The sequence below is a fragment of the Pezoporus wallicus genome, unplaced genomic scaffold (genome assembly GCF_028554395.1).
Source record: "Pezoporus wallicus isolate ANWC-B61680 ecotype Strahan unplaced genomic scaffold, APGP_CSIRO_Pwel_v1 contig_448, whole genome shotgun sequence".
In the NCBI taxonomy this organism is placed as follows: domain Eukaryota; kingdom Metazoa; phylum Chordata; class Aves; order Psittaciformes; family Psittacidae; genus Pezoporus; species Pezoporus wallicus.
The window spans coordinates 883007-1000911 of NW_026636279.1; the positions used below are offsets into that span (position 1 = coordinate 883007).

At 45.1% G+C, this 117905-nt stretch overlaps 8 protein-coding genes and 1 long non-coding RNA gene across 12 annotated transcripts; 5 read left to right on the forward strand and 4 right to left on the reverse strand.

Annotated features, from left to right (window-relative positions):
- Positions 1–7811: 7811 nt before the first annotated feature.
- On the reverse strand, positions 7812–71144 carry NFAT5 (nuclear factor of activated T cells 5). 3 transcript variants are annotated; one of them, XM_057399916.1, is made up of 15 exons: positions 47247–47372; positions 39395–39507; positions 34366–34427; positions 33346–33904; positions 27837–28029; positions 24126–24316; positions 22048–22220; positions 18226–18360; positions 18000–18052; positions 16831–16963; positions 16236–16313; positions 13878–14026; positions 10910–13346; positions 9599–9845; positions 7812–8712 (listed from the first exon to the last, which is right to left on the reverse strand). In XM_057399916.1, exons 4-14 carry the CDS (start codon positions 33873–33875, stop codon positions 9607–9609), a joined length of 4311 nt encoding a protein of 1436 aa, XP_057255899.1. In that variant the 5' UTR covers positions 33876–33904; positions 34366–34427; positions 39395–39507; positions 47247–47372; the 3' UTR covers positions 7812–8712; positions 9599–9606. The 3 variants fall into 3 exon arrangements, with proteins under 3 accessions (XP_057255899.1, XP_057255897.1, XP_057255898.1); XM_057399914.1 differs by lacking the exons at positions 34366–34427; positions 39395–39507 and adding an exon at positions 70872–71144; XM_057399915.1 differs by lacking the exon at positions 39395–39507.
- Positions 71145–76096: 4952 nt separating this feature from the next.
- Positions 76097–77589, forward strand: LOC130594172 (uncharacterized). The gene is made up of 2 exons (XR_008970995.1): positions 76097–76303; positions 76825–77589. It is a non-coding gene; the product is annotated as an uncharacterized LOC130594172 (long non-coding RNA).
- Positions 77590–79414: 1825 nt separating this feature from the next.
- LOC130594188 (cytochrome b5) lies at positions 79415–90921 on the reverse strand. 2 transcript variants are annotated; one of them, XM_057399917.1, is made up of 5 exons: positions 90723–90921; positions 83342–83470; positions 82750–82776; positions 80894–80925; positions 79415–79648 (listed from the first exon to the last, which is right to left on the reverse strand). In XM_057399917.1, exons 1-5 carry the CDS (start codon positions 90912–90914, stop codon positions 79504–79506), a joined length of 525 nt encoding a protein of 174 aa, XP_057255900.1. In that variant the 5' UTR covers positions 90915–90921; the 3' UTR covers positions 79415–79503. The 2 variants fall into 2 exon arrangements, with proteins under 2 accessions (XP_057255900.1, XP_057255901.1); XM_057399918.1 differs by having other exon boundaries at positions 79415–80090.
- A 5520-nt stretch (positions 90922–96441) lies between these two features.
- On the forward strand, positions 96442–100771 carry TERF2 (telomeric repeat binding factor 2). Its single transcript, XM_057399920.1, has 7 exons — positions 96442–96664; positions 96743–96838; positions 97602–97732; positions 98015–98101; positions 98737–98883; positions 99273–99718; positions 100246–100771. The coding sequence occupies exons 1-7, from the start codon at positions 96442–96444 to the stop codon at positions 100706–100708; spliced, it is 1593 nt and encodes a 530-aa protein (XP_057255903.1). The 3' UTR covers positions 100709–100771.
- Positions 100772–106199: 5428 nt separating this feature from the next.
- Positions 106200–108596, forward strand: TMED6 (transmembrane p24 trafficking protein 6). Its single transcript, XM_057399897.1, has 4 exons — positions 106200–106583; positions 107687–107813; positions 107981–108132; positions 108329–108596. Exons 1-4 carry the CDS (start codon positions 106317–106319, stop codon positions 108551–108553), a joined length of 771 nt encoding a protein of 256 aa, XP_057255880.1. The 5' UTR covers positions 106200–106316; the 3' UTR covers positions 108554–108596.
- A 703-nt stretch (positions 108597–109299) lies between these two features.
- Positions 109300–110272, reverse strand: NIP7 (nucleolar pre-rRNA processing protein NIP7). Its single transcript, XM_057399898.1, has 5 exons — positions 110155–110272; positions 109982–110068; positions 109762–109900; positions 109547–109687; positions 109300–109464 (listed from the first exon to the last, which is right to left on the reverse strand). The coding sequence occupies exons 1-5, from the start codon at positions 110208–110210 to the stop codon at positions 109345–109347; spliced, it is 543 nt and encodes a 180-aa protein (XP_057255881.1). The 5' UTR covers positions 110211–110272; the 3' UTR covers positions 109300–109344.
- A 49-nt stretch (positions 110273–110321) lies between these two features.
- COG8 (component of oligomeric golgi complex 8) lies at positions 110322–113456 on the forward strand. Its single transcript, XM_057399921.1, has 5 exons — positions 110322–110635; positions 110921–111128; positions 111204–112022; positions 112930–113098; positions 113223–113456. The coding sequence occupies exons 1-5, from the start codon at positions 110322–110324 to the stop codon at positions 113444–113446; spliced, it is 1734 nt and encodes a 577-aa protein (XP_057255904.1). The 3' UTR covers positions 113447–113456.
- A 95-nt stretch (positions 113457–113551) lies between these two features.
- PDF (peptide deformylase, mitochondrial) lies at positions 113552–114500 on the forward strand. Its single transcript, XM_057399923.1, has 2 exons — positions 113552–114095; positions 114179–114500. The coding sequence occupies exons 1-2, from the start codon at positions 113552–113554 to the stop codon at positions 114334–114336; spliced, it is 702 nt and encodes a 233-aa protein (XP_057255906.1). The 3' UTR covers positions 114337–114500.
- Positions 114501–115066: 566 nt separating this feature from the next.
- VPS4A (vacuolar protein sorting 4 homolog A) lies at positions 115067–117902 on the reverse strand (the record flags this gene model as incomplete). The annotated part of the gene is made up of 9 exons (XM_057399924.1): positions 115067–115294; positions 115572–115712; positions 115822–116041; positions 116135–116216; positions 116352–116500; positions 116804–116960; positions 117141–117260; positions 117589–117650; positions 117734–117902. Coding segments are annotated over 9 exons (1202 nt in total), but the record flags the coding sequence as incomplete, so codon positions are not given.
- Between the last annotated feature and the right edge of the window lie 3 nt (positions 117903–117905).

Genomic DNA, 117905 nt, shown 5'->3' on the forward strand with positions numbered 1-117905 from the left:
CCACATCTGACCCTGGCAGTGGGTGCAGGTCTGAAGGGAGAGGTGCTGGGGCAGTGGTACAGGCTGGGGAAAGCCTTTTGGATAAATCTGCTTACGTCTTTGGCAGTGAAACGTTCTGCCCAGCTCTGGGGTAACTGCAGCTGCTTCTTACGCTGGTGTAGTTTTTTACATGACCAACTGGCTGCTGGACCCCACAGTCCCAATGGAGGCGACTCTTCCTGCAAGGGGGGCAGCAGGAAGGGGACACATACTGAGCCTCAGCAACTCGGGGGTGTTTGTAGCACATGAGCATAAACACACTGCGGGTGCAGATGAGGGGTGTAACTCCCATTACCTTGGCCTAGGATTTCTGGCATCACCTCCATCAGGCAGAGGAGCTCTGCACCATCCCAGGGAGCCCTCTGCATTGCACCCAGGTCCCTCTCACAGGTTCAGTTCTGCTTCAGACTGAATTAATTCCCTGGAACCCTGGGTCATTTGCAGGCTGGGGTTGCAGCAGCGCGGCCCAAAGGTTACTTTGGACTCAGTGCCACAAGGTGAAGAAGGAACACAGGTGTGACATGGTGCCTTTTCTCATGCAGCAGCTCCAGTGGGACACTTGGCTGGCACAGGCTCTTGTCATCCCAGTACTTCCTGACCCAGCTCCATTGGTTCCCAGGCAGGTCCATTCCATACTGAGGAACAGCGTTTTCTCCCAAGCAGAGCGATGCTCTTGTAAAAAAAACACAAGAAGACTTTACACTGCAAAATGAAAACTTTCATTATTTTATTCTTGACTGCAGCTGTTTACAGAAATATAGTTGCGAGTATACAAATGTCCCAATAGAAGCAAAATATTTTTGTTTTTTAATATTCAACAAGTTATCACAGGATAGCTAAAAACATAGATGCAAATAAAATATCCCCTCATAGAACAAACTGAAAACACTGGGTATCAGTGCTTGGAAAACCCCCAACTACGAAAGCCATATACACAGAAATGCACAAAGGAATATCTGGTGCTACTTTCACATTGCAGGACAGTGGAAGAGGCAGCTCAGCAGTTGACCGGTGCCCCAGGAACACATGGCAGAAAGGTGGGTAAAGCCACTCCAAGATGCAGCTAGTGACAGAGGTAGAAAGCTCTGCTCTCAAGGTTTGTTGGAGCTTACTCCTTAATAAGGAGCTCAAACATAAGTATTTCAAATCGCGCCCACAATAAAAAGGCTTCAGGAATACTGTGGACTAAGCAGGACACGGGAATGTGTGCCCAGTTCTGCAACAACCCCGAGGCACTGCTCTCAATCCTTCCAAAAGGGAGCTTCCCCCAAGCCCTGTTACCCCAACCTCGGCACAGCCACGCTCCTGAACAAGGAGCACTCGGGTCAGCTTGTCCCCAGCTTCAGGGACCACAGTGAAGTCATGGACATCTACACAGGGCCCTTGGCTCATCTGAGTCCTGGAGCAAACACACACAACTGGAGCATATCACAGTGGGCTGCTGCTGAGTGGTGGAAGTTTGGAGTCAAACAAGCAGAGTGTTGGTGAATGTCCCACAGCAAGCAAGGCAGTTCTGGGATTCCTCACCCCCAGTACACTTGAATATTGTGAGGCAATCTGATGAACTGTAACAGCAAAAATTACAGATCTCTGAAACAGCAAAAATGAGACCTGCAACATGATGGCTCAAAGAGAGGAAACCAGGGCATTCTCTTCAGTTTGGCAGAGGTGCTTGGATAGAGCCTGTACCAGACAACAACGTCCATTAATCAACCTTGTGTCAAACTGCACCTGATTTGTCATCCTGGTCCTGGTGGATAAAATACACACCAGTGACACAACAATCTGGATTTCTTTGAGAAAGTTCAGCTCCTCACAGAATCTAAGTCAGAGATCAGTGCACAGGGTCCCTCCTCATGCCCAGAAACCAACGGGAGCTCTCACCAGCTTCCAAGGAGTTTTCTAGGTAAGGACTGTCGCAGTAAAAAGTCAGATTAAAGAAAATAAAGATGCCTGCCTTTATGACAAGAAATGGGAGTGACCAGATTAAGCTTCACCTTCCCAATCCACAAAAAAACCCAGCTGAGCTGCAGCCAGGTCCTTTGCTATGCAACAACTGTAACCCACCAGGAGAGAACTGCTGGTGTCAGCCCAGCTCCTCCAGAGCAACACAGCCACCACCATTCCCTACCTGCATGAGCTGTGGGAGACTGATAATGGGAAAAGGTCCCCAGGTCAGGAGTCACCCATGGAAAGCTGGCAGGGCAGGCACACATGCAGACAGCCCATGCCACTGCCACATCCCCAGAGTCCATCCAGTGGCAGCTCTGCCCAGGGCTGCCAGTTTGACTGCTTCACTTCACCACCCCACAGCTGAAATTATGACTAAAAACATACAAAAGTACAAAAGTGAACAGCTCCTTCCAACCCGCAGCTATCAGTGACGTTCACAAGCAGAGCAACACTACCAACAGCACCACATGTACAGTACTCAAAGGTGTTCAGACAACTACTACTGAGTTACAGAATCACAGAATAGTTAGGGTTGGAAAGGACCTTAAGATCATCAAGTTCCAACCCCACTGCCATGAGCAGGGACACCCCACACTAAACCATGTCACACCCAAGGCCTTGTCCAACCTGGCCTTGAACACTGCCAGGGATGGAGCATTCACAGCTTCCCTGGGCAACCCATTCCAGCACCTCACCACCCTCACAGTAAAGAATTTCCTCCTTAGATCCAATCTAAATTTTCCCTGTTTAAGTTTTAACCCATTACCCCTTGTCCTGTTACTACAGTCCCTAATGAGGAGTCCCTCACCAGCATCCTTAAAGATCCCCTTCAGATACTGGAAGGCTGCTATGAGGTCTCCACGCAGCCTTCTCTTCCTCAGGCTGAACAGCCCCAACTCTCTCAGCCTGTCTTCATACAGGAGGTGCTCCAGTCCCTGATCATCCTCGTGGCCTCCTCTGGACTTGTTCCAACAGTTCCATGTCCTTTTTATGCTGAGGACACCAGAACTGCACACAATGCTCCAGGTGAGGTCTCACGAGAGCAGAGCAGAGGGGCAGGATCACCTCTTTGGACCTGCTGGTCACGCTCCTTTTGATGCAGCCCAGGATACGGTTGCTTTCTGGGCTGCGAGCACACACTGAAGCCGGCTCATGTTCAGTTTCTCATCCACCAACACCCCCAAGTCCTTCTCCTTGGGCTGCTCTGAATCTCTTCTCTGCCCAACCTGTAGCTGTGCCTGGGATTGCTCCGACCCAGGTGTAGGACCTTGCACTTGGCATGGTTAAACTCCATGAGGTTGCCATCAGCCCACCTCACAAGCATGTCGAGGTCCCTCTGGATGGCATTCCTTCCCTCCAGGGTATCAACCGAACCACACAGCTTAGTGTCATCGGCAAACTTGCTGAGTTACTACACAACCCTCAGTAAATGACCTCATACTAAGGAATAGTATTTCAGGTTTATGAAAATGTAAATATAACAGTATTCTATGCACATGTCTACTAATTATTTATATATAATAGATATGATTCCTCTATATACATATATATAAAATCCTAGAATATACAGGCATTGCCTATTTACAGACATATAGGCTGTAAGAAAGAAAAAGCTGCTCCCTCCTGCGTGACCCCTCAGAGCCCCAAACTCCATTAGAGAGTTTTACAAGTACACTTCTACCAGAGTTTATCTGCTGCTACAACATTTCCTTGTATTTAAACAGCATTTAACCCATTTCAACAGCTCACAATCTACCTCAAAAAACTGCTCCAAATTAAAACAAACCCATCAAGCAAAGTATCTCAGTGCTTTCCTTTTAGCTGCTAAAAGACTGGAGCTGCCACCAGTCCTCCAGAACACAACAAACACCTATTCCTTGAAAATAAGCACTGCAGTAATGAAAAATCACCAGTGATCAATAGTTCTTCTCACCTTCCACCCACAACTCACAGCTCAGAGCACATAAAGCAATTCATTCTCCTTGTTCTTGCCTCTGTCCCTGTCTGTAATCCGTCATACTCCTTTCCTGGAATTACTCTGAAAAAGCAGCCCCAGTTTACCATACAGAGGCACCGTAGAGAGTCAAACACTGACAGGCAAACTCTTTTCTGACTTGACGAACGTACCCTTAGAGGAAACCATGTGCAGCTTTTTTAGTCCAGTAACAACTTTCAGATTTTGCTTTTTAATAAATCATCTTTCCTGCTACTCAAATAATGATTTGAACTACGTTTTAAGTCAAATACAAGCTTCTGAATTGATTAGTAGTATTTCTGAAGACTCTGGAAAGGTAACAGAAAACACGTTCAGACAAGTTTTCTATTTAGAAACTACATCCTAAACCAAAATCACAATAGAAGCTTAAAAAGTAAATAAATACAAACAAATCAACTTATCTAAATTAGGGGAATGTCCACTGATAACAGCTGCCCAGACTCTCAGTTTTTCCAGTTAAAAAAATCTGCCAAAGTGACAAATGCTGAACTGCTCATGCTTTATTCTATCTTAGAACTATGTAGGAAGTAACTACCCTATCAGGAATTAAATGTAATTATAATGAAATGATTGGTGATTAAACATCTACTTTGAAACAGCAAGCCTGAAATAATTTCTGGAACTACTTTTACATTAAAATAATAACAAAGCACTTGGCTTGAATAACTGCTGAAAAATCAGACAGTGAGGAGGCAATTAATAACAAGAAAGGACTTGCTAATTAAGCACAAAGAAGCAATAACTTCCTGCCAGAGGAGATGCTTAGCTGGTAACTGTGTATTACGGGCTATTCATACAATTCTCATATATATATATGTGTACACCCAGCATATAAGCAGCCAAAAGAACGCATGCAGTGGTCATGACTGGCAGCAGGCAGGTTAAATCTCCCCAGATTTTAACCTGTACCAAAAAATGGGTGTTCTGTGAAGCCAACACTCCACAGATGCTGTGCAGAGTGGACCACGGGTGCATTAAGAGGCACATGCTCAAGGGTAAAGCCAACTATGAACATGGAGGTTTAGACTTAATGGGTCTTTCAGAAGTGACCTTAAGGCAGCCAAAAAAAGTAACTTAAAACCCATCCCAGCAATGCAGCTCTACAGTTTTCTATGTTCACCTAGTAGTGTCTTCTACACTTTATTGCTGCTCTGTGGATATGACGTAACATCCCCTTTAGAGTAATGTCATTGGGAACTCTAAATTTATAGAGACCAGTATCTCAGTATCTTCCTTCTCACCCAAAATGGACTAGACATGATGCCACCACCTCATCTCTGCAGGCAACGCTCCATCCATCTACTCACAGATCCTAGGCAATGCAGAGTGAGCATGCAAAAGACTAAATACAGAGAAGATGGGATTAAAATAAAAGAAAAATAAATCAGAGTAAGCTCCAATTATCAATACTAAATGCTTAAATGCCAAAAGTAAATGTTCAGGATTGATAAAATACAGATGTGGCTCACACTGTTCTTGGGTCTTTCTGCCATGAAATCCTGCAGCCTGCCTTTAAGCTCTTTACTGGCTTATCAAACCTCTCTATCTTCTGTAACAGCTCTCTGCAAGCACTGATCAACCACTGAGCAATCTCTTTATTCAGAAGACAAATACTTTTTGTATCCAAATCACATGTTCCAAGTGTTGTACATTTAAACACTGACCTAAAATGAACACAATAAGTTTAACACAAGAAAAGGTGTTATCCAGAAGTGAAAAACCTGATAGCACAGCCCTTTTTTATTATTTATTTTACATTTTTTTCTCATCTCTTCATGAGCGACCCAAAACATGCACACAATTCAGACATACCCTTCCCCTGGAGCTGTAGCAGTCTTGGTATGAAGTTCTCTTTTGGACACCCAGTTTGTTAAATGGAGAATTGGTCCCTGGTGACTTGGCACTGACCAACCATACCACTTCCATGTAAGGATACACCCCTTTGGAACAACGGAACGAACTGAAGCAGCACACAAGTGAATTTATCATTCCTGTTACTTCTTCTGTGTACGAAGGCCCTGGACGACACCTAGCAGCTTGTCCTGGGACTGTGATCCTGAAAAAGCCACTAGTTCGTTTTCAAATAACTGGCTATTGACTTCCACGAGCATCTGGAAGTTGCTTCGGTCCATAATTCGGCCTTCTACATAGCCTCAAATAGCATTTAGATTGCTGCTTTCATGTCATGAACCGTAACGATATTGTTAATATCTTGTCTTAGCAGGATATAAGAAATAAATCACAGAAAGAAAAAGTATGGTTCAGGGTTAAAGCAGCTGTGGACACTAGGAAGCAGGGAATTGTATTTATCATGATTAAAATTTTAAACATTTTAGCATAATCATAAATTAAGAGTTAAAACACAGAGGCGCTAATAATAAAAATATTAAATAGACAGTGATAGTGGATAAAAGCTGAATGGCTCATCCTGAATGAAACCCTGTTACTTTATATATGCCTAAATGCCTACAGGTTTCCTTGCTAGATTGTATTGCTGAGTGACAGACACATCAAAACATACAGGGAAGCTTCTCATAGCCAGTTGGAACAATAAAATGCCTGATGGAATGGCGAGAGATGAACAAGTTATTTATGTTGCAAAAAGTACTTAAATACTCAATAAAGACATAACAAACCCCACCCCACCCCACTGTTATCAGACGCCACGTTGTGGTAGAACATCAGACAAACTCACAAATTTACCACAAAAATGTGTGGCAAAAAGAATATTTTATATATATGTATATATATAAATTTTTATATTTATGCCAATGTACTCACTCAGTACAAATAGCAAAATAGTATACCATTTCCTAAATACAAAATATAGCTTTCCAAAAAAATGAAACACACATTAGATATAAACCATCCAAAACTTGAACGATTGAAAACTGTATTCAAAATTAAATGACCCAGAGCAGGTCTCTTTCTGAAAAGTTCCCTTCATATCGGCAAGAAGCCTTACTACTGAAAACGTAATTCAATGCCTCTCAATGAGAGAGAGAAAGAGAGAGACAGAAAGAGAAAGTGAACGGTAGGACAGACTGACAAACGGGAAAATCCATTAAACAAACAAAAACTCTACATGGCTCAACTAAGCACACGAGTTAAGGGAAAAAAAACACACAGTAAACAGACTAGAGAAACTTAAAAAACCGTTTACAGACTAGTCTTTGTTATTGAAAATAACAAAAGTGTAAAATGACATGATACCAACTACACTCTACCAAGGCATAATCGCCATACATGACAGCTGTCTGGCTCTAAAGGCAGCAACAGCTTTCTACGTGCAGAAGAAGAAACAAAGATCTGAATGAGGCTGTAGTGAACATTCACAAAACTGTTCGGATAGTTGGAGCACCCAAAAATGCACACGCCTCACAATACAACTGCATGGTCTGGAGTGGGTTGTTCTTACATTCTGTAACATCCGTCAATGCTTTCTTTTTCTTTTTAAATTGAAACACGACAATCTAGAAACTAGACTTGGGGGACTGTTGGTAGGTGGAAACAAAAAAAATCACTTCCAAACTGCAATGAGCTCAATACACTACGAAGATGCAACAGCTCAGAATGAAGTGAAATTTTCCAGAATGCTTAAAAATGATGTAATTTGTCCCCTACTTGGAGTAAAGTCAAGCTGAAGATTCACATCAATAACAGCTGGAAAAACCCTGATTAAGGGGGGTTCCTGCATTTAGAAGGTGGTAGAGATATTCCTCTCTCCTTAATCCTTGATTATTTGTCAAAGCTTTCACTGACTAAGCAATTTAATGCCATGGATTCCTAAAAGCCGCTTCTGGTATTTAAAACCAGTAAGATATTAAAACACAATATGAAACTTGGGAAGAGAGAAGGAAAACCATGAAAAGAGTGGAAGGGAGAAGACTGGTTTGAGAATGGTTAATGCAACTTTACAGAGTTCTAACCCATCCAGTCAGAGACAGAGAGTTCTTTCCTCAGCCAGGCAGAATGCTCTTTACAAGGTATTTTAGAGGGTAAGATTTTAAGAGCAAAACAGAAAGTTCTTCATTCCTTCATTTTGTTAAGAGTCACCAAACCCTTGCTCCATGTACAAGTTACATGTAAGAGACATGGAGAACCGTTAATCACATCTGCAGATGGGAAGCACCCACCTCTGGCTATCTACAGAAGCGAACAATTTCTCCACTTGCTGATTACAGTTATCAATATTTGTCATTGCTGCCTACTGCAATTAGCAAATTGCAGTATTGGGTCTCCCACACAACTCTAAAACATGATCCCCTTCACTGACTGACAGCTATGAGTTGTGGCTCATGGCACAGGCATTTGAAGTTTCTGCTTCACAAGCTTTTCTAGTCAAAAGAGGAGATGTAAAGAAGGAAGAAGAGGAAACAATAGTAAACGTGGTGACATGTGTTACCTTCTACCAGCAATAATAGCTGATCAGATATGCTTTAAATTCAAAGAGCACCCCACTGTTAATGAGGTTTAGGAATCTGGTAATAGTACAACCCCATGCCCTAGTAAAACAAAGCATAACTTTTCAGCATTATTGGCACTAGAAATCCCAAATACTATGCTCATAGCCTTAGGTGCTAGATGCTGCAATTGGCCATGTGTGTGCTCTTTAAAAAGGAGGGCTACTCTTTGACAAAAGCAATCAGTTCCACACAACCTAATCCAGAGCTGGAAGGTCTGAGAGGATCTGTGAAATCATCACTTTTTTCTTCACAGAATTTCTGCAGGAAAAAAAACAAGCAAGCAAAACAGTTAAAAAATAACAAAAGCCATACCCTTAATTCAGCTTAGTTCCTTCATATTGGAAATGTTGCTCACCAGCAAACATGTAACTAACAGAATGCAGCACTCTTTCACAGAGGAGCATTACTTGCCTTCCACAGTTCATAACTTCATATACAAAACAGTTCAGATTAGAAAACGAAGTGTATCGCTTAAGCAAAACTTACAGGGAATTTAGGACAGCCACACAGTTAACTAGAGCAAAGTTACACACTGTGGACAATACTATATTCCAGAGACCTCCTGGTTCCTGGTACTCATTTGTAGTCAAAGCCTCTTTCACCTCTCTGGAAAAGGCACCTTCTAAAAGCGGACTGTTTCCTAGTTACAGCTGATGGTGTTTTCACAAAGACTCAGCATGCTGCACACTCTCAATAGATGCCATGTTCTACCGAAACTTGTTTTTACGTATGTTACTGGAACCCGGGGAGCAACTTCAGAATAGTATAGACTTGAGTTGTTATTTACTCAATAAGCCTTAAGTTTTTAACTATGGTTGTATTTCATAACACTTTTATCTGACAAGCTATCGGTGATCTACTCTCCTTCCTAATAAAGTATTACACCCTAACAGCAGATGACAAAACATACAGCACCTGAACAAGAACCAATCTCAACCATCAGTTTCAATCTAGTCCTGACCTCTGATTATTATAAACTAACTGTTCATTTTAGCCACCAGTACTATATTCTTAATTAATCTTAACTGGTATTTTAGCTGGTGATACATTTCATAAGGCATGGTGATACATTTCAAAGTAAAGACCTACTGAACAAAAGTTTGTGTGGCAACAAAGACCCCAGAAACCCAAACACGTCACTTACTTGACTAGTTAAAAGGAGCCAGCCATATTGCTCCCCTGGTTTTGCAATGACACGAGCAGATCATCTATTTTCTCAATATTCTGGTTGGCTGCCATAGCTGAAGGTAGTGGAGATGTCTCAGGCATCTGCTGGGAGAGAAGCGCTGGCACGGCTGCTTGTCCCTCGCTCTGTGGCTGACCTGGCTGACTTATAGCCATCAACTCATCAGGCAACGTCGCTGGTCCAGAAGTTAGCAGCTGGCCACAGTCTGTTAAACAGTAAATGAAGGACAAGGGACCATTTAAACTGGGTTAATACATGCAGTGAACCAGCCAACTTCTTCACATATGATCTGTCTAAAAAGTTATGCGCACTTTTGTTCACACAGCCACTCCTACTCACCACTCCCTCAGGGCGTGAGCAGTGGTTCCACATCTACAGATTGCATATATGGATACTGTATTATAACCAAACACTATTAACACCCCAGAGGAGAACACTTAACTAGAAGAAAAACAAAACACACAGCAGAAGACAAGTGCTGAATCATACAATCACAGCATGGTTTGGGTTGGAAAGGACCTTAAGGCTCATCCAGTTCCTTCCCCTGCCACGGGCAGGGACACCTTCCACTAGAGCAGCTTGCTCCAAGCCCCTGTGTCCAACCTGGCCTTGAACACTGCCAGGGATGGGGCAGCCACAGCTTCTCTGGGCACCCTGTGCCAGCGCCTCAGCACCCTCACAGGAAAGAACTTCTGCCTAAGAGCTCATCTCAGTCTCCCCTCTGGCAGGTTAAAGCCATTCCCTTTGTCCTGTCCATACAGGCCCTTGTCCAAAGCCTCTCTCCAGATTTCCTGTTAGCCCTTTTAGGCACTAGGAGATGCTCTGAAGTCTCCCCAGAGCCTCCTCCAGAAAGCCATTGTGTACATTGTGGAAACATAATGCACCAAGAGAAACATTAGAGAGCTGCCTTAAGAAAGCATAACCCTTTACCATGTGTTTATATGTATTTTATGTAAATATTTGTATAGAGTTATTAATAGTATTTCTAGAATATATCATATAGATACTTATTTCTGTATAGATACACACATATGTAAGATGTTTTGTCACATGTTAATCCTAAGTGTAAGACAACCAACAGGTATTTAAGCTAAGCAACATTCAGAGCACCATGCTGAGTATGTATATTCTCAATTGAGGCGCCATGTTACTCACTCCAGAATATTTTAATTCTTTATAATACCTTAGAATTGAGTTATCACTGTCCTGCAGACACCAATCAGTAGCTCCTCTAAATTGTAAACTCAGAATCGGGCATCTGTCACTTACTGTTTTGAATGCCAAACAGGAATATTCCTGATGTTTGCTGAGATGAAGCAGGAGAATTCTGCAGCTGATTGATAGCACCTCCTGCTGCGTTGTGGAATAAAGAAGCTTGTTGCTGTGGAGGAGAAGCAGTTCCCTGGATTCCTGCCATGCTGTTTTGAGACGAATACATAGGAGACTGCTGCAGCTCTTGCTGGCTCATACTATTCTGCAAGGCAGACATGGAAGCTGAAGAGATGAAGAGGGTGACTTGCTGCTCTTGAGAACTTGGTGATCCTTGGACCAACTGAATCTGGGGTGAATTATGGAAGATGGCTGGCTGCTGCGCTTCAGCCTGGCTGGATCCAGGAGTCTGAAGAGAAGATACGGTACTCTGACTCTGGAACTGCATGGGCTGCTGCTCCTGGTTCATTGATGCCATGTTAGTCTGTGGATGGAAAATGGACTGGCCTTGTTGATCCTGATTGGTAACCGGGTTTTGGTTTGGATTGAAAATCATGTTCTGCTTTTGAGAAGCAATTGTACTCATTGCATTTTGATTACTGAACATCATATTCTGCTGCTGTTGCTGCTGCTGTTCTTGGGATGGAGGACTACTCTGAATAGCAACTATTGAATGCTGAGGCTGGAAGATAGCTCCTTGCTGGTTCTGAGGAATTGAGCTGGACTGCATGGAGCCTAGTGACACTTGAGACTGAAACAAACCTTGCTGAGCAGGCTGAGTCTGGGCCTGTTCTTGGGGAAGCATAGTACTCTGGATATGAGATATCTGTGTCTGCTGCTGGAAAGAAGTCTGCTGTTCAGTGTTTGTTGCTGTCTGAAGAGGAGAAATGGAATTTGGGCTCGTAAAGAATGACATCTGTTCTTCCTGAGTTGCAGCACTGCTCATTGAACTCTGGGAAAGGAACATGTTGGCTGACTGCTGGTCTTGAGGAACTGAAGAACTTTGCAATACACCCATGGTGTTCTGTGAGTGGAACATTGGAGGCTGCAGTTGGTCGGAGGAATTGGCACTGGTCTGGCTGTGGACAATGGAATTTGGACTGTGGAAAATAGAGCCTTGTGTTTCTTGTGATAAATTCTGAGTATCACCAATAGGATTCTGAGAGTGAAAAAGCTGAGCTTGTGAATGTGGAGACTGCTGCATAAAGCTTCCTGACTGAATAGACATGATCTCTCCGCCCTGCTGGAACAAACCACCTCCTTGTTGTTGAGTTCCACTTGCCTGAACAGCCATCATGTTTTTAGTAGATGAAAAGAGATTAACTTGAGATTGACTTTCTCCACTATGCTGCATTTGAACCATGGTCTGAAATACAGTGCTTTGCATCTGTTTATTCTGTCCTGAAGCTTCTTCTCCATCTGCAGCATTTGAGGTCTGAAACATAGCAGGTCCATTGTTGGAGACCTGTTGCTGAGCAGCAGGAGTAGTCTCACTCCCAGAAACACCGGGAGATGAAGAGAACAATTCACACTGCATTTGCATGTCTTCACTTGTTGATAACCCACTCATTATGTGGGAAGGCTGCTGGTAAACAGGTGACTGTTGCAGGGCTCCATTCCCTGATGTTGTTGAGGAGAACAAATCAGACTGCATCTGTGTTGCAGCCTGGCAAATGTTTTGTTGGATTCCTATCACCATTGCTGCAGAAGTCTCCATAGCCTGCTGCTGCTGCTGCTGTTGTTGCTGCTGTTGACTGGACAATGCATTTTCAGGCTGTGAGTGAACATTTTCAGCTCGGCCAGGCAAAAGGTTCTCTGGTCTAGAATGGACAGCTGTGTCTGATGAGGAAAATATACCAGGATTTACACTGTTTTGTATCTGGCTAACTTGCTGAAAGATGTCAGCATTTAGCTGATCTTGAACATCCTCACTGCTGTCTGAACCAGAAAATAAAACAGAAGATAACTGCTGCTGAGCTTCCAATACCTGCTGCACCAAGTCAACATTTCTATTGCTGCCAGTGGCAGTGTTTGTTGGAAAATTTCCAGCTTGCAGTTGCTGGATAGTGTTCTGTAACTGACTCACACCGCTTGCTGATGAGAAAATACTTGATGAAATCTGTTGCTGCAATGCCTGTGCTGGTTCTGAGAGTGCAGACTGTTGTTGTTGTGATGGATCAGTTAACTGTGACAAAGTGACTACTGTGCCATCTGATTGCAAGACTTCCCTGGCTTGGGCATCTCTTGTTTGGAACTGTGCAGCTTGCTGCAATAATGCATCACTGTTCTGCAGCTGACCTGGAGTTGAGACTGCTGAAAAGCTACCAGGCTGGGAAATGTCCTGTGTTTGGATAGTAGTTAGTGTCTCTGGACTATACACCTTCGGCTGTATTTGTTGCTGGTTTTCATTTTCAGAAGGTAAATGGGAAGCAGAAGTTGATATGCCAGACATACTGTTTTCCAATGTTTGTTGAGTTGGTCCAACCACACTTGAAGCCTGAATAGAGCCAGACATTAAGCAATTCATAAGCTTACTTCAGTTATGCTTACAAAACTTCCACCAATCACAATCCTCAAGAAAGATTAGATGGAAGATTTGATGGCTATGTATCCATCTCTCCATACATAACCAAACAAATAAGTAAAGGACTAGCAGTGGAAATGCTACTTTAAGGAAGAAATTAAGGTACAATTTCATGAAAACAAAGCTAAAAAGTGATTAAAACAATATTCTTACAGTGATTTACTAGTTCTGTGTCAAGGGACACAAAAAAAAAAATCACAGTATCACTAACCAATCAACCCTGGGATTGAGAATGAAACAAGGTAAGTTACTTTCAGAGAAAATTATTATAGATATTTATTATTAAATAATTATGTAATCATGCTCAGTGATTGTGTGTTTTGTCCAGACCAATCTCAGACCTGACATTTCCCCTGTGTGTTACGTTTCTCCACTATTAGAACTTGGACTGATGGGTAGATATAACTATTAAAGCTACAGCCTTCAGATCACAATCAAACTTACCTTGAAGACAGGGGGAGATCTTTTTTCTGCACTTACTTCCATTGGAGCCACATCTTCATTCTTAATCATACTGCTTGGCATAAGCGGAGTTATCAAGGCACTAGGAAGAATGTTGACCTTCTCCAGGTTACAACCAGTGGCCTTCACTGCTGCAGTCACACATAAAAACAAAGGAAGGGCAACGGAATGTTAACATCCATTATGCAGAGGGTGGATTTGTAGCAGTGGCTTGTTCGCCATTTCACTTTTCAGCCTTGCCACAGGAGCTCTCATCCTCATACAAGATGCTAATATGAAGAGATATCACAACCTTCAAAGGTTACTTTTAAGACTACCAAAAATGTCATAGTTTTGATTTTCTTCCTTTTTGTATATTTCTAGACCAAGAAGAGCCATCCACCAACTGCTTGAACTGCAAACACAGAAGCTTAAGATATCTTTCCACAAATTCTCACATTCTAAACTTTACTGTACTTTAACTGTGCAAATTCTCTATTTCATTTTGAAAAATGTCTGTTTTCAGATAACCACGTGAACAGAGTGCTCAAAGCATTCAGACTGTATTTTTATTCTGTTAAAGGAATAATCAACCAAACCTTGATAAACCTGCATGTCAGCTCTGTAGTAAGAGCAAGTTGTAATTTTGCCTTTGTAGTGCCTAGTTTCTTCATGTTTTTAAATATAGAAAGGTGGCTTTTTAAAATGAATTAGATCTTTTTAATTTCGATTTTTCCTGATCCACATTAAAAAAATACATAAGCTGAGATCTTTGCTGTAAATAAAATTAACTTTCTTGATTTCAAATACTGCTCAAATTGAGCTTAAAACAAACCAATGGGAAAGCATGTAAAAATCATAGTTCCATAATAAATGTAAATTAATCTTTAACTTAAAGTATCCCACTGGATCCCCACCTTTATCTGGGGCACAATCAGAGACAAAGCACATGAAGTAGACAAAACTGATCTGGTTTTGATCATGAACTATCTGGTTCATGATCAGCCTAGAGCAGAATAGGTATAGGAATGAGCCATCAAAATGAGCTGCCTAGCACAAAACCCACACAAGAAAGTAAATTAAGATTTATCACATAAATTAAATGGAGGACATGAAGCAATAGAAATAGCACATTTTACGAACAGCAGATGTTCTCCCACTGCCGTTGATATCCTCCCTTGTTAAGCCTCCATGCTAAATTAGTTGGATGTCAAGCTTGCCCTGATACAAAAATAAGTTATTTTCTTCATCTTTTTGATCTTGCTACTAGAGGTCTTACCAGTCCTTTTATCAGCTTGTTTCACTGCCCTAAATATTTTTGCATACTTCTCCCCCAAACATTCTCTGCAGGTTTAAACTCATCATATCTTGTATTATCCTCCCTAACAAGTTGTAAAGTCAACTTATAAATATATTCCCTGCCAAGACCAAGCTATTAACTTCAAACATGAGCTTCATAATTTTAACCTGAAGGTATGGATTCCTATCAAACTTGTGATCACATTGTTAATTTGCCTACTTTCAACCTGCTTTCACCAGAGCAGGCTATGGAAATTTCCATTAATCTTTGTACACTACTATAGTTTTAACAGTCAACTAAGAAACATTTCCTTCCTCTATTTCACTATCAAAAGCATCAATTTAATTCACACTTAAAAACCAGGCAAACCTAAAACTTGCTCCCTTGGAACAAAACAACAAACTTTGCATGGCATGAATGGTCAGAAAAAAATGAAAACAAATAAAAAAAAAAAGAAAAAAGGGGGAAAAAAAAAAAAGGAAAAAAAACCCAAACAAAACAACAATAATTCATTGAAAGGAACAAGTTGGAAGTGCCAGAACTAGCATTCTTAACTAGACCCACTGAAAGCAATCTCATAAAACCACTGGAGAGTGTCCAAAAAATACCAGGTGGCATGCTCATGTTTTCAGTATTCAGTTCTTCCCCACCACTACCGTTACATATAGTTTAGCTTAAATTAACACTACACTGTTTCTAAATCCTTTGTTTATAAATCTTTGGCTTCTTTCTTTTTAATTCTTCACTTGAAATCATATTAAATGAAGATTAGACTTCAGAGCCTTAGTAATGAAAAGTGAAGTAAACAAAAAACAGAAGAAAAAAAAAACAACTATTTTTTGCAGGTTTTGTTCTATACTAGCTCATGTTAAAATATATGTAAAAGAATACTGTTTACTAAGTAAAATATTCAGAACCAGAAAACAAACCTCACTGTAAGAATGTGGCCAAAATTTGTAAGAACAAACTTATCTTCACAGGACATTTGATTCATTCCCCCAAATCTGAGTAGGAATTTATAGTTAAATTATTAACAACAATGATAAGAATCAATTTAGTACCTTTTATAGCCTCCTCAAAAGAACAATGTTGGGCTGGGCTGGAGATTTCCTTTTTCACATCAACATTCAGAGTACCAGCTGTTGAGACAAAACACATTGAGAACTTCCTTATGTTAAAACAGCAAACAAGCAAAAAAAAACAAGCTAACCAAAACAGTTACTTATATACTAAAGAAACTGAGAGTCTTTGAAACCCAAACAAACTTCTGGACTGCATATTGTAATACAGATAAATAAATAAACAAAAATACAGTGATATGGTCAAACTTCAACCTTCCTCAGGATAAAGCTTGGTGCTATTTTTTGTTTGGATCTGTTGCACTGTATGTAATGTATTTCCTTTTTTCCTGCTCAGCTTCATTCTGAACAGCTGTCTCCATGCAGCTGAAATTTTGAGATACCTGGCACATAAATGAGAAAGGCCAAGCCTTTAGATTTTATTATTTAACAGAGTAAACACTGCCAGCAAGATGAGCTTGAAAAGGTCCACGTTACTTAACATTTCTGTTGCATGGATTAAATGCTATGAAATCAAACCCAAAATGCTTCCAGGGAAAACTGCCCCTTTTTTCCTTCAGATTTTTATTTCACATACATGTATCTGGAGTGTATGTAAATGGCTGCACATCACGTGATCTTCCAGCGTTGGTCACAACATATATCCCCACAGAAACAGCTGAGGTTATTTGCTGGTCATGATATGGGGGCACCTTCACAATAAGATGATTCTGCAATGCAAAAATAATTTAAAAATCACATCAGAAGCCTAACTTTACCATCTTAATTGTATTATATCCATCAACACAGAGAAACAGACTGATAAAACACCAAAAAACAAAGACATTGGGAGAGATGTGATCACATTACATCTTCAGTGAAGTAAACTGATCTCCCTACATGATGCTCATTGGCAACCTACAATTCAAATGGAAAGACAAAGTCCAGTACTTTAAGCATAAGCTTATGCCAAACATGCCTTATTGAACTGCAGTCAGTTTCCCACCAAGTTCTGCTGGATTCAGACACTTCATGTTCTGCTGACTCAGGTCTCTGTATTCAGTATGAAAAGATGGAGGATGCAGGGATGCAGTTTCATGTTACACTTAAGAAGATTTAACACAGAGCAGACATCAAAAAATAGGTCTGCAGTCATTCATCAACAGGAATAGCGATGAGGGATCTCTATTCCCCAGCTACCCACTGGAAGTGAGAAATCATTTCTATCAGTGCACACATGGAATACTGCCTACAGAGATGGGAGCAAGGTGAAGTTTGTCAAATGTCATTTATATCTAATAATTTCTCTCATTTCAGTCCAATAGTCCAAAATGACGGTTGTGGCAAAAAGAAGAGAGATATATTTTGTAAAACATTTCAGAATGGATCAGAAATCAAGCCACGTATAAAGACTATGGTGTATATCATCTATTTCCAGTCAGTACTAATCTAACGTGGCCTTAGGAAAGCTACTGGAAAAACTGGACTGGGCCTTTTAATTAAACTGTATGTAAGGGCAAAAACCTGCTCCATATACCACACTCCTACTGTATTGAAGTTCTTAATTAGAAATGAGACAACTGTACTTGTGTAAACCCAAACAAATGACATTCAACCAGATTCACTACAGAACTTATTTTAAGAAAAGGAGTATTATTTCCAGAAATGCACAGGAAAAAGGAAAGGCTTATTTAATTTTTTTTTTGAAACAGTATTTTTTCTTATTTAAATGCAATAATAGTAATAACAACAACAACACAGAAGTACCTGATGAAATAATTCCATGTCTATTTCAGCCTCTGCCTTCCATGAATTGTCATCTAAATGAAAATTAAAAAGCATAATTTATTGTACATCCATATAAAGAAATTTATTTTATTGCCTCTGATTCTGCTTGTCAGTTTGCTCTCTACAATTAAACTTTATCACCCAGTGTAAACCCCAGCATCACACCCTCTTCAGCACCCCAAGCTGTTACTGCTTTCACACTAACCAGAAACGTTCTCTTGGAAAATCACTTTTGTTCCCTTTAGAAAGTTCTTGCCAATCAGAAAAACTTCCTCTTCACCCTTCACTGAACAACTGTGCAGGCTTTTCTTTAGGATCTCTGGAACTCCTGCTGGTTGAGCTGCAATTGAAAAAAACTAGTCTGAAATCAAGAAAATATCAACATCCAAAACAAAAAAGTTTTACTTACAGGATTATAAAAGAAAGAACGAAATAATTCCTCAGCTCTTCCTTTACTATATCACTAATTTAAAAAGCTTTTCAGACAGTAACCATTTCTATTATCTCCTCACTAAATGTGATGGCCTCAAAAATCCCACTTAGGGAGATGATCCTTTAATAACATTTTCCCTTTTCTCCTGTATTTATTAAATCCTCAAAAGTGAAACTTTCAGTGTTAGAGCTAAAGTTCAAGAAACTTCAGTCCTGTAATTTCCTGGCATAGAAAGCAATAAATGCATCAGGCCTTAGACACACCTGAAACACATCTTCAAATCTATCCATTTAATATAAAGCTCATTTTGTCCTCCTACGCAAAAGGGTATAAGTAGTAATTCTCCTGGATTTTTTTTTTTTCCAAGTTTGTTTGTTTGTTTTTTTACATGGGGTAGCTTCCTGGCTGGTGCTTTGAGCAACCTGGTCTAGTGGAAGGTGTCCCTGATCATGGCAGTGGGTTGGAAATGGATAAGCTTCAAGGTCCTTTCTAACCCAAACCATTCCATGACTTTCTAGAATTATATACTTCAGTTAACAGAAACCCTTGCAAGAGTTAACGTGTGTATAGTTGGGGATTATAGCAACTTATATCCTATGAAGCAGCAATGAGAATGCAGCTTACAGTTCCACACCCCTGGAAACTTGTACCTCTCAGACAGCAATTCAGATGATGATTTGCAATAACGTGTATTACAATATCTTTGCTGCAAACTATTTCTATGCTTCTTAAAGCATAAGGGCCACATGGGCTAAATGAAAATGAGCACCAAAGGCAATTTAAATAGACACACATTTTAAAATTATGTACTTTGACTTTGTCACATTTCGTATTTTATAAAGTAATTCCAGCTTCTTACAAGTTTCTCAACCACCTTTTCTGTTCACCACAAAATCCAAGTGGCATAAGCTTGTACTTGTGCTTTGCACTTACACAGCCTACTTTTTAGTGTTTATTAACAATATTCTGTGGGCTTACTACACAGAAGAAGATAACACTGTAACATTCCAAATTATCTGATGACCTTTCAGAGAGGCTTTTTCTAAAAGTGCTGCAGCGGGTTCCTAGGCAACCATTACACAACTACTAAATATGCTAAAGACACATGAATGTCTGAAAAGCGTAACTGGATTTAGGTTTGCTAGCAAGTGAACAAAGCCTATTTGAAACAGACCTTAAATAAAGAGCCTGCATCTATTCAACATCTTTCCTATGGTTTCAGGAACAGCAACGCAGCTTTGACAGCAGTATTAGTGACAGCACACAATATAAGCAGGCTGTGATGAGTGATAATGTAAACTTCATTATGAGAAAGTCAAGTACACATCTGTAATAAGATGTGTGTAGCAAACAAACCAGGTGTAAAGTGCCTGAGGACATGATTTATATAAATGAGTAACTTCATAAACATTTTATGCCATATGGATCAGACAGTATACGTACTGGCACAGTTTGGTTGGCTAAGGTCTGCTGGAAATCACTGTGACTTTCGTGTAAGTTAAGAAGCAGAAGCACAGAAGCCTTGGAAAAGCCTCAAGAATTCCCCTCTCAACCTTCACATCACGATTAGTTTTACCCACACTATTACTCAAAGACATGATTTTGTTTCTTTGTTTTAGGTGTCCAGCAATGGAGATGCTATAAAATTCCTGGGCAAACTCTTGGAGATTTACACAATTAGGAAAAATTTCTTATCAACTGACCAAACCCCACCTTGCTAAAAACTAAGCCAATTTTTTAGAACTTTATTTATAGAAGGATAACTTTTATGTCCTTCTTTCCTTCTTCCTTTTCTTACAACGGCCCTTAGCACGTCATATATTCCACTTTTCACTCACTGCCCCTATCTCAAAATACAGCTACTAATGCTACACGTATACATGGCTTCATTGAACAAACAGAAAGAAGACTACAAGGGATCCTCATAAGCCAGTACAAGAACGGCTTTATCAACAAGCTGAGCGGAAATTGCACCAAATACAGCTTTTTTAGTTGAACAGCCTATCTTTAAATTTCCTAAAACATCTCAGACACTCAGCTTCTACCTACAGGAGCAAGTTTTGGACTGTCACGTGCTTAAGAAAACAGATGATTTCTGTTCCCATTTCTGCTATTATTTAAATAACTTTAACCAGTAAATTAATGATACAAATAAAATGTATGCAGATAGAGATCTTGTAGATTTTACAGAAAATGCTTTTTCTTAAATCTGAAAATTAGTGTCAGATACTACAATGCTGCACTTGACTGGAATGGAGCTACAGAGACAATCATAGCCCTAGCAAACGTGCTTACATATTTTCCAATAATATAAATGCCTACCTCTGAGAGCTACACCAGTTAAAAAAACACTGGGAAAAGAAAGATTTAGGAAAAAAGTGGCAGGAGAGGAAAAGAGAGGGAGGGGAACACCAATTTCTGGGAGAGCACACCAGAAGTCAAACCACTGCCTAAAGCAGAGAACATGGCTGAGGACAGGAGGAGAGCCCTCCCCTGCACCAGCAGTGGCACGTCTTTGGTTATCAGCTTTATTAGGGTTTCTGCTGGGCTCCTGCTCCACCCGAGTCCTGCACACGGATTCTCTGCAACAGCAGAAGACTGGAAGGAGGGATGGGCCACATGCCACATCTGCCAAACCGCCTGCTGCCTGCAGCACTGGAACTGCATGGTGGTAGCTGATGTAGAAGCTCACATGGTTTTAATTATCTCCTCTTCCAATCTGTTCTTTCACTGGCAACAAAGCTGCAATTTCTGATGAGTTGAATAGGAGCGCTGACACAATAGGTACTGACAGGGTTTAGAAAAACAAAAAACCCACCAAAACCAAGAACTTCTTATACAGTGGAAAGAACACAACACAAGGAGCTTGCATAACCACAGTATGTTTCACGCATGTGGAGAAAAAGCTCTATCTTCTTGTTCATCAAGAAATATCAGTAACCCCATCGACAGCTGTGTTAAACATATTTCCCTATTTTTTCTCTTTTGCAGATGAGCAGAATTCCATGTAATTGGAAGCTGCTACAGACTCTACAGACACATGCAGCCCTTTCTGGTTTAATTTTCGCTGCTGTTCTGCATAACCAAACCAGTCAGCGCAGCCATCTGTGCTCAGTGCTAAATAGAGCATTTTAATAAAGAGCTATAAAATGTTCCATTCTTGCAGTGAACCAGAACAGATTCAGCCTCTGGCCCAGCAAACTACCACAACTGTAGAGCACCATGCTCACTAACTCATTAGAGGTCTTTTCGGCCACTGAAAGCTGCCAGATGAATGTCACAACGCAGAAGAGATTAAAACTTGTCTCAAAAAATCATATCTAAGTTAAAAAAAAAAAGGACAAAAAAAATCTGACTGTTTAAAAGGCAAAGATTAATTTAATAGAAGATGACGAAATTCATAACTACTTTTAAATACTGGTCAGTCATTTGTCTAACATCCCACCTCAAATAAAAATTAATTCACGTGATCTTAGCCACAGCAATTCTGAAATACTCATGGAATTACACTGGGGTGGGCTTTTTTCCCTGAGGCATTTTATGGCAATCACACTGTAATTCAGAGTCCAATAATACCAACTTTCTGATACTTACTGCACAAAATTGGGCAAGAGGGTGTCTGAAGAGTCAAAGTTGAACCATCTTTGCGAGTGATGTTAACACGAAATACCAGCCTAGCACGTGTGCTTTTTTTCTTCGAGCCAGCAATCCCTATCCGAGCTTCAACATCAGCATTTCTTAGCTTCAGTATCCCCACACAATCAACCCTATCAACACAAAACAGTGTAAAGTTTAATACAGTTCAATATGTTCAGCACTTTAATAGTCTTTCAACACATTAGGCCATAAGTCAAAACTCTGGAAGTAATTACTGAAATAGTCTATTTATTTTTTTATTTTTTTTGAATGAAATCCCTACACAACCTTTCTCACTACATAGCTCGCTTTTCAATTCAACCTTACGTAACTTGGATGGGGACTCTTCATCAGGGACTGCAGCGATAGGACAAGGGGGAATAAGTTTAAACTGAAACGGAGGAAGTTCAAGTTAGATCTTAGGCAGAAGCTCTTCCCTGTGAGGGTGCTGAGGCGCTGGCACAGGGTGCCCAGAGAAGCTGTGGCTGCCCCATCCCTGGCAGTGTTCAAGGCCAGGTTGGACACAGGGGCTTGGAGCAAGCTGCTCTAGTGGAAGGTGTCCCTGCCCATGGCAGGAGGTTGGAACTGGATGAGCTTTAAGGTCCCTTCCAACTCAAACCATTTTATGATGGATTATGGAAGGAAAGAATAATAAAGCAGTATGAGTAAAACACAAAATGCGATATAACAAGTCATTCTGGTTAGCATTCGGTTTATAACCACAGGTCTTCACTCTTCCGTTCCAGTGGCTAGATCTGGATTTGTAGGATTGTTACTACAAAATATTCTGCATTTCCTTTAAGAACGGTAGAAGAAAAGTTATTGTAATGATATCATTTTTTACGCTCAGTGGAACTTGGAAGTGATAGCTATGTCATAAGATAACTCTGGCCTTCTGGGAAATGTCTACAGGGCCAGGGTGAGAGAGAGGCAGTGCTAACTTTCAAAAAGGCATGCTAGATGCAAAATTATTTCAAACAAAAGAACAAAAATTCCAACCAAACACAGCATGAGGTGTTAAGAAGAATACTGTAGTTTTACCAGGATCTCGGGCTCTACATCCAAACAGTACAGGGACCATCTGATATCTAATCTGAGTACAACAAAGTTTTGCGCTGTTAGAGGGCGAACAAGCAATAACTAGGGAGCAGAGAGCAGGGAAAAGCGTGATTCAGAAGGTGGCAGTAGCATTACCATCAACAGAGAGGTGCTACAGAGTCACTGAAATACCAGGAAGATTTCTTTTGAGACATCAAGATTTCTTACAAGAGAACAGCCTAAGCAAAACTTTGCTTCCCAAGTAATTAATTCATCTTTCTAGCATCTCTATATTTACATGGTTTTACATTAACACTTGAGGACAATTATAAAATTACTCTCCAAGAGGCAGTTTCCAAACTTATCATGGGAATATATTTTACCTTAAAAAATCAAACTGATACAGTTTATTAACAAACTGTATTATCCTACTGGAGAAGTGGATACTGACAATTAAATAAACCTTTCTTCTCTTGAAACAAGACAAGCTGCCAAGTAAAGAGTGGCAGCTTTCAATCACATACCCATTGAAAAGAACAGATTCTACTGAAAAGAATTATTTGAAAAAAGATCAGTTCCTTTCTGTATGTTATGATACATGTGAACAGCTTATCAGAAAATCACTTGTATCTGAAGTTTGCATCTGCTCAGCAATTCTTGTTAAAAGACACAACAACTAGAAGAATCACCAATCAGTTATAATTCACCTCATGCTTGAATATGCACATTATTGATCGAACACAACAGGAAACTAAAGTAACAGTTAACTGATAAAGTTTAAGGAAGACCAGGTTAAGAATTAAATAAAATAAACAAATTGAGAATGTAATTTTAAAAGTTTTTCTTATACCCACACCTTCACTAAGTACCTGGTGTGTTCCAAGATGTTCAGACTTTTAACTACTAACCCACCCAATCAAAATAAGAAAATCAGTTTCTGAAAATAAACTAATAAATTAATTTACTTTTTTTTTTTTTTAAAAAAAAAAGCTACTCACGCAAGTGTCATATTGTTGCTTGGGTCCAGTCCAACCTCAATAACAGTAGTTCCCTCTATATCCACTTCCTTACAGGGGGTAGTGTTTCTCCCAGTAACTCTGCAGGCCTGGTAGAACCCATGTGGCTTCACTCGACCGGAGTCATTACCCACAAATACCTGCAGCACCACCGGCTCATTGTGACCTTCCAGCTGAAACACAACACCACAAATCAAACATTTCAACAGAACTCCTGTTAATTAAAACACAAAACATTTTATGCAGGTGAATTTGAAGTAAATCAGCTCCCAGTGTTGCTGGAAACAACCCTAAGGGCAGAAGGAACAGAAATTTTTCATCTAGTTTATAAACAAAATGCTAACTTCTTTTATCTTTTGGCATTCGTTTTTTCATTAAAAGACAGTCATTTAATAAACAGGTAAAATTTATTTTTACTGTGATGTAAAAGAAGTCTTGAAGTAAATTTGGGCATTGTATTACAAAGTAATTTTTTTTTTTTTTAGGTAGTAGTTAAGAAAAATATTCCTGAGTAAAAAGAAACACAAGGTCACTGCCAGATTCCCATGTGAGAGAGAAATTCTTTGCCAGGGCATTCTAAGAGGAGATAAAACCAGTATTTGCAATGTTTTTATTAAGCCACAATTGTTGCTAGAGAATTTCTGAGTGCCAATGTTACATTTCATCCTGGGCCTGGAAGCCCAGTCAAAATTTACAGAAAGAAGCTCAAATTTTGTTAGTAAGGAAATGCAAATGAGAGCAGAATCCTCCAGAGGATCTTTTAGGAGATTTATCCCTGTCAACTTAGAAACTGAAGTTTTGAAGTTCTCAGTGAGTTTGGAAAAGGGAAAAATGAGCAAACACTGGTAAGAACAGAACATTACTCATGTCCAAAAGGAACAATAAGCAATGAGGTGGGTGTTCTGACCATTATGGACGGGCAAAACCAGAATATCTCTGCAGGTGGCTACCTGACAGGCTTCCAAGTAGGAAACAAGAGCTAACAGGCAGGGTTCCTAGCAGAGAGCTCAGGAGCTAAGAGAGCACAAGTGAAGTGACCATGAAAACAGCCTATGAGATGACTTAAGTTCACCAGGCAGTCAAAAGGCAGTGGGAAGTAAAGGGTACTCTGATATTCTACCATTTACATGGAAAACTGAATGAGCAGTCTTTGTGTCACATCACCAAGGCCTCCTTGGCCAGAAAGAGCATCGTCACAGCTAAGTAGTGTTGCTTTTCTTTCTGGTGTTCTTGTTAGAAGAACATATGAACAGTGTGCAGAAGTATCTCACATGATTTGGGTGGTAACTGCTCCAGCTCTGAGATAACATTAGCAAGACAACATGAAGATGTTACTGATGGTAGGGACACCTCTGCTCACACTCTGCATTCAGGATAATCTTTCTTTTGCCAGCCAAGTCACTTAATTAAGGTTCATTTACACAATTTTAATGTTGCATATTGATTGTAGTCTCTCTAGTTCTAAGTCATCAAATAACATGGTTTTCCTTAGACCACAGAACCTCCTGCTTCTTCTCCTCAGTCTACTTAGGAGCGATGCATCTGAATGGCTGCCTATGCTGCCAGAGAAGAGCAAGCACCAGATCTCTTCTGAACTAGCAACATTTTTACATTCTTCTTCCACATCTTTAAAACAAACCAAAAAAAACACAAACCAAAAGCCCTCTTGTCCTTTACAGACTTTTCATCACTAGCTCAGATTTCCTGAAGATCCACTGACTCGTTTTGTCTGTCCAGCCCTGGCAGACTTTTATAGGCAGCATATGAACTAGTCTACCTACTGGTAAGGCAAGCTTGAGCTTCCAGGAATTCAGTAACATGAGACTCTTCCAAACAGAGTTTTCACAGACGGGTACTAAAGGATGACTTGGAAAAGAATTAAAAGGAAATTCAGATGAACAAAGGCCCATTAAGAAATTTCGCATAAATAAGCACTAAATCACCATAGCAACAGGATGATATGAACAGATTCTTTTCTTATGAAACTTAACTGGATTTCTACATTTCTGAGGAACAGAATTTCCGCATCTGTTCTAAGGAACAGATTTCTATATTTCTGAGTGAAGTTTTGGAAACGTTTCTAATGCTGTCAAACAGGACTTTAAAGATAAGTATACTTCTATAGTCTGTCAGCAGTACTCAGCACAAATTTTAAGGGCTCTATCATAAACACGCCTTTGTGGACCTGGTAAATTAGTCTGGATTAAGAACTTATTGGTGCTTTCTCAAAGAATCATAATTAATAAAAAATAAAAAAGGAAATGTCTTTTCCCAGATAAAGTTGTCTACTTGCTCTGCCTGTTCACCACACTCCACCCAATATGACCAGGATGACATTCACCTCAGTTCCAACGGGCACACAGTGCCAGCCTGTGCTGACTTCAGTGTCGTCCCCCCCAACTTTATACTCTTGCCACTGCAACTTCTGCGACCATGTCTGACATCACTTCTTCTGTTTGCTCCTGTTTAAGTCAAGTAAAGCATTACTCCTGGCAAGCCCCTCTACCATTTGCATCAGGAAGCCTTCACAAGCACAGCCCTGAAGTTTTTTGATGGCTTCTACCAGCCTATGTAACCCTGCAGATGGACAGATGGCTGAAATCTTCCACAGTCAGACGGGTCTGTATGCAGGACAATCCTGCATCATCTACTGTCTTCTCAGACAGGAAGTCTGTAACAGATACCAAAACATTTTCCCTAACTTCCTCCCTCCTCTTGTCTCCAATCCGTTGCTCGAGATCTGTGCAATCGAGGAGCACCTCATGATACATGACCTCCTCTCTTCCTTCTAAACAGCTGCTACATATCCGTGATTGCATTCCAGACACCACCCCAAGCCTCTGTGACTCCAGTCAACTCACAGCTCTCTGACTATGCAAGGGAAAAAAACAAGACCTGCAGACTCACACTCTGGTCATTAATGTGCACGCACTGGCAGACAACCTTTGAATGTCACCATTCTGAGCAGAAAGGCAAAAGATCTTTCTGTAGCCTTCTTCCTCATGGTTCTTCTCTGTTTGTAGCTTCTACTTTCCTTCTGGGCTTTGGTCCCCGTCCTCTGAAGAACTTGCAGTAAAGCCCTCTGGCAGAGGCTGGCAAGCCTCACCACCAACAGCTTTCCCCCTCTCTGAGCAAGGTGAATTACATCAGCTGTCCTTTTCTCCAAATGAAGCAGGATGAACAAAGAAGCTAAATGCATGCTGGAGAGCCAGCTATGCAGCCAGAGCCTGGATTCCTGACTGCATCTGCTCTACCCAGGTCCTTCCCCTGATCAGCAGGATTGAGGACACCATTCAAACCTGCATGCTGCTCACTGCTGCCTCAGATCGATTGACCAGCAACACCTGAAGATATCAGGTCTACACAGGGAACAGGCTGCATTTCTTACAGCATTTCACTATCCTACTTCTGCATGCTTCAAGTGTCTATTTAGAGAATTTCTGTAATTGTAGTCTAAAGGGACATGCGTCACAGACTATACATCACTGCCTTGACATAAAGCTTCCTTCCTCCTGTTAACTGTGATGCAAGTAAGACCTCCTGGTACCTGCAAGAAATAATAATCTGTACAGCAAAGAGACTGCAAAGTCTCTCCCCTTCCCTTTAAAAATGGAGATTCTAGGCCCTTTGCATTAGTTCCCATTCTACTTAAGCATCAATTGGGAAGGAGTCACTCAACACTAAGCAGCCTACCTTGACTGTTGGAAAGCCTTGCTGTGTTCGGTCTTTCACTGAGCCTCGGCTGCCTTCAGTCAGGTAACGAGCCCTGTGTTGGGTTTCTGGCTGTACCACGATCTTCAGCTCCTTCCCCTCACTCTTAGTCGGATACTGACCACACAACATTGGTGTCTTCTTCCCTCCAGCTCCTTTCTGGTTCTCTGATGCTCTGGGAAGTCAAAGCACGCCATTAAAAAGATGTTATAAGCTGCTCTCCAATAAAACCAAACTAAATCAGAGAAAAGCTAAAAAGATAAAGAGTGTATATTAATGGATAGATGACTTATAGTTGAGAAAAAACTGGAATTCTCTGACAGAGAAGGAAACCTGCAAGATGAAGAGGAACAGTGCTTCCCTGCCTCCTCCATCCAGTGCAAATAGGAACTGGTTTTCAGAGACTAAACATAAAGGAAGGGAAAAGCAATTAGCATTAAACTCTGTTAAACAGAAGAAGACTTATAATCTGCTTTTTCACAGTATATAATACAGCCTGGTATTGTATGAATAAGATGCTTTGCTTCTGTAACAAATATACATACGTAGACACACATACTGAATGGATTTAAGGTTAAATGATAATTCTTTAAATAGGAAAACAGCCTCATGCCTGTCTTCACCTGAACTTGCATATCCATGCAAACTCAAACACTAATTTCTGTCAAAACAGATTGATAAATTGACGTTTAAACCAGATTAGTTATTGTAAAAAGCTGTGATGAAATTGCACCAATTTGAAATCAGCAGCATATGCAAAAAGACTGTTTTGTTCCAGGTGCATACCTTAAGGTATATCTTGTGTTCAGTTCCATAATTAAAACCTGAATGAAGAAGCCCTCCAAAGTATAACATTGTGTGATGCATTTTGTGTTCACTTTAAAGCACAATGGAAAATAACTCGTGATCTTATACAGAGCAGGTTTGCATAATGAAGTTTAATAACCTCATTTAACACCAGCAAAGGTAAACACGCCATGGAAAATGGTATAGGCAGAAAAAAGGCTCAATGGATTTATGCAAATATAATATTCTTCTTTACTACCAAAATGTAGTTTCTAATAGCTAATGATTCTGAAGAAAGCAGTTTAAAATAACAGGTGTGAATTGCTTAAAAAGAAAATCCTGTTTCAATGTGCAACACACGGAAGTAATTTATCCAGGATTTTAATTCTCGAAGAGGGGGGTGAAAGAAATGCTTTTTCTTCAAAGTTGTCTACTGAGAGCTTTGCCTCTGCAAGAGTTTTTCACTGACCTGAAGGCTGGGGTAACCCATAGTGCTCTCATTCCCAATTACCTGATAATTTATACTAACAAACTTTATCAGCACCTTTCCTACAATTCCTACTGTGCAATGAACAGCACAAGACCACATGGTACGCAAACACTTCCAAGTCATTCCCCAGCCCTGCACAACCTGTCCCAGCATTTTTCATAGCCTGGTTTGTATTGGAGGGGACCTTAAAGCTCCTCCAGCTCCAACCCCCTGCCACGGGCAGGGACCCCTTCCACTAGAGCAGCTTGCTCCAAGCCCCTGTGTCCAACCTGGCCTTGAACACTGCCAGGGATGGGGCAGCCACAGCTTCTCTGGGCACCCTGTGCCAGTGCCTCAGCACCCTCACAGGGAAGAGCTTCTGCCTAAGAGCTCATCTCAGTCTCCCCTCTGGCAGGTTAAAGCCATTCCCCTTGGCCTGTCCCTACGGGCCCTTGTCCAAAGCTTTTTGTTGCCCCTTTAGGTATTGGGAGCTGCTCTAAGGTCTCCGTGAAGCCTTCTCGTCTCCTGACTGAACATCCACAGCTCTCTCAGCCTGTCTTTTCCTATGGAGGGGTCTTCTGCTCCAGGAAAGGTTGAACACTTTGCCCCAGTTCCACATCTCCTGCTAAGCCTTCCAAAACCTTTTAATACCTGTAACAAATGGTTAAAATGAACACTGCTGAGCAGTTATGAGCTCTATGCTTTGGATGAATTTCATTCATGTTTTTCTGTTTGAGAAGGTTAACCACTTCGCAGATAGCCCAGCAAAGCCTCCTGCTCATCCAGCTGAGCCCAGGGCAGATGCCCTGAGCAGCCCTGGCTGCCTCACACACTTGTCTTCAACCAAGTAACAGCAGAGAAGCAGGACCTAGATAAAAAAACAGCATTAAAAAAACCTCGCAAGACCCCTATCTTTCTGCAAACATGTTGTAATTACTCAGCCAAAGTCTGGTCAAGCAGGCTGTTTAAAAAAAAAACCACTATGTAAAAACATCCTTCCTTTTAGGAAAATAAAAGGGACAAAATTCTCCTTCAGTGTAGCACAGACAAAACCTGTGATACACTAAATAAACTGTAATTAACAGCACTGTGCTCCTTGCTTCTGTACACCTTAAGCAAAAACACTAATCACACTCAAGCTCGTTAGATAATCACTCTCGACTCTTCCTGTCAGGACATTACTCCAACAGACTACTAATTAAAAGGAATATGTTTATGAACTTGCAGTGAGTATCTTCTCTTCCCCCCCCCCCCCCCCCCCCCCGAATTTTCAATCACACAGCTACAACCTCTTGGCCTCTATGAGGGAACACAAGAAATCCCACCAGGCAACCCCAGCTGCTGCAGGCAACCATCACATCCTTCCCAACACTGTGCCTGGGCCACTTCAGCACAGGAGAATGCTTCACAGAAAGATACCACACATGGAGGTTCCCACTCCCTAAACTGATAGAGACTGAGATATTACTGACTTTTGAAGGGGGCAGCTATCAAAACTGAGTTGACTTTCAACACTCAAAATGCAAAATTTTAGCAGTGTGATGTTAACACTCTGGCTTCTTCAACACAACACTCTTTTCCTGAGAGTACTTTACTCTTAAAACCCAAGTCACCTGAACTGTCTACATACTATTATTTTACGCATTGTCGTATTTATTCTGCCTCAGATTTATTTTGAAAGTCTTCCCTCTAGAAATCTAAAGTAATCACTACTTTCAATCAGATTAGCTGAACTTGAAAGTAACTGTAAAGCCTTCACCAGAACTTCTCAGTTGTTTTTCTTCTCAAATTCCAAGGATATCATTTACACATCCTTTTAATTTAGTTTATTCATAATGCTAATGTTTGTGCACATACAGATAGTAAAACATTTCACACCACAGGTTTATTAGTTTAACCATTACCAGACAAGGTCTACCCAAAGCTAGCACTTCTTTTCTAAACAAGAAGTGTAAGTAGCAAACCCTATGACTCTACTAGAACTGATTTCCTGGTCCCACACTGGCATCAGGGCTTTTCCAGTGAAGACCTGCAAGTGAAAGTGAGGCCAAGCATGTCAGAAATCTGAGCCTCCTTGCCCTAAATCACTATTAATTCATTCACATCTAAAAAAGGCTTTCAAAAATTCCAACAGTTTCCACAGAATACCCTTTTTTTCCTTCCTAGCTTCTGAAGACCTATTAAAAGTCTCTTAAGGCAAATGCTACTTCCACTTCACAAATTAGCAAGGCTGCCTTCCTTGCTCTTTTCTTAAAGCCAAAAGTAAATGAACTCCCTTGGCTGAAATCCAAAGGGCTAGAAAGTTTAAAAAAAAAAAACAAGCAAACCAACCAGTCACTACTGTGACCTAGATTTTTAACACTAAATCTCCATATTCCAGCTGCAAAATTACATTTTCTAGTATCTCGGACATTTTTTGCCCCAGAGCTTTTATTCAAAAGGACAATTTTGTTATATAAGAGTTTTGCTGCAGTTCCAACTAGCCTGTATTTGACATGTTAGAGAAAAAACAATGATTTCCCCTGCATTCAGAGCACCGCTGACAGCACTGATGAATGCTCACTGGGTAGCCACTAATATTTTAGAGAATGCTACAGTCTTGTGACTCTTTACATTGACATCACAGAGTCACAGAATGGTTTGGGTTGGAAGGGACCTTAAAGCTCATCCAGTTCCAAGGCCACTGCCACAGGCAGGGACACCTTCTACTAGACCAGGTTGCTCCAAGCCCCGTCCAGCCTGGCCTTAAACAATACCAGGTGTGGAGCCTTCATATTGTTCCAGAGTTTACTAAATCTCCTCTCTGCCCAGAGATCATATTTACAGTCACACAGTTCTTGCCTTTCAATAAGTGTCTTTCTTTTGTATGGGAGCACCTGACCCCCTCTGCTCAGTGGAGACAGCTTCCTCCTGCCAAGCAGCTGCTTTACATACACTAATTTGCTTCTTTGGGTCTACCATGTACTAAGGTTTTACTTTGTTAACACTGATTTCAGGTGGTGAAAACGAGATGCTGGACAACTGCAGCCAAGCTTAGTGCCTGTTATACAGAGACACCAGGAGACACACAGGTCAATAGCAGAGCCAACGTTCCTGGTACCAGGTAGCTCCATGGGCCCTGATGTGATACCCAGCAGGCAGGGAGCAGCAGTACTCTGGAGAGTTTCTCAGAATCACTTTCTCACAGTGAAATTTTAAGTATGGAACTGCAATGACCCTGGGAATACAGACTCCAGGCTCTTTCCCTTTGGAATATGAGAAGTTCATAATCCTTCCCATCTGTCAGATTTTCATATTCACCATTACTGTGATGAACATTAGAATGTACTGCAAGCACGTATATAAAACAAACAAAATACACTCCCCCCACAAAAAAAAAAACAAAACAAAAAAGCCAAATCTATCCACTCAATCATCTTAAAAGTACTAAAGAAGCCACAAGTTAAAAAATAAAAATGTATCAACACACTACTGTAAACTGATGGAGTTTTTCCTCTTTAAGCAACTACTGAAATGCATTTAGTGAAGAGTGTGAAAGTGGGAGAGATGAGAGACCACCACCCAGCGTGCCTATGTACAGACACACGCATGCACAGAACCCAGAAGCACAGAGAGAAACAGGATTAGAGATTTATTTCTGAAAAAAACAAAATACAGAAGTGAATTCACAAGAAGAAACAAAATCTGGTTCACCTTATTAACATTTTATAAAGAAGTAAAGCATGTGTTAAGTCCAATGATGAGAAATCCTAACAAGCCATTTGCTTCTTCTCTCATCACTCTCTCTATTTGGTAAATAGAGAGACAAACAGAAGCAGGTAAAGTGCACAGACTGAAATCCTCACATAAAATCCTGCAAAACCCACTAAGATTTAGGGTGCGTCCAGTCCGCTTCTGCTTTTCTTTTCAAATGCATTTTCAGTGCCATTCTATAAATGGAATTGTGCAATCTTTGAAGAATTTCACTTAAATAACAATACAGATGAGCTCATCGGTGCTGCGTCAATTGTTGTAGGGAAGTTCAGCTTTATCTTCTAAATAAGGACTACCAAGTCTAATCAAACCTTATCAAAAGGCTAGGACGCAAAAGGGAACAGCAGAGAAGAGAAAGGATTTATGTGAGAACCTAAGTAGAACACTTGACTGGGCATGGGGAGAGTTTTATTAGTTTGGTTTTACATATGGTGATAAAACTTTATTTAAAAAAAAAAAAAAAAACAACAAACAGATACCAACCCATTTCCTGCTTTTGAGTTGCCTTTGCTGTCCGTGCTGAGCTGAGAAAGGACATAGTGAGGCGCTTTGGCGCTGTCGGCATCAAATATATCCATGTTGGACTCTTCACAATCTCGACGTTTGATCCCTGGCCTCTGCTTTGGATTTCGTTTGCGTGATTTACGTGGCACCTCAGTGTTATCATTGTAGGAACTGGTACTCATGTTACTGAAGTTGGAGGGTGAATCCTCCATCCACATACTGCAGCTCTGTTCTGACTCCAATCCACACCCCTCATCCTGGCAGGACATCCAACTGTTGTCCAGCAAGTCCTCAGGTGGTGGCGAGATGTACAGGACTGTGTGTCTCTTCGGCGTTGACTGCTGCTGCTGGACTGCGTTACTGGTTAACTGCTTTTCACTTACCCCTCTGGTACTTACCCCCACGGCTGAGGAGCAGCTCTCCACTTGCATAGCCTTGCTGTCGGTGACTGAGGTAGAGTAAATGGTAGGACTGGAAGAGGTGGTAAAGGAGCTGCAAGCACCGCCCATGGAGGAAGAGGAAGGAGCTGAAGAAGCATCTGCGGTGTATAATTCAGAAGTAAATACAAGATACATGGTTCTGTGTGTGCTGGCTATAGCAGTCCCATTGACACAAAGCGATTTATGAACAGATTTCTTTCCCCCAACAAATATTTGGAATTTGGTAAATTTTAGAATGTAAATGCTTAAAGCAATACAGCCTAACCAATACATTACTTTGGAAATGTCCAAATGAGACTTAGTATGATCCACTGGAATCAACGCTTTTAAAGTGTAATGTTAATTCATAAAAATGGCTCTAAGCAAACACAGCTTTCATTGCCTCAGCTGGAGTAATTATTTGTGTAGAAGCCATTTCATCTAAAAATAATGGAAGCCCCAATGCGAAATGCTTATAATCCACATTCAATGCCAATTAAACCATTTATTGTTGGAATTTTTTATTTTTGAAAGAGACGGGACTGTGCTTAGCCACAAAGTATTAAAATAAGTTTCTAACCTATGAAGCAGAGAACTACAGGTCATTTTTAATGCAGACACTCCCTGCTTCAGAGGCAAATCCTGGAATAAAAATATGAGAAAATAAATGAGAAAAAGAGCTGCTGATTATTCCATCATAAATGAGAAATAAAATATAAAATCAACTGAGTTGGGAGGCAAAATGGAACTGGTATCAGTCACTATATGACAGCTCTTTCGAACATTCAAAACAGGGATGAAGTATCTGTATTGGTGACATGGTGATACAAGACAATGTGAAATTTCTGTAATTTGACTCTTTCAGACACTGAGAGATTTCTCTCAGACTTTATCAGCCAAGTCCCTTATGCAGACAGAGACAGCTTGGGACAGACCTCCAAGAAGTTCATAGGAAGTAAGGTATTTTAAAGAACATGATTGTGACTCCTCCAGAGGTCGCACAGATCAATCTGGTTTAGAAACATGGGAGGACAACTAAATGATTAAAACAAACTTCTGAATATTTCTGGACACCAACATAATCATTTCCACTGAAGAATTTTAATGGACAGATCAGGTGAAAGCCTAAGCTGAAATACTTCAGAGGAAGCAGTATGAACAAACATTAAGTCTTGATTCCTCAGTGACACACAGCTGATTTAAAGAAACAGAAAACTGAATTTTATAGCCAGATATAAGCTTCCTGAGAGGGAGCTGCTATTTATTGTATTTCTGCCCTGCTGACCACATCTTACACAATAAACCAGAACCACAGAAATAATCTAATTTTGCAAACAAATTGTATATAATATATCTACATACTTATCCAGTATGTTTGTTCATGTAATTACTGGTGCCACAGAGGTAACACCTATTATCAAGAGGAACATGATGGCTTCCTTCTTGTTGAGGATTTTTTTTAAAAGGCAAAATATTATATTAATCTCTCAAGACTAAAAGATTCAGATAGTTTAACAACTTATCCAGTTTAAGCAATTTAAAAGTAACAGAATAAAGCATGTTCAGCCATGACGTATGTATTTAGTTAACAGTAAAATGGAGCAAGCCTTTCTATAAATCAGCCTACTTGTGATTACCAGGAGGATCAATGAGTGATGATAAAGATTTTTTAAAACAGTACCATTTCTTACAACTTTTCCATGCTAAGTGAATTTAAAAGTAAACCTATGCTACTTCAGACTGTCAAATTCAGTGGTCATTACAGGTTATCCATAAACTATTCTGCTCTTATCTTCATAGGAAGTCCATTACCCAAACCTCCCAGTGAAGCAGGAGCAGATGAATGATACCAGTTCCATTTTCCAGTTTGTTCTTTGGCAAATATAGTGGCTGAAATAGGGAGAATTCAGTCACTTTGAACTGCATTCCAATTTAAAGGTGAATTTATCCTTTTTATATCATGCATTAATGCAATGCTGTTTTTCAAAAACACAGAATTCGCAAGAACTATTAAATCTAGATATTAATTTCAGTGACAATATTTAGGAGCTGATTTGCAGCCACTTTGAGTTGAGAAAGACCTTTGCTATTTGGGATGTTTACTTTGGTTTGTTAAATAGAATTAGTTTCCATTCATCATTTATACACTCAAACAGAAAGAAACCACACTGCGGAAATAAGCAGCATACATACAGCATATATGCTGCATGCAAGTGTTGGCAAATGGTAACACATGGCACATGGCAGTAATGCTGCAGAATTGGATTACTGAATAGCAATATTTTCCTTCAAATTAATTCTTCTTTTAATGGAAGAAACTGAGTATCATGCACAGTACAACACAGTGTATGCACCTCTCCTGTTTGCCTCTGCATGACAAAGACTTGAACAAATCAGTAATTATGTACATTGACCCAGGCAGCAGGGCTCTTGAACTGGAAAACTCCTCCTCCAAGATTATCAAAAACTTCTCTTTTTGCAGCAAATATTGAGAATGTTTTAGAAAGGTCTTTTAAAAGACCTGAAAGAAAAACTTAAAAGGGACATGGTCTGCACTGGAACAAGTATGTCAAACACTGACCATACCCTGCTATCAAATGGTTCAATGCATATCCTGCCCAGAAATTCAATAATTGTATTTTTCCCCTCACTTTTCTAGGAAAAAATAAATAAATCACTGTTTCCTCCATTTCTTCTCCTCCATTTTTTTTTGCCTAGAAGTTAAAAAGCATGTATGTGTATGAGTCTTTGGTGTATGCTCTTCCTCTGTACCTTTACAAAGGAAAGAAATACTGTCCATTATAAACTGGTTATACTCTCCTCCATCTACCAGAGACACTGCTGTGTAACAGAAAGATTAGAGTATCAAAACAACATCAAGCTAAACAGTAATGGCAAGAAAACCTCTCTTTAGCCTTATATATTCTCAGACGAATGTCATTACCATCCATAAACATGCAAGTGTTTTAAAGCATGTCCAGGCCAGTGTCTTCTCTATTATAGTAATTAAAAAAATATAAGAAAGGAATATAGCCAATGAAATACACTAGATATATTAAACCTGTGTATTTGAGCATTCTAAAATCTATTTTGGGAGATAAATTATTAACTGCTTTAGCAACATTTTAAGCTGCAAATACTGAGAAACACAGTAAAATATGTTTTCTCATGGAGTCTGCAGGCCTTTAGCCAACACATCCTCTTTCGAACTTTTTTTTTAACATCTAGTAAGTAAATGGGGTCAAAAAGAATTAATGAAGTTACTGTAAAGAATAAACCACTAGATATTTCATGGCTCCCATTTGGTTTTATCAGTTTATTCTAAAGCCAGTGACAACACACTGCCACACAGGTATGTGACACCCAAAAGAGATCTGTTGGTTGAATATGCTGCATGAGGAAGGGGTTAAAAAAAAATTAAAAAATATTATGAAGTTTTCAGTAATTCAGGCTGGACTGGTATTGTTTTAAAAGGGGAGAGCATTTTGCATTTCCTGGTTTTGAGAATGAAGCGCAGACACCACCCAAATAGATAGTGGCCATTCAATGCAGGGTGTACCTGGTCACTGGTCTGTCAGGTTGGAATGGAAACACACACCCCTTCCCCAGTTTCAGCATTTCTTTTATTTGATGTTATTTTCTTTAGACACATAATAACTGGAATTGTTACAGGTGGCTCTTTGAATTGCAGTTTAACAGAGCTTGCAATGACAAATATATAGGTTAAGTGAGTATGTACATTTTGAAATATAACACTGGATATATTTCAACAGAACCTCAAAATAAAAATGGCTTTTTAGCACTGAACAGAAGCCAAGTGCATGTTATGGCAAGACTGCAGCCACACTATTAGAAATGAAACGTGCACCAGCATCACAAGGTTGGTTTTTTCCTTTTTTTTTTCTTTTTAATTTAAAAAAAAAAAAGAGAGAGAAGACTACTTCCAAGTTAGAGCAAGTCTGATCACTGTTGAAACTAAACCTCCTGAATCTATTCATTGCCATCACTGTAACTTTTAAGGTAGGTAAAATAAATAATTCAGAATTTGTTGTCTGTCCTACAAGCCTTTTTTCTTCAGGAGAGGCAGAACGGTAACAAACAGTTCAGCATAAGGATGTCCTCGGTCTGTTTTGGACTTCATAATTTACACATCAATAATAAGCAATTCTGTAACGTGTAAATCAAAAAGAGGAAATAACCAAGAAATAACAAACTAAGTGCTTAGTGTTGGAGTTCAGAATGCAAATAAAGATAACCAATTACTCTGCACAACTCCAAGGAAGACTAAAGTTCAAAGAAATTCCAGTTGTTCGTGTTACCAGTCATTGTACTGTTGCCTCTCAGGAAATCAAAAGAGGTGCCTATTGCTCCCAACCATTTCCCTCATTTTCAGGCAGTGAACAGAACTACATTCACAACCAACAGACTGAGTAATTGAGGATCCTTCTGAAAACAAAAAGCAGCCAAAAAGCAGGCAGTGGAAGAAGGGCTACAACATGCGTGTAGCACAAATACATGCTGCTAAAAATCACAGGCTAATACAATATCAAAAACTAAGGGAACACAGAGAAAAGAGCATCCCATTGAGCAAATCAGTGCAGTCTTTTTCTTTTCAGTAACATAAAGCATTGTACAAAGAAAACTTATTATCCCCTGAGTTAGCAATTAAGGCAATGGCACATATTTCTATATCGTATTAACTTGTGAAGTCAAAACAAGGCATTCAGCCTCTAAAAAAACATCTGAAAGGCAGGAGAAAGCAAAAAAATGACTACCTGGCATTGAGGGAATCTTCCATTTAGATAACACTTACATGGAGCCAATCCTGAAATCCTTGTTTGCTCTTTCCAAAGAGATCCTTTAATACAACAAGGATTACCAAGTCCTCCAAACGAAACAAATAGCGTCCTGATGACTTTTGTTTCTTAACTGCAGCTGGAGTGCAAAGCAAGTCATTTCCCAGCCTGGAAAGCTTAAGATTGTGAACATAAATAAGTGGAGATATTTTGGGGTTCATGAGCTTTTCAGCCACCTGTGCATGAACAGCCAGGACTAGCAAAAAGCCATTAAAGAACTCTTCCTCAGAGCCTAACCTGCATCCCACGTGACCCCTATACTGTGTTGGGAAAAAATTAAGTGTCAAAAAAGGAAAGTCACAGGGTGAGGTTTAGGTGATGTACAGGCTTAATATATAAAGTATACACATTTATTACATTTGTTAATTTATCTAACATGTCATGTTCTTGAATAAGACTCTCCCATGTTGATCTGAACACAGAAGGACAATTTCAGAACAAAACCACAGGGTACTATGTGCAAAATTTCTACCATCAGCCCTTGTGTTGCCAAAGGTTTGAAAGGTAAACATCAGAACTTACAAAGTGGCTGCAAACCTGCTTTCAACACCTCACATGCCAAACTTGGGTTTCTACTTTTCTTCTTCTCATATTACTGATGTAATGTCAAAAACTTTTCCAAAATGTTAAGTTTCAAATCAGTATCAATTCACTATTTAGAAATAAATTAAAAAAAAAAAGATTTTAAAAAAGAAAAAACAAAAAAGGAAGAAAGAAAAGAGACTTATGAAGAAGTCTGAAAACAAGACCGACCTATACCCTGGGTGAGATTGGATGGGTTAAATGTCTCTGGCACTATTTGTCTTCACTATTGACAGACACTGTCACACAACCCACCACTCGATGCCTGTCTCTGAATGGCGAAGCTAGAATGCAAGTTAAGTGTATTAATAGAGAAAAAAACTAGCATCCCAGCAAATAAAATAAAGCAATCCAATTCACCAGTTATTAAAAACACTTAGATTCAAGATAGGTAGGTTAATTTAATGTACATTAAGCCCAACAGTGTAAATTCCCCTTACATTCACATGCTGAACCAAGCAGTGTATTATACTTTGGGTAAATACATCAGTCAATCTGGTTTTGTTATAAATTACATCCATTCTTAAATTAACACTCTAGGTATTTAAATAGAGCTTTTGTTAGTGGCTCACACACACCAATTCCATGTATCTTACATCCTTCCCCACTCAGAGCAATAACCAGCTGCATCCAAGCAAGTCAGAACTCTAGGACCCTCAGCTGCTCTCTTGAAGCTCTACCTGTCATCTCCTCAGCTCCTGCCACCCTAAATGAGGGACTGTATGGCTGTGTCAAGATTGATGGATCTGACAAAGAACACCCCAACTGAAGAAACAGACTCTTTTGTTCTTGGGTTTTCCCTAAAAAATTAAGGACGCCTCTTGGCCTTCACAAAGCCTTTGATGCAAGGAGGTGCCCCCACAACAGTACAATAAGGCTGTTCCCTTTTTGCCTGTCACTGGCTTTGGTTCTCATTACTCATTAAGGAACAGGCAATTCTCTTATTGCAAAGTAATTCTCAAGCCTTTTGATGCAAGAATAGGAGCCACTTACTGCAAGAATTAGCTATTAACAAAACATTTCTCAGAAGGATAAAACAACTCCCCTTTGAGCAGTTCTGGAAAGCTGGGTTTATTGACTGTATGACATTCAGGAAGACCTGAAATAAGCTTAATTTAGGAAAAAAGAGATGATCTAGAGTACATCTACATAACCTTTAAGAGGTAATTATAAGGGAGCTCTGCTCCACGCAGAGGAGAACATATGCACTGAAGGCACATAAAATCATTAAAATTGTTCACATCTATGTTAGTACTAGCGAGACAGAGCAGCCAGGCACTGTACCAACATACAGCACCAGGAAGATGCCTTTTTAAAGAACTTTAGGATCTGGTTTAAATTAATTCTGTAAGAAAAAAGCATTTGACACATGACTGAAGCAAGCAAGCTGCAGACAGAAATCCCTGGAAGACATCCTCCTAGGAAATTACAGGAAGGTGTTTCCAACTGGGAGGGCGGTGGGAAGAGGAAGGGAAAAGCCTACAAAGAAATGGAAGTTTTTATAGACCAACTACAAAGAATAATGCTTTTTTCTTATAATTTGTTTATAATATGTACTTATAACCCTAGGATAATAGAATTAGTAGCAGCACTGACATCCCCTTTGAAATCTCTGGTAATTATTTCTGTATCAACAGGAAAAACTGACTAATGACACCAGGAAGGATGATAAATTGACAAAATATTTTCAATAAAAATAAAGAAGCTCTACTAGCTATTCAGAAATAAAAAACAACAAAAAAACCCCTGTACACACAAAACAAACCATCCACATCTCCATTCTGAGGCTTTATTAGAAACTTTGGCTTGAGAATGACGAAAAAGCCTTGTCCTGGCAGTGGAAAACATGTCCCATACCCCTCAGCACCCAGCCTCTACCCCACAGAGGATGCAAGTATTTTCATCCATTTCTCTACAGTAGCAATTGAGAGGCAAAGCCTTATTTTCATGATTATAATGACAAAAAATGCTTATGGCAAGTACTTAAATAACGACTCTAATCAAAAAAGCCAATTATGCCTGCTTGGGACAAGTAGTTGTCCCTTTAATTAAAAAGGAGCACAAAACTGATACGATCACAAAAAGGTAGAGCTTAACTGTGTACCAAATGTGTTCCCAGGACATAATCATAGATGTTTTGAGAGCCAGAAAAAAAAAGATCAATACATCACAGGTTATTTGTATCCAAATATGAAAAATGCAAAGAGAGATCAGTAAATACATTATAATAGCGTAAAATCTGTTCCCCTTTTGCTACAGCTCTGGAAAATTCAATTTAAGAACTGGGAACTGTCAGGATGGAAGCAAAGCAAGAAATACTGTCCTAGGGATCAGTGCAAAGTATATGAAAAAATAAATATATTTGCCTCAGTGGCAAATGGAGAGCAGCTTAAAGCATCAACAGCAAACTGAAGCAGCTCATCCCGAGATCTGCTACAGGAAGAATGGATGGTAAGCAGAGAAGCAAGTTTCTGCAACAGTTTTCTTCATTGGGGTTTCAGAAGGTTTGAGCATTCCTGTTACTGGAGATAAAAGGTGAAAATGCAAGACTTGTTTAAATTACATGGTCAAAAATATTCCTGAATCATTCCCAAAGGACAAGAATAAGGTGTTGATCTACCAACGAAATAGACACCTTTGAGAAAAGGCTTAAATCAGCAGTGTGAATTTTGAGCATTTGAAGCACTTGTTCAATGTGTCTTGATCAACAAGAAAAAACTGCTTAACCGTTAAGAACCAACAGGAAAAAATCAAGCATCCCCCCTTGCAACAGGAGCTTAAAAATATTGTGTAGAAATCTCCAAGCACAGCTTACAATGACATTTCTCAGCATGACACCCTCATGCATTTCAAGAGTCTAGATGATGATTCATATTTAATGTGCTTATGGTACCTCACCAGGCAAAATCCTCCTTTTCCTGTCCCCTGAACAAAGACACTTGTGATTCCGAACAGTTTCTAGCAGTAAAACAAGATCCTTCACTTCCCTTCTGCCTTCCAGAACAATAACAGAATTAGAAGCTTGAGAGAGCAGCTCAGTTTGTGAACATCGCAACTCAAAATCCTAGAGTTCTTTTAAATGACACTTGCCTGTGCGATATTCAGAGAGTGGGTAATACCTTTTCTCTGGATTAATTAATATGAGATATACATTTATTAACAATTAAAATCCAATCAGCAACATAATACTCTTAAAACTGTTCTGTAAATCACAAAACAAATTTCCAAATGGAAGAACTAGAAGTCTGCCCGTGCAAGGTCATTGCTGCTAAAAACAGCCCATCCTGCTCCTCCAAAAAAAAAGAGAAGTTAACTGCAGCAATATCTATTTCTCACCTATAATGTGATTTATGTAGAACAAAACCCCACAGCACAGTGACCAACAAAAAAGCCACAAGTAAGTTGAATTTCAGCCAGATACTACCTTACTCTTGTGTTTTGGGAAAGAGAACAAACTGTGTTAACTATGAGAGTAATAAAAACCTCTCACCACTTCAGTTCATTCCCTGTAACATAATCCTCTCATTATTAAGAGTAATCGTATCTGCAACCGATTTCTACCTACAGTGTTGCTAGCAGCATTTCAAATCACCCCATCCTTTGAAAAACAAGAGTAAATGAAATCACCTGCAATGCTATGGAGACTGAACTGTCATTTCCCAAATAAAGTGATGGGTTAGAGCAAGAGCTGACACAAAAAAAAAAGAAGAAAATAAAAGAAAAAGAAAGACTTACACAAACCAAGGATTCCAATTCCGGAACACTAAGTTGCCAAAGTCATCTTTCCTCCTCATCCTCTCATCTGTACAGTGTCAGATCCTCAGAAATGTGCCTACAAGTCTGCTATTAGGACCTGACATCAGCAAATTAATAGTCTATTTTGGTCTTTTAAAATAGACATGTAAAGTCTGTTTTCCTGTACAAGTATGTAGACATGCACAAAGCCCAGGCTGATTTTCCTCTTATTTTCCTGTTAAGAAATCAGAGCCCAGGCCAGCCAAACTTCTCATTATTACACAAGGCAGGGTGCCGGGGATTGAAAATGTGGTAGCAACTATTCAGAGACTGTAGCAATCCTGAAACTAAAGAAAATAGGAAAATGCAATACACCCTCTTATCTAGAAATATGGTACAGTTAAGGCAAGAATGGAGCCAAAACACTTGCATTCAGTTTATTGATAAAACAGAGATTTGGGCGCAGAACACACAGCTAACCTCAAAAGCGCTCCTGGGATTCTCAAAGTCAGCTGAGAACACTGAAGAATGCTCCTGCTCCAAGGTATCCATGTGCTGTGGGTACCACCATCAGTTCAGAAGTGCTGAGTTCAAGATGACTTATAGGAGGAATCCTAGCTGCCCACTACACAGCAGGAACTTTTGGGAGGGGGGACTATGACTATAAAACAATCCAATAGGGTCCACTTTCTGTACCCCAACCTACAACTTTTGTACACACTGATATTCCTTCCTCTATTCCTAACACTTTGTCTCCAGCTTTAAAGAGAAAGTCTGGCCTCAGACTTACCAGAAGAAGGACATGTCCACCCTTGGTTTATATTATATCTTACATATTATCTATCTCTCTTACCTTCCAACACCAGAGAGAGGAGCAGGAACTGCTCTTTTCAGCCTTCTGCTCTGTCCCTATAGTTTTGGAGGGGTCTGTGAACCTGTTTTGGTAAACACTTGTCCAAGATGCATGTGTTTTCTTTCGAGGATGGGATCGAGAAGTAGGGAAAAAAAAACAAAAGTATGTAGTGGTCTTGGCAGTCCTGGGATAATGGTTGGACTTGATGATCTTAAAGGTCTCTTCCAACCTTCTAGGATTCTATGACAAGCACACATAAAAACAAAGACACCCCTAACATGTTACACTGAAACTATCTATCTGATAGAATCCACTGGCTGAACCTTCCCCAACACCTACGGGGTTTGGCACCCACTCCCCGATAACCAGCCCTAGCTACTTCGGGCTGGGGCTTGCCTCTCCTTATGCATGTCCACAGCACAACTCACTACTGAGTGACCCTAGTCAACAGTTACCCTCTTACAGAAGGACATGATTCATAGAATCATAGAATAGTTAGGGTTGGAAAGGACCTTAAGATCATCAAGTTCCAACCCCACTGCCATGGGCAGGGATACCTCACACTAAACTATGCCACCCAAGGCCCTGTTCAACCTGGCCTTGAACACTGCCAGGGATGGAGCATTCACAGCTTCCCTGGGCAACCCGTTCCAGTGCCTCACCACCCTCACAGTAAAGAGCCTCCTCCTTATATCCAATCTAAAGTTCCCCTGTTTAAATTTTAACCCGTTACCCCTTGTCCTATCACTACAGTCCCTAATGAAGAGTCCCTCACCAGCATCCCTATAGGCTCCTTCAGATACTGGAAGGCTGCTATGAGGTCTCCACGCAGCCTTCTCTTCCCCAGGCTGAACAGCCCCAACTGATCATCCTCGTGACCTCCTCTGGACTTGTTCCAACAGTTCCATTTCCCTCTTATGCTGAGGACACCAGAACTGCACACAATGCTCCAGGTGAGGTCTCACGAGAGCAGAGTAGAGGGGCAGGATCACCTCCTTCGCCCTGCTGGTCACGTTCCTTTTGATGCAGCCCAGGATACGGCTCCTTTCTGGGCTGCGAGCGCACACTGAAGCCGGCTCATGTTCAGTTTCCTATTGACCAACACCCCCAAGTCCTTCTCCACAGGGCTGCTCTAAATCTCTTCTCTGCCCAACCTGTAGCTGTGCCTGGGATTGCTCCCACCCAGGTGTAGGACCTTGCACTTGGCATGGTTAAACTTCATGAGGTTGGCATCAGCCCACCTCACAAGCGTGTCGAGGTCCCTCTGGATGGCATTCCTTCCCTCCAGCGTATCAACCGAACCACACAGCTTGGTGTCATCGGCAAACTTGCTGAGGGCGCACTGGTTTTGTCCTCACTGTAGTGCACAGTGACATAAGCAATGAAAACAAAACTTGCCTTGGCTCTGTTTGGGGGGTCTTGTCTGACTGGTTAGTTTTCTTTGAACACAACTTTTAACAGCTCTAGTTGCTTGTGCTTAATACTTCTCACTTATACAGCACCCAGGAACTTAACTGTTTCATCACACCTCTGGAAGGTCTCCAAAGCCATGGGTCAGCGAACAATTCAAACTGCACAAGCTGAAAGACATGGACACCAGCTACCTCCACCTTTTCTGGCTGCTCTTTTCCAGATCACTCCTCATCCCGCGCCACCAAAAGCAGTTGTGCTGACCCACAGTGGACCCACCAGTGTCAACTCTAACCTGGAGCAGGTTCTTGACACAGCACACACTTTGGGCAGTGGTATCACCCTGAAGTCTCTGAAACTACACGACTCTCTGACATGGAAATGTGTTCTTAATTGAACAAGTGGGTCTCCTTTGTGAGTTAACAAAAAAAAAAAAAAATAATCTCAACACTATTTAACTTTTTCATTCAATAAAATTGTGCTGCAGTTTAACCCAAACACAGCTAATGTGTTCTTAGTTTTTTAAAAGGAACAGGACTGGCTGTAAGCAGACACGAAATACCTGGAGGTAGCAGACATTTAGTTCCATTCAAGTTTTTAAGTCTTCTCTGTTAGATTCAGAATTAATTAGCAGTTCACGTCTATCTGTGGATTTAGAGTGTAACAGGGTTTGTGGGATTGTTCTCTTTTGTTTACTTGTTTTTACAATACATGTTTCTACAGGATTTGGCTGCTGCTGTGTCTTTGAACCAAACTGATCATTAAGCATCCTGATTTTAGAAATATATTGCTCAGATTATTTTTAATAAGTGATAGAAAAATATCAAATCCTTTCAATATAATAAACCCATCAAATTCTTTCAATAACAGAAGTTCCACTGTGCACAGTTAAATCCACAGGTTCTCTCAGAAGAGGTGTAGCAAAACATGAATGGTGAGCAGTGCTGTAAAGTTTCTCTGACACGTCTACAATCACTTCAGTTTCTGAACACGATTCCTGTACCATGCAAATCTGGGAAACATTCTCACACAAACATTTAATGCATATGATATAGAGAAAAAAGAATATTGCAGCTATCTGAATCCTCGCCTTAAATATACACATTTTTCTCAAGAAACAATTTAAGGCCAATTAGGAAAGTGGAACATGACCTTGTAAGAAATACAGGGATCAAATTATGCAAAAACTTCCTCATCCAATGAAGAAAAATGCATCTGTCCTGAGCATAATGATTTTTTCCCCATTGCACATATATTTACTAGAACATACAAGTTACTGACAAGAACTCCAAATGCAAACCAGCACTAACGCTAACCTAACTTTGTCCTTAAATCCTCACTTTTTTATGTTTAATGAAGATCAGTGACAGCATCTTTAGACTAAAGTCTGAAACATGACTGGGAGCAAGATAAAGATGAAGCTAAAAAGGTCATGCCTCATTTTTATATGCTGTCAATTAGAAAAAGTAGCTAATTCTAACCTAACAGTTTATGAAAGTGCCATCCTGACATATACTCTGTTCTCACGTATTTGAGAATTTTGTAATATGTGTGAATGGAGTTTAAATACTAAGCTTCCTCAGGCATCTTAAAGGAAAACACAACCTTTTTCCTCCTTTAGTCTGGCAAAAGCTTCATCACTCAAAATGTAATCTCCCATTCCATTTTTTATCCTACCTAGAATTCGCTGGTTTAGTCGGTCGGAATTGTCCCTTAGTTCCAAGTAGGAATTTACTACCACTGAAGTCAGAGAGCATTCTAGGAGTTAACAGGTCTGTGCTGATAATAACAGCACAAGTAACTTATTTCTTATGAAAATAAATATCTACACAGATGAAATACAGCAAATTAAAACAGAATACCTGATAATTTAGATCACCCAGCATAATTTATACTGAGTTCTCCTAGAATGAACTCTGATACTTCTCGACATGCTCTTTTTCACAATTAAAACTTTGCCAGCACTGTTCATGTTGGCCAGAACGTTACCAACCTTAAAGTAATTGAATAAATGAGAACACTTACCAGCAGCAACTACAGCTGGAGGCGGCGAACCTGCCTCGCCACCACTTGTTTGGCTCATGGATGCTACAGATGTTTCTCTGGAAGGTGGTAACTGCAGCTCCTTTGGGAGAAGGTCATAGACAGATTCTGTTGAACATAAAGGATTTAATCAAAATGTTATTCATGTTCTGCACAGGAAAAGAAATAACATTTTTGCCTAAAATAGGAACAATAATCCAGCCTTTGAAAAGGTCACATTAAGCACTTGGAAATCTCAACATCATGGAATAAAGTTATGTCAGAAAACAAACCAACCACAAAAATGTTAAGATGCACATTCTCAAGACTGAAACAAAAGGACGCAATCTTGTTCAAACAAAGAAATAATTCATGAACTTCCACAGAAACAGCCCTCATTTAGAATGAAGGGGTTGACAGCATGTACATGAGAATCAAAGACAAACCCATTCTCAGAGCAAGATGTGCAACTTCCAAAGAAAGAGATTAATTTAGTACCATCATCCACAGAGCACTCTAGGCTCTTCCCATGTATTAAGTGCCAATTCTTGTTAGGTAAGATCCTTCACTTCCATTTATCTGTAACATTTCTTTTTCATAGAATCATAGAATAGTTAGGGTTGGAAAGGACCTTAAGATCATTCAGTTCCAACCCCTCTGCCATGGGCAGGGATATCTCACACTAAACCATGTCACTCAAGGCTCTGTTCAACCTGGCCTTGAACACCACCAGGGATGGAGCATTCACAGCTTCCCTGGGCAACCCATTCCAGTGCCTCACCACCTTACTGTAAGGTAAAGAACCTCCTCCTTATATCCAATCTAAACTTCCCCTGTTTAAGTTTGAACCCATTACCCCTTGTCCTATCACTACAATCCCTAATGAGGAGCCCCCCACCAGCATCCTTGTAGGCCCTCTTCAGATACTGGAAGGCTGCTATGAGGTCTCCATGCAGCCTTCTCTTCTCCAGGCTGAACAGACCCAACTTTCTCAGCCTGTCTCCATACGGGAGGTACTCCAGTTCCCTGAGTCTCCTGAAGTTTTCCTTCAAACTCCCTGTAAACTCACACAGATGTTCCACAGAAAGGTGTCTCCACCAACAAAATGGCTCATCCGAGTCCATTTTACAGAGAAAGCCCCATGATACAGGTCTGGCAGATCTCATACAGTAGTAGAACCTCTAAGACATTCTTTTTGTGATTTCTGTTGTGAAATTATCTCAGGATCACTGAGTGATCCAAACAGCTCCATTCAGGCATGAGCAAACAGCTATGTGTGCCTTTTCCACTGGATACACCAAAGATGCCCTGTTTCAAACCCCCAATCCAGGGATGTAAATAACCTTGAACATCGACTCATAGGATGGTCTGGGTTATAAGGGACCTTACAGATTAAACAGTTCCAACCCCCTTGCTATGGGCAGGGACAGCTATAAATGAAGGGCTATAAACTGAATATAGCTATAAACAGTTATAGATGAACAGCTATAAACTGGACCAGCTATCACACGCCACAAAACTTTACGAAATTCATTTCTATGTGTTTAGGTGCCTGAGAGACATATGGAAAAAATCAGTGTGTACTTTTAAAGGGTTTTTTCCCTCCTACGAAGCAACAATTATACTCAGTCCTAAAGAAAAATATATTTGTGCAGCAATTCTGTAAAAATTAGAATTCCAGAGCTGTTCAAAGAGCTTCAGCTGCATCAGACCCCATAAAAAAATGAAACATATTCTAGACAAATGCACAGGTTTATACACACCCAGCAAAATGTAACTGTATTAAAACCACAACCCATACCAAATGCTGGCTATGCAACAAACCAGAACAGTTACTGTACTGGGTAAGACTGCAAACTCTCCCACCGCCAACTGGTGGAGCACAGAAAGAGCCAAAAAAAACCACAATGCTGTTTGCAGGATACTACTTGTCTGTTATGCACATCACAAGTGGCTACCAGGAATGACTGTGAACTGGTTTAAAAGTGGTTGAGTAAAGGTATGGTCACAATAACGCTTCTCATTTTATACTTCATTTACTTTTCTCAAAAAGGTTAGCTCTTTTTTAGTGCCAATATACTACATTTTACTAAGCAGCATTGTGTACTGTCTGTGTGCATGAGAACCTCCACAGTTTAAATATATTCTAAATTATAGCTCTATTAAAGATGAATTTTAACTTTATATATTACAATTTTTACTTAAGTTGCATGCACATACAGACTTGAATCTGATTCAAAAAATAAAACCCAAACTAAACTGCATTTTGAACTGCTACTACTCAAATAGCATCTCTTTATGTAAGCAGTGGAGGAAGAAAGGAGGCTCCAAAGGCACATTTTGTTAGTTTTAAGATGAGAATGATGTGCAAAAAGGACAAGGAAAAAATCTGTTAACTAAATAATCAAAAAGAAGTTATACTGCTATTTGAACAAGAATGTCTGAGGAAGGTGAAGGAAGTATAGAATTTCTTTTCATTGTATTGAATGTACTTCAGCCAACAAACCACAAGGGCTGAATTCACTGGAAAGATGCAATAGGCGCAGCAGGAATAAGCAGAACACTGGAAGATCAGCTGAGATCAACTGTTACACAACTCTGCTGTAGTTAAAAAAAAAACATGAAAATCTACCAGCCAAGTTCTGGAGGGACCATCCACTGAAGAAGAGGAGGGAGTCTGTGCGTCTTGCTTGCAAAAAGGAACACAGTTGTTCTAATAACCTTTAAGACTCTATGCAGCTGTATCTGAAACTTTAACAACAGGGAAGAAAGTGGAAGGGCCAGAAATTTTAAGCCGAGAAGCCCAGTAACTACTTCAGTCACTGTTAGGCAGTTTCAGCACTGTAAGGACAGTACAATTTATTAGCAGGTGTCACTGTAAATTCAAATCTGGTTTAACAGATGGAATCATTAGAGTGGGAACCCTTTCTCGTCATCAGGGATCCTAGTGATAGGACAACAGGTAAGGGTTCAAACTTAGACAGGGGAAGTCCAGGTTGGGTATAAGAAAGAAGTTCTTTACTGTGAGGGTGGTGAGGCACTGGAATGGGTTGCTCAAGGAAGCAGTAAATGCTCCATCCCTGGCAGTGTTCAAGGCCAGGTTGGATAGAGCCCTGGGATAGAAGGCCCAGTGTGAGATGTCCCTGCCCATGGCAGCTGGTGTGGAACTAGATGAAGTTAAGGTCCTTTCCAACCCTAGTTGTACTATGATTCCATTACCATACTTTCTGACTGCTACTGGGGATTTTCAGTCTCAGTCCTTTTTCTTTCATAAGCTGCGAAGCCAGTCCTGATGCACAAAGCCCAGGGAAGAATGAAACGTGTCTGCACCTTGCTGAAAACAAGCCAGCCTGACTCACGCTCCCAAACCACTCACATTCTACATCCCCTGAAGCACAGCCAGTGCTGCATATTTGCACATGTTCATTATTTGACATGCTGGATTCTGAGAAAGCTTCTATAAACCACAAAAGCCCAAGCAGTTTCAGAGGAAACATTTATTTATGTCCACACTGAATGGCTCCTGTAAGCTTGGCCACTAGCCTCAATACGTCAAAAAATACTCCAAATAAAATGTGGCATTTGGAAACCATAAGATGTGTGTGGTCCTCTTTTCTTCTGAACTGCAAGTGTTCTTCAAGATGAGTATCTTAATTCAAGAGACTAAAGAATGGAAGGTTCAGATTTTGTCCCAGTAACAAAAAGCACAAATATGAGCTGAAGAAAAATACAGTTATGACAAAAGAGGGTGCTTCCCTACTTGACATCCCTGCACCTTGAACTATAATTGCCCCTGCAGCTAGCAGTTCATACAATAGCTCCAGACAGCAAACTCTTGTAAATTAGCAGCAGCCTTTATTCTGGGCGGCACTGGTGCTACAGGTTAGTAAAACCCAGGCTTGCTGAGCCAGAGGCAGATGCTCAGTGCTGCAGCAGCTGCTGCACTGTAAATGCCACCCAAGGTATTTGTCACAACCTCCCATACGGAAAATTATGCCCAGTCAGCTGTGTTGACAAAGAGTGATCATAGCTCAAGGTGCACCCTGCAACAAATTCTTCCTGCTAAGCCATCTAAGAAACTCACACACCTCACTGTAGGGACAGGCCAAGGGGAATGGCTTTAACCTGCCAGAGGGGAGACTGAGATGAGCTCTTAGGCAGAAGCTCTCTCCTGTGAGGGTGCTGAGGCGCTGGCACAGGGTGCCCAGAGAAGCTGTGGCAGCCCCATCCCTGGCAGTGTTCAAGGGCAGGTTGGACACAGGGGCTTGGAGCAAGCTGCTCTAGTGGAAGGGGTCCCTGCCCATGGCAGGGGTAGGAGCTGGATGAGCTTTAAGGTCCCTTCCAACACAAACCAGGCTGGGATTCTATGAACACATGGCAGAAGTTTAAGGTCAAACCCAAACTTTAAGGAAAAAAAGAAAAAAAAAAGAAAAAAAACCCACACAAACTCCTGACCTTTCATGAGAACAGATGTAGCTTCACAGTCTAAAACACATCTTTAGTGCAGTGGATTATTACGAACTATCGCTTCAACACTTCTCTGAAGAATCTGAAATTGTTTGGGTATCTTTAAGAAAGCTTAAGAAAGCAATAAACCTGCTTTGCACACACCAGACTTCAAATGAAACTTTTGTGTTTTCACCTAAACACAGGCCAGTGTTTATATATGCTGCACTATAAATAGCGTTAAAGCAAAAACTGACAAATTCCAGAAAGACTAGAGTTGTTGCAAGGAAGCTAATTCTTCCCAGAGGATACAGTTTCCCTCCACACCGGATACTGTATTTAAATAGCTAAAGCTCCTATTGATCAGCTCACCTCCATTGCCATGTTTTACACCAGCGCGCACACAAGAACATTAAGTGTATGAAATTATCTGCTATAATTTTAAGGCTACTCACGTGGAAAACACCCACAAAAAAAAATAAAAGATGTATGTAAATGCAGCATTACATCTGAAGGCAAAAGGAAAAATTCAGCATCATTACATATTTCTATTTAATTAACAAGAAAAAAAAGTATGTAGACAAAATCCTGGTTTCAGCAGGAATGTTTTTAGCACTGTGTTGAAGCAGCAACTGAAATTTCATTCACTGACAGTAAAAGGTGTCTTGTAACTTATTGCTCATTTCAAACCCTCTCAACAAATACATTAATTGACCTGAAGATTCTGGGCTGTTTTTTCTAGCAGTAGCTCCATTTATATCCAGCATCTTCTCCAAACACATTTTTTTTCACCATACCGGAAGAAAGGAACATGTGTTTCAGGATATATAAAATATCTATATTATATATATATACTTTTCAGGGTATATAAATTTAAATAAGATCAACACACAAACAATATAACAAGCTACTTATGATCAGCTGAGTCACAGAAACTCATTTCCACATATAAACCTTCACCTGCATTCATGTAATAAGTTAGTACACACCCTATTTACAATAAACTCCCAAATCTCATACCTTCCCTCAAAATAACTAAACTAACTAGATGAGCCCAGGCTTTGCAAATTCTACTACTGAAATCAAGGACACATGGGGAGAGGCAGATTTACAGCAAGTGTCAAATTTCTTCAACTGCCCTTTATCCGATTATTCTATCCTTATAACCTCTTATCTGAGATCAGCTGCTTGTAACTTTGATCTTCCTGCCAGTTACACTGACAGTTCAGAAAGCTGCATTTCATGAGGCTATACTGAGCAGGACAATTAGGTCAATAACCAAAAATGCCAAATTTCAGTCAGAGGAAGATAAGTTTTTGCCAGTGTATTGCTTGAAACAAAGCGTTCAGAATTGAAATATTAAAATAATTAAGTAATATTATACCAGACTTGACTGTTTTTTGCAGCACATCAAAAACAGTGCACCCAAACCAAATAATAAGCATTCCAGCACACCTAGCTATCAATGGGAATGAAGCCAGCATCCTGTCTCAGGTGAAAAGTATCCCCACCACTCTTCCCAAAGTGCTGCAAGAGCAGCAACAAAACCTGAAGATACACAAAAGTATATATATAGCACTCCTAGAAGGTATGTTCACCTCATTTAAACTGCTGCACACAGCTGAAATTGAGAGAACTGAACAAAAGCTACCTGTGAAAAGGCTGGATGCATCACCATCCATCACCACAAAAACATCTCCTTGGGTCAACACATATCTGGATCAGTCCCAACAGCTTGTGACAGGAGCTGTGTCTTTGAGGAGGAGAGAGAAGAGGACTCGGAAAGATGCAGGCAAAATAACCCACAGAAGGCAAGAAGCAGTGGGTGAAGCTGATCTGATCTCAGTGGGTTCAAACTTAAACAGAGAAGATTTAGGTTGGATGTATGGAAGGAGTTCTTCCCTGTAAGACTGGTGAGGCCCTGGCACAGGGTGCCCAGAGAAGCTGTAGCTGCCTCATCCCTGGCGTTGTTCAGGGGCTTGCAGCAAGCTGCTCTAGTGGAAGGTGTCCCTGCCCATGGCAGAAGGTTGGAACTGGATGAGCTTTAAGGTCCCTTCAAACCCAAACCAGTCTGCGATTCTGTGATTGCATGAATGCTGGTGGATCACAATGGCAAGCTCACAATTGTAGGCGCTCCTTCTCTTCCTATTTGACTCTATCCACCTCACTGCACACAGACATTTGGGCCTTTTGTAGGAATGTTTTTAGATTCCTACACACAGACTAACCCAGCTGACAGGTACCTGAGCTTGCACCAAAATCTAAGTACTCCAGCTTTCCCCCATCACCACCAACAGAAAACACTACATTGAAATTTTTAAACCATTCTCATCACCACAGTATCAAAGGACCTTTCAGAAACAGACCATGCCTTGTGACCAGCAACATTAGATGCTTCCTTATAAACAAGAAACTGTGATTCTGTTTAAACTTTATTCTTAGGAACATAGCAGTTAAGCTTATGGGAGCAAAGGGACCACAATACAACTGCTTCCTGCCTAGGAGCGCTACGACAACTCTAAGATTCTGTGAGAAGTCACCAGCTTTGGACATGTCCCAAAGAAAGCCCCACTTTTTCCAAAACATACGTATTCCCACCATGGAGAGGGCTCTCCCTCCTAACACAAAACAGGAATTCTCATTTTAAAATGACCTTTTATGGTCACAACAGAAATCACTTTCAAGTAGAAGACCTCTTGTTAAATAACGTAAGTTTAACACTGAAACAGAAATAGATGCTGTCACTTCAAGAGTACGGAAGGCAGAAGAGGAAAGAGAAGCAGTTTCCCCAGAAGAGCTAATGAAAGTAGTTGCAAATAATCAGTTCAGCTTTAACACAGCAAACTAAGTACACATGGATCCAGTACTCTATCACAAGCAGCCCTTGCAAGCCTTTTCTACAGCTGCTTACCTTTAATGAATCTTGACTGACTTTTCCATTGCAGCTACACAGGAATTTCAGATGTACAGATTAAGAACTGCCATTTCTAGTAATTTAGTGCCTCATTAACTTGCACTGTGTTAGTACTAGTGCACAATGCTACCCAAGGACTTTTCCATCCTCAAACTTTTGTGAGGCTTTCTTACCCTATCCCAAATTTAACTGAGATCCTTCTGCTTGGTTGACCAGAGAGCTTCTTCTCATAACTCAGCACTTGGTGCACAGAAGATACATCAACCAGCAGAGAATACCCATTTTCAATGTTCAAAAGCAACAGCAGGCTCATCCATGATGAATGCCGGCATCCTCATTTTGCCATGAGCGCCTTAAACGCTGTGGAATGGGCTTATATAGGCCAATGATTTCCCTGCGCATTGCTCTTTTGTACCAGGAGCAAGGCCAGGCCATCCTGAACTTCCACACATGGAAGCCAAGTTACGAATGTGATGCAGAACTTTGCCCTGACCTGCTAGCAAACAAGGTCATAACTAACGCAGGGGGAGACCAATATCACCATCTGGAAAGGTCATCTTCAGACTGCTACAGGTGCAGAGAATCCTGCTACAGAACCAAGAGAGCAATAGGCAGTAGAACAGCCATTTCTGATTTTTAGGCATGCAATTCCCCCTATACCCTCCTGTTCTGGGGAGGCTCAAGTCATCAATTTCAGTGGAATAACCAGTTAAACCTGAAATAGTGGGGGAAAGTTAGCAGGTTATTTTTGACAACACACAGCTAAGAACACAAAAAAAGGGACCCAGGAAAGAAGTATTGCGTCTGCCTTTGCATGAAGACATCCTTCCACTGCACGTAATGCCCTCTAAATCAATTTCTGATCATGATGTGAAAAATCCCATTTTTTGCTGAAGTTTCCCTCTTCACAACAAAGAGGGCAGACATCATTTAACTCTGCTACAGCTACAGCTTCTACCTCCATTCCAACTCTCCTTGTTCTTCCGCAGGCTACCCGTCTGTCTGCCTGTTCCACCATGGGGATCTTCTCCTGTGACTTCACCCCCTCTAACGCTGGGGGATCCTTAAGCAGCACTCCTTTTATCCCCAGCCCTAGGCTAAACGGTAATGACCGCCTTCCTACTCTAAAGGCAATTATGTGGGAGAGCACAATCAATAAACGGGTGACAATGAAAACCAGCCTGTCTGCAACAGAGGCAGAGACAGGGCATCTTCCACTTGGTGGTGGTGGTGGCTTTTGCCTTTAAGGGTAGGTACATCCACTTCCATGACCTCCTGGACAACAGCAAAGTTAATCCTTGTCTTTTAATAAGCTCCCTGCACTGGACGCTGTGCATTTGATCCCCACTGATACCCATCTCAACATGTTTTAATACCCGTACAGATTTGGCTGCTTCTTCCAAGGCCATTTCCTCACTGCAGCACATGACAGTCATACCAGAGATTAAGAAAAAACCTTGGTGTATTCTTCTAATCAGTTGGCAGCATCTAAGCAGAAATCTCTTCTAATGATGTACTCTAAGCTGATCAAAAAAACAACCAAGCAAGCAGGCAAAGAGAGTTGTTTATATGGAATGAAGATTAAAAATCAATTAGAAATACATGAATCTTCAAGTAGCCTCTCCTACACGGGAGGTAAGTGAGGAAAGTGGAGAAACATGCTCAGCAAATTAAAACAACTCTAAAAAAGAAAAAATAATGATGCTCATATTTCACCACATCCCCAGCTAAGCAGACAGATCAGGTTCAGAGTACTCATACACACATGTATACAGATTCTATGATGCCAATCAGTCTATGTAAAGACAGAGTTTGGGGCTAAACCTGTATTACCAACGTTCCAAATGTCAGCTAAGGGCCTGACTGTGACCCCTCCTCATTCCAAACGTAGCTGCATTTCCATAAAACTGAATGTGCAGCTGTGTATCTCTCAGAAACTTCTGTGGGCAAGAGATGCTAAACCCAGAATCTATTCTACACCTAAAAAGTTCAGTTCTCTGAATCTGTCAGAAGACCCCGAGGTTGGTTTGTTTAACTTCAAGTTCTGCTCTACTCAGAAGTCTAGTATCTATGATGAACAATACAGTTTCATCGTTGAGTTGATTGTATGCCACTGATTCCACCACCACAGCTTAGTTCACAAAGAGTTTTTTAACGAATGATGCGGGGAACAAGGATAGTGTTACATCAGCTCTAAACACTCAACATCGAATGAAAGCTTCGCTTTGTTGCTAAATGTTAGTGCCATGTGACCCTTGTGGATTTTTCTGTATGCAAAAAGGTTGGTGTGGGAATACTGTGAAGAGACTTCTGCCTGCCAGGAAGAACCCCTAAGAGGTGGCTGATGAGCCTCTTCAGTTCTCAGCCCTCCCCATGGCTCCCTCCATACACTCACCAAAGACAAGCAGGTTTTTCTGCAGAACCCAAAAAAAACATTTACTGAATGGGTTTGGTTATTGCAGCATAGAGAACATAGGATATGTTTCAGAAAACTTAGGCCACCCTTAAGTACAGGCATGAGAACCAACAAAGATAGTCCATCCTTCACAGCACAGAGACTGCTCTTACTTCATTCATCTAGGGTAAACTGGAAGAAGTAACATGAGGATACACTGGACTACATTCTGCAGTGAAAACAGAGACATAAATAAACAAAAACTATAGAAAATACAGCTTGCCTCGAAGTTAACAAGACAAAACATTACTACAGCTACATTGAGAAGGCATACCTATACCTTTGCACAAATGAAACAATTTGTACATTGCCTGTAGAATACTTTGTTACCCCGTAAGATGGCATGCCAGGACTGGTATGGTGAACCAAACAGGGACTGTACAGACAGGAAGCCAAAGCAGGATAAGCAGGACCCAGTAAGCAGCTCAACAGAGGAAGCTTTGAGAGTCGAGAAAGGCAACTAGTAGACTGAGAGACAGACAAGTGCATAAAACCAGAACAGAAACAGCCTGAGACAGGCACAGGCCAGACGAACCTGTGACCGCTAAAGTACTTTCTACTCTAGCATCGTGTTTGTGTTGCTGTTGGGAGTTTGGGTTTGTGCAGTTTTTTTCCCCTTTCTTTTTAGTTTGGTTGTATTTTTCAAGTACTCCACAGGAGACCCAAAACTTTCACTTGCATAAGTGAGACTCACCACAACTGCAGGCAATGGCAGCTCTGCTTGAGGAACAGCAGAGATTTTATATTATAAAGTTACAAGAAAGATTTGGAAGAAGAGTAGACGACATAAAAGAGTAAATCAGCTTTTGTTCTGTATCTGTTAAAAGAGGATTTATGATACGTTACAGACTACCACAGCTTCTGTGCTGCCTAACGTCTTTACAACTTCAGTAGATTTAACACAGGCTTGCTTAGCAGTAGTGAAAATGAGGCAAACAGCCCTGAAGGCAGGTTTAAGTTTCATACCAAGCAAGAAGGGAAGACCCTACTTGAGCATACATAACAGACAAAAAGCAGCAACTATTCAAAGAACCACAGAATCATTTAGGTTGGGAAACACCTTTAAAATCATTGAGTCCAATCATAAACCTTCTCTGCCAAGTCCCACTACACCATGAAGATACTTGTTGCATAACTGCATGTCAAAAAAGTCAAAAAGCAAGAAAAAGACTGTAGTTCAAGGAATCTTAGAACAGTTAGATGATGCTCAGCAAAAGACTATAGTCTTGATGCAGACACCATCAAACATTTTACAAAGTTGTCAGCCTGATTACTCCTATTTTTGCCAATGCAAAATTGAGTTTGCAAGAAGTTGTAAGAAGAACATAACTTCCCAGGCTCCCCTGCCAGCCAGCAACAGTACATAGTCAAACTGATCTCATACAGCGCTCGGTTCGCTAGGTAACACACACTAAAACAATGTCTTTATTTCATGTCTTCAAGTATATCTCAGAATAATGTGGTTAAACACAGCACTCTGTTCAAATCAACAATGTACCTAAAATATGTAAAGACTACAGCCTGTAGACTGTCCTGTAGACATTAAGGTATCCTGAACAGGCTCTCCAGCAGTACCCAGAACACTATTTTTCACACATCTCTCAAATGAAGGTGTGAAGACACTTGGCATGCTTCCTGACTTTGTACTGGTGCTTTCATTTCAGCAGCACGTCTAAGGAGAGGTCAGTGGAAACAACTAGAGAGTACTACTATTCCCTCCCTCTTATCTGCCACATTATATTCAGAGCATTTGTAGATGGTAAAGCAGTAAAGGACTGGAAGCAAGTCTTCCCGCCAGTGCTCCTGTTATTATCAATGCTGGCAGAATTATATTGCTGCTACAGCAACAGTGGCAGGTTTTCAAAGAAACTGCAGTGTATACAAGGATGTTTTACACAGCCAAACAGAAAATCTTCCTTCCAGTTCCCTCTGGCTTCAGACAAAAGCAGCAAACCCTAAATCAACACAACTCATAAGCACATAGGGAAAGGCAGATGCCATGGTTCTGACCACATTAGAAAACTTAATGATTAAAAAGTTTATGGCATTGCAGCTCCACTTTGAAGGATCAGCAGAGGATCCAAGCACTCTGTGTTGATGATCTAGAACCAGACGCTGTAAAATCCAAATCTTGCCTGCAAATGTTGCTACTGAAATGCACATTATAGTGTGTTAGCAAAGAGAGAGAAGAGCTTGCTGGAAGACAGACCTTCTATTTTAAGAAAGATGATCAGTAATTATTATTAACCAAAGTCATTAAACTTTTATCACAGCTGTAATATCATTATTTTTTTGTACTTAAAAATGAAACCTAAATGTTGTTTCTTGCCTTTTTTTTTTAAAGCACAAGTACGAGTAGCAAAAATTGCTAGTATTAAAAAGGTAACTTTGCAAGCAATTCACAACTGAACAAAACCAGCTACTGTGGTATTCCACTAACCTTCAGAAAAGCTGTTAATCTCAATATTCAGGATTCTGAACAGCAGGACAGGGTTGAGAAATTAACCCTTTTAAAGTTGAATTTCCACAACTGACAAAGGCATGTGTTAGCTGAATTCTATTTACGGCATCCATCCAAATATCAAATAAAGCTTTCCTGGCTGTGTTTCAGTCATCCCCATTCACAGCTCAAAGAGTACTTTTCTAAATGTAGACAGGCAGTATAAATCCTGTGTCTTGTTTGCATGCAATTTTACACACCTCCAAAAGATAGAACATCATTATCTAGTAATTGCCACTTCAAGAAACGGATTGGTAATGACATATTGAAAAGTACATGCATGCACAACAGGGTACCGCTCTGATGAAGTTAACTCTTCAGCAACATTTCTGGAAGGCTTTAATCACATATAAGGAGTAGCATTTAAAGACAAGAGTTCTCTCAAACAACCCAAAATGGTAGCGGAAATAAAAATATGGGGGGGGGGGGGGGGGGGGGGGGAATCAATCCGTTCACAACACTGTAAGAATTAAAAACAGTAAATCTGATGTTGCCATGTTTTAATCTGATAGCATGCAGGAAACTGAGCTAAGCTTATGTTTGGAAAGAATCCAAATATGACAGGTATAAAAATTCAATTAAGGAATTCAAATCACCTCATTTTCCCATGCAACACTCTTGGATACAGTTGTCGTAACAATGGCATTTAGTTATTTATGATTCTATACTACAATGGGTTTTAAGGAGAGTTGGTTTTCTTCCCAACTTCACATTCTACCACCTCAAAGACTTAATTTCTCAAATGTTCAAAGAAATCCAAATACAGTATGACCAAAGAGTATCATTATTAGCTATTTATCAACCATGTTAAAACATCAGGATTGTTTTCAGAACCAAAGTTCACCAGAAACACAGTTATGCTCATTCCTTAGGTGCAAGCACCATTCAAGTTTGGAGGCACAGAGGAGTCCACCCAACCCTCAGTTTACTAATGCCTTGAAATGGAACCGTAGCACCTTGGCTTGGTAAAAGCTTACTTTGAACAAGCTGTCCGTAACACTGCTATTCTGCTACAATAGCTGCTGTAGTGCTAAATGTGACAGAAAGCTGAGCAGGTAATCTGGGACTTGTGTGCCATGCTCTGAGATGCCTTGTGACTGCACGAAAAGCATGTGAAACATGCAGGCTGTCTCTCATTACTACGAGCCCCATGTTCTTCCCAACAAGCAGTGCTCCTGATACGCACCAAGGCTCCCTTAGGCTGCAGATAAAGAGGGATGCAACTGATGAGGTGCATGCTGTTTAACATCCTTGTCGGAGACATGGACAGTGGCGTCGAGCATGCTCAGCATATTTACTGATGACACCATACAGAGCTGTATGGTGCAGTCAAAACACTGGAGGGAAGGGGTAAGATCCAGAGGGATCTGGACAGGCTGGAGAGGTGGGACCACGTGAACCTCATGGAGTTAAACAAGGCCAAGTGCAAGGTCCTGCACTTGAGTCAGGGCAATCCCAAGCACAACTACAGGCTAGGTGGAGAATGGACTGACAGCAGCCCTACTGTAGGTTAACTCCCCAGTTTACAGGTTTCCATAAATAGATATACCCTCTACAAATCTAACAGCTTCTTGAACCATTTATCCTTTTACCACTCAAAGCATTTTTCAACTGTTTCCACAACTAAGTGGTGTACAGAAGAGAAGGGGAAAAAAAGCAATCTGTCCTGGGTTCAGCTCTAACAGTTGTTTTTCTGCTTCTTAATAGCTGGTGCAGTTCTGGGTTTTCTACTTTAGCCTGAGAATAATGCTGATAACACACCAATGTCTTAGTTGTTGCTCAGTAATGCTTACTCCAATCAAGGACTTTTCAGTCTCATGCTCTGCCATGAGGAGTGGCACACAAAGCCAGGAGGAAGCAGAGACAGGACCCCTGACCCAAACTAGCCAAAGGGGTATTCCATACCACAGCACATCATCCCCAGTGCAGAAACCGGGGGGAGTTACCCGAAAGGCCCAGATCACTGCTCAGGTTGGACTAGGTATTGGTTCACGGGTGGTGAGCAGCTGTATTGTTCATCACTTGTGTTTATTGTTTTCTTTTCCCGTTTTCATTTTATATTCTCTCCCCTTGTTATTTCCCTTATCATTATCATTAGTGGTGGTAGCAGTAGTGGTTTGTGTTATACCTTAGATACTGGACTGCTCTTATCTCAATTTGTGGGATTTACATTCTTTCGATTCTCCTCCCCATCCCTCTGGGGGCAGGAGGGGAAGAAGGCAGGGAGTGAGAGAGCAGCTGCGCAGGTCTGAGTTACCGGCTGGGCTTGAACCACAACATCATCTTTTGTTTTAAATTGCTGCTTAGACTTTGCATTGGGCACATATTATCTCTGAAGCCATGAAAAATAATAAACAAGCACAGCCTATTTATCTGTGCTATACCATTCCTGGCTTTCATACTCCTCTCCCCCTCATTTAAATCTTCTTCAGTTTGGTATCTCCAGTTAAATCATGCAAGACCTTGTCTATGTTAAACCTTGACACCAAGTCAAGGAAAGACAACATAACAGAAGGCAAGTCCTCTGAGGGTTAGAGTTCATGGGGATAAATAGCAAGCGTGCAGATGATTACATCTGGATGAACACAGCCTACCTCCTACAGAGGATTCCAGCATTCCCCGAGACTATCCCACCCTGCTCCCCAAGAAACTGAGCTATTATAGGCTGCTATGACCAGCTTCTCAGAAGTCATATGCTGTTAAACTTGAAAGATCTCTTCAGCCTGATTGTCTTCCCTTACTGTCCTTCTCAGGGAGGGAAAAAATTGTACTCAGAGTTTCTTCAACAAGAAAACTAGTAACCCACTATATAAAGTGTTTGTTGCAAACACCCAGGGTACTTCAGCTGTCTTTCCTCTATATCTAAAAGCTGAATGAAGTGTAAATAAAGCCTGTAAACTCCCCAGATCAGGTGCAGAATGGTAGTAATCCTCCTAAATGAATTCTTTTGCTATTGTATTAATGTATTGAAATACCTGCACAGCAAGGGGTACTCTAAACAATATAATCCCTTCCTTGCTGCCACACCTCCAAAAGAACCGTTCCTACTTAAGTGGCAGCAAATAACTAAATTATGGAAGCTTAAACTGAATCTTTTCAGACAACAAAATAAGAAAACTTTTTTTTTTTCCTTCCCAGTTGATTAAAAAGCAAATCCATTCCAGGGGTGGTTCAAGTTTCAAGCCAAGAAAAATGGCCCTGTCCAGAACTCAGATGCCCTAAAAGAAAAGCAAAGTAAGATCTACTCCCAAATGATATCTGCACACAGGCTAAGGAAAGGCACTGATCACTCTGAAATATACTCACAGACGAGATGGTGGAAGTTCTTCATCACTTATCACTATCTATTATGGGTTCAAACTTAAACAGGGGAGGTTTAGGTTGAATGAGGGTGGTGTGGCATTCATCTTCACTGTGAGGGTGCTGAGGCACTGGCACAGGTTGTCCAGAGAAGCTGTGGCTGCCCCATCCACAGTGTTCAAGGCCAAGTTGGACTGAGCCTTGGGAGACATGGTCTAGCGTGAAGCGTCCCTGCCCATGGTAGGGGGGTTGGAACTAGATGATCTTAAGATCCTTTCCAACCTTAACTATTCTATGACTCTTAACAAACGCAGCAGAGAGGAGTTTAAAACAGTTAGAACCTGCTAAGTATGCCTGGAGCGCCAGGCATAGTTAGACATGTATCACATACACACAAAGGAACCTCACTGCAAAGGCAGATGTACTGACTGAACTGTGAAACACATGTTAATAGTGGTACTCAACGTTACTTAAACATGTAGGTGTGCAGTCCTGCTCAACAAGAACTCCACTACCGCCTCCAGCTCAGGAGGAGCCACTGCTGCCATCAACACTCTCCCAGGAGAGGCACACAGGGAAGCAGAATGTAGTTTTAGCAGAGGCAGATTGGAACTTACAACTCACATCTTCCTGCCCCACTTCACAAAGACGTTTGCATGACCACTACCAGTTAACAGTCCCATTAGAAGGTCATGTTCCCTCAGCAGAAGACAACAGAAACTGTCACAGTTAATAGAAGCTACTGAACTCTGCAGCTATCAAAACTTAGATTCTTCTGCTGAGTGAATACATACAAAAAAACACAGGCCTCTAGACAATGAGAGGCTGAAACAACTGGCTTGTAATGTCAAAGTTTCTGAACAGGAATGGAACTCCAATACTTGAAAACATTTATTACTGTCTTTATCTTTCCTATATGCTTCACCTTGTCTGGACGTTAACAGGGACTGCTGTCCAGCTTCCCTTTGTTTGCCAAACAATCTGAACTTCACAGCAACTCAAATCTGCTTTCAGCATCAAAACTTTGCATTACTTTGGCATACTGCATTAGTTTTATAAACTTTGTCAGGTTACCCTTCCAACTACTGGAGGGACAAGTAATTGAGGGAACTGGAGAACAATTCTTCAGAGTTTATTTATATAAACAGTGAAAACATTCCTCTTAGTTCAGTTGATGATATTCACTATACAAATCACTCAGAACTACACAAGTTAATAACATAATGCAACTGATTCTGAGCATTTCCATCCAACACTGCTAAAGCACTGCACACTTTCACAAATCGCAAATACTTAAGATTTTCTTATGTGCCCATCAGAATCTGCTCTTACACCAGAGTTTAAAGTTAGATCCAAGAGTTCATTTCAGTCAGTTCCTAAAATAATTGCTGTACTTGCAGACGAGAAAGCCAAAACTTGTCCGAATATTCAACCTCATCAGTTCGCTCTTTACATAAACCCAGAGAAGATAACAAACGTGATAAACTGCAGAGACATGATCACATGCCTTACTTCACCTGCACTTTGGACACTCATCAATTCCCTCTAGGGTTTACCAGCATTATCTACACTTCAAAATGAGTTCAGGCCACTGCCTTTTTTGCATAAAAGAACGCATTACTTCTCTTTTGTTTTCTCCAACTCAAAAGAAATATACTTCCACATAAAACTAAATAGTATGCATACCAGTGCAAAAATCAGGAAAAAAAAAAAAATCCAAGCCTCAAACTAACTACAATTTTTAGTCAACAGACCCCAAAAGGTAACTATGCTGTCAAAAACTTAGAAATAAAAATCAGATGCATTATAAAAATAGAAAAATCCTAACCTACAATCTGGAAAACATGAGATAAAAAAATTATACCTCTTGACGACTGAACAGCAGTTCCCTATGGATTCCCCTTATGAGCAGTTACAGCGGATTTCAAACATGATGAAGCACAATCCTGAATTAACTGAAGCACAAGCACTCTTGACTTACATATTTTTACATTCTAAAGATTCTCAGATCTCTGCTAAGCGTCAAAAGTGCAAAAAGAACTTTCCAGAACAAAATAAAATGCAAGGTGTGATGCCGCTGATTGATATAATATAAGGGATGCTGAGTGGCATAACCTGGCAGCAAAGAATGTGATGAGCCGAAAATAGACTAAAATGGATGGGAACTATTGCAAAATCACGTCTTCCTCTAAAGCACATCCACGATCAGAAATATCTGCACTGTAACTTAAATCAGTTTTCTAGCCTCTGGGTCCCTGAGAACTCTCCAAGATTGCTGAAATAAAAGACAACATAATAAAACATACCCGTTTAACTCTGCAAGTAGAAGTCTGGACCAAACACCTCTGGTTGCAGGGAACCACACATTCACGGCCCACAGGCTTCAAAAGCAGCAGCCAGGCTGACAAAGCACCAGAGCCCATTTTCTTGTGAAACCACCGCTGCAAACACACTACTCTGACAAGTGGCCATGCTGACACTGAGGTCTCACTAAACCAAGTCAAATTCCAGCTCCCCACTGCAATATTCAGATCTTTCCATGGGATTGAAATATATTTTCTCCACTCATGGTTTCTTTGAATATCTAAACTTAAATGGGACAAGAGTGTTGGGCAATATATGGAGATTCTCCAAAAGGAAAATAAAACATCTTTACTTCCACAGATGTTAAGTATCCAAAATGAGTAAAACCGACAATGAAAAAAACCAACTAGTCTTAGAACTAAAGAAAAAGCTTACTTAACTCCTCTTAATCCCTTTACTCCTTGACCCACACCACACATTTACACTACATATATTCTCGAAGCAAGCACCGGAGAGCCTATGGCAGGAACAGTCTTGCACTGTTCCGTTCACACCTGTAGCAGGGGAGGTGCTGCTATACCCTGCCCAGTTTCTCAAGCTCCAGACATGGATTCCCTCATCTATCCCCCAGAAAAACAGCCCAGGCAGAAAGCTTGGCTTTCACGGTGTAAGCACAAGAGCACAGGCACAGCAAATGCAACAGAAGGCACAACATGAGGAGCATTTCATTCCATTGCAAAGCCAGTTTTTCAGTTCTACCTTATCTCCTACCTCCTCCACCATTTAATCCCAGTCCTCAAAACCTCCTTTTCTTGCCCTCACACCATCACTTGCGCAGCAGCACACTTAGGATTTTTTAACATTGTTCTCCCTGGATCTTATCAAGAAGTACAGGATACTCATTCTAGATTGGTTTCCCAATCCCATTCATCTTGCCACCACAAAAAGCAATTGTTTTGGCACAATGCAGAGAACAGCACATGGGTGAGAACAGATGGGAGGGTAAGTGGTCTGTTAAAACAGCTCTGTCACCAGAATATTCAAATTACAGTGTGGAAAGCTGTGAATTCAAAATCCTTCTCCTTATCCCAGCACCACACATACTCATCTTGAAGCAATATTTTCCAGACTTTTGTTTTTATAGCTAATAAACTAGTAAGATTCAAAGTAGAAATAGACATTTACAGGGCTGACACAGAATTTAACTGGTTCCTTCACTTAAAACAGAAGGTGCTGGGGTCAGCTGGCAGAGCTGCAGCAGCCGGGTGCATGCAGTCCATCACTCAGCACTCCTTGTCCAGCACGGCACCTTCTGCAAGCTAGAAAGCAGCTAAGTATTATTACAAGAAGAAGCTAAGTATTATTTCTATTCCTAAAATCTGCTAGTACTAGCTAAAGTTCAAAACTAAAAGCAGGCTCTTCCTGTTTTTATAAAGCATCTGCTCCATCCCTTTTTGATAATTCAATTACCAGAGTTATCCTCTGGATCATGGAAAGAAAAAAGTTCTGGTAGGAAAAAGAAAAAAAATTCACCCAAAACCACGTGCTGTACCAACAATTCTCAGTAAATACAAGTAGATTACTGTCATGTAACATTTAATCATGGAAGAAAATTGAGTTCTAACTATATGACATATTTAGGACAAAAGAGTTATTTAGGAGACTACAAACATTTTTCTTGATGCTTCCAAGTTCCAGAAAGTCTCACAGTTTTACAGTTACTCGGCTGGGTAAAAAGAAATCAGAGGGAGGAGACGACAAACAAAAAGTTCTGGATGAACTTGCTGCAGTTCAAAAATGCAACTGTATTAACAAACACACACTTTATTTGTTTAAAATGAATATATTTGCTAAATTAATCCCATATTTAATCAATTTGGCTTTAGTACCTGACACCTGATGAACTCCTTTAATCACAGTTTCTCAGCTCTGCCTGTTGACAATGAATAGCTAACTGCTGTATCTGAATGGTGCATATGATATTCAACCGCAAAAAACTAGCCTCAAGGTTTTATGGTTTATGCTCCAGTGATTTTTTTACTACATTACTAATTTGTATGCACATTTGTTTTTTTTTATTTCAAATAGGACAGTATGTTATGTAAAGATGGGAATTAAACCCATTACATTCTAAAGATTTTCAGCATTCAAAAATGCATATATTTCTGTAGATGTCTACTGTCTTGTTAGGAGATACCATACTTCTGCAATGGTTACAAAGGATATACTTCCAAAAAAAACCCAACTGATTAAACATCACAAGACAGGTTTTAGTCCTTAGCACAACTCAGTTTTTCAGGAGCTGTGGGGACAAGCTTCAGCAACAGGCCTTGGAATCAAGACTTCATATTTCTTTTTATTTCTAGCAGCTATAATCAGTCATATTCCAGAAGCCTGCAACTTTAAGTATGGTTTCACTATCATTTTAAGCCAATATAAGCTGGCACTGCTGCTGAAAGAAGCTGTCCCACCCTTCCCCACTGCTAGTTTCCACATGTCCTTTTCTTGAGTCAGCACAAGCCATTCACAAAGACCCACAGCAAACATGACAAAGATACTCACCTAGTTAAAAACCAACATTTCTCTTCCCTTTTTCCTTTTTGTTGTTGTTGAGAAGGAATAGGGGGAAGAGTAGATTTCATTTTAGTATGACCAGTTCCCCAACCCAGCTCTCCACATTGTCACAAGAGTTCACATGCACAGAGCAGTAAGGAACAGACAGGGGACAAGACTGCTTGAACTCAGCAAGTGGGAATTCATACTGGCTGGAACTGCTCATGAAAACACACTAGAAGAGTGAAAACTGGAAGTATTTAAATAGTCAAAGAAAAATATTCCCTTTCCTAAGCCATGCATAAATGAAAAGAAATAACTGAGATTTTAAACTAATGACTCTCCCTTTGCTTGTACTGCCATGTCGCCTTAGGTTTGTGTGCTTTTAGTCTTGCTTAATATTTTTTGAGGAATATGAAAACAAAAATCTTAACTGAGATGGCCACACAAGCCAAAACTTTAACACGCAGCATGACTGATGACACAACCCAATCTCTCCAGAGAAGGGGACAAACTGTACCATTAAAAACTGCACTAGCAGAAGCTGCATGTTGATTCTCTGGGGTTTCAAATAGAACTTCACTTTTAATAATAGGCAAGTGTGTTTTAATCAACACTCTAAAACTCTTCCACTTTAACTGAGGTTTGAATGTTAGAAAACCCCGTTACTCCCGGGACCACCCCAATCTCTTGCTTTCATCATCTCTGCATTTCCAGAACACCACAGGGATCGCCACGGACAAACATACAAGACGGGCATCACTAAACCGCAACCATCCCAACTCACACACAGGAATGCAATTCAGAGGAGAAGTTACTGGCCCCAATTCAATCTGCAAGATGGATTCCAAACTGCAGGGTAGCTGCATTTCTAAAAGGAGAGCAGTTATGAGAAGCTACATGCTCCTAACACACCCTCATCACAAATGCATATTTGTGGCTTTCTCACTGTGTTCAGGCCTTTCCCTTTATCGCATCAGCTGTATTCATACTCTGATCCAGAAATTTGTCCATGGGGTAAGTTTATCTGTACATATAGAGGGGAAAAAAAACAAAAGCACACTGAAGTGTGTTCTGATTAACCAGATAACACTAACCACCTTTTCTAAATCCAGCTAGAAATCATACTAATATACATCTCAATAAAGAGACGATCGCTTTGTTATTCACTCTGGAAAAGTGTATTCATTGGCTCTAAATTTTAATTAAACTGCATTTCAACTTAACATCTCCTTGATCTTTTATTATGACAAAACATGACAAGCCAACTTTGCTGTAATCTCTTTATAACCACTCACTGCTCCAGACACCTCTGTCATGTGCCATCTTGCTGGATCCAACAGCTCATTATGGCCTCTCCTAAACATCGCTCAAGAAAACGATAGAGATGGACCAAACATCCCTCTCTAGATCTTTTCTAGCTCTGAACTTGCATCAACACCACCAGAATTAAAAATACACTCTTGATTAATCAGTCCGAGTGTCTGTTTCAGGTAGGAAAAGGATCTCAGCCATTCCATTAAATATAAAAAAGTTGGAAAATCATAGTAAGATCAAATTGTTCCAAAGTTCTGCCCAGTTAAGCACAAGTCCTTAAAGAAGTTTAGTAACTCACATAGAACATTTTTATTTAAAATTTTTACAAATTCACACTGCACATTTCTCAAATATCCAGTACAATAAATGGTCACTTTGATGGGGATTTATCACCTCGGTGTTTTTAATCAAGCTGCCCTGCTTCAAAATACTCTTTTCCTTTCTGCCACCCTCACTAGGACTGAAATCAACTGGCATACGCACGGGTTAGGGAACAGGAGAGCTTCAAGCCCCTGCAGGAACATCTTAAAATTTCTACGCTATTACAAATTGGCGCTAACTTTTAAGATCTCTAAACAGCACGACAATAACCTAGAGCACTTTAAGGGCTTTAAAGGTGTGCTCTGATTTAGTTAAAGTCCTTTTATTTCTTATAGCTTCACCACTAACAACACACAACTCTGAGTTATGAGCACACTGCAGTTAGCTCCAGAAATTCTTCAGAAGTTTAATCTTTCCCGTAAGAATACAGAACTCCGCTGAGGTACCTTCCGGCTAATAAAAGACTGACAATTTCTTCTGTCATGCCCCGCAGAGCTGCTCCCCACCACCTGTGTTGTGGGCGGACGTGCTCAACAAACTACTTGTAGTGACTTAAGTCTCAAATAAGCAATGGCGAGGTTAAGAACTTGCGTGGCATGTAGCACTTCTCTGAACACACACACCCTCGGAGAGTGTGCGCTTCTCAGAACAGAAATCCTATGAAAACTGGCGTTCTCTTCGTTTAATATTCCCCACGTTCTCCCTTAGGCTCCACTTCCTACGCCCCAGCGATGCCGTTTTACACTTGCTCCAAGAGTTAACAGCCAGGGATGCTCCAAGCCCCTGGTATCGGTACACACCACCGGAACGGAAACCAGCCCTCTACTTTCGGGGCCCCCTGCCCAGTTTCTAACCCAAATCAGAGCCTTCAGGGTCGCTCCGAGGCCGAAGCCCCCTCCCGAGAAATTCGGGGAGCCTGCAGACGCCCGCACCCCGTTACTCTGCCCTCGCAGCTCCAGGCCGAAGGCGCTGCCTCCCCACCAGCCCCCATCGGGGCAGCGTCGGTCTCCAGCCGCATCCCTGCGGATGCGCCGCCAAACGGCGAGGTCAAGCGAGCGGCAGCGGGGCCGCGGCCGCCCTCCCGGCCGGCACCGGCGGCGAGGCAGGGAGCGGGGAGAGAGGAAGTGGGGTGGGGGAGCCCCCCGCCGTGGCGCCGCTCCCGCGGGGGCCGCCGCAGGGCCCCGAGCGCAAGAACCTGTCGGGACACATTCTTGAGGCCGTCGCGGCCGGGCCAGGAATGCGGCCGGGGGAGCCGGACTCGGCCCCGGCGCGGGTGCCAGGGCCCCTCGGCCGAGCATCCCGGTGCGGCCCGCACGCCGGCGGGGGAGGAGGGGGGGGGGGGGGGTGGGGGAAGAGGTCGGGGCGGGCGAAGCTCCCCGACGGCGCCAGAAGGGCGGGAGGGGGGGGGCCGCCCGACGCGCGGGCCCGGAGGCAGGGCCGGCCGTTAACAGCACTTAACGGCGCGGGCACGGTGCTCCCCCTCCGCGGCCCCACCTCCCGGCCCGGTGCCACACTCACCCTTGGAGTAGAGGGACTTGGGGGACTCGAGGTCGAGGTCGGCGCTGAGCAGAGAGATGAAGTCCGAGGGCATCGCAGCTCCGCGGCCCGGCAGGGGCGAGGGGGGCGGCGGGAGGAGGGGGCCGGGCCGGGAGGGGGGCGCTGCTGCCTCCGCCGCCCCGGGGTAGGGAGGGGAGACACCGGCAGGCGAGAGCGCGGCTCTCCTCACGTCGGGGCCGCGAATGGGGCCGGGTCGGGCCAGGCCGGGGGCTCCGCTCGCTGTCGGGACCGGGCACCGCCACCCCTGACAGTAACCGGCTGCTCCCAACGGAACGAGCCCGACTGCCTCCTCAGGTGCCACTCTGCGCCTGCGCGGCCGCCGGGGGTTGAGGCGCGCACACGGAACACCAGCGCTGCCCTTCCGCGCATGCGTCCCGGCGGGCGGTGGTACGGAGATAGAACAGCCCACCGGGCTGGCCCTATGCGCCTGCGCAGAAGAGCCCGTTGCCGCGCTCTCCCCCGTCGCCGGCAGCGTCGCAGTGCGCATGCGGGAAGGGGTGGCGGAGGGCGGGGGAGCTGCCGGGCGGAAGAGCCGCCGCGGTGGCGGCGGGGGGCGTGGAAGCGTCTAGAATGGAGCGGGGGCCGGCCCCGGTCCCTGAGGGAGAGCGCGGTGCTGGGTGGGGTGGTGTTGGTCATAAGGGTGGGGATGAGGATGGGAGCTAGAGCTCTGCGTTGTGGCAGGTAAAGGAGCATGGGTTTGAAAGCAAACAGAATGGGAATCGTAGGAACACGGCATCCCGGACCTTAAAGCTCATCCAGTCCCAACCCCTGCCACGGGCAGGGACCCCTTCCACTGGAGCAGCTTGCTCCAAGCCCCTGTGTCCAGCCTGGCCTTGAACACTGCCAGGGATGGGGCAGCCACAGCTTCTCTGGGCACCCTGTGCCAGCGCCTCAGCACCCTCACAGGGAAGAGCTTCTCCCTAAGAGCTCATCTCAGTCTCCCCTCTGGCAGGTTAAAGCCATTCCCCTTGGCCTGTCCCTACAGGCCCTTGGCCAAACCCCCTTTCCAGGTTTCTTGTAGCCTCTTCAGGCACTGGAGCTGCTCTAAGGTCTCCCCAGAGCCTTGCCTTCTCCAGTGGAGTGGGCAGACGGCATCGTGTGAGGACATTGTTCATTTGCTTCAAGCCAGGCCCAAGTATCCTCCCAAATTAAAATCTTCCTGAGGGTTTTCCTGTAATCACTCTGTTACCAGCTTACAGGCAACATTTCCCTGTGGCTGGCTGTTTCCTGAAGCTATGGCAATGGCACAGAGGGGCTGCTGACTCTCAGAGGTTGATGTCCCACTGCCAGGTTCTGCATGGCAGTTCTTAACTTCGGCAAAAAATTCCCTTACTGAAAGATGAGTGTGCAGATAGCAGGGTTTTGGCGGGCTGATTCTGGAAATGTTACCAGAGCAAAACTATCCTTTTGTTAATGGAGGAAAGGGAAGCAATGTGAGAGGCAGATACGGAATCCCACTTGAAGGCATTTCGTGCACAGTTTCATGGTAGCTGATAAGAAGAAGCTGTATGTGATACAAGCTGTCCGTGAGGGTGAAGACGTGATATGTGCCATGTCCAAAAGCAGTTGAGACCCTGAGAACAAGGCCATGGGAAGCTGGGGTGGGCAGCACTCTGTAAAGGAGGAGGGACAGCTGACGTGGGTATGATAGGGGTCCTTAGCAGAGGATGGAGGGTGCAGTAAGTGTTGTGTATCACCCACAGCACTCACAAGCTGCATTTAGCTGTTACCACTTCATTGCTGTCCTGAAAAGATATTGGTTCATTCCTGTGCAAGACAAATAGGAAATAGCCAGGAACTGCAGGCTGCAGGATCACCACTGCCTGATGAAGCTGTCTAAAGCTAAGGGGGGGGGGGGGGGGGTGTTACTGAGGATAGTTTGCAATGGGGTCATTTTTGCAGCTGGAGTCCATCCTGCTCAGCGCGAGTGCCAGCACAGGGCAGGTGGTGCAGCAGAGAGGTGAGACTTACTCAGAGCAGCATAGCCCAGTTCAACTCAGCTCAGTTTAACTCAGCTCAACGTAGCTCAGCGTGACTGCAGGGCCACAGCCAACCTCAACTGTTAGGCTGCCTAAGAATATGAAAACCAACAACGCAGTTTCCCAAATGGAGCAATACTGAGTGACTGAAATCAGGTAAAACACCAGCTATAAATCCAATAAATAATTTCAAAGCCTAAATTTAAAGGCTGAACAGCACAGGGGCCTTGTAGAGCTATCAGAGTGTGCAGGAGGAAAGAGGAGGGCAGAATACACATGGCACTGCGCAGACTGGCAGGTTCAGATTATATGATTGTGAAATTAAAAGGATTTGCTGATAAATTTACTGAACAATTGTAAATTATTTTTTATGATGGGAACTTCAGAGAGAGGCAAAAAAAAGGTTGTGGAGTGGTCATATTCAGAAGAGCTGAAGGGAAAGATCCCTCCTTTGAAATCATGTACCTGCCAGCTCTGGAAGGGCTGGTGAACTCCTCTGTTCCAGGTGAGGGTTGCCCTACCCCGCGAGGGAAGAGTGCCTTGAGAAGAGAGTGAGCTACTCCTACTCTGGCAGTACAAAATCAAACCATTTGGGAAGCATCCAGGATAAAAAATGTCAGACTGTGCTATGATCACCTCCTGTCTAAGTAATGATGGAAAAAAAGCTTTCTGAGAAGGTGCTACTAACAGATGGTTTGTGGCAGAGAAGAAAAACACAACTTAGTTCTGAGAGAGGAATGATGAGAGACAGAGCAGTCTGGGATGGAGCAGGTAGCTCCCCTGCCTTTGTGGAGCAGAGGAATTCATTGCCAGCCAGCCAGACTGGACAGTGCCAAAATCCCAGACGTACTGGCACTGCAGCAGCTACATGACTGAAGGACTTCCACTGCAGCAGGGGACAGGTCACCCCACAGCTGGTGACTGGTTTGCCAGGACAGTTGCAGGTGGCACAAGAACATTCTCTTCCTGCTCAAGGCACAAGCTAAGCGCCTCTGTCCAACCAATGCAGACTGTGTTTGTGTCCAGAGCACAGTGTCCTGCAGCCAACCAGGCGTTGTCCTGGGCTTCCATGTCTGATCAGGACACTGAGTGCTGGGAATGCTACTCTTAGGCAGAACTCCCTCCCCAGTGTACCCAGGACTGACCGCACATCTGAAATGGGAGGAGAGGCATGAAGAAGGGGAGGCAATGGGCAAAGGCCAAATTTGAAGAAACAGATAATCTGCTCTTTGGGAGGAGAATGCAGTCCTGTGTAATTAGAATTCTAATGACTAAATAAAATCAGTCCAGGGTGCAGCATGGAGCAGTACCTAGCAATGGGACTCAGGGAAATAACTGCAGCCAGACAGGTCAGCAAAACACAAGTACAAGGTTTACTGGAATCCAGTTGAAGCCATAAACTCCTCCCATGGACCCCAGCAGGTAAAAAATCCATGTGGAGCAAACAACAGAGGAGCTGTCAGGGAAGGCAGGACTGCACCTTCTTATCTAACAGTTTTGAAATCCAGCTTGAGTTACAAGATACATTGAAAGGGGCAGACAGGTAAAAAGAGGAGGCACAATAGGGTGAACAGAAAGACCTCACGAGCCAGAGCCCGGGAGTGTGTTCAGGACATTGCACATACCCAGCGTTGACAAACTGAGCCAGGACACGGATTTACCCAAGGCAATAAAAAATGTTTCATTAAGCAGAGCTGCTGAATCACCCGTCTAGCCCATGGAGTGACCCATTCCTGCGCCTTAGACAAATGTTAAGACAGATGCTTATCCTGAATGGTGTATGATGGAAATACATGAAAAACAAAATTCCAGTTAGCCTGGATACACCAGTGAAGGGTCTCACCAATGCAGGAGGCAGCAGCCCAAGCCCATGGCAGAGGATCCTGTGTCACAGAGGGAGGGCACCAATTGTGCTGTTCAGGGGATGCCATGAAGTAGTACATTAATTGAGCCTTGTCTCTCACTGCTGGTAGATAGCAGCAGCGAGGACTTACAGGATTGGTTTTACTTATGTTTTTACTTTTTGTGGACGTGCACTTTCACTGAATCAGAGGGGAGCTTCTGGGCTGCTTGCAGAAGCCCAGCACCACTCACTGATGTCTGATACCCTTCAGTGGAGGTCTGGTACTAATTACCCAGGAAAGAAAAGCTGCTTATGCTTCCCAAGGCAGAGAAAATGTTCATGTGAACAGGCTGAACTGATAAAGCAAGGGAAGAGAGAGGGTTACCTTCACTAATGACTCTCAGTCAGGAACTTAGCCTCCAACTTCCCTTGACTTGCCCAAGATCAGGGTGAGGTTTAAGCTACAAAAGCAACTACAATGTTCAACTAAATCTTTCTCTTGGATGTTCTCACCAGCCCCTGGTCACACACTTCATACCTCACTGTAATGATGTGCTGTGTTAACAGCAAATGAAACCTGGCTTGTATTCCCTATCCAGGAAAATTAAGGGACAGTATAGGATGGATTCAATCCAGCTGCTCATGAGGGTGGCACAGCGTAGCTCTTTGGTACCTAACCCCAGAAGTCAGTGTGGGACTGAGTCCTCCAAACACATTGTTGGTGCTGGGCTATAGGTCTTGATCACAAGTAAAACTAGAAGCTGGGGAGCTTTATTGTATATTAAAGGAGGTTATACATGAATGACCACTGAGCTGCTTGTGTATTTTTCTTCTATGATTTTGGAACATCTTCTGCCTCTTGCTTTGGATAAACATACAGTTTTCAGTGCCAGCTCTGGAGAGGTGTGCTGGGGAATTCTTTATACAAGTTCTGTAGATCCTTTTCAAATGTCAGATTGGCTGATGGGCAAAACCTTTAATGTCCTGAAAGGGCAAACTCAAACCAGTGCCTGTGGTGGGAACAGTAAGCAGGATTCAAACTGTGGAAGTTACACAAACAGTGGAAGTTGAAATAGTACAGTAAAGGAAATTAGTGCCCTGTTTAGGAGCAGGAGGGATTGCAGCTGAGTGTGGTATGCAGCTATGATGGGGTTTTCTAGTCTCTGCAGCAGAGATTTAGAAGAAGATGGGCTCCAGCTGGCAATCTGCCTTTGGAGTCTGGAAAATCCTGATCCTCAAAGCATGAATGAACGAAGGAGCAGCAGCACATGGCAGCGGACCTGGGCAAGACGACACCTCAACAAGTCTGTTCTTGCTCACGTGTCTGTGAAATGTAGCAGTGCTTTTTGCAATAATATATGGAATACATGTAACCAAAATACACTGAAGTCCTAACAAATTAACCGCCAGACACCAGAACAGGAGACTTCCCATTTGAAGTTACATGTTCTGTGTAATTAAGGTATTTTATCTTTTTTACAATGAAGTTCTTCTGCCTGCAGAAGCAGTTGGAGAGCAGCAGGTGTGAAGAGGAAGGAGCCTAAACCAGGATTGTGGGGATAAATTAGCAGGTACATGCGTAGTACTGCTAACCCCATTTCCAATTTTGAAGCCTGTGTAGGTGTTTTATTTTCTAACTGTTTTAGAAAGACTGTCATGAAATAATTAGGCTCTGTCAACAGTTCCCCTATTCCCAGATTACTGCTTCCTGACTCATTAGAGCTGCTGAGGTTGGCAGGAAACTTGTTTTATAGTAATTTCTCTTGGCGGTGTCCCTGGAGAAGAGACACTGTGAGGCATGTGACACTGGCGTCAACATCATCCTCATAATGGAGGTACGGGGCAGCTGGGAGACATCAGGTTACTGCTGCCATGAGACACCAGCACCTCTGCACCTCATGCTGGAGATGGGGAATGGGATGACTGGGGATCCTAGCCTGTGTGGCGGATAGCTGGGCAGGGTTTTAGGGACAAGAACCCAGTTTGTGTGATTTGCTGGTTTCCTGAATATTTGGCTAGCTTGTAAGGCTTTTAAAAAGAGAAAAAAAGACTTAAAAACCATTGATGCAATGGGTCTTCCCATTCAATCCAGGATGAAGCCACAACAGCATCCCCAGCATTTCCTCCCAGAGCAGCAGATATGATGGACAAACACAACTCGGCTGCATCAGGAGGTACCGAGTCTTCATGGTCTACTGGCAGCAAGGCAAGCATCTGGCTCCACACAGGCTTTGCTACTGTCAGAGCATGACCCAGGGCAGGAGTTTGTTCACTGTAGCTGTGTGACCCTTATTACTCTGGGTACAAGAAGCAGCATTTTCTGGGGTCTCCCAGCTCAGAACAGAGCAGTGCCCAGCCAGGCCCAGCCCACAGCTCCCAACTCCAACCTTTGCAGTATGGAAAGCCCCACATCACATTCCCTTGCTACTCCTTCCTTTTATCAGCTAATTTCAGCAAAACCAGGAACATGCTCAGACCTCCTACTTATCGTCTGCAAACCATCAATTCAGTCAACAGTTACATTCTGTTTTGTCAAGGGATTCAGGTTTGTGGAGAGGCAAAGAGACCTGTACAGTTCTGCCAGCAACATGGTTACATGAACAGCGAAAGCTGCCTCCATGCTCATGTTTACAGTTCTTCACTCAACTTATTTTCCAGAGCACCTGAAGGAAGCAAAACACACATAAACAGCTTTAATTTCAGCCAGAGAGTTTTTTCACAGGCTGAAAGCTGAGACAGTGCCTGCATTGTGCAGGGAACCTGGCAACCAACCATTGCTGAGCGAGAAGTTCAATGTAAGGACAAAGATTTGGAATTGTCTTTTTTAATCCTCAAATAAAACAGGTAAACAAGCTTTGTTAATGCCTCCCTTGTCATCTGAGCAGTTCCACACCTGTGGGACCCACCATTCATCAAGCCAGAGGAGAAAGGGATGAGGGGAGGCAGGCTGGGCTGATGATGTTGCCAGAGAGAGCCCTGGGAGGGGAGCTCAGTATCAGGAGAGCACAAGGCTCACGCTAGCCTGCCTCCATCATGTACATGCTCCCCTTCAAACAAGTTGCATGGGCAGAGAGCTGCAGGGAGGATCTGCAGAGCCATGGACCAGTAAAACACGTGCCTGTGCTGGGCATACTGATGCTGTTCTAAGCTTGTACCTGATGGAGAAGTGGGAAAACTTGGATGTGGGTTCTGTAAATGCATCTCAAGCTCCTCAAAATGCTTGAGAGAGCTAGTGAGTGTGCAGAAAAGGGATAGCTGTTTGGCAAAGGTTGCTTGGGTTTCCACAAGGTATTGGGCAAGACTTCGAACAGCTCTGAGAGGCCCTGGAACAAGACTGAAGGTCTTCCCCAGGCAGTTAATCTGCTGAAAGGAAGCAGCAGAACAGAGAAGTTCTGCAAGAGATAGAAAGTCACAGGCGGTATTGCCAACAGTAGTCTGGAATATAAAAATATCATTTTAGATGATAAGATCTATTTTCCATAAACTTACAATGAGTGACCCCTTGCTGAGTTTAAGACCAATGTTAACGTATGACTCTGTGGCCTGTCACCTTTGTCGTTTATCATGTAGCTAACCAGAATATCCCAGGTCCTTCCTACGGGATTTTCCTTGGCTCAGATTTACACTCTTCTGCTACGCTTTCGTTAGGGCAGACCAAACTCAGACTAAACCATGGAAGCAGCCCAGGCCTAATGAGGGACTTGGAGGGATATCCAAGACCCACTGCAGCAGTGAATTCCAGGTTTCTCTGGCCAGATAATTCACTGTAAGAGATAAAACAATTGATGGCAGTGGAAAAAGTCCCATGGGAAGACAGACATCTACAGGGACTGCTGTTGCTCCTCTGCTCAATGAGCACCAGAAGCTAAGCTGCTGCTAGCAACTGCCATGCCCATGGGAGGAGCTGAGGGACCAAGCAGCTCCTTTGACTTCTGCTTTGAACAGGTGGAGTGTAATCCCACATCAATAAATTCTTCTACATGACCTTCAGGGGCACAGAGTGGTTTCATGGAAGAAGCCACAACCTCCAGGAGGTTTTCACAAACAGGACCCCAGTAGATTGCATCCCTTTTTGCAGCAATTCAAAGAGCTGATCAGCTTTGCTGTAACCTTTGTGTCAGAGCAGTGTTGTAGAGCTCCACTGAAGGGTATCAGACACCAGGACATGAGTTCCCTTTATTTAGCAGTTCCTGGAGCCACAGACCAACATGCTGGAAGAGCTGGAAAGATTTGTGCCTCAATGCACAAAGCGTACTTTATATTGTCTCTGCACTGTTAGAGTCCAACCACATCACACACACAAAAACAGAAGAGAGAAATATCCTCCTCTATTCCAAGACAAAACCAGCATTATGCACAAATCCCAAATGGATTTTTTCCCCTTTTCATTTAGGAAGAAAAGACGGGATTTGTCTTCCCCAACACCCCCCACCGCGCCCCCCCCCATCTGGTGCACATTCACAGTAATAATGAGTTTTGCTTCCAATACATGGGTTGGATCGGGACCTCAAGGAAAAAGGGGAAAAATCTGGATTTTGAGCAGCCACGTGTCAGTTCCCATTTCTGGCACTGCGACACACAGCACAAAAGCACCCAAACAAACCAGGCTTCAAAGGTATAAATGGTTTCACAGAACATACATTTTAAAAGGGACAAGTACAAACATTACAAAATGAACAGAATCATTTTTAAAATGCTTGTATTTGTTTAACCGTTAAAAAAGACATGTACAGAAAGAGCTAGCAAAGCTAACAACTTCCTGCTGCTCCAGTTAGTGTTGCCTGCATGCACTGGAATAGTTATTGTGGAACCGAATCTCTGGCCATCTCTTCTGGACAACTTGCAGTTTATGTCTGATGATGCTATGTGAAGGACTGAGGCAATCCACAGGCTCACTGGCAGCTGTCTCATGTCGTCTGGCTTAACAAAAAGGCATTGAAATAAAAATGTTGTCTGTGGTTTACTTCAGAAACCAAGAAAGAGCACGAGAGAGAGTGCACAACCATGCACACGCGAGGAGATCACACACAAATGAGAGAATACCAGGAAGCTACACTCGCCCTGCCACCACAGGAGGAAAGTACAGCAGCTCCCAGAGTTAGTACAGGTTGGGATTAGCTTGGTCCCATGGATCTCAACATCACTTGACAGACTAAGCTAAAAGCAAGGCAAGAAAGGTTAAGGGGGACAGAACTCCATGTGTTGCATGTGTGCATTCTCTCTCACACCCTCCTCTTCAGGCTTTCTGAGGTCCCAGCAAGGTCAGTTCAAGAGGTTCTCCCATCCAACGTGTAATAGCGATACATTAAACCTAAGACCAGTGCTCCGAAGATGGGGATTAGCCATGTTGACCAGAAACTACAGAGAGAATAAAAACCAAACACACAACAAACCAAAACACACACACATAAAATAGAAGAAAATCACAGGTTAATGATTCATTCAAAATGTTCATCACTTATTACATGTCTGTTTTCTCCCAGGGAACTCTATAAACCCATCTCTCATCAGCTAACAGACCAGCCAAAGGGGCTGTGGCTCTCAGGGCTGGGCAGCATTGGCCATCCCCATGTTCAGTGCTCAGCCCAGTCCCTGTGAGAGTCCCCTGTGCCTGCAAGGGCTTGGTGCCTTAGAAAACAGCAGCTGAATTGTTGAAGCTTCCAGCCTGGCACATACAGAAACCAGTTTGGGGTTTTTTGTTGTTGGTTTGTCTTGTTTTGTTTTTCCTTAAATAAGTCAGACTGTAATTTGTGCTATACAAACAGCTGAGTTGACTCAAGGATGGAAATTGCTACATCCATCCCATAACAAATCTTCCTCACTCGTAAACCAGAGGCCACAGGCTCACCTTCAGCAGCCTCCTTAGCTAAAAGATTCTGCATCAGCTACAAAAGACTAAGGCCCTGTTCTGGCTCTAAGGATTTTCAAGTAAATGGGGCTGATCATGGTGAAGAACCTCCAAAAACATGCACATCACTGCGTTGTGTCACCCTGTGGTTTGCAGTGCCCACTGAAATAATCCCTATAGTGCAGAGGGACTATAGTGCACTAATATCCCCAGGGTTTTTTTCCTGCCCATTAGAGTTAATAATGCATTTTTACAAAGGGAGAGTCCTAACCCCTTGATTTCTTATTCAGTTTTTCTTAAGAGGATACCATACCTTGATTGGCCTGAGGATGTCACACTTGGATTCTGAAGGAAGAAATAGGGAGTTAAACACGAGCTAATGAGACTACAAGACTAAACATGTGATTACAAACACAAGGTAAAAATAACACTCCCTTCCTCTCCCAGTCACCCTCTATCACAAGCATGGATGTTTCTGGGGCTGTTTGCCATTGTCTTCACCTCCACATTCTTTCCATCAATTCAACCCAATCCAATCCCTCCCACCCAGTCACCAACTTCACACTGGAACTTGCATCCTCATAATAAAAGGTCTTGCAAAGCAGCCTGTTCCTTTTAAACACTAGGGACTGTGATCTGCACTCCGATACAGACCATCCTTTCAGTGTGATGCCCTCTCTAAACCCCTGCCCACGTTCCCATTTGCTATCCTGCTCCCTGACCACTGAAGCATACAACCACAATGTTCTCATCGGCTCTCCCTCGCACACAACCTGTTTCCAAACTTCTGCACTCCTCCTTTCATAGAACTCTTGCTAACTTAAATCCTCCTTCCAGTCAGCTGCAATTCTCAGCTGGGCTTTCATCAACTCTACAGCCTCGATGGCGATTGCTGCTCTCCAGTTTAAACAATAACTACCAACCAAAAATCACCTTTCATGCCCATCCTGAACGGAATTATCTCAATTTCCTGAGAGCTTTAGTGCTTCCCTTCTGCTGTAATACGCCCAGTGGCTGCTAAACACTGACCCTTACCTGTGGGAAGCTACCTCTTGAGCTGCATCACAAGGATATACACGTACAGTTTTTTATGTGTTTGTTCCTCCCGCCTATTTATTTTCACATTACTGAGTTCTACCTCTTGCTGCTGTTTTTAGGTTATACTTGGGCTTGCTTTTTCAAAACAGATGATGTACACTGGAGAAAGGCCTTAGCAGTACATAATTCACTGGACTTTATCTTCAGAAGAGAAAAAGTATTTAACTCATATCCAAGGGAGCCACTCAGATTACTCTTTATTTCTAGACACATTTATGATCCTGCTTATGAAACAGAGTTAAACGGAACAATAGATTTCAAGGTGAATATATGCATAATTATGCAGTCCCATGTTTTAACTAAGTGTAGGCTTCATACAGCCTGAATTATTCTATGACTACAGCAAGCAAACACTCTCAAGGGCTTCAGCCACTGCTCCCTCTGTTGACAGTTTCCCTCTTGGGTCCGGCTACCCTGCAAGTGGCCCTGCTTCGAACAGCAGCTAATGAAAGTGTTGTTGAAGGCAAAGCTGCGCCTGGTCTAAGCCTTCAAGCCAAGCACGAAGAGAAGCCAGCTGCAAGGCACATGTTTACCTCTCCTACGGGATTCTATTTATTACCATTTCCCCCTCCCCATCCATTTCAAAGGCATTTTGCAACACTGTGCTCTGTTCTAATCCAGGAGTACCTGAGTTTTAAGCAATGCCAATAATTACTAGGGCAGTTAACAGAGAATTCTTGTTTTACAGCCAACCCCACAGTGGCTGTGCCTGTCTGCTGGCTTGAATGAAACAACACCAACAGTTCAGTGGTCAGGACATAGCGAGTGATGCAAAGAAAACAGTTTGTGGTTCAAGGTGTGGAAATAACATTGCTGATGTCAGGGGAGAGAGGGCACAAAAAACCCTTCCAATTTCACACCAAGATGACTGCTGAGTTTCAGAACAAACGTATAATTTGCTTGGAAGATTTATTCATTACTTTAGCTTGTTTAAATAGAAAGCCACAAGCTCCATAGAAAAAAAAAAACAAACACATAAAAGAGGTGTGTGACAACTTCTTTGTTTCATTTTATGAGCGTCATTTCCACTGCATTAAATTAAAACAGGAAAGTAAAATACTAATAGCTTACCTTGGAACCTTCTTTTTTACGATCGTGCTGTCAAGGGGAAAAAAAATAAGAAGAAAAAATATAAGCACTGACTGCAAGAGAAACCTGCAGTCCTGACAAGGGAATTGTTCTGTACACAGTCCTCAAGGAAGGGGCAATTGCCTGGACTCAGGTTTCAAAGGAGTCATTCCTTCAGCACCCAAAGGCACAGTTGTTGCAGCAGGCAGGAAGCTGGTGTTTGTGCCATGCCCCTGTGATCTCTCACCCTCTTGAACTCTAAATTACAAGGCAAGGCAAAGTTATGGTACCACCACTAAAGGAGGAAACTGATTAGATGACATTCTTTAAGTGCCCTTAATTTAATTGTAGTGAGAAATCTGTTTTAAATGGTGGGAAGAGAAGTCTAATTTAGTTTTGTTTCCTCAACAGAGATTGGTTTTCCTCAACAGAAATCCTGGGCAACATAAAGACTGCCCAAAACCCTTAACTACTTACTTATTTCACAAGACACATCTTAGTCTGTGTGTTCAGTGGGTTACACAAAGGAGAATCACACTTTCACACAGTCCCATCGTGTGTTTGAAAGAGGCTGTGACAGTCAGCTGGTCCTTACCGGGTGGATCTCCCCGATGTAGTACTGCTTGAGCATTTCCCTGGCATCTGAGGAATGCCCAACATCTTCAAAGCTCTCAGTGGCATCTCTGCCAGCTTGTTCCAGCAAAACCTCTTCTCCACCTGGATGCTGGAAGAGAAGAGTTCAGGTGAGCAAAGGGCTAGATGCAAAAAAGGTACAAGAGTACCTTTGCCTGCCTGCTTTCGTTTCTTCTGTTCATCACAGATGCCTCAAACCAGCACCATCAAGAAAATCTTCCAAAAGTTCAATTGTCTAACCTCTCCTTCAGGAATTTACAGAGAACTATGTGTGCTGCACAGCCTGGAAAACACCTTCCATAATAAAAAGCCTTCCAAAGAAGCAAATCCCCAATGTACACAGGGAGCACAGCTTTGTCCCCCACAGCAAAGCTATCCCTTCTGTGATTCCATAATGGATTTGGGCAAGAAAATAACACAGACGGAAGAATATCCTCATGTAGTTCTTCATGGGCTCTGCTGCACAAATCAGACTCCCCTGCTTGCAGAGGAGCCTCTCCTGCATGATTTTCGCAAGAACTGCCCTGAGGCATCTTAGCTGCTAAGAAGCACAAGACAACACTACCTTCACAGGCACCAGGAAAGGATATTCTGCTTCTTTAGATACTTCAGAAAATAATAGTATTTGGCTGACAGTCAAACGAATACAAAAGAACAGAGAACTGCATCATGTTTGCTAGTGGCATATGTGGCTACAGCTCAAGTGTAGCACCAACAATACTGCATTCATCCAGTGTACAACCAGCCACTCAACAACCACGAAGAGAAGTGTCATGAAAAATGATCAGTTTGACATCACAAACTGATCTCAGATTCAGAAGTTGTAACAACAAAAGTACCAAACCCACAAGGATGCTCCACAACGACACTGATGATTCTACGGTGGCTGATGGTCACAGAAAACTGACAGACCAAGTGGTATGAACTGACGCAGAACCCTGGTGCAGTTCTGTTCTCCTTGATGGTTTGGATTCTTGTCTAGCACTGTCAATACCATAAGTCCAGGAACAGGCATGCTAACCACAAAGCCAGCAAAATGCAATGTCTTTACAGTGTGAGTGTGAACAACTAGTTAAATCTAAACAATCAGCTCATACAGTTAAACCAATAAAGTCTGGCTTCTGAGTGCACACACAGGGACTAACCCAGTTTTCTACAGCATCAGGCAACAAGCACTAAATATGCTGAGGTGCTTATAAAAGCACCTGTAGAAACCAGGGGATAAAAACTGGCCATCTACTTTAAGCGTTCTAGAAGAACTCCTTGGGGATGTTTAACCAGGGATCTCATTTCAGATAGAAAAATATCAGAACTGAATTTTAAGGGCAACACCTTTGCTTTCCTAATCATCCACCCTAAAAGGGCAGAAAAAAACCTGCAGTAATAGGGAACATGCAGTGGATATTGGCTTTTGGTGGCATCGAGTCTTTGCACATAGGAGAGACAAGAAGAAAGGTAAAGTTTACTCCTCTTTGGGTCTGAAGCCTTTCTATGCACTTACTAAATCCACAGTGACAAAAAAAAAAGAATTAATTATTCATGCACATCTGTCCTTTGCTGTAATCCCCAAACCAAAAGACTTCAGACCATTTTGGCATGTCATCTTTCTAAAAGGACAGCCACAACTGCAACCAGACAATTCTTACCCTGTCATATCTCAGCTAACGTAAACCCAGACTATTTATACAGGAAGTCATTTACGCTGCCACAAAACTTCTCAAAGCTACAGTTTCTGCAGGAAAACATGAAAACTGGAAATGTTGCAACTGCGGGAGAGGGGAAAGGAAGGAAGGGGAAGTGCTTCCAGAGGAAGCAATGGCTGAAAAATGTCTGTTTCTGAAAAGAAATAGACGAAAGCAAATAAGAACAAGAGAGGTGGGCCCAAGTGCCAGTCCTCAGAAGTCTTCCTCAACAACAGCAACAGAAGTGGAACCTCCTTGTCACTGGGGCCTTCAGCACACACAGTAAAGTACACATTGACAACAACATTAATAGTCTTGAAGCACCAATTCTGGAAGGGTATGACCAACACTACTGAGCAAAGAACACAGTTCTACAGGGAGACCCCTGTCCTTTGGGAGTAAAAAACACAACAGCCACCATCAGCTTAAGAGGCCTTGGCCCAGGCAGCACAGAAGGGAGGCCAGCCTGCTCCTGCCATAGTCAGGAGACTTGGGGGGAGGAAACCCAAGACTTCCTCGTGCTCTGCAGCACTCACAGCTACAAGAGGTGCTCTCAAAAGCACTGTTTCAGTGTGACATTTCAATTGAGTTCTCCAAACTGGGTCCAGAGAACAGCAGAGTAGGGAGTTGTGCAGCCCCATATTCATACTAAGCTCACTTAAGTGTTACTGACACCCTTAAGATGGCCAAGTTTGTCCTTGATGACTCACTTCCTAATTAGCAACTCATATAGTCCATCTCCAGTGTTCAGCCAGCAAGGCTGTATTTATTCATGAGACCTCAGAAGATGCTTTATCTGTGTAGCCTTTAGAAGGGATATGGAACAAGCAAAAAGCAGCAGCAAGCCAGAACTGAGGCGCACAGCAAAGGCACAACACAAACTCGCTGGAGAAGGCGAGAGCCAAGAGCCAGCCGCCTTTCTGCAGACTCCCAAGTGCCCATCTGCATACGTCTGCCTGGCAACTGCTGCTACAGACCCACTGCAGACTACAAATGAACTCAGAAGCAAAGCTAAGCTCTACTACTAATTAGATTGCTGGAGCAGGTAAGACACAGGATCATCAGGTTGAGGAGGGATGCAGCAGCTTTCATTCCTGGCCCCCAGTATTAAGACAAATAAGCCAGGAAAGGAAGAGGATCACTGTGCAGTAATAAGGTGCCAGTACAATACAAGACAGGAAACAAGGACAAGCAGCCACGTAGACACCAATGGTGTTCATCAGCCACACATCCTTCAAAGCTTGTTTTAAAATGTGGAACAGGTTCCCCCAAAAATACCTCTGCAAAGCTGGAGCAAGTCAGCATGAGCAGAAACAGATCTCTGACATTCCTCCTTCCCCCTTACAGAGTTCTGGTTTCAGATACACCAGGGTAAGCAAGACTCAAATGCAGAAGGACAAAGAAAGGTATTCAAACTTGCTGCCTCTGTTGTGAAAGCAACCATCTGATAAGCCCCTCCACTTCCATCTAAGTGATATGCTCTGTTAGAACCATGTACGTTTAATGAGAAGCTGTCAGTAGTAGAGTATTTCCTTCATTTGAAACACAGTTTGAAGAACATTATATTTGAAACCAACTGACCAATGTGGGCTAGAGTTGTTACAACCCAGGCTCATGCCACTTGGAAACAAGTTCAAATAGATTTCTAGCCACACTTCTCATGGGTATCAGAAGCAACAGCACATCCCAAGACACAAAGTGGTGGTGACCGCTGTGTCTTGTGGACTCAGGCAACAGACATACACTGAAGAAACACATACCTCCAGACTCTTTTAGTACTGCGTAAAAATAGAGATAAACCGTGTCCCTCCATCACTAGAATGTGTGTGAAATTAAGTCTATTACAGATTGTGAGGGTGTATGTGTGAGCAGACCAGCCCTCAAAGCGCCTGTCAGGGAGGTAGACCTGCCTTCCTCCGCTTCCTGACTCATCATTCACACCTATCTCAGCAGCCAGCCCTTTCTACTCTAGCCATAGCCTTCCCTTGCTTTTATAGACTGCTGCAATAAGGAGTAGTATTCTGGTGGTCCAGCCACCTTGATTTGGGAGAAAATTACACTGTTGCCACAGGCTATCTCAGAATGTACTTACAGGCTTTCTGAAGCACAGGAGGTTGCAGCCTCTCAGAAACTCCTATGAAATATCAGTTGCTTTCTTTGCACATTGCCTGCATTTTGTTCACCTCAGACTTCAGCGGAATTTTGCTCTGTGGTGTCTTAATTGTTACTCCTATTACACAGCAAATAACAAAGTAAATTGGAAGTTTAAAGTGATCTATGCTTCAAACAACATATGGATTGTGAGTTGGCTAGCTAATGGCTGACCTGCTGTACCTAGTTTGCAGGAACCATGAAGCAGAATTGAACAATCTCTTAGCAGCGAGGCTTGTTCACATTACACAAGCACTCTGAGGTAATGATCTGATGGATATTCAGCAATCCTGTTCAAATAATCTGTGACCAAAGGCCAGAAAAGGCAACAGTTAGACACAGCTTCAGTGACTACACAGGGTGAAGGGGAAACACTACCCACTGAAAGCCTGAGAGTTGCAGCTACAGCAGTCAATGTTTTAAAGCAGAACAGTTTATCAGACAACTTCAACTTTTAAACAAGACAAACATCCCTGGTTCCAATCAGTTGCACATTGTTCCCCTGTCGCTCAACTGATTACAGTGGGGTAAGAGATATAAAGTGCATTTTTGTGAATAATTTAGGCCTTGATCTACACTTAGAAGTCGCACTACATCAGCAAGGGGCATACATAGCAGACTGTTGTGTCAGCCACACTGGCACAGTTAAAACAGTCACCTTATTCTTCAATCCCTAGTCCGAGTAGAAGTTTTTCATGTTGGGGAAAAGACACAAATGGGATAAAGAGCTTGGAAAGGACAACATGAAATATCATCTAAAGGTAAAATTCAGGGCACTGCTACACCTAGCTTGCGGGGGGGGGGGAGCAAAGTGTCTTTCTGGGCTTATTTATAATACTGAAGGTGTCTCAAGGAGCATGTCTCAGATGCAACAGAGAACACTGAGATGAAGACTGAGCACCACGCAGTGTCCCTGCTCTGAAGGACATCATTATTCACACAAGGGTTAGTATCTCAGAAACAGTTTTCTAATTGTTAAGTCTGAAAAGCAGTAAGTAGCAACCATATCTGGAACACAGAGGCAAGTGTAAGACAAGGCAGATGGTTTCTGCAAGTACTGTCCCAACCTCCAGCTGGTTTTGGCTCTTCCTAAACCCACAGTGCTTTGCTATTCAGAAACCAGCAGCGGATTGCTTTTCCACATTTTTGCCTAGTCTTCCCCGTAATCTACTTAACCTTCTTGCATCCACAACAACCTTTGGCAAGGAGTTCCACTGGTCTGCTCCCTGTTGCATGAAGAAACACCATTTGTTTGTTCTGGACCTGGCTCCAGCTTCTTTGATGTCCCCTTGTTCTTGTACTAGACTTCTAGTTGCAGGCAAACATGGAAGATTTAAAAAACTAGTGGAGTAACAAGCCTTCTTCAGAACACACCCACCACTCTGCCAGTTTGACTTGCTCAGCAGAGGTAGCTGGGCTCACAGCTTTGTACTCCACTGCACCCACCCAAATTCTCAGGAATTTCAGAGATGCCAGATGACAGGTTTGGCCTAGTGCTGGGGAGCCCAAACAGTGGCCGGGGGGTGGAGGGGTGGGTTGTGTGTACATGTAGGAGGAAGCAGTCAGCTGCTTAAAAAAAACCTCACATACCATCTGGAAAACTTCTGGTCTTGTGAACTAACCTGGAACAGGAATCAGAGTACCTTAATTCTGCTCATAGCTCCACCACTTCAGAGCTTCCTGAGTTAAGAGTCACACTCAAAATGATTTGTCTTCTCTTTCCCACCCCAAGAATAAGCTGTCTACAGTACAGTTTGCATCTTGTTGATCTTGTTGTAGATGTGTGTGACTAAACATGCAACTGGTCTCTCACCTCAGCTGGACCTATGGGCTCTCAGGTAAAACCAACAGCTGAGCATCAGCTGGTAATTCTTCACACCACTGCTGCTCTGTAGCTCCAAAGCTCCATGCTTCCACCAAGCACCATCCCACTGTCCCACAGGCCTTTCTTTGCACCATACTGGGGGCCTCAAGTCTCTCTTGAGTATCAAAGACCCAAGAGCAAGAGCAGCAGCTGCCTTTCAGCTCCTGGACCTGACACAGAGGCCTCTATAGTGATGGAGTACCAACAGTAGACACCAGTGAGCAAACGAGAGAGCAGCCAGGATCCATTTATGGTCCTTTGGAAGCAAGATTTGTTTTGTTATGAAAGCTATAAACAGTGCAGAACTGGCTATGGCAAAGGCTAGTTCAAGCCACTGTAGTAAAAGACAGCTCCCTAATCTGGCCACTGAAATACCTTAGAGGGTCTCTTAAAATAAATGTTGGGGCAAGACTCAAAGCACAAGTCAGATCCTGAAGGAAATATTATGATGCTGGACCCAAAGAACAAAACAGATTGTCTCCAACTTTGTAATAAAATACCAAAACCTACACAGAAAGCCACTACCTTCAACTGTCAGTCTGCTGCAAAAAAAGCAGCCAGGTTATTGTTCCCTCCTCCTCTGGTAAGCTTCTACACCTCACAAAGGTAGCTTTGCCATTATATGTTATGACTACATAGCAGATGTGCTTTAATCATACATGCCTGGAGGAAAATAGTAGTTTAATTTAGACAAGCAAACCAACAAGCAGCAACATGTGCATTTTCAATGGGTTGCCCTGCTTTTAAAGCCAATTCAGAGTAACTTTTGTACGTTACCCTGTAGATGCTACAACGGGTTCGGTGGTATTTTAAGCTGGGATAAACCCCTTTGAAAGTTTTTGCCGTTTCTTCCCACTCTGTTTTCATCTCCAAATGCTAACACCACAATCTCAGCCTTCTCAAAAAACAGAAGGCAAAAGCATCAAGTCCAGAAGCAATGTTTGTCCACAGAGCCAAGAGAACTGGAGATCAGGCAGCAGAGGCTGCATCGGTTCCACGCCATCCATGGACGGTCCCTGAGGGAAGGCAGTGCTGCAGCAGGTGCTCACCTACTGAATCACCATTACTCTCTCCTTCAGGTTATGGCGTGTCCCTGGAGATGTCACATATAAACTACTGATCCGGCCCGTGAGGTTTACCCTACAAGGCCAGAAGTGAAGTAACACAGCGTACGGAGAGCTGCACCTCGCAGGTGAGGCGTGCCGCAGCAGCTCCATGCGGAGCAGAAGGTGACTCAAAGGAGTCCAAGCACAACCCCTCCGCCCGCCTGGCCTTGGCCACCATGACCCGCCGTTCCTCTCCCGTTTACGGCAGGTCCTTGGAGCAGGGGCAGGCCCTGTGCTGCGCACACGAACCGCACAGGCGGAGAGTCAGGGCTCATGGGACCCTCCTTCCGCCAGTGCTGGGCCCCCACAGCCTGGGCCCGGAGCCCCTCCCGCTCCGGGATCTCTGCCCCCCCCCCCCCCCCCGTGTCACCGCTCCCGCACCCCCCAACCCTCCCCTTCCCCATCACCCCCCGGCCCTCCCCTTCCCTATCACCCCCCAACGCCAACCCCAGGCTCTCGTCCCTCAGCACCCGCATGTCCTGACCCCGCACCGCCTGCCCCATGGGGAACGGGCCATGCCCCCTCCCCGCCCGGCCTCACCTCCTCCAGAAAGCGCGTGACATCGTAGACGCGCCCGTGGATAACGAACCAGGCCTCGCGGCTGGAGTTCCGCTTCCCCACCTCCTCCAGCGTGAACACGGGCCCGGCCTCCGAGCAATCCCCGGCCTCCGCGGCCTTCCCGGACTCCATGGCGGCTGCCGACAGCTTCGCGAAACGACGGGTTTGGCTCATGGCAGCCGCCGTAGCGACAGCACGCACCCCACACCCTCCCCGCGCCCGCCCCCTACAGCCACCGGCCCAGGCCGCGGGCCAATGAGGAGCGGGCGGCGGTGGCGCGGTCGGTGGTGCCGGCTGCAGCCAATGGGCGGGCACGGCGCCGGGCCTGGGCCAATAGGAAGCGGGCAGAGCGATTGAGCGGGAAGGTGTTGGGCGTGGCCTCGCGTTGCCTCAGGCCGCGCGCTCCGCTGGGCCCCGGTCCGGTCGGGCCCGGCCCCGGATCCCTCCGGGGCTACCGGAGAGCGGGTTGCACGTCCCAGCCCCTGTCAGGGACTGCCTGAGCTGCCCTCCCGAGCTGGGCCTCTGGTAGTAAAGGCTGCGGATGAGTGGTGCCAGCCATCCACGTGAGTGCGGGGACAGGGAGTGGTTGCTTCCATTGGGAAGCGTACGGGATGTGTGCTGGTAAGGGTTATTGAGGCGTGAGGGTCCCTTGGCCGAGCTGTAGCGCTCCTTTGGTTGGCTTTTGATTCCACTGCCAACGGGAAGGAGATCTGTACCCCTCCTTTTGGTGTATTCTTTATGTACATTGAGACTAGGAGGCACAAAAGTACGAAATGTAATCAGTTCTAAGTAATGTTGAGTTTGATGGCTTTGTAATGGAAAATAACTGCGGTGCTTGGAGGTAGTTGACATAGGTTCAGGTCCTCAGTACAAAAGGTGTGAGAAAAGCAGAATAGAAGGACAGGACCTGGGGATGGGGAGTATCTGGGACTAGCAGATGTCCAGGGTGGGCACAGATAAACTCAGTGATAAGTAAAAGGACAGGATGATTGCTATGTTTGGGGTGTTAATAAACCCATTAAGCTGGTGTAAGCATCTACTAGGGAGTATCCCGCACTAGCAGATGTCCAGGATGAGAGCAGTTAAACTAACTGATAAGTAGTAGGGCAGGATTATTGCTATGTCTGTAATGTTAATTAAGCTTGTTGGGAAAAGTAAACGACCCTTAAAGACCACCACATTTTTGTATGCGTGCCGGAAACCTTTTGGAAAGTGATGTAATATGCTCAGTGACCATGTAAGGATGACCCGTATAGCAATTCGGGGACACGCGTTAGGAGGAGCTATTCCCCGTGTCTCCCGGCGCCGCAATAAAGAATACCTGCTTGTCAACTTGAAACTCTGTTGGCAAGTTTGTTCCTGGAGTTTTCTCCGAATCAACATAAAATAGATGGCCATCTCAGACCTTTAAACAGCCAGCGGAGGTGCGGCACACCTGCCAGTGCTGTGTTATCACCAGTTCCCAAAGGAAAATGTTCATGTGCAGATCTAAATTCTTCCCTGCCAGCCCCACTGAACAGATTTAGGGCCAAAGAGGCTGTTTGGAAGCTCAAAAACACGAGTAATTTTTAAGTCTGATGCTTTTCATTTATAAACTGACATTTTTGGCTATGGAAATTATTTCCTTGCACTTGCAGGTGTAAGGCTGGACAGTTTGTTTTAATGTAACTGCTGTGTTGTGATATGTGCTAATATCATTGGCTACACTAACTAAAGATTAAAGGTGTCTGCAAGGAGAGTTCAATTAGGCTCACAGCTGTGCAGTTTGCTGCAGCTGGGACTTTAAAAGGAGCTCAGTGAAGTAGGTACCTGTGTCACCAAGCTGGGATTCCATGGGAATGAGACATATCTCATGGCACAGTCTGGGAGATTTATCAGCTCAGAGATGTCATCCTGACAAAGGTCTTTTATTACTAGAGGGAAAGGAATTGCTCCAGTGGTGCCTGCCAACCATCATCTCTAATCCAGTTACTGCTGTAAGGCACAACCTTTGCAAATGGCTGCAATTCTGGCCTGAGGCCTGGCACTGGCAGCTGGTTTTCATACACCAGCTTATCCTGTCATTGTTCTGCTGGTTTTGTACCAGGAACTGGGGGTCAAGGTACAATCAAAGTAGCAAGGAAATAAAGCCACCTTAAGAGGTAAAGAGCTAAGTGCAGGGAGAGGAAGCATTGGATGTGCAGGATTCATACCTGTCTCTTGCTATCAGTGTGCTCTATCTTAAAAAGGTAAACTGCAAACCTGAATGTACCACGGTACCGACTGCTTCACATCCTTTAGGACCTGCTGCGCTGGCAACTTTTCCTCATGTTGTTCTGTAAGATGCTAGTTTCTCACTGCTGTAGCAGTGTTTGTCTTTTTTGTAAGCACATTTACTGCCCTGTGCTTCCCAGCGAGCTCTTGATCTCCTCAGTTATCACTCATGCTTTGCTAGTAATGCATACCAGGATTTCTGCTCCTCCAAAGCCTGGTAGGTAGTGCAGTGTGTGGCTCCACTTACTGCCTTTGTTATATTGCTGTGGTGAACTGAACGCTTTTGTGTGGCCAGCCTCTACATTAAACTTTATGACGTTTACTGACACAGCCATAGAGTTACAATATTGTCTCTTTGTGTTTTAATCTATTATAATTTTGGGAGGGTTTTTTTTGACTGAGGCAACACGTACACACTTGAAGTCTTCCTTTAAATATACACTCATTCCCTACCATTGCCTAAGAGACTGCACAGTGCCTTCTTCCAAGCTGAGTGTCAGACAGTGCTCTCTCCATACACGCTTTGGCTGTGCAAAGTAGCAGGCTGTTCCCAAAATCATCATCCTCCTATGGAGCTCTGTTGCAGGCTGGAGGGCACAGACCTTTCAGCTGCCTCTGGCTATTTCTCACTTTGTCTGCAAACACAGATTTGGGTATCTTCTTTACTGGGGCAAGTCCGTGCATTTACTTAACCAGGTATTTGTATATTGTCAAAGTCTTGGCCTGTTGTCCTGAAACTTTTCTGCAGACTTCTCATCAATAGCTCAGTCTCAGCACAGATGAAACCCTAAACTTGTTCTTCTCCTTTTGATTCTTTCTGTGTACCTTTTCCCAGTCATGAGGGATGTTTCCTTGATTCTTTGTGTGACCAAAGTACCCCCTCTGAAATGTAAGCCTTTTAGCTCCTTGCTCTGATGTGACATACAACTGTGCAGGTCCCTTACTGGGTAACATGTCTGAGAGAGAAGCTTCCCCCAGCCAGGCCGTAGACTGTAAACTAAAGGGGATTTCATCATCATGCACCCAACATCCTTCTGCCTGGCCTTAACAAGGGCAGCCAAGTCTCATCTCGCACAAAATACTGCAGCAAAGATCACTGCTCTTTTGCTTTCATGAGGCTGACCACCTCTTGGCATATTTCGGTTGGTCCCAGTCCTTGGTTGCATCAAAAGCTACATCTCTTTTCCTACATCCCAGCTTATTCCCACCTGGCTTGATTTCAATACAAAGTACTCACCTCTGCTTCAAATTGGTTCACAGCATCCCTTTCTATAACCTACTCGATAAATCTCTTTAATAAGTGCCTTTGTGCTTCTCTGCAGCTCTCACACCTGGAGGGTTTGCCGCGTATTTTGCACAGTGGTCTCATGATCCTCCTCAACATTCCCCTTTCCTGCTGTTTAACTGCTGCCTGGTTTTTGGCAGCTGTCACTGCCTCTGTTAGACAACTCCACTTGTGCATTACATGTGGTGCCCTGTTCCATGTCCAGGCTTTCTAGGCAAATTAGCAATACCATTAATGATCACAGTAACAAACAAGCTCTGTATCTATTTACTTACTGAGCAACACGATTCAGTCACTGCTCTCTCTTACCATTATCAAGCCCAAAGTTTAGTCAGAAATCTGTCATGTGTCCATCTGCAGAGCAAAAAACCCTGTGCACAGTTGCTGTCATCTCCTGTTTTTGAAGCCTGTGCTCAACAACAGCAAAGAGAACAGAGTGCAGTGACCAGGTGCTCCCGGTGATTCTCCTTTATTTTCCACTGTAACTCATACAGAAAGACATGAGACTGCGGCAACATGCTGATCTTGTTCCCTGGAATGTTTTGTTTAATCTGTAATCACTTCATCAAATCCATAAATCAATGAGTTACAGCTAAAAAGCACATGACTGTAATTTGTGCCTTCCTGCCCAGCATTTCGCCCGGCACGTGAACCCTAAACCTTTTTCTGAAACGGATTGGTGATGACACCAGGCAACGATTTGGTGAAAAGGACAGGAAGGCCACCAGCATTCCAGGTCCACTGCCTGCTTCCATATTCCCTGCTTCCCTTTCATTCATTGTACAAGATTGAGAGAGTAAAACTGGTTTGTGTTTACTCTGGAAACCGCAGTTTCAGGCTCATTTTCCAGTGCTGGGTGCTGTGAGCACATAATTGGCATGGGCAGGCCCCATAACGTGTGGGAAGGAAGCCCTGACACAGCTTGTTTCCCTTGGGAAAGGACTCCAGGGACTCCTCTTTCCCAATCTTTGAGCAAAAATAGCTCCAAAATCCCAAAACCTGCACTGAGCTGGTGGGATCTGACAAAGCCCTGGCTCATCTGGTTGGACCAGTGTGTGTCTGAGGTGCAGGAGCACAAGTATTTCATAGGGAAAAGTGTTTTACCAAAGTGTGTCACCCCAGCACCCCTTCAGCCCAAGAAGCAGCTGGTGTTGTCGCATCCTTCCTAACATTTAGCAGCCGTGTGGCGCCGTAATGGCCTGGCAAATGAGCAGCCACCCTCCTTTCCTGATGGAACAAACTTCAGTTTGTTTGCCTGTAAAACTCCCTCCTGCTTTTACTGTTTTCCATTGGAGACTGGGATTTTGCTCACAAGGGAGGGAGTAACCCCTTTAACCACCTGCTTTTCCGCCTCAGGTGATATTGTCTCCCAAATGGCATTTGGTGGTGTTCCCTGGAGGTGCTGGTGATGTTCCCCAGGCCACATAGGTGCTGTGTCTGAGTGGGAGCCATCCTGTCATGGCAATGGGTGTATGCAGTGTAGAAAACATCCAGCTGTTCAAAAGAGTGGAATAAAGAGCATAAAGTAAAATAAAACCCCAAATAAAGCATAAAATAATGACGCTGCTCTAATACCTGAAGTGTTCAGTCACATCTACAAGCACAGGCTGTGCTTCTGCCTTAACATCATGTCGGTTCTCCCAGTGCCACTTGGGCATGGTGGGTGGGATGGCTCATGCTTTGGCACACAGCTCTGAGCATGTCTGTGCTGGCGGCAAGGGCACTGGCTCTGTTCCGGGTGCTGGGACAGGCTGAAGGGACACGTGTGCCCCCGGTGAGGTGCCCGGGGAAGCTCTCACCCAGGCTCCCATCGCTCACAGCGGGCACTGCCCTCCTGCTCCACGCCTCCCACCCCGAACAGGGCATGCAGGGCTCCGGGAAACGCTGCTTGTACCCAGAGAACGACACCAGCCGGAGGACAGCCCCGTCCCTTGCTCTGGGCCTCCCTCTAGGCGGGCGGAGAGCAACCCCCGAGCTCCGGCACGGCGGGACCGGGCTCTGCGGGGCGCGGAACAGGCGGGTGGCTGGCGGCTGCACCTCCCACCGACAGAGGGCGCCAGTCCGGGGCGGGGTGGGAGCGTGGCGCGGGTGGCTGGCCGCGGTGCATGCCGGTACCAGCGGGCTGTGCGAGGCTTTAGGTCCGCCGCGCGGCCGGCCGAGGGGATGATTCGTCGTCGTCGCTCGTTCGGCGGGGGCTGCGCCTCAGTGCCCGGCTCCATGGTGGGGAAACGGCGGCGGGCGCCGCGGCAGAACGCGATGGGGGCGCGGGACGCCGAGGAGGCCGCGGTGAACAGCCACGTCCTGCAGTTCTACTTCCACCAGGCCTTAGCGGCCTACCGCGCCGGGCGCAACCGCGACTTCCGACAGCTCCGCGATGTCATGCAGGGTGCGCCGGGGCCGAGGGGGGGAGCCGGGGCCGCGCCGTGTTGTACCAGCGCCGTGTAACCTACCCGTTGTCCCGCAGCGCTGCTTGTGCGGCCCCTGGAGAAGGATCACGTCATGGCCCGGAGGCTGCGCTTGATGCAATTCCTGTCACGGGTCGAGGAAGGCGAGAACCTCGGTGCGTCCCCAAACCTCCCAGTAATACCCTGGGAAAAGACGCGGCCGGGTGAGCCTTCAGCCCGTTGTCCCTGTGCTCCGTCTCAGTAGCAGGCAGGAGCAGCGTTTCTGCGCAGAGCAGAAGCCTGGGCTGAAGCTGTTCATCTGTAGCAGCTTTTCCCTGAAGGCAAGGGTCTGAAGAGCGTGGCTTTTCATGTCTGCATCGTGCTGCCATAGGCAGGAGTAGTGTCCTAGATACCAGTCTGTCCTGTTAGCCAGACACACACCAACATTAGTGTACATATCCAAGTTAGATGTAAGTTCTTCACTGTGAAGGTGGCAAGACCCTGGAATGGGTTGCCCAGAGAAGTGGTGAATGCTCCATCCTTGGCAGTGTTCAAGGCCAGGTTGGACAGAGCCTTGGGTGACATGGTCTAGTGTGAGGTGTCCCTATGGCAGGGGATTGGAACTGGATGATGTTAAGGTCCTTTCCAACCCAAACCATTCCGTGATTCTACAGTTCTGTGGTTGTGGCTTTGGCTCAGCCTTGTTGCTTCTGCAACATTCCCCCAGATCAGTTATTAATAAGCACATGGTGCTTCTGTACCTTCCTATGCCTAGGGGTGGATCTTGCAGTTTAGGCCCTTGGCAGACAGCCTTCCGTTCCTTCTCACCTTCATCCTTGGTAGCTGTAGGATTTGCAGTCGGAACAGGCAAACAAGTGACTAAATCTGTGTAAGATGTCTGTGAACTCCTCACAAACCACCAGCTCTGGTTTCTTGTAGATTGCACTTTTGATAAGGAGTCAGACCTCACCCCGCTGGAGTCAGCAATCGGTGTCCTGGAGCTTATTCATACAGAATTCGCTGTGACTCAGGAGACAATGGAAACTCTTCGGGAAATGGTGAAGGAAGCTGTAAGATGTTTTTGAGTAAATACTCTGTTTTACAAAGGTCTTGTGTAAATGACAGTGAAAATTGCCTCAGGTATACCATCATTAGGGCTGACTTATCTGCAAATGTGTATCTTCAGTGCATGTGCTTCTTCATCAGTTAATGTAGAAGAGTTTCTTTGTAAGTTGATACTAAGCTGTTACCTGTGCTGTGCTTGATGATCATATATGCTTTTCCAAAGTTGATCTACAGAGCATGGTAAGTTCAGTGTCAGCAGAGAAAATGGTTTTTGTTTTCTCCTGTAGGCTGTTATTGTCTGCATCAGAAACAGAGAGTTTGAGAAAGCTGCAGAAATTGTCAGGAGGCATATAGGGAAGGAGCTCAAAAGCCAGGTGAGTCTGTGCTGGAATGAGAGACAGCTGCTTGAGCACTGTCTGGTATGTCCTGTGGGGTGTTGGGGTGCAGGGGTACCTGGAGGAGTTTCTGGTATGTCTTACAGGGTGGGCAGTATGACCCCTGAGGGTTTAAGAGGTTTCCTTGAGAAGCACACACACAAACAAGAAAGAAAGGTAAGGATTCCAAAACTGGAATTAAAGAGTCCTCCTTGAGCAATGGACCCTGAGTGCTCTGCATTTCTCAAGCATATTGATAATTTCTGAAGCTCCATCTGTTACTTGTATTCTCTCGTGTGTCTCCATGGGTCTTCCAGGTATTGGTATTCATCCTTTACCTCAAGGAAAACTCAGGCTCATGTGTAGAGCATGAATTGGTAAGGGTTGGTTCTGAAAGCAAGAGTCCCCATTCCTCTTTCTGTAGGCAATGAAATGTCTTGGGTGCTGGAGCAGAAAGTCAGGATTGCTGAAACAAGGTGATGGGCCTGTTCCTCTGGCCTTTTCCTAGCCTTGTGTTAGTGTAAAGTAGTTGTGCCTGGAGAATCTCAAATAGGAAGGGGCCACACTTCACCTGGATCCTAGCTCCTGTGTTTATATCCTTGTATCTATTCAGAGCATTCTTACCTCTCCTCTAGAAAAAGAAGAAAGAGTTGCTGACTGTCATCCAGGGCAAGGATTGCAGTCATCCAGTGGTCAGAAACTTCTCTTACAAGGACTTCCAGCGGAGCACATTTCAGTTCCTGGAGACTTACATGGATGATTCGGAGCCCCTGCTGCAAACAGTATGTGTCTGCCTTGCCTACCTGGCTTCCCAGTACAGCACAGGGTGTAGATATTGGGGGAACCAACACTTACTTTGCCAGAAGGCAATGAAATACAGGAATTTGTCTTTTACATGCCTTCTGTATCAGTTAATGAGTTTGAGTTTATGCAGCTAATTAATGGTGGATTAAATCCAAAATACCACAAAATCAGTCTATTCCAGAAAGGTTTCTAGAGGTGAATGCATCTTTCAGTCTGTGTAACAAGTTTTAATTGATAAGCATGAGCTCTGTACCTGGGGCTGATTTAGCTGCAGGTGGCAGCTAAAAATGCCTTTGAGAGGAGATGACATTGGGTGCCAGTACAAGGAATCATCTTTTAATGGTTATGTGCTTTTTCTTTGTCCAAGATAATTAAAAAGACTTCGAGCTCAGAACATGCAAAAAAACCAAGACGCCTATCAGTGACTCCTGAGTCTGCAAATGGGCCAAAGGATGATACTCTGGAGCCATTGGGAGAAGGAGAGGGCCCAGAAGGAACTCCAGAGCCTGCAGAAATGCCGGAAGACCTGGAGGGAGCTCCCAGCCCTGCAGAAGGGGCAGATGACCCCACAGCAGGTTCAGATCTTAGGGAAGGAACTAGTGACTTTGCAACAGCATCTGAGCCTATGGAAGAGGGTACTGACCCAGAAGCAACTCCTGATCATATAACAGCAACGGATAATAACTTCGAAGATGCATCAGAGCCTATGCATATATCTAAAGAACTAGCAGCAGCAGCAACTCCAGAACTTCCAGCTGCTGACCCAGCAGCAACTCCACAACCTCTGGGAGTGTCCTGCATGGACTCAAAAAGGTGAGCAGAGGAATCTGGGCCTGCACTGTGGATAAAGTGTGGCAGCCGTTCTCTTCCAGTCAGTAGTTTCCTCTCTCCAGGTAGCTCTTAAGTTTTCCCCCATGCCAGCCTCAGGGGGTCTGCCCAAGCAAGCCCTGGAGGTGCTCAGTGTATGGCTTCTGTCTAGATCACAGTAAAAGTGTTCAGTTGGTTTGGGATTTTTTTCTGCAGATACTGCAAACCAGGGAGGGAGGGCAGTGGCTGGCAGCAGGTTTGCTCTCACAAAGCAGCGTTTGGTGTCCATGTGGCTCAACCCTTATTTGAGAATAGCACATGAGCATATTCTCTAAAGACCTGCTTCGTTGCTGCACCACCTGGTTTAAAAGGAGGGAGGACTGAAGGGCTGAGAATGCCTTCTTCACTAAATTTTATTTGCACCTTGGGATCAGTTATTGAGGGTCACACCCTTTGGGAAAAGCCTGATTTCAGTGAATTGGAGCCACTTTGGTGGTATTTCTACAACCTGCTCAGTTCTGTTTGTTTTGTAGGGGGCCCTCTGGAACTGAAACCACGTATGGGATTTCTGTTCTGAGAGAAGCTTTCAAGATCCTGTCTGACTCCCGGGATTCTGGTGCACTCTTCACCAAACTGGATGAAACAGACTTTTCTTTCCCCAAGCAACTGTCTCCTTCTGTATCCCACAGAACCAAGAAACGGAAAGAAGCGGAGAAACAAGATTCTGACATCTCAGACTCTCCTGAAATTATCCATAAGACCAGGCGCTTGTACACAATAAGCAAACTGGTCATGGAGCAAGACAGCCAGTGCAGCGAGTTGAGTGAGAGGCCAGACTCTTCCCAGGAGCCAGTTGTATCTTCTGCTTCCAGACCTGTTCAGAAATTGTGTGACCCGCCTGTGTCTACCAACAGTGCCAAGTATGAAGTCCATCTCTTCTGGTATATTCTAATATGCACCCAGTCTTTTGACTTGCAGCTGACATTGGTAGCATGAACAAAAACCTTTCTCTTGAATTCAAGATGAGTGTATTGATCATCTTTGTCTGCTAGCATATGTGCAACTGGGCAAAGTAAATACTTTGTCCTTACACTTCACTGTTTGGGGTAATGGGGAGGAGAAGATTACCTGTTTTCCACTGGCAGTGGGTTGGAGATACTGCAGGTAGTACTGGTAGGCAATTCCAGTGTGTGTATTGTGGGTAATGTGTGTTTCTCTGTGCTTTGGTTAGTGACACTGACAGTGGAAAGAGTTCATGGATGCATCTAGTGGTGTGTTTTAAACTCTCTTTACTTCTTCACCTTGCTTAAGGTATCTGGGTTTTTTGGTTTTGTTTTTTGGGTGGTTTTTTTTCCCCCCTGACACCAGTGTTGGATAAAAAACTCCTAGTTGTAACTTTCTCTTTCAGTATGAGTTGTTGCTTACCTTGCAGCTGAAATGACTGCAGTAAGATGTGGGACTATGTTAGGGGGTTTTTCCTGTTTATAAGGATTACCCACAGAAGACAGCAAAGTAGGCTTACTGGCAGAAGTTTAAAATTAGGACTGTTAGGAGACTGTAAAACTATGAGTCTCATGAGTAGTTCCTGTAGGCTGTAACAAGGGTGTGGCAAAGCTTCCTGCTTAAACATCTGAGTTGCTCTTCCGTTAAGTTGCAGAGCAGCCAGCAATAACGATGTTTTGGATCCCCAGGAGTGAAACTGGAAGGACTGAGGAGAGCTTGATGTCTTTGGAAAGATAAAACACAATCTCCTTTGTCTTCTGGCTTAAGAATTTCGAGAATATGAAGGTTTGGTTTTGAAGGGCAGGCAGGAAAGATCTTGGTGTTCTGCATTGCTTGGCTGCTTTGGAGTTGACTGTTTTTGAAGTGCTGGAGGGTGGCCACAAGTTGAGATGTGCTGCAGTGCAGCTGGTGTCTGTGCAAGCAGTGGTAAAAACTCTTGCTGGTCTGCATTGCTCTGGGTTAAGCTGTCAGAGGTGATGCTGGGAAGGGATTTCTACCCTGCTATTGTCTTAAGAGTCATGGGGAAAATTTAGCCGTTAAGTTTCCTGCTCTTCAAGGACTTGAGTGGCAATGCTTTATCTTTTGGTTTGTTTGTTTTTTTTTTCTGGTAGGTGATGTTGCTGTCCTGGGGTGTCTGGAGTTTATTCTGATGATCCTAGGGAGCCCTGTGAGAATAGGATGATGTTTTGTGAACTCATCTGAGGCCATGTGCTTTGCCTGATGGCCATGGGAAGGAGCCAGCCAGGCATGAATGTGATGCCTTCCCATCCTGTGCCAGCTAAAGTGAGGGTTCTGCCAGACTGGGAGGGAGCCAAGAATGGGGCTGCTGGTGTTGGTGTAGGCAGTTCTTGAGTTTCAAGCCCTGATGCTGTGCAAGTTGGTTTCCAGTTCACCTGGAAAGTGATTTATTGTCTGTGCTCCTTGTATGGATGTCCTGTCTTGAAGTCTTTCTGTGTCAGTACTTACGGTAGCTGTGGTGTTGACATCTGTCTGGAAATCTCATCGTGTGCATCTCTGCCAGAGGCTATTTCACAAATCTTTATGTGCAAGAAAGAGGTGTTCAACAGTGCAACCTCAAGTAAGAGCAGAGATCAGTTGTTTCTCAGTGGCTTCAATTATACTGGATGCAATATCCTTGGCTGAACCTTCTGAAGGCTTTTTTTAACAGGCTTAGTTTAACTTTACAAGTCTGTGTTTGAGGACTGGAAGCAGGTGACAGCACTGAGGCACTTGATATCACTGAGAGGCCTCTGTAGCTTGGCTGACCTCAGTAGTGCTAGCAGTAAACCAGTAAGAATTAAAGGCTCCCTTGGAAGTCTAAAGGCTTCTACCCCAGGTTGTTGGCAAGTCTGTGCCACATACAGAGGCCTGGGAAGTCCAGCTTTCTGTCTGCTGTAAGCACTTCATTGTGTAGTTAATACCCTGTCGCTTGTTTTTGCTAATGCTGGCTACAAAATACAGTACTCCACCTGTATCGAGTACATATAGCACACTGTACCTTCAGATGGAGGCTGCTAAGGATTCATCCACCTTCAGAGGGGACTTGAGGAGGTGGCAGTGTGTTTATATATATATCAGTCACTTTATGGGCACTTTTCTCAGCGCTTCACCCTCATCAAAGACTTGCTTGCTGTATCCTCTGTGTCCCTACCTTCTCCCCTAACAGCATCCTTCCTAGCCAGCAGCCAAAGTAAATGCTTGCCTGCTTTCAGGTCCTTCAGAAGAAAGTGGAACAGCAGACAGGGGTTGGAAGAAAAAGAGAGTTGGAGTGAGGAGGAGGAGCTTTTCCCAGGTGCCGGTAAGAACAGAGCCCCTCCTGTGGGTGTTAATTGATGCTAATCCTGGCTGTGGGGCTCATTTATGGGTTTCTTGCTACCTTCTGTGTGACTGAATTTTGAAACCAGAAACCCTAAAACCCAGAAAAATGGGTAACTGTCCAGGTCTTTGTATATCTGCCTTGAAATGTGTGCCAAAGCCACCTGTTCCGGTCTCAGATAAATCATGCTTAGCTTAAAGAATGTGAACATCAGAAATATAGCTTTTTTCCCTGTTCCTACTTTAGTGCCATGAAATAAAGGTTCAGTTTACGTTTTCAGTCAGATCAATTGTCCAGTCTTTTTTCCAGCTAGATATGTAGCTTAACTGGTGAAAAGGAGTGGATAATGGGTGTCTAATTCCAGCTTCAGTGTACAGTCTAGCCACATCCTGGATGGATGCACCTGTTCTGGCTAGTTTAAAACAAATCAGATCCTATTGGAAAGCTTTCACATGAAACAGCTGGGGCTGCAGAAAAGGGAAGGATAAAGGAGTTTGGTTTGTCCGTCATGGGGTACTCTCATTGTAGGCTCTGTATTTCAGCAGTTAAGCTCAAGGCAGTCTGTCAAGGAAGTCTCTACCTCTTGATTTAAGGTGAAATGTAACCCTGTTGCCTTGTTTTTCAGCATCATTTGAGACAGCCAGCTATAACAGTACAGTCTTCAGTTCCAAGAAACAGGTAATGTGGAGCCCTTAAGTCCTTTCAGCAAGGCCTGAGATCATGATATATCTGCAGAGAAGAGCGAAATGCCAGACAATCTGAAATACACTGCTGGGGGTTGGTGCTCAGACTGCTTCCTCAGCAGCCTGCAGTTCACTACAGCAGGGTGAGCTGCTGTCATGCTTTCAGTGAGGAGGCTGGATTGGAAAGTGCTTCCTCAGGCTGGTGCTTGTGGTATGCCGGCGTCATCCAAGTTGTGCAGGCCTTTGCATTTGCAGAGGTGCGTGGACTTTCCCTGTTAAAACAGCCCAGTTTGGTAGCTGGTAAGGCTGTGTGCTGGGCACTGGGTATGTGCATGAAGTCCTTTTTCCTCGATGCATGTGGTTCAGAGCTGGGTTTGCTGGGTTCCCTCCATGCTGGAGAGGTTCATCATCTTGGTTGCGTGAAGGACACACGTACAGCAGCTGTTGCTGGGGAAGAGGTCCCCACTTTGCTGCTGGGAACTCTCAGCCTGGCTTGTAGGAGAGCTGCTGGCTCATGTGCTGCTGTACACCACGTAGCACTCTGCTGGAGCTGAGCACTTCTGTTATTCATAACGGGTACGAGAACACATCCACAGAGGAGTGATTGAGTGTTGCGTGTGCTGTTGACAGGACATCTGTGCCTTTCCTGCGTGTTACTAGCACAGATGGTAAAGGGGAGCTAACACACACGGGAAGAGTTACCATGTGGTTCTCTGCTAGTGGCACTCTGATGCTGCACTTTGTACTCACAGGACACTGCTTACATGCTCTTTTGTAGAAATGGACAGTGGAAGAGAGCGAGTGGATCAAAGAAGGCGTGCGGAAGTTTGGAGAAGGGAGATGGAAGGCAATTTTCCAGAAATACCCCTTCCAGAACCGCACAGCAGTGATGATCAAGGATCGCTGGCGGACCATGAAAAAACTGGGAATCCTCTAAAGCTGGCAGCCACAGGACCTCCAGTGCACAAACCTTTTTCTTTGGAAAGACCGACTGGAGCGTCACAGCATGGGTGCCTGCCTCTGATGTGTGTGTGTCAGGACCCCTGTGGCTAGTGGCACCTGAGACTGATGTAGCAGACAGAAATCATGTGACAAGAACCAAGGAGCCTTGAGCTCTAGCTGCAGGTTTTAGTTTTTGTGCAGGCTTGATAGCACATGATTGGAAATGGCCTGGATTGGGACTTTCTTCTGACAACTGCAACCTTTGTTGAATGAATCCCAGCTGTAGTGAGTTTTGTCTGCTCAGATGCTGTCAAATAGCAGGGTAGTCCCCTCACATCCTATTTTTCTGTTGTCTAAACTGTCACTTGTTTCATCCATTTGTGCTCAGTTCTCTGTGGGTGGGAGGTAACGTGTAGCCCCACAGCTTACAGGGAGGAGATTGAGACAAATAGATCTTTCATTCTTCACATTTCTTTTTTTTTTTAGCAGCAGCGAGCCTAGGAGTGAGAATTTTTCCCTCACAGCTTTGAGGCTTTAAAAAATATAATTTTGTGTATCTTAGGATTTAACTGTTGGTTGTTCCTATATTAAAAGTTGGGCCATATCTTACTGACACTTCTTGCTGGTATGCAATCCCTGCAAGCGTATGGGTGCCCAGGGCATTGCATATCCAGCAGCCGAAGCCAGAGCTCATGTACTACCAGTCTTCCATAAATAAAGTTTGTGTTTTCTTGGCCGGCTTGAGTTGTAAGTGTGAGCTTGTACCATATGGGTGGAAATGTGGCAGTTGGGGCAGGCAGCACGTCAGGAACATGGGGCTTTCCCTTTGCCTCCTGAGCTGTTGTGTCAGCCGCTGTTTGGGGTAGAACAGTGATGCCCAGAGGTGCTGCATAGGGCAGAAGCGTCTGGACGAGGTTTCTGCTGAAGTCAAAGGCTGAGGAGCCACGGCAGTATTTGCTAGAAGCAGCCTCTCCCAGCAGCATTCCTGCAGAGTTGGGGCTGGGAGAAGCCTGTCTGGAAACACCTGCTTCTCTTCTGTCCTTCAGCAGGAGCTGCTGGACTGAGCCTGCCCCAGCACCTGGCTGTGGCTGTGTGTTTCCTCCTGCCGCCTGCTTGTAAAACTGTTCCCTGGGGCCAGAGCAGCCGTGGGTGGGACACCCTGCACTTGCAGAGGCTTGATGTGAGCCACAAGCTGGACCAGTAATTGCTGTTGTGAGGCAATGCCCATTGGTTGTGCCCAGTTGGAGAAGATGGATTCACCCATACTTCCCTTCTCTGCACCAGGCTCTTGGCTATGCAGGGAGGCTGTTGCAGCCAAGGCAGGGAGGAGCCAGGGAGGAAGGACATCCCCCCACAAACCCACTTTATGCCTGTGTGCGTTTTCTGGTGGTAAAACACTTTTCCTGCTTAATTTCCTTGTTCACAGGATACAGACTGGTGGAGCGTTGGTCAGTGAGGAGCAGGGCTGGCTGGGGACTGGATCAGTGTTGCTGGTGACTGTGGAGCTTCTTCACAACAGCCTCTGCAGAGGGTTCATCTGGGTGAGCTCTAATGTGGGTGAACTGGATAAGCCCCTGCTCTTCCCCAAGATCATCTCAAGGGTGCTTCATTCCCCCGACTCCAGCCCTGGCCCTGCCAAGGTGCCACTCTGAGGAAGTTAATGATTATCCCTGACACCTCCAGTCCCCGCTCCTGCCCTGGCTGGAGGGAATGCAGAAGGCTGGGAAGCAGGATGCTGCTGCTGGTGTTCCTGGCTCTGCTGGGCTCCGCTGGCTGCCCCAGGACTGAGCCCCTCAGCACATCCAGCCAGGACCCGCTATTCCATGGGGCAGATCGCTATGACTTTGCCATCATCATTGCCGCCGGCACCATGGAATGCTTCTGGCAGTTTGCACACCAGAATGGGAACTTCTTCTTCAACTACGAGGTAAGTTTTGGAGGTGCATCCCAGGAAGGTGTGCAGCTGCTGATGAGGTCAGTGAATGGCTATGCTGGCTTAGTCCAGTGCTGCAGCTCCACAGGCAGTGCTAGCCACTGCCTCCTCCGAGGGCACTGCAGGTCCTGCAGTGGGAGTTCCATCACCATGGGCCTAGAACCAGGCTTATGTGCAGAAGGGCAACTGAGGCTGAACTCCAAATCCACCAGCCCCAGGACGGAGGGGGTTTGCCTTGCATGGGGAAGATCCTGAGTTGAGACAGGAGTGGTTTCAGTCGCTTGGGTATTCCACCTCAGGGACTGTACTTTTTTTAGGCAATTTCTGTCATGAATCACATTTCTTTTTTTTTAAATACCTGTTTTAAAGGAGTAGTGAGAGCTCTGGATGTGGTGACTGAGCATGCAGAGAGCTGCAGGGTGTCCTGGCATTGGGGGAGCTCTGCCATTTGCTGGGCTGGCTGAAGGCTGCTGCACGGCCCTTGTCTCTCTGAGCTGCAGCTGGGAGGCACGACAAAGGTCTCAGGCACAGCCCTATGTACTTGTCCTCGTGCTCTGTTCCCTTCCCGAAGGGAAAACGACAGCCTTTTATCACCTGTTTACACTAGGCTGGTTGAAGGAGAGCAAGAGCATGGCCATGCCCAGCAGTGACAGCTTCCCCCTGGCTCTGACCTCAGCAAAGCAGCCCCACAAAAGAATGGCACAGCCCTGGGGCTCAGCACAACTCCATCTCCCACCACTGCAGCCGTGCCAGGAGCACCCCATCCAGGCAGCAGGGAGATGGAATAGGTACAGGGGGGAGGAGACACGGGGTGTGTTCAGGACCCTGCAGCACCATGAGCGGGCACTGGGAGCCTTGCTGTTTATCATCCAGAGCTGTGGGGTTTGGGGTTCTTTTACATGTCACTGGAGGCTGTTCCTGGCCCCAGCTCACAGCAATGGAGGGGGCAGCTCCCCATGGACCCCAAAACAACCCTCAGTAGAGGCTGGACCACACTGGGCCCCTGCCCTGCACAGGAGGGCTCCTATGGGCTCCTGTCTGTTCCCTGAGCTCAGAATCAGGCTCATGAATGCCGCTTGGGTGTTTTCTGCCTCCAGGTCCAGCGTGCAACAGGGATCGGCAACAGCAGGAACATCCTGGTCACAGCGAGCGACCCCAGTGGCTTCCAGCTTGGTGCTTCCCAGCATGTGCGGGGACAAATCAACTTCCTCACCAAGGAGAAAGGTCCTCGCTGCCCTGGTCCTTCCCAGGCAGCCAGCATTTCCCAGGGGCGTTATGAGTCTGATCACATCTCCCTCCTCAGGGGAGGATGAGGGTCAAGCACTGGGGATGGGTTTGCCTGGCAGTGGCTCTTCTGCTCAGGGAACAACAATCCCCATTTCTCTCCACAGGTTTCTACCAGCTGTGCCTGAACAACCAGCAAAACCACTTGGGCTTCATGCAGGTGTATCTCAACTTTGGTGTCTACTACAATGCCTTCGACACAGACAACAAGCAGCCAGAAGAGCGGAAAGAGCTGAATGACACCCTGGAGGCAATTGGGGTGAGTGTGAAGGTGACCACAGTGCTCCAATGCCGCGGGGATGGGCAGGTTCTCCCGAGGGAACCAAGAAGGGCGCTTGCTGTTGGCTGAGCTGCAGCTTTAAGTTAATGCTGAGCACAGGGAGAGCTCCAAGAGCAGCTCTTCCAGCCCCAGGCTCTGCTGCAGCCCAGCTGCTCAGCACCCACCTCTCCTGCAGGTCAGCACCCAGAAACTGCAGCTCCACATCTTCCACATGTGGCGGTTCTACAACTTTGCCCGGATGCGGAAAACATCCGATTCCTTCCTCCTGGAGTCCAACTACAACTACGTCAACTGGTGGTCGATGGCTCAGAGCTGTGCCATTGTCCTCTCCGGGGTGCTGCAGCTCTACTTCCTCAAGCGCCTCTTCAATGTGCAAGCCCCCAGCAGGCAGAAGTGCTAGTAATGTCCAACAGTGTGGGAAGGACCAGTGCCTTCAGCGCTTGGTGACAGCGCTAACAGCTAATTCTGACCCTTCACAGAGAGGGAGGAAAGGCCGGATCCTGTTTTGAGGAAGGGGAGCTCCCCTGCCCCTCCCTTGGCTGAAATCACCCCAACAGAAGAAAAGCACAACACTGGACTTTGTGTGCTAGGTCAGTTTATTACCTCCCTACCCATCATTATGGTGTCCTATAATGTCTTTTCTACCAGGCACTTAATAAAGAACCCCTGGCACCCAATCTGGGGCGTGATAGCAGCCTTCTGTCCACCCTCTGCAAGCCTGCACAAAGCAAGTCCTGCCTTGCAGGCAGCTGCCTGCCCTCTCCTTCTCTCTCCTCAGCTCAGTGGTCAGCCTGTTCACCCAGCCCTAGGCTGTGTGCCTCTCCCAGTCTCTTCTACAGAACTACATGTGCAGTTTCTCCCCTCTGCCTCACCCCAGTGCATCATGCTGCCTAAGGAAGGCAGAGGTATGTACCACAGACAAAGGCTGATCGCCTCTGAGACATTGCCCTAAACAACAGGCACTTTAGAAAAAGGAACAGGCTTTATTTGAGAGCAGGGGCAGGTGCCTGCGGAGCAGCTCCTCACTTAGGTAGCAGCTCCCCCAGAGTATGCAGCTGTGTGCTGGTGGCTCCCAGCCCTATCACACCAGAGCATACCCCAGAAGCAGAGTGGGCTCCCTGTGACACTGCTGCACTGACACTGTCCTGCACTGGCCAGGAACACTTGAGTCTTTGGAGCGCCAGAGTCCTCTTACATGAGGGTGTCCTCGTTCCGCACGTACTCCCCAACATCAGCCTGGTGGAACACCACGATGGCCATGGGATCCACCTTCCGGCACTCCTGCGTGGACTTGGCAGCCACCCCAAAGCCCTGAATGAACAGGAGATAAGAGTTTACCCCCCAACCCTGTACTCCCGCCCTGGGAAGCACGGGGTCCGCACCAGCCACTCACCAGTGGGACGTCAGCCATGGAGTACACCACCACTCCCTGGTACTGAGCTGTGTTCTCTGTGATGCGGCCCAGGCCCGACTTCAGGACGTGGTTGCCGTAAAGAAAAGACTGCTCCGAGCCCGGCTTCACCCACACCTTGAACTGCAAGAGAGACACAGCACGATGAAGGGCTGGGGGATGTCGGGGGCCGGGGGCTGCCGAGGGCCGGTTCCCACCTTGGCGTAGGGCGCGAGGAAGTCCAGAGCCGTGACACTGAGCCGGAACTTCTGCGTCTTGGTGAACTTCCCGAAGCAGGTGCCCAGCGCCGTCAGGCTCTCCCGGGGGATGCTCGCCGCCACCTTCAGCAGCTTCTCGCTGCGGGGATCGGGAACAGAGCTGGAGCAGCTCCGGGGTAGCACCCGCTGCCCGGCGCCCCGCTGCCGGCCCTCGCCTCACCTCACGTAGTAGACGCGGTCGCGGTGCAGGCGGAAGCAGTAGGTGCCATCGGGCCGGTCCACCAGCAGCTGGATGTTCTCACCGATGCTGCGGGGACACACGCCGTGAGGCCCACCCGGTCCCCCCGCCACCCCCTCCCGCCTCCCACCCCCCCGGTGCCCCCGGCCCCTCACTATCGCCCCAGCTTCTCGAACACCGTCCGCGTCTCCGCCTCCGTCAGCGGCCGCATCGCCCCACGCCGCACACGCGGGACCCCACCGGAGCCACCGGAACGGGAAATGAGCGTCGGAACAGGAAGTGCCGGGCCGGAAGTGGCGCGGCGCCCCGTTGGAGCGGCGCGATGGCGGCGGCGGCGGAGGAGGCGCGGCTGCTGGCCTGGCTGCGCGGCCCCGCGGCGCCCGGTGGGCCCGAGCTCGCGGCTTACGTGTCCGAGCTGGCGGCGCTGGGGCTGGCGGAGCTGGGCCGGGAGCCGGCGCGGCTGGCGGCGGAGCGGGCGCGGGTCGGGGCGGAGACCCGCCGCTTGGCCTTCGAGCACTACCGCGCCTTCATCCGTTCCGCCGAGTGCACCGGCCGCGCCGGACACGGCTTCGGCGGCATCGAGAGCCGCCTCGGGAGCCTGCTGGAGCGCCTGCCCGCGCTGCAGGACGCCTGCCGGTGCGGGAACGGGCACCGGGGGGGAGCCCGCCGGGGACTCGGGGACACCGGGGGTGGCGGGGAGCGGAGCGGTGAGGGCACGGGGGGAGATGGAGGGAGGCTGGGACAGGGTCTGACGGAGCACAGGCAGCCATGGGGCAGTGGAGGGCTGGGCTGGGGAGTGAGAGGGAGGTGGTGCTGAGCTGGGAAGGATGGGACTGAGGGGAAATAATGGAGGGTGTGAGGGTCCCGGGGTTTACCTGCTGCAGGGGAGAGCCTCGTGCTGATCCCACCCTGATCCCGCAGGAATTTCATGCGTGATGCCGAGGAGATCGCCTGCAGCCGGCGCATGAACAGCCTGACGCTGAACCGGCACACGGAGATTCTGGAGATCCTGGAGATACCGCAGCTCATGGACACCTGCGTCCGCAACGGCTACTACGAGGAGGCGCTGGAGCTCGCTGCCTACGTGCGACGGCTGGAGAGGAAGCACAGCACCATTCCTGTGATCCAGGTAGGATCTGCTCTGCCCCTGCCTTGTGCCACCCTGCACCCAGCTCCTGTGGCTGAGGTCTCTGTCCCACCCCAGGGCATTGTGGAGGAAGTGCGCCAGTGCACCCAGCTGATGCTGAACCAGCTCATCCAGCAGCTCCGCACCAACATCCAGCTTCCAGCCTGTCTGCGGGTCATAGGCTACCTGCGCCGCATGGATGTCTTCACGGAGGCTGAGCTGCGCATCAAGTTCTTGCAGGCACGGGATGCGTGGCTGCGTTCCATCCAGGCCTCCATCCCCGACGACGACCCCTACTTCCACATCACCAAGACCATCGAAGCCTGTCGCGTCCACCTTTTCGACATCATCACCCAGTATCGCGCCATCTTCTCCGATGAGGAGCCGCTCCTGCCCGCCGAGGGTCAGGCCCTCAACGAGGGGGCCATCTTCCACAGCTGGGTGCTGCAGAAGGTGTCCGAGTTCCTGCGGACGCTGGAGCGCGACCTGCGGCGTGGGGTGGGCGGCCGCCTGGACTCACTGCTAGGGCAGTGCATGTATTTCGGCCTCTCCTTCAGCCGGGTAGGGGCCGATTTCCGCGGGCAGCTGGCCCCCCTCTTCCAGCATGTGGCCACCAGCGCTTTCAGGAAGGCGGTGGAAGAGGCAGTGGAGAAGTTCCAGGAAGAGATGAATTCCTACACTCTCATCTCTACGCCAGCAGTGTTGGGCGGCAGCGCGGGGGTCCCGGTGCCCATGGCCCAGCCAGGGACGCTGCAGCCTCCCATGGTGCTGCTGGACTTCCCACCCCTCGCTTGCTTCCTCAACAGCCTCCTCGTCGCTTTCAATGACCTGAGGCTCTGCTGCCCCATCGCCCTGGCACAGGATGTCACCACCTGCCTGGAGGATGCGCTTGGTCAGGTGAGGTGCCAGGGGATAGAGCTGTGCCTTGTCCCAGGAGGACATGGGGGCAGGCTTGTCCTGCTCTGAGTACTGGAAGGATGGAATCATAGACTCATTTAGGTTAGAAAAAACTTTTTAAGATCAACAAGGCCAAGTGTTAGCTTGGTAACCGCCAAACCACCGCTAAACATGTCCCTAAGTGCCGTGTATCCGTGTCCTGGTGACTCCACAACTTCCTTGGGCAGCCTGTTCCAGTGCTTGACAACCCTTTTGGGAAAGAGATTGTTCCTAATCTCCAGTCCAAACCTCACCTGACACAGCTTGAGGCTGTTTCCTCTTGTCCCATCACTTGTTACTTGGGAGAAGAGACCGACTCCACCTCACTACATCTTTCTGTCAGGCAACTGTAGGGAGCAATGAGGTCCTCCCTGAGCCTTTTTTCCAGACTGACCCCCCCCAGGTCCCTCAGCCATTCCCCATCACACTTGTGCACCAGGCCCTGCACCAGCTCTGGTGCCCTTTTCTGGTCCTGCTCCACACCTCAATGTTGCTCTTGTAGTGAGGGGCCCAGAACTGAGCACAGGATTTGAGGTGAAGCTTCACTGGTCCCCAGTGTAGGGGAACAGTCACTTCACTGGCTCTGCTGCCACAGTGTTGCTGATACAGGCCAGGATGCTCTTGTCCACTTCCACGCAAGCTGGCTCACGTTCAACTGCTGTTGACCAACACCCCCAGGTTATTTCTGTGGGCGGCTTTCCAGTCACTTTTCCCCGCAGCTGGAGCATTGCATGGGGTGGTTGTGGGCCAAATGCCGGACCTGGCACTGAGCCCTATTGAACTTCGTACAATTGGGTGGGAAAGGAGCGTCCATTTTACGTGCAGGGTTGTCTGTGGGGAGTATTAACAGCTCTGCTTTCCACCCCAGGTGACTAAAACCATCCTGGCCTTCCACCGTGCGGAGGAGGCAGCTTTCAGCGGGCGGGAGCAGGAGCTCTTTGCCCAGTTCTGCACGGCTTTCCTGGATGACCTGCTGCCCTACCTGAACCGTTGCCTGCAGGTCCTCTTCCCGCCAGCACAGATCGCACAAGCACTGGGTGAGATCCCGGGGGGTTGTGTCTAGTGGGGAGCCTCATTGCCCCCTAGTTCTGCTGGTCCCGGCTCTGTGGGGCTTCCCTTTGCCCACAGGCTCCCACCAGCCCCCCTTTCCCTCTCTGGCAGGCGTCCCCCCAACCCAGCTGCAGCGCTTCGGCCACCTGGGCCGCATCAACGTGGTCGCTCTGAGGGACTCGCTGGCTTCCCTGCTGCCGGCTCCACCAGATGAGGAGGAGCCTCTGCGCCCGAAGGAAGAAGAGGAGGCCGAGTCCCTGCCCACACCCCTGCCTGCACACGGGCAGGAGGGGTCCCCCGAAGGGGCTCCGCTGCCGACAGCGACCGCGGAGTAGCGGGGCTGGGGCTGGGGCTGGGCCGCGTCACCCCGTCACACCCTTCGGTCCTCCCCGCCGGCAGGGGTCGCCGTCTCCGCCCGTCGTGCCCGGCGGGGTTTGCGCATGGCGGCGGCGCTGGCAGCGGGGCGGCGCGGGGCGGCGCGGGCGGTGTTGGGGCCCGGTGCGGGGCGCGGGTGCGGGGACGCCGCGGGCTGGGCCCAGCGGGAGCGCTCGTACTGGCGGGCGCTGCGGCGGAGGGTGCTGGGCCCGCCCGCGCCGCCCTTCGCCGCCCCCTGCCAGGTGGGAGCCCCGGTGCTGCGCGCGGCCGCCGCCGCCGTGGCCCCGGAGCTGCTGGGCGGCGCCGAGCTGCGGGAGCTGGCGGCGGCGCTGGCGGCCGGGCTGCGGCGCGGGCCGTGCCTGGGGCTGAGCGCCCCGCAGCTCGGTGTGCCGCTGCGGGTGTTCGCTGCCGAGCTGCCCCCCGCCCTCTGCCAGCGGTACCCGGCGGCGCTGCGCAGCGCGCACTGCATCGAGCCCTTCCCGCTCCGCCTCTTCGTTAACCCGGTGCTTCGCGTCGTGGACGCGCGGCTCGTCACCGGCCGCGAGGGCTGCGCCAGCATCCGCGGCTTCTCTGCCTACGTCCCGCGCCATTGGGCCGTCAGTGTGTCGGGTACGCACCCCACAGCCCTGCCTGCACCCCCGGCGTCCGCCCAGCGCCGTGGTTGCTCCCTGACCGCTGCTCTCTGGTAGCAGGGGTGGACGAGCGCGGGGAGCCGGTGAGCTGGGAGGCAAAGGGCTGGGCCGCCCGTGTTGTCCAGCATGAGATGGACCACCTGGATGGCATCCTCTACATCGACCGCATGGACACACGCACCTTCGCCAATATCAGCTGGATGGAGCTGATGGACTGACGCCTTCGGGCCTCATCCCACTGGAGAAGAGCTGCAGCGGGGCCCCGCACCGGACACTGGCCAGAGGGGCATCACGGCACTGCATGGGCTCCTACTCACCATTACTACAGCCAAAATACACACTGTGAAGCCTCAGCCTGGCTCCTGGCCCTTCCTGCTCCTGGGTTGGGGGTGAGACAGGGGTTCAGCCCTCATTGTTCTGACTCCTGTAGTCATCCTATGAGTCTAGGAACCAGCACCACTCCAGCACCACTGCCAGGGCTGTACTGGAAGAGGGAACCCCTTTTCCAAGGCTTGTTTGTGGTCTGGGGTGAAGCTGGGGATGGGACGTGCAGTTTGGGTGAGAGGGGGGGGAGGCAAGCTGGCAGGAGCCCTTGTGGCTCTTCCCTTGGCTGGGGGCTGCTCTCAGAGGGGGCAGAGCACTACACTCTGCCTGGGAACAGGCAGCAGCTCCCAGCGGCTCCTGCCTGCACATAGCAGTTGCACAGTCAGTGTGTTACTGGGTGGAATTGAGGGGCCAAGCTGACCCCTGCCAGTGCAGTCAGATCCTCATGGAAGGGACCAGGCACCACCTGAAGCTTTTGGATTGTTTTTATTTTCATATAAACAAGACAGAACCCAAAGCAGCATTAATTTAAAAAATAAAAAAGAGCAGGAAGAAGAGTGGGGTGCAGCCAGGGGGGGCAATCAGCTCCCAGGTCGTGCCCAGATACCCTCCATCCCCCCCACCCCGGGCCATCCATCCGGGCCCCACCAGGTGCTGCAGTGCAATTGGGTGAGCGGTGAGCAGAAGATGAACCTGTTTGGCACAGGCAGCAGGGAAAGGGCCACCCCAGCCCCACGCCCTACCCACCCCTCAGCCTTCCTGTCCGAAGTCCTCTGTGAATTTCTTCACCTTCAGCAGATCGTCAGTATTCACGGTGGGGCGGGTGGTGGCCAGTGAGCGCAGCATGTCCGACTGCAACACAGGCAGCTGCGAGCTGGCACAGGGTAGGGACCCCCCCCTCAAGCAATGCAGGCAGCTCTGCCCACCCAGCGGGCTGTCATGGGCCCCAGTGTCCCAAGGGGTTCCTGCAAGCAGAAGGGCCCCCTAACACTCCCCAGCCCTGCCCAACCCTTGGCCTGGGGACAGAGATACTGGAGGAGGAACAGGGATGTGGCAGGGCACTGCTGGCCTGCACCAGCCTCCATGCACCGGGATGGGTGCCTGGCACTGCGGCAGTGACCACACTCACCATACAGACCATTGGCTCCATTAGCTTGTCACTGGGCACCTCCATCCAGGTCATCTCAGTGGCTCCCGGGTCGCCAGGCGAGCACGGCATCAGGAGGTCATCCACAAAGGTGCCAGGGCTGGTGCGGGAGGGACCACGGACCTGCAGCAGAGCGGCAGGGTGGGATGGTGGCCACAGCACCAGCACCAGTTATGGGGCTCCCCCACCACCCCAGGACAGGCCCCCCAAGCCAGGAGCTGTCCCCACTCACCTTCTTGAAGTGTGTGGCCGACTGCACCTTGCGTACAGGCTGCATCAGGGCATCCCGCACGATAATGCTGATGTCAGCCCCTGAGTAGCCATCAGTCTTGTGGGCCAGCTCCTGGATATTGGCCTCGGTCAGGCTGTGCGGGGTGTTGCCAAGGTGCAGCTTGAACATCTGGGCCCGTGCTGCCTCCTCGGGCAGCGGGATGTAGATGCGCTTCTCAAACCTATGAGCAGTGCAGGCAGGGGGTGAGCCCCATGCTGCCAGACCCTGCCAGGACTGTGGGTCTGGAGCTAGGAGGCTGCCGGGTCCTGCTCACCTTCTCCTGATGGCAGAGTCCAGCACCCAGGGGATGTTGGTGGCACCCAGCACCAGGATCCCATCGCTGCTGTTCCCTACACCTGCACAGGAATGCAGTACAGATGGCTCAGTGTGATCCCCAAGGAAAGACATGCGTGATACAGGCATCTGGCAGTTTTCCTGTGCCTGCCTGTCCATCCCGCTCCCTCCTTTCCCTGTTTTCTCCCCACACACACCCTGCATCTGCACCAGGAATTCTGTCTTGATGCGCCGGGCCGCCTCACTCTCATTCTCATTGCGCGAGCCGCACAGTGAGTCCACCTCATCAATGAAGATGATGGAGGGCTTGTGCTGCCTTGCCAGCTCAAAGAGATTCTTCACCAGCCTGGGAACAAAGAAAGCAAGGGATGGGGTTCCCCACCAGGAACCCTGCACAGCACCAAAGACACCCAGCGCCTGTGACAGCCGCAGGTCAGGAGCCCCAAACTCCTCCAGCCCACCCTGCGAAGCCCGTGCTGACAACAAGGCAAGCACCATGCTGGGAGGACCACCATCCCCTGTGGAGCTCTGTGAGTGCCCACGCTCTCCCATGGGACCCACTGTCTGCATTAACAGGGCCCCAGACAAGCTCTGGTGGGGAGGCCGGGAGCCAGCCCGCAGCAGCCACACCTCCTTGCTGCCAGCTTACTTCTCACTCTCTCCCAGCCACTTTGACATCAGGTCAGAGGACGAAACGGAGAAGAAGGTGGAGTTGTTGGCCTCAGTGGCCACGGCCTTGGCCAAGTAGGACTTGCCAGTGCCAGGGGGGCCGAAGAGCAGGATCCCTCGCCAGGGTGTGCGCTTCCCTGCGACAGAGGCCAGTGTCACAGCTCCCCTGTCCCTGCGCAGGCCAGATCCGTGTGGGCTCACAGGGACACACGTTCCTGTGCTTGGGGTCACATCCCAGCACACGCTTGCCCCACCTGCTGCCCCATGGCACCTCCTCCATGGGCAAGCAGCAGCCGTGGCGCTGCCGTGCCTCTCACCAGTAAACAAGTGTGGGAATTTGATGGGCAGGATCACAGCCTCCTTCAGGGCTTCCTTGGCTCCCTCCAAGCCAGCCACATCACTCCACCGCACGTTAGGCTTATCCATCATGATGGCACCTGTGAGAAGGCAGCTCTGCCCATGCAGCCCCACAGAGACAGGCCAGTACGCTCCCAGCATCTACCAAAAGCCGGGACAGCCGGAGCCCTCATCCCTCCCTAGCACTCTGCTCCACCAAACCCTTCCACTCACACCAACCCCACCATCCCTTGGCACAGAGGCTGGTTCCGGGGTTACCAGACCCCCAGCAACACACCCCTGGTCCCCAGTCCCACAGCCTGCCTCCCTCCCCACAGCCACCCCTTGCAGTGGCCCTTCAGGAACCCCTCTGCTGACCCTGCAGCCACCACCAGGACCGTACCCACTGTGCCCAGCACAGCCCCTCACCCATCAGCTGCTCCTGCAGCATTTTCTTCTCCGGGTTCTCGCCCTCGCTGTCACTGTCACTCCTGGGGAGAGGGTACATGGGGTCAGGAGCGGGACTGGCCCCAGTGTGGTCGGTCGGGGGGGGGGGCCCAGCACCTCCACACACCCCTTGGTGTCATTCTGGGCCTCCTTGACCGGCTTCTTGCCGTGCTTGTCCTTGCTCCGCAGGTAGTCCTTCAGCTTCTCCGCCCGGTCCAGGTACTGCACGCACTTGGCTCGGATGCTCTCCTTCGCCTTGTCGCTGTGAGCCTCATCTGGAGAGACCCACAGCCGTCACC

What these genes read in the sequence shown, in the direction of transcription:
- NIP7 (XM_057399898.1), bottom strand. Translation starts at nt 110,210, where the DNA reads ATGCGGCCGCTGACGGAGGCGGAGACGCGGACGGTGTTCGAGAAGCTG. An exon ending in TTCGAGAAGCTGGGGCGATA is followed by an intron (nt 110,069 to 110,154) that starts GTGAGGGGCCGG and finishes GTGTCCCCGCAG; the next exon opens with CATCGGTGAGAACATCCAGC. An exon ending in GACCGCGTCTACTACGTGAG is followed by an intron (nt 109,901 to 109,981) that starts GTGAGGCGAGGG and finishes CGATCCCCGCAG; the next exon opens with CGAGAAGCTGCTGAAGGTGG.
- TERF2 (XM_057399920.1), top strand. Translation starts at nt 96,442, where the DNA reads ATGATTCGTCGTCGTCGCTCGTTCGGCGGGGGCTGCGCCTCAGTGCCC. An exon ending in GGGAAATGGTGAAGGAAGCT is followed by an intron (nt 97,733 to 98,014) that starts GTAAGATGTTTT and finishes TTTCTCCTGTAG; the next exon opens with GCTGTTATTGTCTGCATCAG. An exon ending in TCCTGCATGGACTCAAAAAG is followed by an intron (nt 99,719 to 100,245) that starts GTGAGCAGAGGA and finishes TTTGTTTTGTAG; the next exon opens with GGGGCCCTCTGGAACTGAAA.
- NFAT5 (XM_057399914.1), bottom strand. Translation starts at nt 70,944, where the DNA reads ATGCCCTCGGACTTCATCTCTCTGCTCAGCGCCGACCTCGACCTCGAG. An exon ending in TTTCCAAGAGAACGTTTCTG is followed by an intron (nt 18,053 to 18,225) that starts GTTAGTGTGAAA and finishes ATTTTCATTTAG; the next exon opens with ATGACAATTCATGGAAGGCA. An exon ending in CCTGTTTGGCATTCAAAACA is followed by an intron (nt 9,846 to 10,909) that starts GTAAGTGACAGA and finishes ACTGTTTAACAG; the next exon opens with ACTGTGGCCAGCTGCTAACT.
- TMED6 (XM_057399897.1), top strand. Translation starts at nt 106,317, where the DNA reads ATGATTATCCCTGACACCTCCAGTCCCCGCTCCTGCCCTGGCTGGAGG. An exon ending in CTTCCTCACCAAGGAGAAAG is followed by an intron (nt 107,814 to 107,980) that starts GTCCTCGCTGCC and finishes TTCTCTCCACAG; the next exon opens with GTTTCTACCAGCTGTGCCTG. An exon ending in ACACCCTGGAGGCAATTGGG is followed by an intron (nt 108,133 to 108,328) that starts GTGAGTGTGAAG and finishes CCTCTCCTGCAG; the next exon opens with GTCAGCACCCAGAAACTGCA.
- LOC130594188 (XM_057399917.1), bottom strand. Translation starts at nt 90,914, where the DNA reads ATGAGCCAAACCCGTCGTTTCGCGAAGCTGTCGGCAGCCGCCATGGAG. An exon ending in ACATCGGGGAGATCCACCCG is followed by an intron (nt 82,777 to 83,341) that starts GTAAGGACCAGC and finishes TCCCCTTGACAG; the next exon opens with CACGATCGTAAAAAAGAAGG. An exon ending in ACATCCTCAGGCCAATCAAG is followed by an intron (nt 79,649 to 80,893) that starts GTATGGTATCCT and finishes TTGTTAAGCCAG; the next exon opens with ACGACATGAGACAGCTGCCA.
- COG8 (XM_057399921.1), top strand. Translation starts at nt 110,322, where the DNA reads ATGGCGGCGGCGGCGGAGGAGGCGCGGCTGCTGGCCTGGCTGCGCGGC. An exon ending in GCACCATTCCTGTGATCCAG is followed by an intron (nt 111,129 to 111,203) that starts GTAGGATCTGCT and finishes GTCCCACCCCAG; the next exon opens with GGCATTGTGGAGGAAGTGCG. An exon ending in TGGAGGATGCGCTTGGTCAG is followed by an intron (nt 112,023 to 112,929) that starts GTGAGGTGCCAG and finishes TTTCCACCCCAG; the next exon opens with GTGACTAAAACCATCCTGGC.
- PDF (XM_057399923.1), top strand. Translation starts at nt 113,552, where the DNA reads ATGGCGGCGGCGCTGGCAGCGGGGCGGCGCGGGGCGGCGCGGGCGGTG. An exon ending in TTGGGCCGTCAGTGTGTCGG is followed by an intron (nt 114,096 to 114,178) that starts GTACGCACCCCA and finishes CTCTGGTAGCAG; the next exon opens with GGGTGGACGAGCGCGGGGAG.